General features: G+C 49.7%; 1 protein-coding gene across 1 annotated transcript; it reads right to left on the bottom strand.

Moving 5' to 3' along the window:
- Positions 1–39,333: 39,333 nt before the first annotated feature.
- On the bottom strand, positions 39,334–85,923 carry HS6ST1 (heparan sulfate 6-O-sulfotransferase 1). The gene is made up of 2 exons (XM_045479343.1): positions 85,124–85,923; positions 39,334–42,854 (listed from the first exon to the last, which is right to left on the bottom strand). Exons 1-2 carry the CDS (start codon positions 85,648–85,650, stop codon positions 42,146–42,148), a joined length of 1,236 nt encoding a protein of 411 aa, XP_045335299.1. The 5' UTR covers positions 85,651–85,923; the 3' UTR covers positions 39,334–42,145.
- Positions 85,924–143,477: the final 57,554 nt, after the last annotated feature.

The raw sequence follows: 143,477 nt of genomic DNA, 5'->3' as shown, positions 1-143,477 counted from the left end.
GGGATTCTCTTTCTCCCTTTCTCTCTTCCCCTCCCCTGCTCTCTCTCTCTCTCAAACTAAATAAACTTAAAAAGAAAAGAAGGACATTATATATTGATAAAGTATTTAATCCAGCAAGAAAATATAACAATGACAAACTTGACCACACATAACAAAAGGGCCCCAAAATATATGATGCAAAATTGGACAGAATTAAAGGGAGAAATACAGTTTTACAGTAACAGGCGGACACTTCAGTGCCCATTTTCAAAAATGGATAGGTCAGACAGAAGATTAATGACATAAAGAGGACTTTAACAACAACCTAAAACAAGTGGACCTAACAGACATAAACAGAACACTCCCACAACAGCACAGCACGTACTCTTCTCAAGTGCACATGGAACATCGTCCAAGACACACAAAAACATTCTTCATGAATTTTAAAAGACTGAAATCATATAAAGTATCTTCTGATGGCAATGGAATAAAACTAGATATCAATAATTGAAAGAAACTGGAAATTTCAGAGTAATAAAATCCACACAAATTAACAGACTTTTAACGAATGGGTGAAAAAAAAAGTCACAAGGGGAATTTTTAAAAATATAATATTCCAAAATTTGTGGGAAGCAGTGCTAAGAGGGAAATTTTTAACAGTAAATGCCTGCATTAGAAAGGAAGAGAATCTCAAGTTAATATCCTAACTGTAAACCTTAAGGAACTAGAAAAAAGAAGAGCCAACTAAAGCAGAAGGAAGGAAACAATAAAGATTAGAGCAGATATACATGGGTTAAAGAGTAGAAAAACAGGGGTGCCTGGGTGGCTCAAGCAGTTAAGTTTCCAATTTCAGCTCAGGTCTTGATCTCATGGTTCATGAGTTCCACCCCTACATTGGGATCTTTGCTGTCAATGCAGAGCCCACTTCAGATCCTCTGTCCCCCCTGCTCTCTAACCCTCCCCTACTCTCTCTCAAAAATAAACAAACTTAAAAAAGAGAGAGTAGAAAAACAACAGAGAAAATCAATGATGCCAAAAGTTTGTTCTTTGAAAGTATTGACAAACCCTTAGGTTGAGGGAGAGAGAGGGGTGAAGGGTAAGAGGGAGAAAGAAGACTTAATTAAAATCAGAAATGAAGTGGGGACATTATTACTGAAATAACAGAAATAAAGTGGATTATAAGAAAATACTATGAACAATTATAAGCCAGCAGTTGAATAACCAAGATTAAAAGGAAAAATGTTTATAAACACACAAATTACCAAAACTGATTCAAGAAAAAACAGAATTTAGACTAGACATATAACAAGTAAATAGATTTAATCAGTGACCAACAACCTCCCAACAAAGAAAAGCCTAGGAACCACTGGCTTACTGGTGAGTTCTACCAAATATTTAAGATGAATTAAAACCAATCCTTCTCAAACTCTTGCCCAAAAAATGAAGTAGGGAGGGAACCCTTCCTAACTCATTCTATGAGGCTAGCATTGCCCTGACAGCAAAATGAGACAAAGACACCCCAAGAAAACCAGAGTCCAATATCCCTTATGAATAGATGCAAATGCCCCCATAAAAGAGTACCAAATGGAATGCCAGTAGATAAGGACTATACTCCATGAGCAAGTGGGATTTATCCCCAGGGCAAGTGTGGTTCAATGTATGAAAATTATTCACTGTAATATACCACATTGATAGAAAGAAGCAAGGAAAAACACCACATGATCTCGACTTGTGTAAAAAAAAAAAAGTCATCTGATAAAATCCACTTCCCTTTCATGACAAAACACTCAATAAACTAGGAGTAGATGGAAATGTTCATTATGTGATAAAGGCCGCGTATGAAAAACCGGCAGCTAATATCACATTCACTGGTGAAACTCTGAAAGCTTTTCTCCTAAGATCAAGAACAATATGAGAATGCCCACTTTGTCACTATTCATTATAGTGCTGCCAGTACCAATAGGAAAGAAAAAAAAAAATGGTTACCAAACTGGAAAAGAAGAGGTAGTTATGTCTGTTTGCAGACAACACAATATGTAGAAAACTTCTAAGGAACCCACAAAGAAGGTTGAATTTAGTGATGTTGTAGGATACAAAATTGACAGACAAAAATCAGTTGTATCTCTATACACCAGGAATGAACAACCCAAAAAGGAAATTAAGAAAACCTTTACATTTACATAGCATCAAAATAATAAAATTCGTAGGAATAAACTTACCAAGGGGGAGAAATACTGTACACTGAAAACTGAAATTCATTGCTGATGGAAATTAAAGAAGACCTAAACAAATGGAATGACATGTCACATTAGAGGACTGGAAGACTTAATATTGTTAAAATGACAGTACTTCCCAAATTTATCTGTAGATTTAAAGCAAATCCTTATCAAAATCCCCACTGGGATTTTCTACAAAAATAGAAAAACTCACCCTAAAATTCATATAGAATTTCAAGGGACTCTGTATAACCAAAGCAACCTTGATAAAGAAGAACAAAGTAGGAGGACTCACACTTTGCTTACTGCAAAGCTACCACAGTCAAAACAGTGACACCATCATAAGAATAGAGATATAGACTGATGGAATAGAATAGAGATGCTAGAAATAAACCCTTACATTTATGATTGATTTTTGACAAGAGTGTCAAGACAACGTAAAGGAGTAAAGGCAGTGTTTTTAAAAAATGGTGCTGAGACAAATGTATAGCCACATGCGAAAGAATGGAGTTGAATCCTACCAAGTTAGTGATAGATCATTGGTTGGTTGTTTGTTTTTGAGAGAGAGAGAGAGAGAGAGAGAGAGAGAGAGAGAGAGAGAAAGAGAAAGAGAGAATGAGTGGGGGAGGGGGAGAGAGAGAGGGGGACAGAGGATCCTGAACAGTCTCTGTGGTGACAGCAGTGAGTCCAATGTGGGGCTCGAACTCATGAACTGAGATCATGACCTGAGCTGAAGCTGGACGCTCAACCGACTGAGCCCCCCAGGGGCCCCCCAAGTTAGTGATGGTTTCTTAATCATGACACCAAAAGCACAGATAACAAAAGAAAAAATTGGACTTCATCAAAATTTTAAGAGTTTGTCCATCAAGGGACACTATCAAGAGAGTGAAAAGACAAGCCACAGAACAGAAATAATATTTGTAGATTATATATCTGATAAGGGGTTAGTATCCAGAATAAAGAAACTCTTACAATTCAACAGGAAATAAAAAGCAAACAAAAACCCACTTAATTACAAAATGGGTAAAATGCTGGAATAGACACTTCTCCAAAGAAGAGACACAAATTGCCAATAAGCACAACAAAATATCCTCAAATGTCCTAATTAACCATGAGGAAAATGCAAATCAAAACCCAATTTAAACGTCTCCAACCAGGAGGGGGACCTGGGTCGCCCAGTCGGGTAAGCGTTCCAACTCTTGATTTTGGCTCAGCTCATGATCTCACGGTTCGTGGGATAGAGTCCCAGGTGGGGCTCTTCCTCTCTCTCTGTCCCTCCCCCATTTGCTCTCTCTCTCAAAGTAAATAAACATTAAAAAAATTCCAACCATAATTATGTACTAATCTGTGTCTATTTTCAGTTCTGTCAATTATTGTTCCATGTAATTTTGTTACATTTTTTATTGTGGTAAAATACACATACCATAACATTTACTATTTTAACCATTTTTACATGTAAAATTTAGTGGCATTAAGTACATTCACAATGTTGTGCATCCAATACCATTATCCATCTCCAAAACTTTTCATCATCCTATACCAAAACTGTACCCATTAAACAACTCCCCACTGTCTCCTGCCCTAGCCCCTCATCACCTCTATTCCACTTTCTGTCTTTATGAATTTGATCCTTTTAGGTACCTCTTATAAGGGGAATTACACAATATCCTTTTGTGTATGCCTTATTTCATTTATCATAATGTCCTCAATATTGATCTATGCTGTAGTATGTCTTAGTTATCTCAAGCTTCCGTAACTAAATACCACAGACTGTTTAAACAACAGAAATTAATTTCTTACAGTTGTGAAGTCTGAAAGCCTGAGATCACAGTGCTGGCATGGTCAGGTTCTGCTGATCATGGCCATCTCTTTGCTGTGTCCTCAGATGGCAGAGAGAGAGAGAGAGTCCACATGTCCCTTTCTCTTCTTATAAAGACAGTAATCCCATCATGAGGTCCCTACCCTAATGATATCATCTAAACCTAATTATCCCCCAAAGGCCCTATCTCCAAATAACATCACATTGGGGATTAGGGCTTCAAAATATGAATTTTGGTAGTGGGGACAGAATTCAGTCCACAGCATAGTGTGTATCAGAATATAGTTCCTTTTCAAGCTTGCAGAATATTTCTTTATAAAGCATTTTATCCATTCATCTGTCATCGACTTTTGGGTTGCTTCTGTCTTTGGGCTATTATGAATAATGATGCTATGAATATTGGTGTACAGGCATCTAGTTGAGTCCCTGCTCTCAATTCTTTTGAGTAAACATCTAGGACTGGAATCGCTGGATCATATGGTCATTCTATATAACTTTTTAAGGAACTGGCACATGATTTTCCAGAGCAGCTGCACCATTTTACATGCCTACTGGCAATGCACGAGTGTTTCAATTTCCCCACATCTTTATCAATGCTTGTTTTCCTTTTTTGCAATAGCCATTCTGTTGGGTGTGAAGTGGTATCTCATTGTGGTTTTGATTTGTATTTCCCTAATGACAAATGATGCTGAACATCTTTTCATGTGCTTATTGGTCATTTGAATATATTCCTTGGAAAAATGCCTTTGCCTATTAAAAAATTTCTGGGTTTTTTAAATTATGAATCAACAGGGTTATTGTTGATTTTATATACTCTGGATACAAGACTCTCATCAGATATATGATTTGGAAATATTATCTCTCATTCTGCAGGTGTCCTTTCACTTTTGACAGTGTCTTTTGGAGAAAAAAACTTTAATTTCAATTATGTCAAATTTATCTATTTTGTTTCTGTTGCTCATGCATTTTGTCTTATCTAAGAATCCGTTGCCAAATTCAAGGACATGAAGATTTACTTCTACACTTTCCTTCTAGGGAGTTTTATAGTTTTTAGCACTTACATTTAGGTTTTTTATCCATTTTGAGTTAATTTTTATTATGGTGTAAGGTAAGGGTTTAACTTAATTATTTTGCACGTGGCTTTTCATTTGTCCCAGCACCATTTGTTGAGAAGATTATTCCTTCCCCCATCAAATAGTCTTGACTTTGGGGAACCTAGGTGGCTCAGTCAGTTGAACATCCAACTCTTGATTTCGGCTCAGCTCATGGTCCTGGGGTCCCAGGGTCATGGGATTGAGCCCCACATTGGGCTCCATGCTGAGCATGGAGCCTGCTTAAGATTCTCTCTCTCTCTCTCTCTCTCTCTCTCTCTCTCTCTCTCTCTCTCTCTCCCTCTCTCCCTCTCTGTCTCTGTCTCTCAGGGTGCCTTGGTGGCTAGGTCAGTTCAATGTCCAACTTTGGCTCAGGTCATGATCTCATGGTTTGTGGGTTTGAGTCCCATGTCAGACTCTGTGCTGACAGCTCAGAGCCTGGAACCTGCCTCAGATTCTGGATCTCCCTCTCTCTCTGCCTCTCATGCTCTGTTTCTCTCGCACTCTCTCTCTCAAAAATAAACATTACTTTTTTTAAAATAAAAAGTAAGAAAGATCCTCTCCCTCCCTCCCTCTCGCTCTTTCTCTCTCTCTCTCTCCATCTGCCTGTCTCTTCCACTCACATGCTCTCTTTCTTTCTAAAATAAAAAAAGTTTCAACATCATTGTTTAAGCTCATTTGAATATATACATTATTTCTTTTTTTTTAACATTGTTTTTAAAGTTTATTTATTTATTTTGAGAGAGCAAAAGCATGCATGCAAGGAGGGGAGGGGCAGAGAGAGAGGGAGAGAGAGAATCCCAAGCAGGTTCCACATTGTCAGCACAGAGCCTGATGTGAGGCTTGATCCCATGAACCGTGAGATCATGAACTGAGCCAAGATCAAGAGTCAGACACTTAACTGACTTGAGCCATCCAGGTGCCCCATCAGGGTTTATTTCTGGATTCTCCATTCTATTCCATTCATCTGTATGTCTGTCTTAAGACAGTACCACACTATTTTGATTATTTTTGCTTTATAGGTAGTTTTGACAAAGAAATGTGAGTCCTCCTACTTTGTTCTTCTTTATGAAGACTATTTTGCTACTCTCAGTCCCATAAAGTTCATACGAATTTTAGAAGAGCTTGTCAATCTCTGACAAAAAAAGGCAGTTGGGATTCCTATAAGGATTGTGTTGAATCCGTAGATTAATTTGTGGGATATAGCTATTTTAACAATATTAGTTCTTCCAGCCCATGAACAAGGATATCTTTCCATATATTTAGATTTTTAATTTCTTTTAACAGTGTTTTACCATTTTCAGAATGTAAGTTTTGCACTTATTTTGTTAAATGTACGAAGTATTTTATTCCTTTGGATGCTATTGTAAATGACATTATTTTCTTAACTTCATTTTCAGATTGTTCATTGCAAATTTCTACAAATACAATTGATTTTGTATATTGAGCTTGTATTATGTAACTTTACTGAACTAGTTTAATAGCTTTTAGTGGATTTCTTTAGGATTTTCTAGATATAAGATCACATCATCCATAAATATAGTTTTGCTTTCTTCCTTTCAATTCTGGATATCCTTATTTCTATTGCCTGATTTCCCTGGCTAGAACTGTCAGTACAATTTTGAATAGAATTGGTGGTTGTGAACATCCTTGCCTTGTTCCTGATGTTAGTGGGGAAAACATTCTGTCTTTCAACATTAAGCATGATGTTAGCTATTAGTTTTTCATAGATGCCCTTTATCAAGCTGAGTAAGCTCCCTTATTTTTCTAGTTTGTTGAGCTTTTATCATGAAATTTGTTGGATTTTGTCAAATGTTTTTTTCTATGTCTATTGAAATGATCATGTGTTTTTTGTTTTTTATTGATATGGCATATTTTAGTAATAAATGTTTAGATGTCAAACCAACCTTAAATTCCTGTGATAAATCCCATTTGGTTATAGAGTATAATTCTCTCTCTCTTTTTTTTTTAATATTTATTTATTTTTGAGAGAAAGAGAGAATGAGACAGAGGAGGGGCAGAGAGAGGGAGACACAGAATCTGAAGCAGGCTCCAGGCTCTGAGCTGTTGACACAGAGCCCGAGACAGGACTTGAACTCACAGACTGTGAGATCATGACCTGAGCCCAAGTCGGGTACTTAACTGACTGAGCCACCCAGGTGCCCTGTGGTCATGGATATAATTCTTTTTATACGTTGCTGGATTTGGTTTTCTAGTATTTTGTTGAATATTTTTTCTGTCTATTTCATAAGAGATATTGGTCTGCAGATTTTTCTCTTGTAATGTCTTTGTTTGATTTTGGTATCAGGGTAATACTGGCTCCCATTTTCTAATGGGAATTAGAAAATTTTTTTTGTGAGTAAAATAAATTCAAATTTACAATGTGGTTACCAAAGACTATGAAATATATTTTTAATAAAACTCAAAACAGAATAAGGTTGATAATCAGCAAAGCAAGGGAAGAATGTGATCAAATTATCCAATCACATAAGTAATACTTGTTATTATATAAAACCTGACGAATACAGGGAAAAAAGAGAAAAAAAAATTCTACTACCAGAGATTACTGTTAACATTTTAATATATTTGCATATATATTCACATAGACATATATATCAAAAGTAGGCCAAATTGTATGTACTACTTTTTAAAATACAGTTTTACTTTTAGCAATTTTGTACATGAATGGAGTTATACCTCTTTGGATGCTTTATGGTGTATATAAGAGGAAATACTCCTTGGGTGGGCATATCTAATAAGAAAACATACTAGTTCACACATCAGAAATCAGAGTGAGGACTGTCTTCCAGCTGAGTGATTTAGGTGTTCAAAGATACATTAAAATCCCAGGTCTTCTCATCTCTCTGCTCTGCCAGTCACAGCATCAGCTTGGTACTAAGATAGTCACCCACAGCATTTGGTGCTGCCTGTTTCCTTATCCACATGGTGGAGAACGTGGCTTCCCAGTGACAAATTTCTCTTTCATGTCAGGAGAGAACTTTCCAGAACACTGGGCAAGATTCTTCTGTTCTGGAGCCATCCAATAGGCCTCAGTCAAGCCCAACCCTTGAGCTGAGGTCAATTCCCCAAGTGCCTTTTCAGATAGGACTGGGAAAAGTAGGAGTGATTATTGGTAAGTCCATCACATTGTCTATCATGAAAGTTTAAAAATCAAATAGTACTTAAAAACGTATATGAAAGATCAGCAGGTTGAACTTGTATTGTGTAACTTTACTGAACCAGTGCTGGCCCATTCTGCTCCACCCAGAGGCAAATATATTTCAACACTTTAAGTTATATTTTTCCAGTATTCCTTTCCAGATTTCTCAAGAATATACTTATATAGTGTTATTTCTTGATACTCAGGGTGATTGAGGATTTAACTCTTCCGTAATAACATCTCCTGCTTGCCCACTTTCCCTCATACATCATTAAGTACAGTAGCTTTTGTGTTATGTTATGTTATTATTATGTTTTATGTTACATTATGTTGTTAGGTTTTATGTTATGTTATGTTTTGTGTCCCCCAAAATTCATGTTTAAGCCCTAACCCACAATGTGATTTGATTACATTTGGAGATAGGGGCTTAAAGAGGTATCTTAGGTTAAATGAATGAGTGGGCTCTAACCCACTCCTAGTTTTGTTGATTTGATCAACTATTTTTTTGATTTCTGTATCATTTGTTTCTTCTATAATCTTTATTACTTCCCTTCTGCTGGCTTTGGGCTTTATTTGCTGCTCTTTTTCCAGCTCCTTTAGGTGTTAGGTTAGGTTGTGTATTTGAGACTTTTTTTGCTTCTAGATGAGGGCCTGTATTGCTATATACTTCCCTTTTATGCCTTTGGGATAATTGCCTTTGCTGCATCCCAAAGGTTTTGGATACTAAATAAAGCCATGTATTTTAAGTTTCTACTTTAATTTCCTAGTTAACCCATTCATTCTTTAATGGGATATCTTTTAATCTCCATGTATTTGTAACCTCCACACTCCCCCCACCCCTGCCGCCCCACCCTGTCATTCCTCTGCAGTGTGTGCTTTGATTTGTTTGTTAAAATAAGCCTGGGGCCCCTGGCTGGCTCAGACAGTTAAGCATCCAACTCTTGGTTTGGGCTCAGGTCATGATCCTGCAGTTTGTTAGTTTGGGCCCCAAGTTGGGCTCTGTGCTGTCAGTGTGGAGCCTGCTTGAGATTCTCTTTCCCCTGCTTCCTCTCTGCCCCTCCCCTCTCTCTCTCTCTCTCTGTCTCTCAAAATAAATAAATAAACTTAAAAAAAAAAAGCCCGGTCCAAAAAAAAAAAAAAAAAGAAAGAAAAGGAAAAGGAACAACAACAACAAAAAAAACCCAGACAAAAAACTATAAGCCTAATTCCAAAGAAAAAGAAAGAATGAAAGAAGAAAAAAAAAAAAAATAGAAGCTTGATCCAAAAAATGAGAAAAGGAAACAAAGAACTAAAAGAACAAAGAACTATAAGCCTGATGAGAGAGAGAGAGAGAGAGAGAGAGAGAGAGAGAGAGAGAGAGAGAGAGAAAGCCTGGTTCTATTTCCACCAGAACTGAAGTCAATGCTTTGGAGCATTCTATGATCAGTAGACTTGGTACATGTGGGGGGCCTGTGTGCCTTGTGTCCTCTGGGGGAGAGGCCCAATGTGCTGGCTTACAGACCTGCCCTAGTAAAGATGCAGCTACAGGGCACAGAGGGGCAGGGTTTGGTATAAGCAGCTTCAGCCTCCCGTGGGAGCACAGCGTTGCTTGCTGGTGGGTGGCGGAAGATGGCATCACCCCACCCTCTCATCCCCAGGTAGGAAAGCCCACACCTGCTGCTGTTCAGGTAGCCCTCACAGACAAGTGGACAATCTCCCCTCCTGTGTCCCAGGCTTCCATTAGATTCCTGCCCTCAACACTTCTGCTCTGGGCCATTGACCCGCCTGGTGCCACAGCTCTCCTGTGTTTTATTTCTGGCACATGGCCAGGATTCAAAACTCCTAATCTTAAAGGGCCTGGCAAAGCCTGGACCCACTCCCCTCCTCCAGAGGAGAGTCTCACAATGTTGTGCCTGGTGTCATTCTGTCCCAGAAAAGCAGTTACACAGCCACTCCCAGTTGCCTGGGGAATATGGTGAAGCACAGTGAAGAGCTGTGACCAGGCTATCTGCCTTCTGCATGAACCTCTGTCCCCAGTTGAACAGCTGCTCAAAGGCATCAGCCAGGTCTTTTGTCCTTGGAGGGGCAATATAACCTCTTCCAAAGGTAGTCCAGGAAGGGGAGAATTTTCTCCCACTGCAATCCAGGAGATCCATGCACTACTCTGTCTGACGTCTGCTCTCAGGTCTCTGCCTTCCTTCTCCCCAGGAGCATCACTGTCTGTCTGGATTGACTCGGGTGAATGGTGGGGACTTCCAAAACCTCAGAATTTCAGCTCCACTGTTTGCATAAACTTGCAATAGTCAATTTTTAAAAAATTGGGCTATTTGTATTTTTCTTACTAAGTTCTAAGAGCTATTTATAAATATTAGATACAAGTCCTTTGTCAAATACATGACTTGCAGATATTTTATTCTCATTTGTGGCTTGCCTTTTCATTTTTGTAACTTTTTTAGCTTTTAAAAATCTTTTAATTTTGAAATAACTCACAGGAAGTTGCAAAAATAGTACGGCGACTCTCATTGATCCTTCCCCCACCTTCCACTAATGGTGCCATGTTGTGTAATTGCAGTGTAGTGTTGAACTAAGAAAACTGACATGACATAGTACTGTTATTTAGACTATGGACCTTATTCTATATTCATTGGTTTTTATATGCACTCATTTGTGTGTGTGTGTGTGTGTGTGTGTGTGTGTGTGTGTGTGTGTGTAGTTCTGTGAAATTTGATCTCTTATATGGCTTTGTAACCACCACCACCGTCAACATACGGAACAGTTCCGTCACCATGAAAAAACCCCCTTGTGTTATCCTGTAGAGTTGCTTTTATTTCCAAAAACTCCTGCCCCTGTCCTTTAGCGACCATTAATGCGTCCTTCGTTGCTATGGTTTGGTTATTTCCAAAATGTTGTGTGGTGTCATACAGAAAATGAAATCATATGGCATGAACCCTTTTGATATTGACATTTTCCCACTAAGCAGAATTCCCTTGAGATCCATCTAAGTCGTGTGTATTAATGGTTACTTTTTATTGCTGAGTACTAGTCCATTGTGTGGATGCACCAGAGACTTCTTTTTTTAAGTTTTTATTTATTTATTTTGAGAGACAGAGAGAGTGGGCAGGGGAGGGGCAGAGAGAGAAAGGGTGATAGTGGATCCGATGTGGGACCTGTGCTGACAGCAGAGAGCTTGATGTGGGGCTCAAACTCACGAACTGTTAGATCATGACCAGAGCCAAAGTCGGATGCTTAACTGACTAAGCCACCAAGGTGCACCCCCCCCCCCCACCACCGCCCCACAGAGATTGTCTTTTTAACCATTCACTCACTGAAAGGCATTGGGTTGTTGTCATGTTTTGGCTATTATGAATAAAGTTGGATGGCCACTTGTGTATAGGTTTTTGGGTAAGACATAAGTTTTCATTTTATGGGGGATAAATTTCAAGAATGCAATTGCTAGGTTGTTTTGCAAGTGCATTTTTAGGCTTATTAAAAAAAAGAACCATCAAACTATTTTCCAGACTGTACCAGACTGTACAAAATGGCTGTACCATTTTACATTCCCATCAGAAATGTACGAGAAATGATTACTTTGCTTCCTCACTGGCATTTGATAGTATCACTATTTTTAATTTTAGCTATTCTAAACTAATAGTGTAGCGATAACTCATTTTGGATATCATCCTCTCAGCTTATTTCATGGAACAAAAATGTTAATTTTGATGAAGTTCAATTTATTCAGTTTTCTTTGTGCTTTTAGTGTCATGTCTCAGGACACTTTGCTTTGCTCTAGGTCCTGAAAATTTTCTGCTATGTTTTTCTTAATATTTTAAAATAGTTTTACATTTTATATTTAAACCCATGTCCACTTAGAGTTAATTTTTTAATAAGGCATGAGACTTAGGTCGATGTTCACGTTTTTGCCAATGGATGTCCAGTTGCCCTGGCATCATGTGTTGAAAAGCATATACTTTCTCCATTGAACTAATATGTGCCTTTGTAAAAATATCACTTGGGTGAATTTGTGTGAATCTACTTAGGTTTCCATATTTCTGGAGCAGTCTATATTCTTCCACTGTGGTTTTGTAGTGTGTGTGTGTGTGTGTGTGTGTGTGTGTATGCCCCTTTCAATAGCACAGTTATTTACTGTAGTTATACGGTTAGTTTTAACATCAGTTCAGGTGGTTCCTTTCTAGTTTTCTTTTTCAAAATAGTTTTAGCTATTTTAGTTCTTTTAACCATCCATTTACATTTAAAAACTATCTTATCTACAAAATATCTACAAACACATTTTTTTTGGCATTTTGACAGAATTGAATTAATCTATTTTGATAGATCAAGTATATAAATTTGGGGAGGATTGGCATCTTTACTATGTGAATGTTCCAATCCATGAACATAGAATGTCTCTCCATTTATTTAAAGCTTCTTTGACTTCTGTCATCAATGTTTTGTAATTTCCAGCATAAAGTTTTATGTATGTTTTGTAACATTTGTAGGTAAATGTTTAACGTTTTGAATGGATTGTAAGTGGTTTTGTGTTTTGAACTCTGGTTTTCACTTTTTTGTTCCTAGGATATAGAAATACAATTGATTTATGTTTGTTCATCTTGTATCTTGCAACCTTGCTAAAATCACTTGTTCTAGGAATTTTATTTTTAAAAGATGACTTAAGATTTTCTATGTAGATAATCATGTTGTTTGCAAATGGGGACAGTTTTATTTCTTCCTCTCTCATATGTGCACAATTTTATTGCAGTTTTTGCTTTGTTGTCCTGGTTAGGATTTCTAGTACTATGTTGCATAAGACTTGTGAGAACCATGTTCCTGATCTTAAGGGAAAAGTATTCAATCTTTTACTGTTAAATATGATATTGGCTGTAACACTTTTTTTGTAGGTGCTTTTTATCAAGTTGAGGAATTTCCTCTTTATTTCTAGTTTTCTGAGAGCTTTTGTCATGAATGGATAGTGAATTTTGTAAAATTCTTTTTCTACATCAATTGATATGATCATGTGTGTTTTCTTTTTTAGCCTTCTGATACAGTGTATTATATTGCTTGCTTTCAAATATTGAACCAGCCTTGTATCCCTTGAATAAATCCCAGTTGAGCATGGCACATAATTATTTAAAAATATTTCTCAACTACGTTTGCTAATAGTTTGTTTAGGAGTTTTATATTTAAGTTCATGAGACATATTGGCCTATAGTTTTCTTTTTTTATTTATTATTTTTTTATTTTTTATTTAAAAAAAAATTTTTTTTCAACGTTTATTTATTTTTGGGGACAGAGAGAGACAGAGCATGAACGGGGGAGGGGCAGAGAGAGAGGGAGACACAGAATCGGAAACAGGCTCCAGGCTCTGAGCCATCAGCCCAGAGCCTGATGCGGGGCTCGAACTCACGGACCGCGAGATCGTGACCTGGCTGAAGTCGGACGCTTAACCGACTGCGCCACCCAGGCGCCCCTAGTTTTCTTTTTTTTAAAAAATATGGTCTTTGTTTGGTTTTGGTTTCAGGGCCTCATAAAATGAGTTAGGAAATGTTCCCTTCTCTTCTATTTTCTGGAAGAGATTGTCTGGAATTGGTGCTAATTCTTTAAATGTTTAATGATGAATGTCTCCAGAGAAACTATCAGGGTATGGAGATTTCTTTTTTGGAAGTGATTATAGATTCAACTTCTTTAATAAACATAGGATTTATTCGGGTTATCTATTTAATTCTGGGCATGTTTTGATAGTTTGTGACTCTCTAGGAATTGGCACATTTCATCTAAGTTGTTGAATTTATGTGGATAGAGTTTTCATAATATTTCCTTTTTATACTTTTAATGGCTGCAGCATCTATATTGATATCCCCCCTTTCATTCCTAATATTGGTAACTTGTGTCTTTTCTCTTTCTATTTTTATCAATTTTATTCAATATTTATCAATTTAATTGATCTTTTCAAAAGCTGCTTTTTTCCCTCTATTTTTTCCTATTTTCAGTTTCATTGATTTCTGCTCTTATTTTTATTATTTCCTTCCATCTTCTTGCTTTGGGTTTTTTCCCTCTTCTTTTCCTAGTTTCTTGAGGAGGGAACTTAGATTACTAATATGAACCTTTTCTCTTTTCTAATATAAGCATTTAGCACTATGTATTTCCCTCTCAGTACTGCTTTAGACATATCCCACCAATTCAGATATGTTGTGTTTTTTTTTTTATGTTTATTTAATTATTTTGAGAGAAAGAGAGAGAGAGGGAGAGGGAGGGGCAGAGAGGGAGAGACAGAATTCTAAGCAGGCTCTATGCTGTCAGTGTGGAGCCCAAAGTGGGGTTCTGTCTCACGATTGTGAGATCATGACCTGAGCCAAAATCAAAAATAGGATGCTTAACTGACTGATCCAGGTGCGCTGATAAGTTGTGTTTTCATTTTCATTCAGTTTTATGTGTTTTTTATTTCGTTTGATGCTTCCTCTTTGATTCATGAGTTATATACAAGTGTGTAGTTCAGTTACCAAGTGTTTGAAGATTTTCCTGTTATTGATTTCTACTTTAACTCTATTATGGCCAGGAATATACTCCATATGATTTCAATTTTTAAAAATTGTTAAGGTTTGCTCTATGACCCAGGAAATGGTCTATCTTGGTGAATATTCCATGGACACTTGAAGATCATGTATATTCTGTTGTTGGCTAGAATGTCCTATAAATGTCAATTAAATTCTGTTGGTCAGCTCTTCCATATCTTTACTGATTGCCTGTCTTGTTCCATCCATTGTAGAGACTGGAGTGTTCAAGTCCCCAGCTATGGCTGTGGATTTGTCTACTTTTTCTTTTCTTTTAGCTTCATGTATTTTGAGGGTCTGTTGTTTGGTGCACATATATTTAAGATTATGATGCCTTTCCAGCGGATCAATTCTTTTATCTTGTAATATTTTTCTTTGTCATGAGAAATTTTTTCTTTGAAATTTATTCTATGTGATATTAACATATAACCACTCTTGCTATTTTTAAAAATAATATTTGAAGGATGTATCTTTTTCTTTTTTTTTTTTTTTTTTTTTTAATTTTTTTTTCAACGTTTATTATTTTTGGGACAGAGAGAGACAGAGCATGAACGGGGGAGGGGCAGAGAGAGAGGGAGACACAGAATCGGAAACAGGCTCCAGGCTCTGAGCCATCAGCCCAGAGCCTGACGCGGGGCTCGAACTCACGGACCGCGAGATCGTGACCTGGCTGAAGTTGGACGCTTAACCGACTGCGCCACCCAGGCGCCCCAAAGGATGTATCTTTTTCTATTCATTAACTTTCAACCTATCTATAGGTAAGTTTGAAATGAGTATCTTATAGATAACATGTAGTTGGGTTGTGTTTTTTATAATCCACTTTGCCAATCTGTCTTTTAACTGGTATATTTAAACCATTTACATTTAAAGTAATTGTTGCTATGTTAGGGCTTAAGTCTTTCACATTATTATTTGTTTTGTGTTTGTTTCCTTCGTTTTTTATTCCTTTGCTTTTCTTTTCTTGCCTTCCTGTGGGTTACCTGAGCATTTTTTAGAATTCTGTCTTGATTTACTTATATGAATATGATTTTTAAACTTTAGTTCAAATAAAGAAGCTCAAAGGAGGTGATTGTTATGCACATATCCAAATTAGAGATTTAGGGATCATCAATATTTCCAATATTTTCAATATTTCTTATATTTTTCTATTTGTTCCTTCTGTTTCTTGTTCATCTCTGTTCCTTTTTTCATGCTTGCCTCTGGGTTACTTGAACATTCTGGGGGACCTATGTTATGATTTCTTTGTAGTTTTTTTGAGTACGTCTCTGTGTATACTTCTATTTTAGGGGTTGCTCCAGGTCTGACAATATACATACACAACCGATTAGACTACTCTTACCAGCATTTTACTGATGCTGAGAAAGTATAGAAAACTTACTTCCATTTAAGTACTTTTAATTTCTCCACTTTTATTTATTTATTTATTTATTTATTTATTTATTTATTTTATTTATTTTTTTTTAAATTTTTTTTTTCAACGTTTATTTATTTTTGGGACAGAGAGAGACAGAGCATGAACGGGGGAGGGGCAGAGAGAGAGGGAGACACAGAATCGGAAACAGGCTCCAGGCTCTGAGCCATCAGCCCAGAGCCCGACGCGGGGCTCGAACTCACGGACCGCGAGATCGTGACCTGGCTGAAGTCGGACGCTTAACCGACTGCGCCACCCAGGCGCCCCTACACTTTTAAAATATAGTTGTTGTATTTCCTGTCTATATATCGAGCATCACATCAGATCATGTTAAAATTTTTACTTCAACCATCAAACACAATTTGAAAAACTTATGAGGAGAAGGATATTTACCCTTATTTTTTATGCATTTCATTGTTCTTTCTTTTTTCTTTTTGATGTTCCAAAATTCTTTCTGTTATCATTTCCTTTCTGTTTGGAGAATGACCTTAGTCATTTTTAGAAGTAGGTCCACTGGTGACAAATTCTTGTAAGCATTTCTCTGCCTAAGAGTGACTCCTTCATTTCTAACGGATATATTATTTGCATGTAGTTTGGCATTGACAATTCTTTTCTGTCAGCACTTGAAAAATGTCGTGTCATTCCCTTTGGTCTCCTTGGATTCAGATAAGAAATTTGCTGTCATTTGAAGTGTTTTTCTTTAGACAATGAATTATTTCTAGCCACTGTCAGGATTTTTTCTTTGTCTTTAGTTTTCAGAAGTTTGATTATGATATGTCTTGGGTGGATTTATTTAGGTTTGCTCTTTTGGACTTATTCACTTCTTGAATGAATAGATTTATGCTTTTCACCAAATTTTGGAAATATTCAACCATTATGTCTTCAAATATATATGTGTATATATTTTTTTGTTCCACACTTTCTCTTCTCTTCTTGGAACATTAACGACACAAATGTTAGACTTTTGCTATTATCCCATAGGTCTCTGAGGCTCTCTGTTCATTTTTTTTCCCCATCTATTCCCTGTTGGTCAGACTGAATCAATTCTATTGATCGACAAATCAATATTCTTTCATATCTTATCTCCAGTCTATTATTGAGCCCATCCAATGATTTTTTAATTTTGATTATTTGATTTTTTAATTCTATAATTCCTCTATGGTTCTTTTTATATTTTCTATTTCTTTACTCAGATTTTTTATTTTTACGTGTTTCAAAAATTTTCGTGATTGCTTATTGAAGCATTCTTATGATGGTTGCTTCAAAATCTTTGCCAGATAATTCCAACATTTGAGTCCATCCCAGTGTTAGCATTCGTTGATTGTCTTTTCCCCTTCTAGTTGTGATTTTCCTGGTACTTGGTATGATGAGTGATTTTAAAAATTAAAAAAATTATTTTATTTTATATTTTAAATTTTTTTTTTCAACGTTTTTTATTTTTATTTTTGGGACAGAGAGAGACAGAGCATGAACGGGGGAGGGGCAGAGAGAGAGGGAGACACAGAATCGGAAACAGGCTCCAGGCTCTGAGCCATCAGCCCAGAGCCTGACGCGGGGCTCGAACTCACGGACCGCAAGATCGTGACCTGGCTGAAGTCGGATGCTTAACCGACTGCGCCACCCAGGCGCCCCTTATTTTATATTTTAGAGAGAGAGAGAGCAAGCAGGGGAGAGGGGGAGAGGCGGGAGAAGGGGAGAGGGAGAATCTCAAGCAGGCTCTATGCTCAGTGTTGGGCTCAATCCCACGATCTCTGAACTGAAGTAAAGGGTCAGATGTTCAACCAACTGAGCCACCCAGGTGCCCCTGATGAGTGATTTTTTACTGTATTCTGGACATTGTGAGTATTATGTCCTGAAACTCTGGATCATATTGAAATAATCTATTTTAGCAAATAGTCATTCTGTTTAGGTTAGTGTGATGGTCTTGGCCTACTTTTGTGGGCTGTGGTTCCAATGACAATTTCATTTCTGAGTCCTTGCAATGCTATTCTGGTCTACTTTGTATGTGTGCTATTCAAAGGCTGCTCTGAAAAACCTGGGTCAACCAGCTGTCTGTGCAAAATATCCTATACAGGTTTAGAGAATCCCTTTCCCCAGTTCTGTTCTCTCAAAAATCCTCCCACCATTCCCTAGCTTGGAGAATGAGGGGCATTTCCTGCCACTGCTAGGTCCAAGCTTCCCATGTTTTCCACTGACACTACCCACAGAGGAGGAATCTCTAGGGCTTCAGCCACTGCTGAATCGTGGGTGGAAGTGAGACCCCCCTTGGTTAACACAGCCAGCAGTGGGGGAGGAAAATGCCCCAGGTTATCTGCTGTTGCTGTGCTGCCATAAACTATTTGCTACCCCTGAGTGAGGGATTTCAGTCCAGAATCACCACGCAGTCTGCTGGTGCCACACCTGGAGGGGAGGAAAACATTCCATCCAGGGTCACAGATGTTAGTGGGCAGGGAGAAGTCTCTCTATTCCTTCTCCACTGACTGACCTGTCGACAGGGCAGCAAAGTACTGTCTCTGGACTGGCCAGGGCTCTCTGCTACCATTCAGTCACCAACCTGCCTTCCATCTTTCAGAGTCCTTGTTTTGGACTGAATGTTTGTGTCTTCCTCCAAATTCATATGTTCAAGTCCTAATTCCTGGTGTGATGGTATTTGGAGGTGTGATGGTATCTGGGAGGTGATTAAGATGGGGTCATGAAGCTGGAGCCCCCCGATGGGATAAGTGCCCTTATACAACTGGGAAGACAACAACTCTCCTTCTCCTCATAAGGGTGCACTGAGGAAAGACCATGTAAGAATGCATCAAGAAGGCAGCCGTTGGGGCGCCTGGGTGGCTAATTCGGTTAAGCAGCCTACCTCGGCTTAGGTCATTATCTCGTGGTCTGTGAGTTCGAGTCCCGCGTCTGGTTCTGTGCTGACAGCTCAGAGCCTAGAACCTGCTTCGAATTTTGTGTCTCCCTCTCTCTGACCCTCCTCTGCTCATGCTGTCTCTCTCTCAAAAATAAACATTAAAAAAATTTTAAAAAGAAGAAGAAGAAGAAGAAGAAGAAGAAGAAGAAGAAGAAAAGACAGCTCTCTGCAACCAGGAAGAGGGCTCTCAGCAGACACTGAATCTGCTGGCACCTTGATGTTGGACTTCCCAGCCTCCAGAACTTTGAGAAATAAAAGTCTGTTGTTTAAGCTACGAGTCTGTGGTATTCCTCTGTGGCCCTCTGAGCTGACTGCAACACCCCTCTTGTGATTGTCAGCTGTGTTACATCCAGGTTTTTAGGTGTACATGGTGGAAGGAATTGGGAGAAATAGTGTCTATGAAGTTTCATTGACAGAGTAGAAGTTTTTGATTTTTATAAAATCAGATTTATGGATTTTTTTTCCTGTTATAGTACATGCTCTCTGTGTCATATTTAAGGCATTTTTGGCAAACCCAAGATTACTGTATTGCTGCATAATAAATAACCCCCAAACTTAGTGGCTTAAAACAATAAACATTTGTTATTTTCACAAGGGTCAGGAGTTTGGGAACACCTTGGCTGGGTAGTTGTGGCTCAGTCTCTCATGAGGGTGCAATCATCTTAAGGCCTGATGAAGTAAATATTTATTTCTAAACTCACTCATGTGATTGAAGGCAGGCCTTCCGTTCCTCACCATATGGACCTCTCTCCTCACAGCAGACATGCCGCCCTCTCCACAGAGCAACCTCATGACATGCAGGAGGCTTTCCCCAGAATGCATATGGAGAGAGAGACAGATACAGAGGGATGATGGAGAGGGGGAGAACCCAAGATGGAAACTGTAGTCTTTTAATTGTCTAATCTTGGAAGTGACATTTTATCACTTCTGCCCTATCTGTTTGCTAGAGGTGATTAAGTCTGTCCACATTCAGGGCGAGGGGGATTAAACTCCACATCTTGACAAAAGGAAGATCAGAGAGTTTGTGAACATTTCTCTTAAAAAAAAAATGTTTTGAGAGGGGGGAGGGACAGAGAGAAAGGGTGACAGAGGATCTGAAGCAGGCTGTACACTGACAACAGAGAGCCTGATGTGGGGCTCGAACTCACAGACCTTGAGATCATAACCTGAGCCCAAGTCAGATGCTCAATTGACTGAACCACCCATGTGCCCCTGTGAACATCTCTTTAAAACCAACATGACCACTAAATTTTTCTTCTGTTTTCTTCTACAAGTTTTACACATTTAGCTCATACACCTACGATCCATTCCAAGTTAATTTTTGTATATGTTGTGAGGTATTGAGTCCTTCCCCTCCTCTGCCCTCCCCTTCCCTCCCTTCTCCTCCTCTTCCCTCCCGTCCTCCTCAGCCTTCTTCTTCTTCTTCTTCTCCTCCTCCTCCTTTGTGTATAAGGCTATTTGTTGAAAATGATGATCTTTTCTCCACAGAATTGCCTTAGCGTCTTCGTTGATAATTAACTGACTGTATATTTGTGGGTCTATTTTGTTGCATTTAGCTATGTGTCTGTCTTCACATCCATATCACACTGTGTCAATTTCTGTGGCTTTCTGAAATCAAGTAGTGTAAGTTCTTTTAGTTCTTCTTCAGAGACATTTTGGCTATTTTAGGTCCTTTGAATTTCCACATAAATTTTTGAATCAGTTTGTCAATTGCTACAAAAAAGCTTGCTGGGATTTTGATTAGGATTTCATTAATCTTTGATCAATCTGGGGAGAACTGACATCTTTACGATAATGAGTCTTCGTTCAAACCATGAACACAGCTTATCTCTCCATTTGTGTAGGTCTTCTTTAATTTATCTCAACAATGTTTTGTGGTTTACGGTATACGGGTCTTGCACATTTTTTGTCATATTGGTGGGGACTAGAGGCACCAAAGAGCCTGGGCCAGAGAGCCAAGCATGCCTCTTGAGAATGAGGTTTGGACTGTAGAGATCCTTCCCCCTCTCATTTGGCCCAGAACAGCGACAGTCATGAGGGAAATGCCAGATGGTCAAAGGAATGAAAGAATGAACAAATGGGTGTATTCCTGGGGTCAAAGTCCACAAATTGACTTCTGATGGTCCTCTTAGTTTGGACTGGTGGAATAATCCTGAGCCTGGAGCTTCAGATGGATTCTGATATAGCTGCATAGTGACTGTCAGTTAGAAGGGGGCTGGGGAGTCTCTGCTGAGTTGTGAGGTCTGCCACCCCCACCCCCTCCCAGGGAAGTCATGTTCCTAGGGCTCTTGTGTGGCAGCTCAGTTGCCACATATTGTGCCAGGCACCTTACAGATGCCAATTCATTAATCTTCGTGATCCCCGACTTAGGTAGATGCTATTTTTATTGCCATTTTGTCAGGTGGGGAAACTGAGACACAGGAATTTAGGAGCTTTGTGTAATTAATTGCTCACAATTACACAACTGGAAGGTAGTGGGGTGTGTCACAAATGCTTGTTGCACCTGGATACGCCTAAAAACATGGACCAACACAGAAAATGTGTTGTAGAACACCTCTGTGCTACATCCTTCTGAAATTTTAAATTTTGAACCATGTCTTATACAAAGGAGAGTGTAAAAAATATATCTGTTCAGTCTAAAGATTCATAATAAAACAATACATCTCTCCTAGGTTGTGAAGGAGAACATTCCAGGTAACTTAGAAACAACTCCTCTCCTCCTCATGTACCCCTCTCTGATCCTGACCCCCTCGCTCTACTAGAGGTTATCATATTTCTCTCTTTTTTTAGACATTTTTTTAACATTTATTTTTGAGAGACGGAGCACAAGTGGGGGAGGGGCAGAGAGAGAGAGGGACACACAAGATTGGAAGCAGGTTCCAGGCTCTGAGCTGTCAGCGCAGAGCCCGACATGGGGCTCAAACCCATGATCTGTGAGATCATGACCCAAGCCAAAGTTGGACGCTTAACCAACTGAGACACCCAGGCACCCTGAGGTTGTCATACTTCTAAAAGTATTAATCATTGCTTTTCTTTACAGTTTTCCCTACTGGATATGTAAGTAATGTAATGTATTAGGTTGAACCATATGAAATTGAATATAGATGATTTCACATGGTTTACCCAAGCATTTTCAGGGGGCAATATTGTTTTGTGTGGGTGAAAATTGGCTCTTGGTTGGGGACAAGCAAAAAAATACCTAGACAACAGTGGTTTATGGTGCCCCAAAGAGCCACAATATAGGAACAGACATACAGCGTATCTGCGGAATTAAAATTTCATGGGAGGTTGACATTTTAGGAAAAAAAAATCTCTAAAAAGTCTCCTTTGGCAGGTGATAAAGAAAAATAGGTTGAGAAACACCGTCTTAACATTATTTAGTTTTACCTGTTTTTTGAACTTTATGTAAATGAACTTTACAAAAATCCTGTGCATGCGTCAGGTATGTGGACATTTAGTTTTGAGGTTCGTGCACGTGGGTGCAGCCTGTTTGCTAGTTTCCTTGCCGTAAACTAGTCCACCGTGGGAACATGCAAGCTGGCTCGCCCCCTGCCTTTCCAGTGAATGACCATTCGGGTTGTTTTCAGGTCTTTTGGCTATTGTAAACCTTGTTTTACACGGGTCCTGGTGCGCTTGTGGTCATTTCTCTTGGGTACACACTGGAAGGAGAGGAATCCTGGGCTGTGAGGCACCTCTGTTAGATATCCACCTTTATTAGATGTCAAGAGGAGGTCCCGTGATTGCTGCATTTTGCATTTCCACTAGCTGTGTATGAAAATTCTTTTTTTCCCCGTAAGACTTTCCTAACACTCTATACTTACAGAGGTTTTAATTTTTGCTAATTTAGTGGTGGGAAATTGCATATCATTGTTTTAATTTGTGCTTCTTTGAAAACGAAATTGGATATCTTCTCCCACATTTACTGGACCTCTTAGGAAGTAGCAAGTTTTAGGTTTTACGCCATTGAGTTAACGTTTTTCCTTGTTGATTCAGACTTAAAAAAATATATATATATATGTGTATATACATATATATGTATATACACATATGTATATACATATACACGTATATACACATATATACATATACACGTATATACATATATACGTGTATATATACATATACATATATATACACATCATATATATATGTTTATATATATAATTTATATACATTTATATACATTTATGTATGTATATATATAAATACGTGTATATATATATTCTGAGTATGAATCATTTTTTAAGTATATGTATTGCAACTATTGTTTTCCCCTCTTAACCGACTGAGCTACCCAGGTGCCCCTGTTGTTTTTATTTTTTTATGGTGTCTCTTAAAGACGAGAACTTCTCAATTTTAATGGAGACATTTTCTAAATAGCAATCTTTTTCTTTTGGTTTATGCTCTCTTTTGCTTGTTTAGAAAATCTTTCCTTACCCCAAGGCCCTAAAGAATCTACTCTGTATGCCCGTTTAAGTCTCACTGATATGCTTTCCCTATTGATACTTGGAGATTTTCACACCTTTTCACTGCCCCACACCTCTTGGCGACGCCTCCGTGAGGTTGGCCTTGTTGAGAGAGAGAGAGGGACACACAGGACCGGAAGCAGGTTCCAGGCTCTTGAGCGGGTGAAATGAGCCTTGTTGAGCGGGTGAAATGAGGCCCCGGGCATCCCTCTCGCTCCCTCCCGCGCGGGGGCGCTGCTCCCGGCCCGGTCGCAGGCGTGGCGTAGACAGGCTCGGCCACCACGAGCTGACCTTCCGCGGCCGGCAGGTGGCGCCCGCGTCCCGCGCTCCTGCACAGCCTGTGTCCTCCCAGGAGCATCTGGCAGCTGCTTCTTGCTGTGTCATCTTGGGCTCTGCCTCTCCTGTTTCTATCTTCAAAACAGGACAGCTTTCAGAGCTTTTATGATGATTTAAGATTATGGTGGCAACAGCTGGAGATGGGAGCAGCTGGTTCTCTGCAGTCCCCACCACTCCCTATTGCCTTATGCTCAGCGCTGCTCTCATTTACTCATCTTGCCAGGCACCTGAAGGCATGTGACTTTGAGATCTCCCTTGTCAGACTTTGGCCCACTTGGAGAGGAATTCAGGGCTGTGTGAGTCAAACGTCGCTTTAAAAATTTTATTCTGGTGATACCTCTAAGTGGTTTAGAAAATCTGAAAAGCATAGGAAAACAAGATAAATAGCCTATGTTTTCAAGTCAAAAATAAATACTGTGAATATTGTTTTTTTCCCTTCTTTCTGTGTAGTCTATTCTTTTAAATGTCTTTATATAAAGCATCTACTGTGCCCCCTGTTGTGTTCGAGAATGGGGCGAGCTCTGGAGGGCTGGCTCCCTGGGATTGCAGAGACCCAGGACAGACGCTAGTCCAGCCCAGGTGTGTGGACAGCATCTGGTTCATTGCTGGACAGAGTCTGGTCTTGGTTTCTGTGTCAAGTGGCACAGGACGGGCCTGACGGCTGTCCCTGCAGTCCTTGAGGGTCTGGTCCCTGGCAGTGGTGGGACCACAAGCAGCAGGAACTGCCGGTTTGCGTCCCACCAGCAGTGTCCCTTTCCTGCCTCCTCATGGTGTCCTGTGAGGTGTCTCCTGTGAGGTGATGGCCATTTGAGCATCCGGGGGTATCCCCATGCACACATGGGGTTCTGGGAGTGGGAGGCACCTGTGCTGTATGCTAGTGACCACCCAGACCCAGGTTCCCGCCTCGGTAGCTGCTGCCCTGGCCCAGGACCCACCGCTGCTTGCAGATCTTTCTTGATTCTTTTGGCCTCTGGGTTCTGAGGACTGGCCAGGTGGAGGAGCGAGGGGAGGGGAGTTCCTGAGCAGTTGGACGTGGGGTTGCTCAGCCCAAGGGGATGCAGATCCATCTGCTAAACACAGTGGGGCTGTGCACTCCATGTTGTGACCGTCTCCATACTAAATTACACTCCAGCCCTTTTGAGGACCCTGCCCTGGCAAAGGGGGGCTCTAGTATCACGTGGAAATCACTGGGAGCAGGTGGAGTCCCATCGGATTGTGAGGTCTGAGAAGTTGTGCGGCACCCAGTAGGCTCGCACATCCTGTTAGTAACTAATGGCAGTTATTTCAGAATGTAATAAAAATAGTTCTCTTTCAATTTATGTATATGGCTTCCAAGCAGCTACTGTTATTAGCATATACACACTTGTTAAATGTTTTGGAGATACCAAGGGCTCTGTGATCTCAGACAGCTGAGAACCTCTGGTTTAGATGCTTCCGCCTCAGGACTAGTGGCCACAGGTGTGTGTGGTTTGGCAGTTCTCTCTACACAAGAGGACACCAGAAGCGCCCAGAGCAGGGGTGGAGACCCCAGAGGTCTGGGCCTGCAGAGGGAAAGAGAATTCCAAGCAGGCTCCAGTCTCAGCATAGAGCCTGACATGGGGCTCGGACTCATGACTGTGAGATCATGACCTGAGCCGAAATCAAGAGTCAGATGCATGGGTGCACCTGGGTGGCTCAGTTGGTTAAGTGTCTAATTCTTGGTTTTAGCTCAGTGCATGATCTCACAGTTTGTGAGTTCGAGCCCCTCATCGGGCTCTGTGCTGACAGCACAGAGCCTGCTTGGGATCCTCTTTCTCTGCCCCTCCCTCGCTCAATCTCTCTCTCTCTCTCTCTAAATAAAAAACTTAAAACTATTAAAAAAAAAGAGTCGGACGCTTAACCGGGTGAGCCACCAAGGTGCCTCTGGGTGTGATTTTTATCTATACGCAGTGTTGGATAGCTGATGAAGTTCAGCTGGGTCTGAGAAGCTTGGAGAAATCACGGGACATGGATTTGTCAGAGGGTTTGCACAGAGCTGTGCTGGATACATGCAGAACAGGAGCACGCCGGCCCCATGCAGCTGGCAACAGCCCTCTGCTCTTGTAGGCCCTGTGTCCACAGCGAGAAGCAGCCCAGTCTTCCAGTGGTTGAATGTCAGGCTACCGAAAAGCAGTTGCACAGCGTGTGTTAAAATTAAAATCCATCTATGTTCAGGCCCAGCCATCGTGATAGAAATAAAGCGCTGTGGTTAAAATCAGCATCGGCCGCAGAGCAGAGCACAGTGTCCGCCCCTCTGCCAGGGATGGCTGAGCAAATGACAGTCATCTGCACCTGGAACATTAGGAAGCCACGACAGAGACTGCACGAATGCCTGAGTGGAAGATTCCAGGGGGATTTGTAGAAGCTGAGTGAGAAAATCAAGATGCACAAAGTGTGGAACAGGATCCCACTTTGTGAAGCAAACCAACCAAGACATATGGATAGATGTACGAAAGTATTCGTATGCATATATATGCTTATTATAAGGAATAATAAGGAAATAAGGAAAACAGATGTTTTTATGTAATTAAAGGTGTGTTTACCATACGAGGAAGGCAGAATGGGATTGCAAGTGGTTCTGTTGCAAGTTTAATGGCGGCAACCATGTTTTGTACTCATCCAGTCTGTGGGGTCAGGCGCTTCACAAGGGCTCCACTGGGCACTTTCCACTTGGTGTCAGATGTCAGCTGGGGCCACAGTCATCTGGGCTGGTGCACCCACATCCAAAGAGGTGCACACACATGGCTGGCTCGTAGCTACAGGCTTTGGTTGCTTTCTAAGTGGGCCTATCTATGGCCCTGCTTGAGTATCTTTCTTCATGGCGACTTCTAGGGCCAGAGGGAGAGAGAACTGTTGTAGCCAGAAAGTAGCCACAGATAATAGTGAAAGAATGTGTGTGGCCATGTTCCAATAAGGTGCATTGACAAAAATGGGCTGTGGGCCAGATTTGGCCCGTGGGCTATAGTTTGCCGACATACAGCCTTGAGGTCCATGCTTAATACTCTGGCTTTTCCTCAGAGCCACTGGAGGGTCTTGAGCAGAGAAATAACTTGGCATGGCTCAGAGCAGCCATGTGTGGATGACACATGGAGGGTCTAGAGGGAAGCCAGGACACAGGGAGGAGGCCTGTGTCATGACCTGTGGGACTAAGGTGCTGGTGTTGGGACTTTGAAGCTAGATGCAGATTTATTGACTGGTTGATTGACTCACCGAGAGAGAAACACAAATCAAGATACCTCATTAGCCCTCAGACCTGTGTGACCATCATGAGCCTGGGGCCAAGGAGCTCCATGGTGGGGGTGGGGGTGGGGGTGGGGGTGGGGGTGAAGGTCGAGTTGGCCACTCTTGAGTGTGATGGGGTAGCTGAGGCTGGAGATAGAGGACCACCTTTCATAGGAGTGCACGCCAATTCTACCCGAGACGGAGGCCACATTTGTGTGTGGAGGGGGCCCAGGGCCAGGAAGCCTGAGGGCAGAGGGCTGGCCTCCCAGGAAGCTGCCTGTGGCTTTCAGCAGAGTGTGTGGAAATTTGTGGGGTCCAGGGAGCAGGGAGGCCACTCCTGTAGGGACTGCCCATCGGTGGCCCTCTGCCTCAAATGGTGATCCCTGACATTTGGTACTTCTCTGTAAAAACAAATATGTACACATGCAAATAAAAATGTGGGATTTTCGATTCAAGCTAGTGACTCATGTTCTGTAGCTGCTGGTCAATGTTATGTTTAAGTGAAACTACAGATCCAGCATCTCCCTCCAACTTCTGAAAATTTTCTAAGGTGCATAAAGCGAGAAAGGTTGAAAACTGACACCCATACACCCACTATGTAGATTCAACCCTCCGCTTTCGCGCCAGCGGTGGCACACCTGAAGCCTGTTGTTTTCTCTGCTATAAATCTTCCTCACTTCCTTCTCTGTCTGCCTTTGAGTCTCTGCCAAAGCGCACTTGATGGTGGCTGGCCTCCTTGAATGGCAAACTCTGAGTAAATCACCTTTGCCTGTTCTCATTTGGGTGGTCTTTGTTTATTTCCACAATGGGATTATAATGTTCTTCAGAGTGAAAGCTATGAAGTGAATCTACCTTGTAAAACCAGAGAAGAAATTGTGGTCCCCATATTGGACCCAGAGGCTTGGAAGATAAGAAGATGTTGTGAGTGGAGTGGGGGGTGGGGAAAGGGGCACGATTTGGGGCTGGCAGTGCTGGAGGGCCCCTACTCTGCCAGGCCCGGCTGCAAGGGTATAGAGCTGGGCTGGGGAGGCTGTGCTCTGTGGACATTTTACTTGCCGCTCTCCAGCCCCATCCTGACTGTCCAGAACAAACCCCAGGCTATGTGGGCACCATCTGTCTGCTCAGACGCTGTAACAAATACCACAGACCGAGGGGCTTAAACAACAGAAATGTATTTCTCCCAGTTCTGGAGGCTGGACATCCAACATCAAGGTGCTGGCAGGGTGGTTTCCCCTAAGGCCTCCCCCACTGGCTTGCAGATGGCCACCTCCTGCCTGGGTTCTCATTTGGCCTTTTCTCAGTGGGCACACATCCCAGTGTTTCCCGCCCCCCCCCCCCCCCCCCCCCCCCCCACTTCTTACAGGGACACCAGACCTCCTGGATTAGGGCCTCATCCTTATAACGTCTGGAAAGGCCCTATTTCCGAATACGGTCACTTGGGAGATTAGGGTTTCAACCTATGAACTTAGGGGGCATATAATTCAGCCTATAACAGGTACCAAGGGCAGACAGCTGCTTCCTTCTAGAGGGAGGGAACAACAGCCCCAACGCATCCACAAGCAACCCACCTTTGGAGGACTAACCACTCACTGGTTTATTCTCTGCCACACCCCTGTTCATAGGTTGTCCCACTCCTTGCCTGCAGTGGCCACTGTCTGTCTCTGTCTGGAGTGGAGGTGACCCTGTAGAACATGTGTTCTCACTTTAGGCTCATGCTGGGCCTCCTAGTGGCAGTGAACCCTGAACCTGTGTGCATATTTTGTGGGGACGTGTGTCTGTGTCTTTTCCATTTTCCAGGGCGAAAACCAACAGCTTTCACTTCATTCTCTGAGGCATCGGGTCCAAAAGACAACATTGGCCATTGCTCTTGGTGGCAGGCGGGCTGGGCCTAGATCTGGTGACCCAACATAAAACTCTGCAGGGAGCACGGCTCTGCACGGGACCCTTCAGCATGCCGTGTGGCTGAAGATACTGTCTCCTTGTCTGTGGTACAGAGACATCAGGAACATGCCCACTCGTCACATGCAAGGACCCTTGAAGTCCACCTTCCATCTTATTTTGTCCTCCCAACAATCTGGGTACCAGGCAGGTGCCTTTTCTAACAGACGCAGATTTCAGAGGAGGAAACTAAGGTTATAATTGGCCCAAAGTCATTCCTCTGGGAACCAAGACCTTCTGGCTCCTGATCCAGGGGCTCCACTGCTCCCCACTGCATATAATCTATTTTTTTTTTTAGTTTATTTATTTTGAGAGAGAGAGAGAGAGAGAGAATCCCAAGCAGGCTCTGCACTGTGAGCACAGAGCCTGCTGTGGGGCTCGATCTCATGAACCATGAGATCATGACCTGAGCTGAAATCAAGAGTTAGATGCTTAACCGACTGAGCCCCCCAGGTGCCCATGCATATACTCTTTAAATAAGCTACTTTGTTTGGCTGGCCGGCAGGTTTTGTCTATATTTCAAGGCACATTTGGAACTTATGAGTCCAACTCTACTTCATGTAACTTATGAAGTATTCGTCCATTTCTCACCAGAGGCCAAAAGCTCACCATCTGGATCATAATGCTCACCCTTTCAAGCCAAGAACAGAGCACTGATTTCAAGCACCAATTCTCAACCTTGACAGTCCATAGAGAGAGGAGACTACATCCTATTTGAAAACCTGGGTGCCTGGGCCTCCCACTCAGGCTCAACCTGAATCACAGGCATCCCTACTTTTATAAGCTTACTGTGTGACTCAAATAGACGATAAGAATTAAGAACTGATGATTTAGGGGCATCTTAGTGGCTCAGTTCGTTGAGCATCCGACTTCAGCTCAAGTCAAGATCTCACAGTTCATGAGTTCAAGCCCCACATCGGGCTCTGTGCTGTCAGCTCAGAGCCTGGAGCCTGCTTCGGATTCTATGTCTCCCTCTCTCTCTGCCCCTCCCCTGCTCACTCTCACTCTGTCTCTCAAAAATAAATAAACATTAAAATTAAAAAAAAAAAAAGAACTGCAGAGAAGTTTTGAAACTAAAGTGAAAACAGAAGAATAATTAGTGAGTTTGCGAATTGATCTTTATGTTTCATATATTTATATATATTTAGGGTTAGTATGGTGTCCTCATGATGTCTCAGGCTCCTTTTATCACATGGCTTCCCTTCCCAGGATCACCTCATTGTCTAAGATGGGTGCTAATGCACCAACCATCACATATGAGCTCCAGGCAGCAGGATAGGAGAAAGAAAGGTGAGGAACCTACCCTATCCCTTTTAAGGAAGCTTCCTGGAAGTATTATATAACATTTATGCTTACATTTATTTGGCTGAAAAGACCCCAAAATACTAACCAAAAAATAAATAAAAATTAATAATTTAGATTTTGTTAAAATTGAGAACTTCTCTTCATCAAAAGTATTCGTCAAGAGGATAAACAGCCAAGCTAAAGACTGGAAGAAGACATTCAGAACACATACATTTGACAAAGAATATCTATCAAGAAAGTATAAAGAGGAGCGCCTGGGTGGCTCAGTCAGTTAAGTGTCTGACTTTTGATTTCGGCCCAAGTCATGATCTCATGGCTCGCTGTCAGCGCTGAGCCTGCTTGGGATTCTCTCTTCCCCTGTCCCTTTCTCTCTGCCCCTTCCCCACTCTTAAAATAAATAAATAAACTTAAGAAAGGAAGATGTAAAGAGTTCTTACAAATTAAGAAAAAGACAAACAACCCAATTTTAAAAAATGAGTAAGAGATACATTTCGCAAAAGAAGATATCTCGATTGCTCATAGGCATCTGAAAAAATACTTAACATCATTAATTATCTAGGTAATACAAATTAAAAACCATCTGAGATGCTGTTATTTAACTGGTAGAATGACTAAAATTGAACGAAGGTTGGCAGGGATGGGTAGCAATGGAAATAGACATCCTCTGCTTATGACGGTGAATGAGTTCAAACACTTTCAAAAAGTGCAAGTTTGTTATAAAGTTACGATGTACTTTTAAATGGCCCAGAAATTCCACTTTTTGCTATTTACACAGGAGAAACGAAAACATAAACAATTTAATAGCAACTGTTTTTATAAATAGCTAAGAGTTTGAAACAGCCCAGTGTCCAACAAGAGGAGAATGGATGAGCAGATTATGGAACAGTCACAGGTTAGAGACATTAAAAGAACAAAGGTCCACTGCTGTGGGCCATGCTCTCATCAGGCCCAGCTTTCTGCGCAGCTCAAGACTCTGGGCCTGGCCTGTGATCTTCTAGCAGCACTTGGAGGGCGTACTCCCTGAGTTGAGGGAACTCAGAGCTCGAAAGGGCTCGGTCTGCTGCAGCCAGCCCCACCTCCTCCTGGGACTGGACTCACCCAGCCAGTGTCTGCAAGGACTTGCATGTGACACACATAACATGTAACACATAACACACATATAGTATAAACTGTGCATAGCAAATAATTTATAGCATGTGCACATGTATAGCATGTAACACAGTGAATATTGCAGCATGTAACACACATAGCATATGGCATGTATCACATGTGACACGTAATAGAGTAATGCTATATGCTACACACAGTATATAACATGCATATAGCATGCGGCATACACACCACACAAACACGTACACACTTATAGCACATAATGTACATTGCGTCTAACATGTATAGCATGTGACATATGTGGCACAAAACAGGCACAGCAAGTGACATAGACAGCATGAAACACGTGGAACAGATACAGCATGTAATGTGCACAGCATAAGCCCACGGCTATGGTTTGCCCTTTCATGAGGGATGACTGCCTTGGATGAGCTGGCCTAAAGTGGGAGCAGCTTTGTTAGCGGGCATAACCAGGCTTGGTTTTCCCTTCCCTCCCCCCTCTACCCTTTCTTTCCTTCCTGAGAAGAGGTCTGAATAAGCGGGGGTAGAGAGGGACCTTTTGTAATACGACTACTGCCCCAGCGGCCCCAGAGGCTCCTTCTGCACTAGTCTGGGAGCCACGTAAGGTGGCCGCTGCTGGCATCTCCACACCTCTGGCCGCCTTGCAGGCCTGCTCCCAGAGTGAGTATGTGAGGCAGGCTGGCTTTCCTCTCAACAGCCTCCAGGGGGCCCCACGGTGGGGGAGAAGCAACATAGGAGGTGGGCGTCTGGTGGGTGCCCCCGGGTCAGGGTCTTCTTCAGGTTCGTGTCCCCAGAAGCAGCCCTGGGTCAGGGATTCAAGCGTAAACAGCATACCCAGGTCGTGATCCCAGGAGGAGGGCACATAGGGGTCACAGCCTCTGGGACCCTGGGACCTGCATCCCTTCCTTCTCCAGCTCCAGACACCGTGTCCCCGGGGAGTCCAGCAGCTGTTGGCTGCTTGCCTCTGAAATGGAATCCAGCCTTCCTTTTACAGCGGGAAAACACATGCTTGATGAAGAGTTTGCCTTGAAACCGCTAAGTGGAGGAGCTGGAGATCGCATTTCCACACTGGTTACTAGGCTGGGAAGCTCAGGACCCAGTGATGGCCATGGGTGAGGGTAAAAGGGGGGTGCGCAGAACTGCCTGAGGGGACACACGCAGAGCCCCTTCCTTCCTGATCCACCAGGGAGGGAGCAGAGGCGGGCTGTGGCAGGAGCCTGACTCGGTTCCCTCCTGTCACTCCATCCTGTCTGAATGAGGCCCCGGGGTTGCCCAGCCCTGAAGGGAGACCAAGCCCCTGCAGGAGAAGTTGGCCAAGTACAGCTCACACCGTGGCCTTCCAAGGAACAGGTCCCTTAAAGGAGCTGTAGAAAGGACTGAGGGAAAGGATGGTGGCCATCTGGCTTCTCGCCCAGGCACTCGGTCAGATGGTGCTGGCTTGGCGAGGGTGTCGTCAGTCCTCCCTCTGGCAGGGGGGGTCAGGCACAGGGCGTCAGGAGGGCCGGGGCCAGAGGCTGGGTGGCCCCAGTGGTGCTTACCGGGCTGTGCTGAGTTGGTGTTTGTTGGCAGAGGGAGGCAGCGAGGGCTCTGTCCTCACCCCAACTTTCCCAATGACTGTGCCTGAGGTCCATCTGTATGAACACATAAACTGTTAGAAAGCTGAAGTTCCTGGATTCCTCCAAGCTGAGTCCCACCCTCCCTGTGTTCCCTGAACTCTGAGAAAATCACTGTCATGAACGTACCTCTTATCTTCCATTTTGCTTTTGGGTTTAGTTTCAGCCAGCTGTGTTTTGAACAGGTAATTTGTTCATGCTTCAAAATTCAAAAGGTACAAAAGGGTACACAGGAAAGAGCCCCCGCCCTCCGCATGCGTATGAGTCAAGAACAGCAGGGGGCAGTCTTGAAGCAGTGCATCCCCAGGGGTGTCTGGAACGGAGGTGCTGCCACTTGGGCTGCAGACTCCAGCTGGGTTGCCTTTGCAGAAATACCACCTGTAGTGGCTGTGCCATGTAGCCCGTTGTTAGATTAGGTTCAGGTGAGAGTGACAGAAACCCCAAGCAGCTAAGAACTTAAGCAAGGGACATATTTATTTTTCTCTTACACATCTTGAGGTAGGCAGCCCAAAGCTGGTAGGGTGGTTCCATAATCATCAGGAACCTATCCTGTTGCTTGACCATCCTCAACACGAGGCATCTACTTCATGGGCCAAAGTGGCTGCTTGACCTCCAGCCATCACATCCTCATTCTAACCATTAGGTAGGAGTCAGGGAAGAAGAAATGTCCACTACTTCTCTTTCAAGATTGTGTCCCGAAGCTGCAAGCATCATCTCTTGCATACCATTGGCCAGAGTTTAGTAGTGTGGCCACATGTCATTGTGAGGGGGCTGGGAGCATGGTCTTGATCCCAGCTGGCTGTGGTCCCACTGATAAGGGGAAGACAGATATCGAGGGACAGCTGGCAGGCTCTCCTGCGATGCCGGAGTTTAAGATTGTTTTTTCTTTATTTTGAGATAGAGGTAGCATGAGTAGGGGAGGAGCTGTGCTGCCAGCACAGAGCCTGATGTGGGGCTCGAACCTGCGAATTTGGCATCATGACCTAAGCCGAAACCAAGAGTCAGACACTTAGACTGAGCCACCCAGGGGTCCCCAAAATCCTTTGAAGTGAACAAATCACTTCCCGCATGGAGTGCCAGCTGAAAACCAGCAGGACCTCCAGGCCACTTCCCGAGGGCACCTCTCAGCATGCTCGGGAACAACAACGTGAGAGTGATCCGGGCAGGTCTTGGTTCCTCTGGACACCTTAGTCCCCTGGAAGCCCTTCTTGCCAGAGCCACTTAGAACAGCCCTTGTGAGTGTGGCTTTGTCACACAGCGGGCCACTCCCTGGAGATAGCTAGGCCTCTCCAGGCCTCTTCAGGCCTCTCCCTGGAGACAGTGCCACTGTGGATCTCTTAGGCTCATGTGCTCCTCACAAACCATGTTGTCTGGAGCTCCGGGCTGAATCCTGCCTCCTGGCTCCTGGGGAAGGGCGGGCACCACCCAGAACAAAGCAGACTGCCGAGTCCCAGCCACAAGGCTCCAGGCCGGCTCCCTCGAGTCTTAGAGAGGCTGCGTTCTGAATGCTTGGCTTTATGTTTGAGAAAGAAAAGTGGCTTCTTTCCCTAGGCTTCCTTTCACTGAGAAGTGTCTAGGGTTTTGATGAGCTATAGAAGGGGGTGGGAGGACAGGGCTGGTGAGGACAAGCCTATTAGAAGGGAGGGTGGAAAGCTGCTGGGGGCACTGGGGTGAGGCGCCTCAGGAAGAGAGGAAGGGGAAGGCACCCTAGGTCGCAGCGCTCTGTGTTCACGGCCTTTGTTGGGTCAGGCACTGGAAACATAGTGGATGGGCTGAGAGCGAAGCAGAAAGGGGGACCATGCCCAGCCTGCTTGGGACCTCAGAGCCATGCATTTGCAAGAGGGGGCTGCTGCAGAGGAGTAGAAATGGCTGTGTGGCAAATTTAGACAGAAAAGAAGGCTTCCTGTGGCTGCTGGGAGGGTAACCTGTCTGGTGGGGGTGGTAGTTAAGAACTCCTGCCTGCTGTGGGGATGGGGGTCCCTGCAGCACAGGGTGGGGGCTGGAGAGTGGGGTGACAGTGCTGGGAGAACTGAGGGGAGTTCATCAGATCACCAGAGGGGACACACTGGCTCTCGGGAGGGGTCTCTGTGCCTCACCTAAGACATGAGGCTAGATCCTGTGTCCTGACCACCCTGGCCACCCTGCAGTGGAGCTGGTGAGGAAAGAGGCTGGCTGGTCCTGACGAGGGCCTGCTGGCCCTCTTGACAAGATAGCTGGGGGACAGTGGAGGGGGAGCCTGTGTGAGCACCCTGCCACTCATCACTTGGGGATAGGAGTGTCCTCTGGGTACCCAGAGAGGAAGGGAAGCAAAAGGGGGACAGGGAGAGCCATAACATGCTGGTTCTAACCAAGAGACACTGTTAGCTTGAATGGACAAATTAAGAAAAATTAAACCCATGTCAGAGGGAATGGAGACTTGAAGTCAGGATGTGAGCAATATCTTTATAAAAAGCATGTTTTGGGAAAGGTCTGGGCAGTGCCGTGTAAATTCAAATTCCTCCTCTGAGCCTGCCCAGGAGCCTGGTCCCACCTAGAGCCTAGGGCCACAGCCAAGAAGGCCCCAGGACTGGGTGGGCTGTGCTGGGGAGGGAGGGAAGTGAGGGGTCCAGCAGGGATGGGACCAGGAGGGTCTTTGTATTTGGCAAGTAGAGAAGGCAGGGTGGGTGACTCACCCAACTTCTAGAAGCAGGAAACAAGACGGCGCTGACCATGTGGGGATGGATGGGGCTGGTGGGCAGGGACCTGGAATATTGTCACGGTCCTTTAGGGAAAGAAAGGGAAAGGAGAGAGCAGGCCACAGTAGAAGCTATAGCCCTTGTGGCTTTGCTCTTTGGTGGGCAGCGTGATGGGTGTGACCGAGCTGGTGGCGGGAAGGGTCAGGTCTCTGTGCACCCTCCCCTTGTCTGAGGTCAGAGCTGGAGCTGGGGATGACAGCCTAGTGTGTGATGTGTCCTGCCTGGTCCATTTCACAGAGAAGGGCTGACAGCAGGTCAGTGGGCCAGGTGGAGTCCCAACTCTGATCTGACAACACGCAGTGCTCCTGAGAGGTTCTCTGGTGCAGCAGCGGGGACGGGACCCAGCGCCAGCTCCTTGTAGCAGGGGGGTTCCTGGCACGGGGGGGTGATGCCCTTCAAGCTAGGCCATGTTGAGGGGGCTGGGTGCGCACCCTGGTGCACTAAGGCAGGAGGATTTCGTGGGGAGGGGGCTGGTCAGCCAAAAAGGCAAGGGTCCCCGTGACACGAATGGATACAGCTCCCTCTGACGGCCTCCTAGTCTCGAGGTCCATGCTCCTGGGTGGGGACTGTGGGCTGCCATCCCCTTGGGTTGGATTTAGCCCTCAGGGAGCCTGTGTACTTGGGGCTGGGAGCACATGGGCTTCTCCCTGTGCCACTGAAAAGGGGACCGTGACTGGGCGGAGTGAGTAGGGATGACTTTCCTCCAGGAAGAGAGAAGAGGAAGCACGCAGACCCTGGAGTAGGATGAGCTCTAGCCAGAAGGTTTTGGGGTGAGAATCCAGGTTTTGGGGTGCGAATCCAGGTAAAGCACGTGAGTAGCAAGCCCACCCCAGGAAATGGCTGCTGTTGGTCATGGAGGGTGTGTGAAAAGGGGACAGCAGAGCAGGCAGCGGTGGGCTGGATGGGGTTGGGTGGTAGCTGGCCACAAGGAGGTGGGGGGCTGCTCTGAATCCAGGAACCCACAGACTGAAGGAGCCCGGTAGGACCTGGTGGGACTTGTGGGAGTGGCAGGGCTACAGCCTAGTGCAGGGATGGGGTGAGCAGGGCAGGGCCCAGGAGCCTCCCTAGCCTCAGGCTCAGGAAGGCTTGAAAGGGGGCCTCCAACTTTAAATAGAAAGATGAAAACTCTAGGGGCGCCTGGGTGGCGCAGTCGGTTAAGCGTCCGACTTCAGCCAGGTCACGATCTCGCGGTCCGTGAGTTCGAGGCCCGCGTCGGGCTCTGGGCGATGGCTCGGAGCCTAGAGCCTGTTTCCAATTCTGTGTCTCCCTCTCTCTCTGCCCCTCCCCCGTTCATGCTCTCTCTCTGTCCCAAAAATAAATAAACGTTGAAAAAAAAAAAATTAAAAAAAAAAAAAAAAAAAAAGAAAGATGAAAACTCTCATCCTTTCGGGGAGGTATTTCCACGACTGACTTTGTCTGATGAAGACCCTGGCCCCACATTGCACAGTAGACACGTCCATCCTGTATTCCCGGATGGGGAACCAGCCTGCAGACTCCAGATGAAATGTTTAGGGAGGGCCAATTCCAAGGTGTGTGTGGGGGAAGGGGTGTGGCTTGCTGCACAGGTCTTTCCACACTGGGGTTCGTGTAGAATGCTTCCCTTGCAGGGACCCTGTTACCAAAGAGACACTCCCTCATGGATTCAGATGGTCAGCAAGGTTGGGGTTTGGATCTGAAGGTTGGGGTTTTAAGGGTTAGCCGTGTCTGTCCCTCACCCTCTCCCCCACGTGGGAAAGCTCTGGCAAGCAGGTGGCAGCCACTTTGCCCCCTGGGAACTAGTGGTGCCCCCATCTCCTGGGTTTCTGTCCCACCTCTCAGTTGTTCAGGGGCTCCTCTCTACAGGCAGCTGTGGGGGAGGAGGCCTCAGCCTCCCCTCCCCGCCCCTCCCCCAGTTCTTCCCCGACAACGACGATGTGGACAGGGTGAGGTAGGAGTGTCCAGATACAAATTCTGGTAGGGGAGGAAAAGGAGACCCCCTTAGGCCCACTAGCTCCAAGGTACTTTTTCTAGGGTTTTCCATGTGACAGTCACTGGGAACTGACAGCCTACTGGCTCTCCCCAGGACCCTTGTGGAAACGCAAGGTCGGTGCACTAGGGCCCCAGCTGTAACACTGTCCAGCAACAGCTGGCCCCCACAACAGATCATTTTCCTGAAGGCAAGGCAATAAGCTGACTCCTTTTATCAGCCCTGTGGTCACACTGAGACCTTGGGCAAGGCCCCCCCCCCCCCCCCCCCCCCCCGTCTCATTAGAGAACTAAAATCCATCAGGGCTGGCGGCCAAAACCACCTCACCTGTGTGGCATTTGTGCCCAAATGTTTATCTTTTTAGTTTTTATTTTACAGAGAAAGAGAGAGCTCATGAGAGAGCAAGGGGGAGGGGCAGAGGGAAAAAGAGAGAGAGAGAGAGAGAGAGAGAGAGAGAGAGAGAATGAATCCCAAGCAGACTCCACGCTCAGTGTGGATCCCAATGAGGGGCTTGATCCCACAACCCTGGGACCCTGAGCAGAAATCAAGAGTGGGCCGCTCAACCGACTGAGCCACTCAGGTGCCGCTGAATCTGATCATGAGAGAACCATCAGACTGATGCAGACATTTTAAGGGACAAGTGGCCTATGTTAAAATGTCAGTGCTAAGAAAGGGAACAGGTGGGCGGTGCAGGCTGGGTCTCTGCTTGGTGAAAGGAGATGGGAGAAGCAGGACAGCTGAGCACCGCACAGTCCTCGGCTCACAAATAAGACCTGAGGACATCGTGGGCACAAGTAGGAAATTTAGACAGGGAATGTATGTTAGCTCAGATTACTGTGTTTATGTTAAATCTGAGGAGATGATAAAGGGTTGAGTTTCATAGCAGGATGTCATTCTTAGGATGTACGTGCCTGAGTATTCTGAGGACTGCAACTTATTTTCAAATATTTCAGAAAAACGTGTGTGTGTCGGAGTGTATGTGTGAGTGCATACACACATATCTGTGTGTACTCGTGTGCACGTGTTTGCGTACAGAGAGAGCAAGTGTGAGTGCAGGACAGGAAGATGCGACAAAATGTTGACCTAGGTAAATCTAGGCTAAGCGTTTACGGGTGTCCATGAACTGTTCTTTTGCCTTGTCATCTGCAAATCTTTCCAAGTTAAAAGTGAAGGAGGACGAGGTCACCGAGAAGCACACGGTGTCTGCGTTTCTCAGCCTCACTTTAAGCTGGGCTCCTGTTCTCAAGTGTTGCAATTAAGGACCACTAACCCCTGCTTCGTGGCGATGACAGGTCGACCTCTTCCTTTTGCAAAGGGCTGCCTCAGGAAGAAAGTGCGTGAACTCCTCTCTTCCTGGCTGCCTGCACCTGAGGGAGCCCCCGCTCCCGCGTCCATCCCCATGCTTGGATGCTCATTCTGAAAATCAAACCCAGAAGGTCTGGCCACGCCTCGCCAGGCGGACGGCTGTTACCACAGACCACAGCACACCCGAGGCTCCTTGTCAAGGGTTTATTTCATCTGCTAACATTCATTCTTGACCTAGACAAAAACAATTAGATGATTATGACTTGCTTTTCCATCATCAACTCGTTTTTCTTGTATGAATAACCAAAAGATTTCTTCTCAACACTTTTTTCTTTTTTTTTAATAAGAAGCTATAAATAAATAAAGCTTTAAACGCTCCTGGGTTCAAGTGAAACACTTCCAGTTCCCAAAAAGGTCACAGACTCATTGCTCGGACAATTTTGCCGTCCCTGTTTCCTCCTCCAGGAGGAGATGTTGCAGGTCTGTGTGAGGAGTGGGTTGTCTGCTCACTGCGTGTTGCCTCTGTTTCCTCAGCCCTGTGCAGAGCCGCTGGGTGGGGCACCCCTTCAGTGGAGCCCCGGAAGGTGGTGGTGGTGGAGGAGGCGCTACAGGCATGAGGAGCTTTCACCTCAATGCAGGTGGCCTGAGCAGAAGTGCCGGACTGGAGGCGTGAGGGGCCGAGGGGCACTGGCACCTGGTGGTGTCTCTGGGCGCCTTGGCCTGGGTGCTGGCCCCCACGGGACCGCTTTCCAGATGCAGCAAAGAAACCAAGGAGAGACCCGTGTTTCCGTGTGAATTGGGACAACGGATCATAAGTTAAAACATTCCAATATGTACAAAACAGATCCTACACTCAAGGGGGCACACACAGGAAGCCCACTTCAGGAGGGCCGGGTGCCCAGGGGTTCAGGCAGAACGGGGCTGAGCTTTCCACCAGGAGGTGGAATTGACCACCTCCTGATGAAAGCCACAGCAAGCCCCGAGCACCCCACGTGCTTGTCTAAGACCCCAGAGGTCTCATGAACACGTCCCACCCTCCTCCCTGGAGCAAGACTGCCCCAAAGGATGAGTGTCAGAACAGATCCCCCCCATGCTGACCTTCACTACCCCTTGAAAGAACCACTACACCACTTGGGCACTGGCCTGCTCAGCCTGACGCACCCACTCTGCGGGGTGATCCTGGGTAGGTGTGGTGCCCATCCCAGCCTGCTAACCACTGCCCTTGGACTAGAAGATGAAGTGGTTGGTGTAGGAAGCAGGAGGTATGGGCACCATAACCTTTGCCAGGCAGGCAAAGACTAAAAGCTACTTCTTCCTGGGTACCTCCCATTTGACAACACTGTAGTGTTTCCTGTGCTATTGAAGGTTCCTTGCTTCCACACCTCTGGGGTGGCTGAGGAGAACCTGGGGCAGGGAGGAGGGCTCCTGGTAGAATCTGCCCTCGAGGCTGCTGTCCTCAGCAGGCTGGCCGTGGCCCTCACTGCCCTTGTGAGGGAGGCTTGTAGCCCCCAGGCACGTGTGGGTCCTCACCTGGAGAGAGAGGGCACTCGTCCACCTTGGGTGTGGGACACACATTTTGATCCCAGAACCCAGGGCCTCATGTGGGGAGAGCACCCCCAGAGAAGACAGTGGCCTGGCCTCCTGGAGCACAAGACAGGTAGGGCATGGGGGAAGTGTCTACAATGGATATGGAACATGGCTTCTCCAATCTGCAGGGCTGCCAAGAACAGGGCCTGACCTGCTTGTGGTCAGGGGTTGGGCAAAGGGAAATGCAGGGAGAGGCCAGGGTGGGAAGGGCTGTGTATCTGGGTACTAGGGAGCCACTGAGAGCCATTTCTTCCAACTCTGATAATCTGAAAGCCTGAGTCCCCTTCCCTGGCCATAGCAAACCCCAAGATATGATTCATGGGCAGCAGGTACAGTTGGCTGTGTTCTAGCCAATGGAGGCTTGATTGTACTTCTGCACATGCGGTTGTGGGAACAGTGGGGCATGAGCCCCGAATAAATGTCTAAGTGATGACCCTGGGGCCAGGGATAGTCTTACCAAATCTCAGAGGGTCAGAATGGTAAATGGAGCAGGGGAAACTTTCTGCCTGAGCTGGTCTGGCTTGGTGGCCCAAAGGCCAGCTTGGGTGGGGAGGTACATAGACACAGGTGGTAGCATCCTTGGACACAGCCTTCCCACTCTTTTCTTACTCTCTGTCCACAGAGGGGGACAGTGCATGTGGGCCCATCTCCTTGCAGCCCTTCTTAGCCTGAGGACTGTGGGAAATGGGGGGGAAGGGCCCCAGGAGGTGTGCTTTGATCTCCTGACCCAAAGCAAGAAGCCAGACTGTGTGTTTTGACCTTGGGCCAGAGAGAGAGTGGGCTTCCCAGGGGCAGGCCAGAGTCTTCTCGGCTTCAGGCGGGGTGGGCCCTGACCATGAAGATGGGTGAGCTAGGAGCTCCATTCCTGAGGACACCTCAAGGGGCTACCTTTGTGCCCAGAGAAGGGGCTTCACTCAGGCCCAGGGGCCCTGGGGCCACTGGAAGCCAAGGGGCTGCCTGGGTGGCCTGATCCCGGAAAGGTGCCTGGAGCTGGTGTTGGGCCCCTGCTGGCCTGCAGGGCAGAGAGCCAGCAGGTGTGCACAGTGGGTGTGGGACGCGCTCCTGGCCCAAGTCCGATCTGCACTCTCTGCTGTCTGTTTCTTGTTTTTAGACCTTCGGCTGGCCGCCGTGTGTGAGCTGGGGCCAGGAGAGGAGGGACAGTCCTGGCCTGCGCAGGCCTGCCTGCGGCATCCCTTGGGCACGCTTTCCTCCGGCCAGGGGGTGGGGGCAGTGGTCTGCACTGGTGGATTCCTCAGACCCCGCCGGGCCGCCATGTCCCCACTCCCTGACCCTCACTCAGCACATCTACCTTCTGGTGAGCGCATCTGGGACCCTCTTCCCACCAGAGTTCCAGTGGGTCAGTCCGTGTGTCTGACCTCACCCCCCGCGGGGCCACCCCCCACGACCGGCCACCACTACCACTTCTCGATGATGTGGCTCATGTAGTCCTCAGTGGGCACGCGGCCCGGCTCCTCGGCGTCCTCCCGCGGCAGCGCCTCCTTGGCGCGGTGCAGCAGGCGCTCCTCCCGGCTCTTGAGGCGCTGCTCCCTGCGCTCCAGCTGCCGCTTATACTGGTAGCGCTGCTGGAAGAGGTCCTTGGCATAGTCGTAGAGCTGCACGTCCAGGTCATTAAGCTCCTCGATGCGCCGGATGGTGTCCTCGTCCACCTCCACACCGCCCGCCCGCGTGCTGTTGTACTGCATGAAGGGCCGGATGAACTTGAGGTTGAACGTCCGCTCGAACAGGTACTGCGTCTTGCGCTGGAACTCCGTCAGGCCGAAGAAGGCCATGCCCCGCAGGTTCTTCTTGGCGCTCTCCAGCAGCAGCTGGGCCCGCTTGCCCTCGGGGATGAAGGACAGGTTGTAGCAGCCCACCAGGCTCAGGTCGGCCAGCATGCGCACCTGGCGGTTGTTGGCCAGGTTGTAGGGGCAGTCCATGAACTCCTGCAGTGTGCAGCCCGACCAGTCCGTGCCCTCATAGCAGGGTGGCAGCTCTTCGGGCGTGGGCGTGCGCCCATCGCACATGTGCAGCGACGTCTTCCAGGTGGCCCCCCGCTGCACGTGTCGCCACTCGCTCAGGTAGCGGGACACGGGGTCTCGCAGCAGGGTGATGTAGTAGAACTTCCTGTAATGAGATAGGGACAGGGGGTAAGGTGAGGGCACAAGTGCGGGGGGGGGGGGGGGGCAGTATCTGGAACCCATTTGGCGGTGAAGGAGGGAGGAGGCTGGAGCTCCAAATCTGACTGCTTTGGGTCCACATTGTGGGACCTCAGGCACCTCTGATACCAATCGTTACGTTTAGTTCTCCAAATGGCGATTTCTGAATGGGAAGCCTGGGAGCTGAGATGTGACACAACCTGCAAAGGGCACCACGGTCACCGTCACGTCTGCCAGGTGTGACTATCGCAGGGTCCTGCAGTGCCTGGCCTCAGTGCCTCCTGAATCCTGGCCCAGGGGCTTCCCCTGGACCCCAAGGCCACCCTCCTGTGTGCTCCCTCCTTAGGAAGGACAGCCTGTCTTTGCCCTGCACTGGGGCAGACCTGCAGGAGCCCGTGCTCCCGGGGACCAGAGGCGTAAGGAAGTGCTCACAGCGGCAGGCTGCATGTGTGGGCCTGCTCAGGGCCTCCCACAGGCCCACTGCACACCAGCTCCCGTGGAGGGTGGGCACCAGTAGACCACTCAACCCGGGACCCCCAGGTGACCCATAATTCATAATTATTTTGTCTCCCAGGAACTGTCTCCACCCCAGGAAATCAGGCATCCCTCAAGATGCCACCTCCTTGTGCTATATGCAAGGGGCGTCCATACCATTGGAGAAGTGACTCCCCATGTAACAGGCACATCCCTGTCTAGCATGATGACTGGCCTGATGTCACCAAGACATAGCGGGCAGGGGGGCTTCCAGATGTTCCTGTGACAGGCGTGGTGTGTGGCGGTCAGCCCCAGAGAGGTTCTTCCTGGAAGCCTCTCCTCCAGGGCTGGCAGAACCGGCAGCCTGTGCCTGGTGGGACGTCCCAGGCCAAGGCAAACCAGGGCTGGGGCAGGCAGCAGGAGCCCCCTGGGCCCCACACACCACTCGAGGGGGAGAAGCTCCAGGAATGCCCACCCCCACCCCCCCTCCAGACAGCAGCACGGAAGCACATGCACACGAACCCCTCCTTACTGAGGCCCAACAGGGGCACCCGACTAACCCACCATCCCCCTCGCTAACCCCTTGGGGAGCTGCATAGAGCACCTCGGGGGGTCTGCTGGCAGCATGCTGATCTGACTGCACATCTCCCAGGGGGCCCTGGGGTTGGCAGGGCGACTGAAAAAAGCAAAGGCAGTGGGGTACCTCCACATGTCCCCTCAGATGGAGGGAGGGACATCTAGAAAACTGCAGGGTGGCATCTTCATTAGGGAACTTGAGACCCCCAAGCAGAGCACGGGCAGGGGGATAGTTAGCCAGTGGCTGGGGGGCAGGGGCCAGACGAAGACTGGTCCTGCAAAGCAGACTGCTGAGGAGGAGCAGGGCAGGGACTGTGCCACCGGGAGTGGGGTGGTGGCTAAGGCAGACAGCAGAGAGAGCACCTGGGCAGAGGGAGTCAGGGACCCCTTTCTCAGCAGGGAGTGGAGAGCAGGAAGGGCATCCTGACTCCCACCTGTTCCCTGAAGCCTGGGTTCTAGTCTGTGGTCTCTGCTCAGGTCCTCATTTGATCTGGAAGCACCCTCTGCCCCTTCCCCCCCCCCCCCCCAATACTGTGCCCCAGCCTAGGCTTCCAGCCTCTGCAGGCAGCTCATGTTCCAGCACCTGCAGGGGGGAGCCCTGCACCCCCACACTGGACCCCAGCTCCTGTGGAACACACCGTGGTGATTCTTGCTGCCCTTGAAAGATGAACAAAGGGCCACCTGCACCCTCTGTGACCACCGCACCTCCTTCCAACCCTCCTGCTGGCTCCTGGGGAGAAATTGCAGGGCCTTAAGCTGTGTCCTCTTCCCTCTCTGCTTCATCAGCTGACTCTGGCTCATCCTACAGACCTCAGACAGCGCCACCTCCCAGGGAAGCCATGAGGTAGACAGGGCTCCCCCTTGGGCCTCTGTCACAGCAGGAACTTAACACTGACCTCTCAGCTCATTTGACCAGAGCCTCCCTCAGGGGCGGGAGTGGGCAGGAAGTAAGCTGGCTCCTGTGTGTGTGCTAAGCTGGCTCCCCAGGGTTGAGACCGAGATAGATCCAAGGATCGAAGACACAATGTGCCTCAAGGAGGTCACCTCACGTAGCACCTTCAGCCCCTAGTGGATGAAACCAAGCCCAGGAGGTTAAGCAGTTGCCTGGAGGTTCCCAATGGCTTTGGCAGTAGGGTGGGGTGAGTGGCCAGGACAAGAAAGGTCAGTTCATTCAGGTGTCAACTTTGTAGGAATGAAGTATAAGACATTTATAAAGCCTGACCATGAGAAGTGCTTCTGAAGAGGACAAGACAGACAAGGAGACACAAAGCAATAAACACAAGGACACACCCGGAAACATGCATATAAAGAAATGCATCCACTGCTCTCACAGGTGTCTCAGAGGGGTCTCACAGGTGTCCTTAGGCCCTTTTGGGAGGCTGAGGGCTACTTGGACCTCCTCCCATTCTGTGGGACCCTGACTCCTCATATGGAAATGGGCCAGTGTGGTAGTTCCTCCTGGACACAGAAAAGCAGAGTTTGAGGTGTCCACTGACACAGAGGCATGTCGAATTGGCCCCAGCCAAGGCCAGCTGGGGGTTCAACATGGCCCCAAAGATGACCTCTGAGGGCAAGAACACACTGTGCACACAGAGCACCAGTACCGTTCCCTGAGTGTGTCCTCAGCCTTCAGCCTGGGGTCCTGCGTCAGCACTGCCCTCCATCCCACCACGGGGGTGGGCTTGGGGGAGCCCCAGCTCCTCCCAGACCTCACCGGTCCCTGTGATGGGACCAGGACTCTCAGCCCTGTCACAGCTGGTGCCTGCAGGTCCTGGGGAGGCCGGGTATGGATACCCCTGAAGTCCTTGGCCATTAATCTCTCTGACATGTTAGCCAGAGAGGTAACGTTCACTCAGTGACCTATAGCTGCCATCTGGACAGCCAAGACTGATGGGAGGCCTGCCCGCCCACCTGTCCAGTCCCTCTGCTCACAGCCCAAGAGGGTGTAGGGCTTGCCCAGGGTCACATAGCAGGTCTTGAGACAGGACGAGTCCAGGCTGCCTCCTCAGAGCCCATGGTGTGAACTGTCTGGGCCTGGTTAGACAGCTGGGGTTGTTCTGTCAGAGAGGCCTGGGTGTTGGGATCGCTGAGGGGTCTCTAAGGGTACAGTCACTGCTGGTGTATCTGGCAGGCTCCAGGAGATGCAGACGAGTCTTCTGGTCCTCAGAGCTTCCTGTTCATGCTCTGTGGTGAGGCCTGAGAAGCTGACTCCCCTGGGCCCCTCGAGCTGATGCTGATCTCACAGCCCTGTGTTCCACATGGGTGCTAAGAGGAATGGCTTCTCTCCTGGCCCAGCTGGTACAAGTGGGGCTCACCCATGCTAGGGTGACTGGGAAGGGTATCAGGATGGAACATGTGGTGTCTTCTCTGTGCAGGGCATTGCCATGGCCTGGGCACCCCCCGCCCCCATTTCTGTCCCCCAGGCATAGCCAGTGGTGGAGAAAAAGGGCTCAGGCAGATTCTGGAGCCTGTTCGAGGGGCTGGTTACTACCCAGCTCTTGTCTGGACAGTGTGGGAGCCGCTGCAGCAGATACACACACCCGCGGCCTGTCAGCCTCCTCAGGAACTCATGAGCCTGACGCCCACCTCCACCTTGCCCACCCTGGCCCTCACCCTGGCTGCTACCATGACACTGCAGACAGCCCTGCCCATAGGCCTGTATCCTGGCCTGCTCCCAACTCCCCTACTCTGCCCTGTCTGTCCATTACACACACTACCAGACACACTGGCTGTTTATGTTCTGGTTTACTGTCTGATGAAAAGAAGGTATGAAGGCATTGACAAGAAGTGAACAGAAGGCAGGGTGTGGTGTGGGGGTAGAAGAACCCCCTGATCACTGACCACACCCCACAAGATGTGACCTGATGTACACTCTGTGAAGGTGCCGAGGGGCTCACGGCTCAGGGATATGAGGAACTGGGCAGGGGCCAAACAACACAGTCTGCACCCTCAGTGGTGTCCCCAGCACCTGCCCTTCCATGCCCAGACAGCTGCCACCAGGCTAACCTAATCCCTGCCCTAGCCCCACCTCATGGGAAACTGGAGGGTCTCTGCCCCAAAGTTCTTCCTGCATGGACATCTGGGGTCCCCCCATAAAACAGGGGGCTTTCTGCTTATCACTCTCCAGCAGGAGCTCATCCATTCAGATGAGCTGAATGGAGCTCATCCATTCAGATGGCCCAAGTACCAAGCAACAAGGTTTCCAAAAAAAGGGGAATGAGGAAGCAGAGGAGAGGAGGAAATAATGAGAACTGCAGTATATGGTTCATTTAGCCTGAAATGGCCAAGTGCCCAGCAAGTGAGTGTGGGGACCAGACCCAGATTACAGAGATGGCCCATGCAGCACCTGGACAGAAGAACAGAATACCTGCAGAGGACTGGCTGTCAGGAGACCCAACTTCTCCGCAACATCATATGCTAAAAATCAATGGAGCACTGGCTTCTAGATGCTGAGAGAAAATGACCAGCGACATGGTCATTGGATAGACCACCAACCTATCCAGCAGATGTGAGGACAGAGTGGAGACAATGTAGACATGCAAAGACTCAGGACATTTATTTTCCATGAATCTTGTTTTAGGAAGATATTGGACTACGAATCTCATTTAGTAAACAACAACAACAACAACAACAAAAGCGTGGGAGACAGGAGCTCCAACCCAAGAGAGAAGTGGAGGGTGTCGACTGCACATCCCGCTGGGCCTCCAGGAGCAGAGGAGAAGGGGTTCCAGGAAAAACGGGGCCTGAACAGATTACCTGATGCAACAGAGCACTTGTGGAAAAAAACGAATGGTAGGTACACAGCAGATCTTTGGAATCACTTGGAAAAAATTACTTCTATGAACACAGAAAACAATGCAAGTAAAAAAAAAAAAAAAAAGATTGGGCAATTATTAATTCCAGGAAAAGCAGGAAGTAATATGAAAAAGAAAGTATTCTACTAAAATCAGAAGTAAACAGTGCTTTTAGAGACATTATAATGTAAATACTGACTATTGATTTAATAAAAACTTGAGATTTTTACTCTACTTGGAGGATGGGGGGGTTATGGAGAAGGATGTGCAAGGGCTTAAGAACATTTAATCTTCATCTACCCAAACAGAAAGCAAATACACAATGTTTAAATCAATAAATCAAGAAATAACACTATAAATTATTTAGAAATACAGAAGTAAATACATGAAGAACACTGAAAAGAGCCGCAAGTGGTAATTTGGGGAGGCTGGAAAGGAAAAGCAGATCTGTTGGTTTTTACTATAAGCCTCTTGGAACTATTTGTCTTGAAGTGTGTATATAAACTGTTTTAACCAAAAACATGAAAAATACAACAATGAGGAAACTGGCCAAAGAAGCATATGGAAGGATGCTCTCCTTCCTTAGTCACGAAGGAAATGACACAGTGAGCCACAATGTGACTTAGACAGGCAACGCAGAGGTGGGGCAATGCCAACTTCCAACTGCTCATGGGACGTGAGTCGGGGACAGTTGTTCCGGAGTGTCTTCACTGGAAAGCTGTGACCCAAGACTCCTCTCACAGGCGTACAACCCAGGGAAACCCTGTTCAAGTGCACTGAAGACATGGACAAGACCACCCATGGCTGCACCGTTGCTGACAGCCTCACACGTCTGCCGCAGTGGCATGTGAACATAAACTGCGATATTCTTCCAACAGAGTGCGGCTCAGTAATAAATGAACAGAACAGACTATAGTTACAACAACTCGGGTGAATTTGAGAAATAAGATGTTGCAGAGAAAAAGCAAATAAAGAAAATGTAATAAAGTATGATGACACTGTTTACAGTTTCCAAATATAAACACAACCAAAGAAAATACCACTAACTGATACATATGTAGATATCGACGTCAGTTAAAAAAAGAAAAAAGGCAATGAGGGGACACACATGAAAATTCAAGGCAGAAGTCAGCAGTGGTGTGTACTGGGGCAGGAGAGTCGCTGGGGTGGCACCAGTTCATGGTGGCTTCTGTCATGTGGATGGCGCCCTCACTCTTAAGGCAGGCGATGGGGGTGTAGGTGTTTATGTTTTATTTCTTATGTATGTTATGCAAATTCTTTTGTAAGTTTAGAAAACACTTTGTGATAAATAAGTTTAAAAAAGTTTTACAAACAAAACCAAGATTCGTGCCAGCAGGCCTTGCAGGTAAACTGACATTCTTGCCAAACCGGAGTCTTGGTTCCCCAAAGTATGCCAGTCCCCTCCATCTTGCCCCCATGCTCCCTCTGCCTGCAACATCCCCCCCTCCCACCGCCAGTGCCTCCAACTCTAGGTGTTTACTGCCCTTCGCCCTTCTTTTGTGCCCCTCTCACTTCCCCTTCCTACTTGCTAACACTCCTACAGTGAGTAGGGAGAGGTCTGTGGAGGATCCCCCGTGGACATCACCTCTGGGGATGGTGATGGTGGCTAGTTTTCCAGGCTAGCAGGGGCTGCTTTTGGCTTGTGAACTAAGCACGCATTAATGAGCTGGCTGCTCCATGACCTCTAGGAGGGAACCACCACTTCTACCAAGCTGGAACATCCAGTTGGTGTCTGGCTTCCTGTCCAGGGGGGCCTTGAGGTGCAAACAGAGTCAGCACCACTCCCGGGACTCTTCAGTGGGGTCAATCCCAATGTGAAGACTCTAGTGACTTGGCTGGCAAGTTAGGCTCTGTTGGGGTGGCAAGCTTCTGGCACCTTCTCTGAGCAGAGCCCTACACTATATCCTAGCTAAAGTGGGTGGCCCTGGGACCTGACCTCTAAAACAGGTCTCTGCTGTGCCCTAGGACAGGGCCAGGATCACCCAGAGCACGTCCCAACCAGACTGTCCTGCCTGTGGCTACAGAGCAGGGCTGACAGCACCGTTACTCCTGAACAGGGAGCACACAGGGACAGAAGGGGTGGTGACCAGGCCCTGCTACATCTCCCCTCGCCACCAGCGGGTGCTCAGCACCACTCATCCGGTCAGTGCCCTGGCTTGGCAAAGGACACGAACTGGCAACACCCCCAGGTCCCTCCCAGCAGCGACAGCAGCCAAGGTTACAGGTTACAGGCTCACGGCATGCCAGGCACAGCCTGGGGGCAGGCGCTTCTCGCCTTTCACAGAGGAAGAGTCCCAGGCTCGCAGCTATTCAGTGTTCTAGCGCTCTGGGCTGGGTGGGGTGGGGTCAACAAGGGCAGTGGGAGGGGCAGGGAGGCTTCTCAGAGAGGGTGGGGGCACAGCCTGTCCCGACCAGAGGGAAGGGCAATGGAGCCTCAAGGGGCAGGCAGGGCCAGACCAAGAAGGGTCTTGTTCATTCCACAAGAGAACGAGTTCCAAAGGGAAAGGGCACACAGTGCAGCGTCCACATGGATTTCAAAAATAAGTCATGGGACTTCAAAGACATTTTGTGCTGTGAAATAATTCTAGTCCGCATGCCTGTGATCACTCCTGACACCCTGCAGGGCTTATCCCCTGTATCATGCATTCTTGAGTTCATCACGTTAGTTGTAATGCTTTCTGTGAACCTAGCTGCTCTGACATTTTTGTGTGCACTGGTTTTAGCACGCCCCACAGTCACGCAAGATCCTAGAGGGCAAGGAATGTGCCTTGTTCTTGGGTCCTAACACTGCTGTCAGGCAGTGGCCAGCTCCAGAGTCTTAAGTGTGAGTTTTTATGGGACAACTGTAGCCCTGGCCTGGGAACCCTGCTTTGTTGACAACACACAGACACTCTGGGAAAGTTCTGCAAAATGCAGCAAATGAGCTTTGAGTTCCTTCCTGGAGGAAGGGGTGGGGGGCAGGTGGGTGGGCAGCTAACAGGAGGCTCCTGCTCTGCTCCTGCGCTGGGATCAGGGAGGTGGCACCCTCTTGCTCTGTCCTCAGGAGCCCCTCTCCCTCCTGCCACCTGCCTGTGGGCATCAGGCAAGTAGTCCACAATCCTGACTCGGTATAGCTCAAACTTTATCACTTATGTGAAACCTGGGTTCATGAGGCGAGGTGACAGGTCCAAGGCCAGAGCCCACACCTGTACTGTGTAACTGGACATTGCTGTCCCAGAAGCACCCACCTCCTGCCCCTCACACCAGTGGCCAGAGGATGCTTCATTTTCCCTTCTCTGCCCCGAGAGTGTGGGTCTGATCTGAACACAACCACTCCTGACTCTCCTCTGGCAGCCCAGGGCTCTGACCAGAAACCAGACTTGAAACCTGGCTCAGGCAGAGAGAAGCCTGGAGCTGGGGGCGGGGGTGGGGTGGGGAGGGTGGAGGGGATGCACAGGATTCTGTGGCTGGGGGAAGGGCCAAGTGGGCAACAGCTTGCAGGAGTCTGCCCTAATGAGAAAGGCTGGGGGGCAGGGCAGCAAAGTCGCTGCAGAAAGCTGACGGAGTGTTAGCTCCCGCAGGAGGCATGGAAACCAGGCAGGGAGGGGATGGTAGACACACAGCAGAGATGCCTATAGGCGAGGATGTGTGGATGAGCCCGTGCCCTCCCACAACAGCACTCTGTGATCACCACTCTGCAGGGAAGAAGAGCACGATTAGGTGGCTGCCTAAGGATGGTGAGGTTATGGACTCTAACATTTCAGTGTAAAATTTTCAAACTTACAGCAATGTTGGAAGTCTAGGGAACACCCACAATCCCAAGTAGGTTCCTTTAACACTGTCTTTACACGTTTCTGTGTTGTCAGCAATGAGTGCACTGTTAAATAACTGAAATAAAATAACAACTCTGCTCTCTGGAATGGGGTTCCGTTGCAAAGGGTCAGGTTTGTGCTGTTCGTCCTCTATGACAAGATGCCATGTGGCTGATGTCTTGGAGTGGCATGCTCACCTCCTTCCTGAGCTGCTGGCATCCACGGCAGGGCTTTTGTGAACGAGGGCCCAACCCACCAGTCTCTAAACCCAGACCATGAAATAAAGGCAGATTTTTCTAGCCAATGCCAACAGAGCTGTAGCTCCCTTATGTGGGTGAGGGCACTGTTATTTACGATCAGAATTACAAAGTCTTTAAAAAAAAAAAAAAAAAGACCTGCTGTATTACTTCTGGATACATAGTCAAGGGAGAAGACTAATGCTATGGAGGACCGGCCACTTTCTCCCACCTTGGTTGACTCAGGGGGTCCCAGAGTGGCCAGGGAAGCTCCATGAGGGGTACTCACACCCCCTGCTGCCCTACCTGTCACATTAGCCCTCCCAGGGCCCAGGAATCCCCCTTCATGAGGACACAGGCCACATGATGAGGTCAGGATGTGGAGGATTAGTGCTTCACAACCACACTGAGAGGTACCTGGGAATTCAGAGGGAGGACTCCAAAGAACCTGCCCAGGTGGGTGGGAGCTGACTGCAGCACTCCAGACTTAGCTTGTGGGCTGGCTGGGGCTGGTGTGCCAGGAGCCCCGCTTGCTTTGCTTATGGTCTCACCCCAGGGCCTATGGCTGGCTCCCTCACTAGGGCCTGGGTCCATGTTATAGGTTCAGGGGTGGCCAGAGCCAGGAGCTGTGGCCTGACCTGCTGTGATTAGCTCACTGAGCTAACCCCATCAGAACTGCTCTCTGCCAACACTAAGCCAGGTGCTGGTAACCTCAGGGTGCATGGCCTGGTGGCTCCTGCAGTCTGGTCCTGCTGTTCCCGTTGGCCTGCTGGCCTTGGAAAGGGCTGCATGTGCAGGAGGGCAGCTCTGGGGAATGCAGCTCATGCAGTAAGATGACCCAGCACCGAATCCAGATGGGGGACTGATTGCCTTACAAAATGTAAGTCAGATTTTAGCTCTGATTCTCCATGATTGCCCTATGTGGGGCTGGCTGCCTCCTCCTCCTTCCTGTGACAGGAAGAGGCCTGCAGGTGCGGCTCCCCCGGGTGGGCGCCTGGCTGGCTGTCAGCTGGGTAATCTCTCCTCTCTGAACCAGGATTCTCATGTGCATCATTAACAGGGCCTGGCTGGGTGAGCAGTGCAGACTGAAGGGAGAGGTGGCAGAGTGGGAGGCAGGGAGAGGCGAGTGCTGGCATGGGCAGTAGGAGGATGGCCGGGGGAGATGAGCCAGTTCCAGGCAGGACAAGAGTTACCAGGAACCTGCGAGTGAACGGATTCTCCACTGTCTCTGGCCATGATTTCCGTCCCTACACCATACCCAGTGCTGCAAGAGCAGGCCCCACAGGGCCCAAGAGCATGGCACTCCTGCTAAGCCGCTGCAGGAAACACCTAGATCACCAAGTGCTGAGCTGGCAGTGGCAGGCTGGGGAGCCCCCTCTCCAAACGCACTGTAGAAAACGTCTGTGTAAGGCTATCCCTTCTTCGGTAACATGTCCACAGAGCAGCTGTGGTCAACTGACTCTGCTTCTAAAAATACCTGGGTCCAGAGAGTGGCCCCATGGCCTCAGTGATCAGTGGCTGGGTACGCGCAGCCGTGGCCAGGTCCCACCCCTCCCCCCAGCCCCTTGTGCCTTGGGACTCTCAGTGCTGAGCCCATAGCTCATACAGTTCTTGGAAAAACACCAGAATAGGCGCTCTTAGGTGAGCACAGGCTAACCAAGCCCCTCACTGATCACACATTTGAGGTCCAGGTGACTGGGCCAGCTGGAGAGGTTGGGTGGGGGGCCTTACGCAGAAAGACAAATGGCTGGCCCAAGACTGGGTCCTGAAGGCTGAGCTGTGCTTGGGAAGGCACTGGCTGGGCTGGCTGGGCTCACAACTGGGCTCCCTGCCCTGCCCACTTCCAACAAAGTGAGGAGGGCCTCAGCTCGCCCGGTGAGCTAAATTCCTACAGTGGGAAGGGCATTCAGCTGCAGGGAGCGGCATTCACCCGGGACCCCAGGTGACTCCTCAGGCTTAGGAAACAGCACGGAAGTCCCTGAGGAGGAAGAAGCCCAGGAAATGTTTTGTGAGGTGTGGCTGTGTAACTAAGCCTGGCCATTAGGATGTGAGGAGAGACACCTTCTTCCCCCTGTTCTCTGGCTGGCTGGAGTGTAGCTGTGACTGCAGAGTGCCAGCAGTTATTTTGGATCACGAGGCAGAAAGCCCTGCTCTCTGGGGATGGGAGAGCTTAGAAACAGAACCTGGGTTCTCAGTGATTCCTATGGCTGCACTACCTGGCCTGCCTACAGTGGGCTCCTTTTCAAAGGAGAGGAAAAATGGCTTACTTTAGTCTCTGAAACTAATCCATCTATTCAGGGCCAATGCATAAGGACCTGGGCATGATCAGAGTGTAAGCTCCTGGGGTGGGGCCAGCCTGGGGTGTCAGGGACTCAGTAGTGACTGAATTAATTAATTTGGTGAACCTTAGTGCTTTACCCTGCTCAGCCTGGACACTCACGGACATTCTGTGGAAGGAAATATTCCCATTTTGCAGATGAGAAATAAAACTGGGCCCAGAGAGGTTAAATAGCAAACCTAGCCACAGAACTGGCTGGTGGTAGTGCTGGAGTTGGAGCTCAGGCCCACCTGGACCCAGACTGAAAGTGCCTGATGAGAACCCATGGAGCCCCAGCCCCCAGCAGGCACTTAAATGTCGCTTGGCAAGGCTGGCCCCCAGCCACCTGCTGACCGCTCACCAAACCACAGCCAGAGGCAGTGGTATTTTCTTTAAGTAAACTATGAATATAATTTACAATCTATTTCCTTTAAAGTACAGTGAGTTGAGAGTGGTCTCTGTAGAGAAAAAGACACATCCAGATCTGCAGCTAGGATGCAACAATGTGGACCTGAAAACACTTTATACAGCCACTGTGACTGTTCTCCTGACACGGTTTCCCTGGAGCGTCTGTCTTGGGGAGCAGAGAGTTGGAGCCCTGACTTTGGCCCAACCCAAGCAGTTCCTGGCTGTGGGACGCTGAGTGGGCCTCCTGGATGGGCTCTCCTATGGTCATGCACAGCCCTCCAGCTCCTCCTGCCTAACGACACATGGTCACCAACACTGCTGCAGGCACAGAATTGGGGCAGAGACCTAACAGCACTCCTGTCCTCTGCTGGGAAGCCCAGGGCTGCAGGACACATGGCTGGTAAGCCTGACTCTCACAGGGTAGAGGCAGGGAGCAGCAGGGGTGAGAGCAGGGCTGCTATGAGCCCCCACTCCCTCCCCACTGCTGTCCCACAGTCCAGCTCCCAGGGAGGAGCCCATGCCCCTAATAACCCCCATCTGAACGAGGAAGAGGGCCTGGTCAGAGGCCTAAGTGTGTCCAGGGTACATGAACCACATGGGCCCGCAGCTCCAGACAGGTGTCTCTGATCTCCCCCCAAACAACCAAATTCCAGGTTCTTTGGGACCCAGGGTCTCCAGGATTAGCAGGGTGTGTAGGGGAGGAGTGCTACGGCTCTGGCTCCAGCATGCAGTGCACCTCCTATACCCCCCGGGCTGGTGTGCACACCTGAGCCTGGTGTTGGGCCCTCACTATTGGGAGGGACTGTCAGAACAAAAGGACATACAAGCAGAGGTCTTGTGTGAAAGTGCCAGCAGGCCAAGGGGAGGGGACTGTGCGACTTGGGACACTGGAACCTGAGGGTGGGTTCTTCCAGCAAGCTCCTGACAGCAGAGGGACCTTCCCAGGCATCCCCTGCCTGCAGGTTCATGCACTGGCTCATCTACCCACATGGGCATCCCTGCCTGCTGTGGGCTCAGGCTGAGGCTCTACCCACCAGAGGGAATGGTACTGGGAGCTGGGAGCTCCCACCCCTCCCCTGTGCTCCCAGGAAGCCTTCCTGGTCATGAGGCTGGGAACATAAAGGCGAGAATGGGGTGATATGAGGGAGCTCTCTGCATCCTGTCAAATGGATTTGAGGCATCTTCATGGAGGGGTCCATCCAGTGTCAGACTCTGCCAGCTCTCTCCCTACCAGGGGGCCTGGGGAGAATGATGACCCCCACGAGCCTTACTTCCCACCTCCTGGGCCTCCCAGGTTCCTATAAAGACCTGGTGAAAGCAGTGTGTAAAAGAGCATTACAGCCTGGATGCTGAGGGACCCATAGCCCCAAGCAGATGTGAGGAGCCCAGACAGGTCCAGGAGGTGTGAGCCTGGTGATCTGTCCCCTCTCTGCCTCAGGGCTCAGCACCCTGGCCTGGGCTCCACGGTCCCCTCTGTCTGCCTTACCCTTTTCTCCTTAACGGGAGCACCTGCTGCATACAGGACGTGTACTGCTCTGCCCTCCAATAGCACCTGGAAGGGTGGGGAACGTGGCCAGTGCCAGAAGCAGAAAGGGGGGTGCCTAATTCCAACTCTGGGTCCACTGGGGCCTCGGAGGTGTGACATGTGACCTGACATCTGAAGGACAGGGAGGAGCAGCGCTCCAATAAATCCGCAGAGGAGGAAGTGGAGGGGTGCCAGGGGAGGAGGGGATGTAGGCCAGGGGAGGGCACAGCCAAATGCAGAGGAGCTCGTGACTTCAATAAGGAAAGAACAGTTATCAAACAGTGGGGAAAATGAAGTTTCTGTCTTTGTTTCAAAATTCCCAGGTGACAAAATATGAAGAAAAACAAGTTGATTAGTTTAGGCTTAGAAAATAACCTCCATAGCCTCCCTCCACCTCCCCTGGCAACACGTGCAGTTCTGTGAGCAGATGACAACATCCCATCTACAAACAAGGCTAGCAAAGTTTCAGGACAGCCCTACAGGCTATTCAGCCTCTTGGCCCTGTGGCACAGAGAACTGAGGCACAGCCTGGCTGGACCCCACAGCAGACGGCTACTTCGTGTGCATTCTAGGGGCTTGAAACCCTCACCTTCCTCTTTGGGCCCTCCTGACCAGGCAGCTTTCCTGGGGGAAGCCCAAGCTTTTTCTCCCAGGACCCCTGACCTTGGTGATCCCACTGGATCACCCACAGGAGACCCATGGGGCAGGAAGTGACTTAATCATCAGGCCAATGTGCTCTATTGGGTGCTGTGGAGGCACACCCACTACACCCAAGCTGGCACAGACTGGGAGAAGATGCTAAGCCAGGGCTGGGGTGCCATGAGGGGCCCTCCTGGCCCAGCCTCTGTGCTGCTCACTCTCGGTTCTTTTTTTTTTTAAAGTTTATTTATTTGGTTTTTGAGAGAGACAGTGCAAGCAGGGGAGGGGCACAGAGAGAGGGAGAGAGAAAGAATCCCAAGCAGGCTCCACATTGCCAGCGTGGAGCCCAATGTGGGGCTCAAACCCACGAACCGTGAGGTCATGCCCTGAGCCGAGCCAAGAGTTGGATGCTTTAACCGACTGAGCCATCCAGGTACCCTGCTCACTCTCCATTCTTGACCAGGGGTGAACCCTAACAGCATCTCAGGACACCTCTAGGACCTGGGGCTGGGCGTGCTCTAGCACGAAAGTCTGAGTAAGGCTGCTTACCCTGGAAATGCATCTCCCAGCCAAGTGCAGGGACAGGTGCCAGCGTGCACAGCCAACGTGCACGAGCCCCCAGCAGGCTGCTTGCTGGGGAGCTGTTTTCCTGATAGCACTGACACTGAGGTGCCCAGGGAGCTGCACAGTGAGGGCTGGGCCAGCCAGGCTCACAAAAGCCCCTCCTGGCAGGTGACCACAAAGGCTGTGACTGCTTGGCATTCTGGAAGCCCTGCTCAGGGAGGGGAACACAGCCTCCCAGTGAGGCCAGGCTTGGGGCTACTCTCCGACGAACCAAGTGCAGGCCTTTCCAAAAGAAAGGGGTGGCTGATGGCATTCTGGGAGACTGCCCGCTGTCCCGAGACCCACCATGGCTGGGGTCAGCTCCCGCCCTGGACTCCCTCCTGAGCAGCACTAACAGCATCCTTCTCCGACTGCACCCAGCTCCTGCTGGCTGCTCCCCGGCAGTGCCCTGCCTAAGTGGGTGCTGACCTGCAGGTGAACCCAGCCAGGCCTCTAGGTGCCATCGGGCTGTTCACGCTGCACGATGGCTGCCCGCCTGGCACCTTCTGGCTTCTGACCCCCGGCAGGCAAGACTTCCGCCACACATGCAGACCTCAGGGTAAGGGGAAGGTGAGTGTCTGCTCCTTCCCGGGTGGGGCCGGGTGCTTGCGGACTGACTCAGCCCAAGACCTGCCTCCAGAGCCCTGGCCTCTGCTGGTTGCCAGCTTGAACCCCGGCCGATGGCTCGCGGGCCTCTGCTGAGGCTCCTTCCCCGAATCCTCACAGCCTGTACTTGCAGACCTGCCACGGCCACCTGGGCCCAAGGAGGAAGAGGCGAGGGCCTGTGAGTAAGGCGGGAGGTGGTGTCAGGCCCTGCTAGGGTGTGCAGCATGTGTGTCAGGAACACCCGCTCCTGCCGTTTGCCAGGCAATAGCAGCTTCTGGGTCTGTGCGCCAAGATACACCCTACAGCCAAGACAGAGCACGGAAGGCCCGCACAGCACGCTGCAGCTCAGTGGACACTGTCCTTGCCAGGCTGCAGACAGCTCAGGGCTTAACCCGAGCTCAGGGCACACGGCTTGATACCTGTGCCCAGCAACTCCATACCAACTGGACACACAGCCTTTCTGGGGACTCTGCAATGACACAGAAGCAGAAGCATGTGCTGGCTGAGGAGAAGCACCACTTCAGGGCTCGTGTCATGACTTGATGCCATTTTGGAGAAACATGAAGATGGGACAGAAATATAACAGGCCAAACGCAAATGGGGCTTGTCCCAGGGCCTGGGGCTCTCGGTAGCTTTGTCTTCTGCTTTTAATTTTTCTCATATTCTTCCAATTCTATACAAACAAGACACAAAGATTAAAAGCCCTTTATGTACCTGATCTAATAGGATTTTCTCACAGGAGGGGCAGAGTCAGAAGCCTGGCAGGCTCTGGGCCTCCCAGGAGCCACTAGGATGTCTCTGAAACCATGAGGCCACCAGCTGTCTGCTTTTCTGGGGGTCAGGAGGGCCGGAGCTGGTCTGAGGACCACTGGGACTCCCTTTAGGCTCCACCCGCTGACCCCACAGCTGGTGTCCAGTCCCACGGAGCCTCTGAACAGACAGGAGGAGGCTGATCCCCCCCTCTTTCATGAGCACACATCACCTGAACAAGCACACAGCATGCTGGGGAAGGATGGCTTTACGTGCTCTCTGAACGTAAACTATTTTTCCCCAGACACAGAAAATCAGATGTCAATGGCATACTCTAGACAGAACCATCTGATGCTCAAATTAACTGCAGTGTCCCACTTTCTGCCACCCTGTGGTCCCTACTGACCCAGCTCTGCTCTCCCAGGTAGGGCGGCTACCTCTGGCCGATGTGCTGGGAGAGCCGCCACCTCAGCAGCAACCCCTGGTCCTGGGGACTGGGGACACCGACGGATCTAGAACCAAGAGACCCTCTACCAAGTGCTTCAGTGGGGGTGGGAGGAGAGAGGCTGATGCTTGCTGTAAGAGGAGCAGGGCCTAGCAGGCACTCACTCGCTCTATTCTTACAACTTCTGGGGTGAGCACCACTATTCAATTCCCTCTGGCAGATGGGTAAACTGAGGCTCAGGAGAGTTTCCTTAGCCAAAGTCTCCCAGCTACCAGGGGCATCCACCCTGCTGAGCAACCCCAGATGCAGGGTGTCTGAGAGGAGCTGGGCAGGGTGCCCACAGGTACAGTGTGTGGTCTTTCAACTTGTCATAGGCTCTGCCACTTAGCAGCTGCGTGGCCCTGATAGGACCCAAGGAATGCCTCTACTGTGTTTCCTCACTGCACAATATGGATACCATGCCTTCTAGAGTGCATAGCACAGTGCCTCACACAGGGACGCCCATGCCAGGGCCCTTGAACCCAGCCATGAGGGAAGGAGAGAAAAGCTCTAGAGAACAAACGGACAGATGAACTCACCTGCTCTCGCCAACCGTGGGTGGGGGCACCAGGGGGACATGCAAGAGACAGAGAGAAAAGCCATCAGCCAGATATAAAAGGCATAAGTAGCCCTATCACCTTAACAACAACAACAAAATCAAAGAGGTAGTTAAAAATCCTCCCACAAGTGGTCAAATGTTGAGAAGTGTCTGCAGCTTATTTTCAAATCGTTCTGCTGAAAAGAAGAACGAACACACACACACACACACACACACACCTATACGTATACACCCAAGTACCTGCATACACAGACACGCACAGGTACGTAGTGCAGGGGAGCACGTGTGCCCAGATGGCAAAAAACAATAACAATCCGTGTGTCTGGGTGTAAGGTCTAAGGCTTTACTACTCTGTAGGCTCCACATTTTTCAAAATAAAAAGGTGGGGAGAACTCTTACAAAGACAATGCCAGGCTATCTCTACCAAATTTTTAAAGAACAGAGTATCCAACTATATGCAAATACTTTTAGACAACAGGAAAGAGGGACACCCCACCCCGACCCATTCTAAGAGGCCAACATAACCCTAGTACCAAAGTCAAACACATGAAAAGACAAGAAAATTACAGCCCCTTTCATTCACAGTACAGATGTAAAAAACCCACACAAAAATCTTACCAAATCCTATCCAGCAGAACACACAGAGGATCCCACACTATGACCAAGTCGGGTTACCCCAGCCAGGTACCCCATGTATGCAAGGATGGTTTAATGTGAGAAAATTTGTTTAAAAAAATTTTTTTTAATGTTCATTTATTTCTGAGAGAGACAGAGAGAGAGAGACAGAGCATGAATTGGGGAGGGACAGAGAGAAAGGGAGACACAGAATCTGAAGCAGGCTCCAGGCTCTGAGCTGTCAGCACAGAGCCCAACGTAGGGCTTGAACTCACAAGCCGTGAGATCATGACCTGAGCTGAAGTCGGATGCTTAACTGACTGAGCCACCCAGGTGCCCCTAATGTGAGAAAATTTGTAAACGAGATTCATCGTATCCATAGGTCACAGACCTTGGCAGAAGTGTAAGAAACAAAATTTGCTAGGATGTGGCTAGCATGTGCCAGGCGATCTGGCTGCGACATCTGTCACCCCACTGATTGCCAGGGTTGATCTGACTATCTGGCTGGCTAGGTGGGTGTCCCCTTCCTCCCTCACTGCTCCACGTGCATCCCTCCCAAAGCTGCGCGTTTGGTCGAAGAGGACAACCTCCCCGATAGAGGAGGACCATTGGTCAGTCAAGGGTATACGAGTAGCTGCGCTCCCCTGCTAGAACCTCCAAACAAGCTCTCAAGAAACAAAATTTGCTAAAATTAAACACCTGTTTCTTATAAAAACTCTCAGTAAAGTAGCAACAGAAAAGAATTTTCTCTCTTTTTTAATGTTTTTTTTTATTTTTGAGACAGCCAGAGCAAGCAGGGGAGGGGCAGAGAGAGAGGGAGACACAGAATCTGAAGAAGGCTCCATCCAGGCTCTGAGCTGTCAACACAGGGCTTGAACCCACAAACTGTGAGATCATAACCTGAGCTGAAGTCGGATGCATAACTGACTGAGTCAGCCAGGTGCCCCTAGAAGAGAATTCTCTTAACCTGATAAAGTATCCTAAGTAAACCAGAAGCAACATGGTCCTCGAAGGAAGAGTCAGATGTATTCCCTTTGAGACAGGAACAGGTTGAAGATGCCCACATCCCACCCTGCAACTCTCCATTCACTGGGGAAGCAGGGCAGGGGGTATTTCTCACCTCACACGATAAAATGACAAGATGGACCTGTCTGTCCACCTCATCTTTGCTACACACCCACATGCAGGCACCGGTCTGGGGGCTTCACCTTCAGAACCCCAGCTGCTGGACGGAGCTACTTCCCACATCCAGTGCCCTTGTCCTGAGTCCCAGAGTGTCTGATAGTAAAAGATCTGGGCTGCTGTCAGAGCTCTGCAGGTTCTGGAGGTTTGGGGCAGCCACACCACTGGAAGAGTGGCACGAGGCAGCAGCCTCATCAGCTGGCATCCTCCCTGCTCCCAGCCTCCTGGGGACCAGGTCTCAGGCTGGGAGGGCCCCAGACACCAGGTGAGCTCAGCAGATGCGTCAGCCAGAGCACCTGCTTCCAAGTGAGCTTAGCAGGCCAGCCTTGGGCCCCGAGGGGGAACCCCTGGCTGCATGGCCTGGGGTCTCTGGAGGCTGACACCCTTCCTGGACAAGGTGGATTGAGAGGACCCACATGTAGGCAAGATGTGGGGTCAGGGCCTCTCCAAGCCTCAGTTTCCCTGTTTCCCTTCTCTATCTGTGGGAGATGTGGGTGTGCTCAGGAAACAGGTGGCAAGCAGGATCCTGAGAAAGGCCTCTGGACAGATCTGGAGGAAAACCATCCCCAAAAGGACATGTGCTAACAGCTCTCCCACAGGGCCCTGAGCATGGACAGAGGCCCTGGGCCCTGCTCACAATTTTATCTGATTTAGCAAGGGGCCCACAAGCTCATCTCCTTGAAAATGGTTCTTAGTCTGTCCAACTCCCTCAATGCTCAGGGTCCTTCAAATGCACACTCCTCCTATCCACCTGGGTAAGCCTCTGCCAAGCTCCTGGATCCCAGGACAGCTTCAAGGAGAGAGGGTCTAGCCCTGAGATGGCCCCTGCATGCCTGACAGAGGGACCAGAGCTTCCTGGGGTAGAGGAAGCCAGTGGGGGGAGGAAACTGGGCGAAGAGAGCAGGGACAGGGCCACACCAGCCCTGAGCCCTCTCACTAGCACTGGAACCAGCCTGGGTGAAAGGGGAGGGACAGGGGTCCTGAGAGGGACTGTTCCCAGGGGCCTGCCCACCCTTCTGTGAAATCCAAGCCCAGCAGGACACTGGCTAGGACAGGCTCCTGGCCTGGTGTCTGAGGCAGCCTGGCAGCCCACGGAGCAGGGTCACCCATACCATGTGCAGACAAGGAAGCAGTGGGCCCTGGCCCATACCAGCCTAGACACAGACACAGACACAAACCTTGAACCAGAAGGGAAAGTATGTTCTGTGTCCAGGAGCTCAGAGACCTTGCTTCCTCAAGCAGCAGCAGAGGGCATCCATCAGCAAGGCTTTCTGGAGCATGTGATGTGGGGTGACAGAGGAGCACGCTGGAGGGTCCAGGGTGGGGGAGATGCCTGCAGGAAGTGGAAGCGGTAGCACGGCAGGGCAAGAGTTCTGGCTGTGGGCACCAGGTCTGGGCTGTCTTGCGCAGGATGGGGCTAGCAGGGGGCTAGGGACACTGATACAGAAGGAGCAGCATCTGAAGACTTGCAGCCCTCTGAGGGCCGAAGGCCAGGGAATGTGGTGCAAGGAGAAGGGTCAGTGACTCAATGGGCACATGTAGGGGGCGGGCTCAGGGGGCAGATAGGGTGCTATCAGCTAACGGGCTCCAGCTGGAAAAGATGGCTTGACTCGCACAGGAGGGTGCCTGAGATGCAGGAGATTCTGAAACAGGCAGTGAAAGGGAGGCAGCTTCCCTGTGGGGCTGTGGCCGGGCTTCGGCCTCTCACCAGTGCTCCTCCTCCCTGGTGATGACAGGCCCCTAGTACCCACAGGGTGCCCACCCTGCCTTCCCACTGCTGGCAGCAGTTAGAACTGGGGGGGACCTCCCTCCTTGGCTCAGAGACAGGATGTATGACAGCATGTGGGAGCCGGGGAAGGAGGGCCACAGCCTGGACCTAGCGAGCAGGATAGTGTAGGGTAGGCCCTGACCACAGAAAGTCACATACCCCTGGGTGTCCACAGGCAAGACCAAGGGGCTTCAGCACAGGGTCGCCATGTACTGGAGGGCAGGCCCCAATAGCCCCCTCCCCACAGCCACACCCTCCCACCAAAGTTCCTGTCTGGATATGTCTGTCTCCCCAAGCTTCAGAGTGGGCAGAGCTCATGGCCAACGCCTGTCTGTAAAGTTCCCAGTAGGTCTGGCCAGCTTGGAGCCCAGGTGGGTCCAGGGAGAGCCATCTACGGCCACTGACTGCGCAGCTGAACGCAGGCCCTCCCAACGCCTCTGGGGGGCTGCAGGGGGTCCCAGGAGTTATCTGAAGACACATGTTCCTTTCACAAACAAGGTCTCAGCCTGGGCCATAGGTACCTACTCAGCCCTGCATCACCACCTTGGAACACGTCAGGATGCAACCATCGGGTGTGGCCAATGATTTCCCTCTGCACGCCAGCCCCCGGGGGAAGGGGCTCCTTAGGGCTCTGAGCCCAGGCTGGTCTCCCTCCCCTGGGCACGTCCCTCCTGTCTAGCCCTGTGTTCTCCACATCTGCCCCCCCACCCCTCCCATGCCTGTCCTTCCCAACTGCATTCCCTCTCCTGTTGCAAATGAGCCTTAGTGGTCACCCTGGGTGCTCGCCCCAGCCCATGTCTTGGGTCCTTTATGTGGCTGCAGGCCCCTCCATTGGGCAAGGCGACCCCTCCATTGGGTTCTGTCTCCATGGGCCCTGGAGGAGCTGCCACCCTGCTCAACCCCTCTCTGAGCTCTCCTCTCTGTCCCTGTCACACCTGGCCTCCTGTCAAAGAGCACAGTTTGTCCAAGTCCTGTTTCAGAGAACCTCCTTTCCTCTTAGACCTTCCTGCCCTGGTCCACCTCTCAGCCACGGGTGTATCACACTACACGGTGTTTCTTCCTCTCCTGGTCTGTCTCTCACTGTCTCCAGGGCCAGCCAGCCTGGGGCCTGGACAGAGTGACTCAGACAAAAGCCGAGGCTTTGAATCTTGGAACGAAACTGACAAAAGAGCATTTGTTTGCTCCATAAAACCAAGAGCGAAAGCAGGCAGTGGTGGCTACCTCGGTGGCCATCACACACCTATCGGACCATCTCCTTGCACAGAGTCAGGGAGGTCAGGAGGACAGCTTCTGGATTTCCCAGAAACCACAGCTCCTCCCCCTCCTCTCTGCTGAAGGAGCAGTGGCAGCGGCCCTAAGGGACCTGGAGGTGGGTTCTCTGCTTGCTGAGGTCACAGCTTCAGGGTTCGTGGGTCTGGGCATGGATGGCACCCAGGGGACCCAGGAGAGGAAGGCCTGGAGATATGTGGAATTAGTGCATGCTGGAGGGCCCACACCTTTTGTACTCCATGGCTGGTCCTGCTTGGGGCTCTGGGGTGAGGGTCCACAAGGAGGGGTGGCCTCACCAAGCCCCAGGGGGACTCAGAAGTGGGCACACACACACATACATACTTCCAAAACTTCTTACAAGGGGGAAATAAAAACGTGGTTCAAATAGTTGGAAGGTTAGCCAAAGTACAGTGGCCTCCACCCCTCCAGGTGCACCGGGGCCCCTCCTGGCAGCTGAGAAGGTCCCCTCTGTGCACCCAGGGCCTCATCTGCTGAGCGATGGCCTTGGAGCAAAGGCCCCTGCACTGTCCCCAAGCTGACACCAACCTCGGTGGGAATCAGGAAACACAGGAATGTGAAGGCAGCAGGCCGGCAAGCGGCGCCAGCTGGGTCATAAAAACTCTGCCTGTCGTCCGGAACCCCCACATCCAGGAGAGAAGCACTGAGTCCATTACAGCCCAAGACCTCCAGAGTCATAAATGACCCCGTGCAGGCATCCTTCATAAATCCTGGGTCTCTGAGGCTGTGAGAACTCGGCATGCACCCCCAGCCTCCTACAGCATGGCCTGCACAGGGCCTACGGGGACAGACAGGCAGAGAGGACATGAGCCCATTTGTGTGTGCAGCCTCAGGCCACTGGTAAAAGAAGGTACCTTATATACCTGAGCACAGACATGGCTGCTTCAGGGCTGCCCATGGGGGTTGAGGAATTAATGATCAACCCTCTGAGGCAGGAAGTTACACAGAGGCGACTGCTACATGAGCAGGGGTCTGCGGCCATAATGAGGCCCAGCGAGTCCCACTGTGGGTCTCAGACCATAGGATGGCCGTGCTGAGCCAGGCAGAAGCTCAACTGGTCATGTTGGACTTCTCAGGTGGGAAGTGGGGGGGCCTGACCAGGTTGGGGGGTTCTCATTGAGACCACCGTAGGGATAAGCCAATTGTGACAGGGGCCACTCCTCAGCTCAGCCCTATAGCCAGTGGGCCCAAGCTCCATGCTTCTCATGGGTGGGAACCTGCCCAGTCCCTCTGCTTGACACCGGTCCCAAACTCTACTAAGTGCTGTCCGGCACCTCTGCCTTCCCAGCCTCTGGGTCCAGAGTCTGAGGCTGGCTTTGTCAGATTCCTCCCGAGACCCCAAGTCCGGACTCTCTGCAGTAGGAACTCCCACCTTGGCATGCCCGCACTGAGATCTGACTGTCCTCCCCTAGGTCGTGACAAGTCACTAACCAGAAAACGAGAAATGCTGCTGGAAAAAATGGACCGCTGATGCATTCCTGGTGGGCAGGTAAAACAGTCAGTAGATCCTCAAAGAATTAGACATTAAATTACCATATAACCCAGAGAGTCCACTTTTGGGTATACACCCAAAAGAACTGGAAGCAGAGGCTTGAACAGATACTGTGCACCAATGTTCGTAGCAGCATTATTCACAAGAGAGGAAACAACCTGAGTGTCTATCCACGGTGAACAGGTAAGTGAAATGTGGTATATGCATACACCTGCACATGGTTCAGCCTTAAAAAGGGATGAAGTAGTGACATGCTCTAACATGGATAAATCTTGAAGACGTTATGCTAAGTGAAAGAAGCCAGCCACAAAAAGACAAATACTGTATCCGCTTACGTGAGGTATATAGAATCATCAAATTCACAGAAACAGACAGTAGATGGTGGCTGCCAGGGGCTGGGGACAACAGGGGGGCAGTGTTTCATGGGTAGAGTTTTAGGTGGGAAGAGAGAGAGGATCTGGAGATGCATGGGGTGGGGAATGGCTGCACAGCAATGTGACTGTGCTTAAAGCCACTGCACTTTTTTTTTCTTATTGACTGTTTACCTTATTTTTTTAACATGAAATTTATTGTCAAATTGGTTTCCACACAACACTCAGTGCTCATCCCAACAGGTGCCCTCCTCAATGCCCATCACTCACTTTCCCCTCCCTCCCACCCCCCCCATCAACCCTCAGTTTGTTCTCAGTCTTTAAGAGTCTCTTACGGTTTGACTCCCTCCCTCTCTTTTTTTCTCCTTCCCCTCCCCCATGGTCTTCTGTCAAGTTTCTCAGGATCTACATAAGAGTGAAAACATATGGTATCTGTCTTTCTCTGTACGACTTATTTCAATTAGCATTAACACTCTCCAGTTCCAACCACATTGCTACAAAAGGCCAGATTTCATTCTTTCTCATTGCCACGTAGTATTCCATTGTGTATATAAACCACAATTTCTTTATCCATTTATCAGTTGATGGACATTTAGGCTCTTACCATAATTTGAAAGCCATTGCACTTTTAAAAAATGGTAAGAATGGTAAACTTTATGTTATGACCACAATAAAAAAAAAAAAAAGGCTCTCCTTTTCCATATCTCCATATAATGGGATATCTGCAGCCAGCCCCAGGCCAGGCAAGTCTTCAGGAGCAAAACCACGGCAGGCTTCTAAGGACACAGCCACCCCCAGGGGCCCTCAGTGACTGCATAACAAGGGGAGCCCACCCACTTAAGCCTATCCCCAGCGTGAGTGTGTGTGTGGGGTCCATCCTCGGCTCTCTTGGGGAATGACAGGACCAAAGAAAAGATACAGAGCACCAGGCTTGGCCTTGGATGGGCCAGAAATGCAGGCATACCGGGCTCAGGACTCCAGTGTGAGCTGAGAACTCCGTTTCTGTTCTTCAGCTGGACAGAGCAGAGGCTCAGTAAGCACCCCTCCCCACTGTGGGCACAGGGAGCACACAGCCTCTTCTTCAGCCCCTGTGCCACACCTCACACCACATGTGATACTGGTGATGCTACCTCCACTGCTGAGGGGCTCTCAACACCCCACCCAACCCTGAGGTGGTGCTCTGCTCCCCCGTCCTATGAACAAGTGAACAGGCTCCAAGAGGCTCTGGTCTGGCCCTCAGCTGCAGGACCACCAGTAGAAACTAGGCCTCTGCTCCAGCTCACAACAAACTGCAAGAAGTCAATACCAACCACAAGAACTGTCAATTCAATCTTATCCCAAACTTGTGATCTTAAGGTAAACACAATGGATAGTCCTCTCATCCAGGACCCTTCCCCTGGGCTCCAGGCACCCCCACAGGCTGCATCGTCCACCCCTAGCTCCATTTGGCAGAGGAAGAAACTGAGGCACAGAAAGGTCACACTCTGGTGAGGAGCGCAGTGGGGCTTAAGCTGGGCTCTGTCTCTGGAGGTCACAACCTACACTGTGCCAGGTGTTCAGCAATGGGTGAAGACCCATACGTGAATCATAGTGGCCCAGCCTGTCTTGAGGGGCTCCAGCTGTCAGTGGGACAGAGCCAACAGGGTGGGGGCTGTGGTGGAAAGAAGCTCAGGGCCCCTCATCCACTCTCAGCCCTGCAAATGCTGTCCATCTGCCAGGCAGAGAAACGAAGTCTATGACAGCAAGAACACCAGCCCCCAATAGGCATTAGGCTGCACCCCATTTTGGGGCTGGGGTCTTACTGGCCCCTTCCTTCCCACACAGAACGAATGTCAGGTTACTCTTTTGAGGCCCAGGCTGGGGCCCCAATATGGGTAATCTATGCTTGCTCTGTCGACCTGGCTCCCTCCTTCTGCACAATGGGGGATTTCTCCATGGCTCCCAGACTTCAACCCTGAATGTCTGCACAGAACCACAGGCACACATGGCACGCGCTGAGGGCAAGGCTGGAGTAGGCAAGATGGTACAGTTAGGCTCCTGGGCCGGGAAGCTGCGACCTTGGTCCCTAGCCCACCTCAGCAGCCCCCCAAGTCCGTCAGGTCCTTGGGCTGATGCTGGGGTCTATCAGGTGGAGAATGCTGCTCAGGGCACAGCCCACAGCCCTGCTGGAACCTGGCAGGGATGGGGCTCACTGGAGCAGATGGGGGGCTCCACCCTCCCCAAACTGACCTCACGGTAGGGCCCTCTCATCACCATGGGCCACGCCCAGGAGATGTGGCATCCTGGATATGCCTGCCCCCCGACCCTGTACCTCTGGTCTACCTGGGGAGTGGTGTGGGGAGCGATGGGTGTGTCTACCTGGGGTGGGCTGTTGGTATGGGGGTCATCAGTGTGTGCCTACCAAGGGTCTGGTGGCATGGAGTCTATTGGGGGGCAGCAGACATATGTGTACCTGGAGACTGGTGGTGTGGGGTGTGTCTGGGGCTTCTGGCCCAGCAGCTGAGCAGCTCCTGTGTCTGGAGGTCTGCAGCCCCTGTCCCAGACCTGTCCCTTGACACTCCCTATCCCCTTGCTACCACGAGGAAAGGAGAGGCAGCTGGGCCTCCAGGCCCAACTGTCTGGCTGCCTGTTTGTATTAATCTCTTCAAGCAGGCCTGAAAAACACCTGGGGGAGGGGGAAGGAAAGGGGGAGGGGTGGGTCACCTCCAGTGACAGGCTGATTCAGGTGGACAGGGGATGCTCCATGATCGACAGTCACCTAAGCCCTCAGTCGGGCAGCCACACACATGCTCCCAGGCCCCCTGGGTGCCAGATGCTCCCACGGTTACTCCATGAGGCCACCCCAGGGATGAGCCCCAGGCAGCCGCTACAGCACTAGCTTCAGCCCGCCAAAGCTGCACAGTCCCTTACCCTGTCCTGGGGCCCTCGCCTGTGGGAGAGTGACCACTGTGTCTCAGGTGTGGTGAGGACAGCGGTGATGGCAGAGAGCACTCAAGGTACCCTGCTTGGCACGCCTGCCTAAGGAGCAAGGACGGCTGCTGCTGCCATTAGCCAGGGCCCCTTCTCCTGGGAAGGCTGGTGACTGAGGAGTCTGCTCTTTAACCCCCGACAGACCCTCCTGCAAAGCCTGGCCCCCCCAACCGTTTGGGTGGGGGACCTGAGGGGCCACCTGGCTGGCTCCTGGCTGCCCCTACCGCCGCCCTGCAATGACAGCAAATCTTCCTTGAAAACACACTTCCTTAATGTCCTGGCCTGTTCTAAGGTGATGGGGATGGAGGGGTGGCCTGGCCATGGGGTGGAAAATTGCTCAGCTCTGAAGGGGGCTAAGCAGGAAGGAATTTCAAATGGAAGGAAATGTCCCAAAGTGCCCACTGCTTGTAAGGAAAAAAGGAATTCTTGTTCCAGGATGTTTCTGAGTCACTGCTGGCTCCACAGCTTGAGCTGTGCTCCCAGCTACTGCTGGGAGTGCGTGTGAGTGTGGCTATGTGAGAGTGTGGGTACCTCGTGCAGCCCGTGGTCAGCCCCGGGAGCCCTCTAGCCTCTCTCCCTCCTGGGGAGGGGGTCCAGTATCCCCAAGGCCCACATGAATCCAGCCCCAGCCTGAGGCTGCTGCTCTGTGAGGCGGAAGATGGCCTGTGGTTGGCAGTGACACAGCACAGATCATAAAAAAGGCTTTCAAACTGGAGAAGGGGCCACGCCATGTGGTCAGCCCTGGGAAGCCATGGCCTGGAGCCCCCCAGCAGCAGTTGCCAGTTACCTCTTACCCTGGGTGACGTGTGCAGCAGGCATGAGGGTGGGAGGGGGCCCGGAGCCCAGTGGAGACACAGTGGCCACCAGACCAGTGGCTGCAAGGTGTGTATACAATCTTTGCATAAGATGGAAGTGAAAGTGCTTGTCCCAACTTCAGGGACACAAGTGTGCAGGCGTAAGGCCTGTGGGCCTGCCCCCCGGAGCCTGGCCTTCCTGGCATCCCCTGGTACTTATGGAAGCAATGGCTGAATGTCCTCGGGGCTCAGATGGCCTGAAGGGCCTGTTTCTCCACCAGCCCACATGGTTGGTAGCTGATGAGCAGTGCTGCTGGCCTGTGCCTCCCCAGCCAGATCCACTCAGGTCCCAGCTTGGCCTGAGGGCAGGGGAGGGCAGAGAGCCAGGCCTTCCATGGTACCTACTGGGCCTTCTCCCTAGATAAAGTCAAGCCCCACTCAATCAACTAGCATTCCTCCTGAGCCACAAAGTCAATACTGTCCCTCAGGAACACCTGTTGGCACTGGGAACACGGAAGGCTGCCAGGCCTCCTGACCCGTTGCTGCACACTGCACGGCCACAGAGTGGAGGCTTCCGGCCAGGCCCTGCACGCTCAGCGGGCGCTGCTGCTTCAGAGGGACTCAGAGAGGCACAGCCAGGGGGAGGGTGCCAGGTCCTGGGTCCAGGACTCCCTGGCCAGATCCCGAACTACATACAGTGTGTACCACTGTTCCAGGAAAAACCCTGAAAATAAAGACTTAAAACGTGGCTTCCAGGCCAAGCACAAACTTTTCCATAGCCTTGAGCTTCCTCTTTGCCACACGTGAGATGGACCAGGTGAGCTGTGGGTCACATGTGACCCTGCCCAGGAGGCTGGGTGCGTCCCATGGCTGTCTGCCCTCAGCAAGGGGGCAGAACTGGGGCCTACCCTGACCACCGCCACCTCTGAGGACTGGCTCTAGAACGACAGCTGCCATGCAGCTGCAGCCTGGGGTGTGGGGAGGGCCCAGATGGGGCTTCAAGGAAAGTCATCTGGGCTCTCGAGGCCTCTGCTCTCCCATCTGTAATGGGACAGCCGAGCCACCTCATAGTGACCTGGGACAGTGCCTGCACCTAGGCCCACTGGTCCCTGAAGGCCAGTGGCACGTCCCCAGCACAGCGAATGGGGGTCCAGGGTGCACCCAGACCAAAGCCAGAGCCAGATGTGTATGAAGGGTCCCCAACTTGATATCACCTGGAGAAGACTTGCATCTGGCCCGGCAGATGGACAGGAGAAACACCACCCCAGGGGTCAAGGCCCTCATAGTACCTCTGTTATGAACTCAAGGGAGCCGACAGTACCACCCATGGGACCTGCCAGCTGCCGAGACTCCTGGGCACTCCCACCTCTGGGCTGCCTGTCAGACACAGCTGGGCAGCCTTGGCACAGAAAGGAGGGGACCACGATCTGATGTTGGTGCCCCTCTCAAGACTCCATGGAATGAAGGCTCAGTAAAAATTTGCAAAGCAAATTAAAATGAGTCACAAGGCTCTATACACAAAGTCCATGCTGGTCAAGGCTGGGGTTTCCTATGATCTCAGCAAGGGTGAGGCCCCTACGCCAGCTGGCTCAGTGGCCCAAGCAGGGATGGGAGCTGAAGCAGACTGGGGAAGGCCACGTGTAGCTGCAGGCCATCATCCCAGGCTCTCTGGCAACCCACTGACCCCTCTAGGAAGGCTTTCCTCTGGAAATCACCTGTAACAGTTCATATGATGTTCTGAATGGATAGGGACGTTAATCTGCAGAAGGCCTGCTAAGCCGGGGTACAATGTTACCCCCAAATCTGCCACTGCATTTGTGCACACTGTGAGGACCAGAGTCAACCTTGTCTGCAGCCCTGGGACCATGTCAGGCTGCCTCTGGCCTGGCAGCCAAATGGACACAGTGGCCAGAGACAGCAGGGCTCAGGCTGGGAGAGCATGCATGGTTGGGGGGTGGGCAGAGAGAGGGATTACAGGGGCCTGCTCAACCTTGCTGTGTCAAACAAGTCTCACGTGGGGTTCTTTGGTCTGTGGGGAGCCCCTGCCAAATGCAGAACTGCTCTGGGACTCAGACAGGGCCTCATAGAAAGTGCCCACGCCCACCCCCCCCACCCCCCCAGATGTGGTGGTGTGTGAGGGAGCTCAGGGCCCTGGCTGCTGGTCTCTGCTTCTGGAGTCTTCTGTGCATCTGATGAGCAAATCAAGGGCTCCATGAGGCGAGAGGGCCCACGCTGTGGAATGAGCCAGAAGGACGCATCAGCCCAGCAGGGCCTCCTAAGCTCTCACATTCTGGGATTCTACTGGCCTGATGGGCATTCTGTGCCTCTGAGGGAAGCCCTGCCTGATGCCCATTGGGTCCCCTTTCCCCTCAGTTGCTTGAGGATGGGGATCTGCTCCTGCTGTGAATAGCCCCTCATCAATCCCATCACCCTCCTTTTATCCATTTGGCTGAAACCTGACCACCTTTTCCTTGGTAAAAATGGTGTTTTCCGGGGAGCCTTTGTGGTTCAGTCGGTTAAGTGTCCGACTCTTAATTTTCTGTTCAGGTCATGATCTCACAAGCCCCACACTGGGCTCTGTGCTGACAGTGCGAAAGAAGCCTGCTTGGGATTCTTTCTCTCTCTCTGTCCCTCCCTAGCTTGCACTCTCTCTCAAAATGGATAAACTAAAAAAAAAAAAAAAAAATGGTGTTTTCTACTGGGCACACTGTCAGCCCAGCTTCCAGGAAAGCAAAGGAACAAACTTCCGCTCACAGGACTGGGCTTCCTGACTGCTTGTGTAGGATGGAGTTAAAGCTGGACTTGGTAGGCCCTGAACCTACACAGGCTCAGACGGTGGGCCAACAAGCAGTCTTCTGTCTGGACTTGTGCCAGTAAAACATACTGCCCAGACCTGCTTGCCTGTCTGCCTGCCACGAGGGAACAGAAGGGGGGGGGGTGGTCTGTGCTCCTCTTTGGGATGAGGGGCGCCAGGCCCAGACCTGCTTGTCTGTCCGCCTGCCATTAGGGAAAAGAAGAGAGGAGGGGGGGGGTCTGTGCTCCTCTTTGGGATGAGGGGCCCTAGGGAGGCTCAGTGGGGTGGGTGGGAAGGAGGCTGTGGCCAGGGTTTGAGGCAGGACAGGTGAGGCCTTGGCTCTCCAGGCAGGGCAGGAGACACACTCAAGCAGTGGCCCACCTCCTCCCCTGCTTTGTGCCTGCCTGGGCAGGGCCTCTCCTCACAGGTGACATCAGAAACCTCCAGACTCCCCTGGGAAGTTGTCTGCTGTGCCCTCCCTGTTCCACCTGCCCTCAATCCCCACTATACCATCTTGGACTCCTGGGAAAGCCAATCCTGGGAGCAGCCACTATGCTTCCCCATAGGTAGGCAGCATGTTGGGCTTGAATCCTGTGCCCAGGTGACGCCTGGCTCTCCCTCCTGGGAGGGGATCGTGGGGAGGGGTCAACAGGAAACCCTGTGGCCGCAGACCTGCGTGTGAATGTCACTTCTGCCAGGTGTGATCTTGGGTGACAAGTTATTTAGGCTCTCTGAGCCCCAGTTTCCTCATCTGCGAGTGGAGCCCCTGACAGCGAGGCATAAACACGGGTGGCCTGGCCATGAGCGAGTGTGGAGGTTGCCGCAGTCACTCTGTGCTGTGCCCTCCAGACTAGGACACCTGCTCGTCGCTCTCCCCAGCACAGCGTACGGCCTGTAAGCAGGCTGCACGCGGCACAGCAACTTCCCCTCCCCAAGCCCTGCTCCATTAGCTGCGATCTGGCTGGAGGACTTCCTCCTGCTGCTGGTGCCAAGTTCCCCCCACGGGGACTGTGAACCAGAGAAAATGCCCCCCGCCTACTGCTCCAAGATGATACCCCATCCTGCCTCATGCTACTGTAATGCAAACGTGAAACTTGAGTTTGCTGCTCCTCCTTTCCCAAGGACACCGATGCTCCAGAAACGTAAATATTTACACTTAAGGCTTTAAGGCTCATAACTCAGAGGGGAGATGCTCACCCGCTGCCCATGTTTGTTCTTGGGGCCCTAAGAGCCCTGCGGTGGCAGGAGTGAATTCTCAGATGGACGATGATTTATGGGCCACTCCTCCTGGGCCAACTGGGGACGTGGTCCAGAAGCAAATGCTGCACATAAGGGGCTGGGGCCACGTGGGGAACATTCCAAGGCCCCTGGAATGACAAGGGGGGGGGGCGGTGCAGGAAGCTCACCTACAGAGGAGAACCATGTAGAGGTAGCTCTGGTGTGTGGCTACAGCAGATGGGACTACGCACCAGGCTGGAGGCAGTGATGTCTGGCTCCTCGGCCAGGCTGCGGGGTGACACAGGTAGATCTCACCCCGGGAAAGCCCTGCCTAGATTTCCATCGTGTGGGAAGGAGGCTCCCATGATTTCAGAGCAGGGGGCTCCAGGCTCCGTTTTTGACTGCAGGATCCTTTTTCCAATCCAACCTCACAGGAACCAACAAACCAGGATCAATGGGTGTGAGATGCCAGGCAGGAAGACTGACTACTTGTTTGGCCTTCTGGGCTGGGCTCCCACCACCACTGGCGAGGTGCTGCTGAGGGCTTCCAAGGAAGGCCCTGGGGGTATTCCTGCTGCAGGAAGGATGGCTGGTTAGCTGGCCATCTGTCTATCTACTCAGTCTGCTGGCTTCTGGCTGAGCTCCAACCACAAGCGGCCCCAGAGGGGTTTAGAGGTCACAAGGTACACTCCCTCTTTCCCCTGCAAGTGCACTTGGTGCCACTGACTGCAGAACAGAGGCCCACCTGGCCCGCACCTGTGCATCAGTAAACCAAATGCCCAGGACCATAGGCAGTGTGGAAGGACAGTTAGAAGGAGAGGTCTGGCCAACACACCATGCACAGGGCTTCAAACTAGGATACACTAAGAAGACAAAGCATCCCTCAAGGCAGAAAACAGCCTGAGGACACAAATAGGTAGATGGCAGGGAGGAAACCTGCCACGTAACAGAATGCCCGTCTCACCAGTCACGGGTACATGTGCTAGGACCACAGCGGTCCAGCTCACAGCTGCTGGCCTGGCAAAGAGGACCGTGTCTTACAGGCCCCATGGTGGGGAACCTCAGGCATGGCGCTGGGGGTCTGAGGAGCCAGTCTGGAGAGCAGCAGTCATCTCTAAGAGGGCTGAGGGCAGACCACCTGCCCTCCAGCCCACTCCTAGGGACATGTGAGGAAGGGTGGCCAGGCCTGGCCACTGCCACCTGGCCTGTGAGACGCTACTCCTGTCTGCAACAAAGCACGGGAGAAAAAGAGATGTGTCTAGACAAACTCGATGTTAAATCCAGCAGTCGATGAATTAAATATGCATGTCATGGACCAACGTGGATAAATCTCAACAACAAGGATGAGATTTCTTCAGAAATCAAGTAGAAAGCAAGTTGCAGAAGGTCAAGTACAGTCTGATGCAGGTTCTGGAAAGTGCGTCAACAGCCCTACGTGCTGTTCAAGTGATACACATCTGCAGTGAAAGTGTAAGAAAGCGTGCTGAAAAGCATGAAATGCAGACGGTGGTGACAGGGGTGGGTGGCAGCCGGGAGCCACAGCAGGGCTCCCTTGGGATCACTGTGTTCAACTCTCAGCCTGCAGTGAGGACAGGGGTGCCGGTGACACAGATCACAGCCACCACCAAGTCAAAACATGAGCTTGCCACATCATACCCGTCAACGCCTGTGGGTCAGCAGCACAGCCCAGGCACAGGACAGATGGGGGTCCAGTGAGGGGGAAGAACTACCACATCCCTTGGATTCTCCAGGAGGCAGGCAGGCCTCTCTGTGCTTGGCCACAGTCCCCCCCACCCTCATTCCTGCCCTTTTCACTGAGCAAGCAGCTCCAGGCTGCGTGTCAAGGGTTCTCAGAGGAACAGTCAGGCGAGCTGCTGCTGACATAAGCCGCAGACAGCAGGGCCAGCCTGCACTGTTCCCACAGGCCATGATTACAGTGCCACTTGTGTCCGGGCTGTGGAACGGGGGCGGGGGCTTTCTGGACATTCAGGGAGCAAGCTCGGCAAAGCCCTTGATGGGAAGGAACAGGGTGGTCCCCAATGCCACAGCCCGGGGTGAGCAGGGGACCCTCATGGCTGAGGCACAGCACATCTCAGGTTGTCACATCAGAAGGCCAGTGATACTTGGTGGCTGTCCCAGATACTGGGACCCTAGCTACCTAGACCACAGATGCTGTAAGGAAGCCCCCTGCCGGCCCTCAAGCTGACCCAGACAGGAGCCGAAAACCTAGCTGGTCCTGAAGGTCCCTTCCCTAACCCCAGAGAGAGGGGATGCACCGTGGCCTCTTATAAAAAAAAAGTCTCCAGCACCAGGCACAGTTCCAAGCACCCACCTCTGAGGCAGGTACTGTCACTATGCCCATTTTACAGAAGGGGGAACCGAGGCACAGAGGTCACACAGCCTGTGAGTGGCAGAACTGGGATTTGACCCAGCTGGTCTGGCTCTAAGCCTGAGCCCCCACCCTTGTTCTGCTGTCCACCCTGGCAGCCTGCTGTTACTGCTCTCCCATCTGCTTTGAGCTGTTTCCTCCCAGCTGGCTTCTTTGCTGCTGGGCTGCCTGTGGACAGCCTCCATCCTTATGTGCCATGGTGGGCGGTGGGAAGCTTCCGGAGCTGGCTATCTGCTGGGGTCTGGCTCGTCCACGGCCTCTTGCCACACCCAGGCAGGCAAGGAAAACGAGGCTCAGAGAGTTCTGGGTATATGCAGGTTCCAGACTGGTGTCACTCAAGAGGTCAGATGTCCAAGTGTCCACCCTGGCGCATCAGTCTCCAGAGACACCTGGGTCCCCAGCTCCTGCCTAGCCATTGACCTCCTTTGACTACACAGCTTTATAAACAATTAGCCCCAGAGTTTTAATCTCTCGAGTTACTATCTTTCCAGACAATTACTGATTTGCTGCGACGCCTGCCCCTCCCCCCGCGTGGGTCTTTTAACGTTGCCCGTGTAAACACGTGGAGGCAGCTGTGCTGCTCACATGTGGCCCTCACAGAAAGGCTGGATGCACGGCTGTCGGGGGCTGCCTCTCCCCAGAGCCCCGCCACCACGGCCCTGCCACCACAGCCAGCCTCATGCTGTGCTGTGGCAAGCCACCGACACTCCACTTTATAGACGAGGAACTGGGCCCCACTCCTGGGCCATGAGGCCTGTGTCCCACCTGGGATCACAGAATCTAAGGGGTTAGAGTGACCACAGCTCCAACAAGACACGAACACAATCTGGGGCTGGATGAACCGTGTGGCCACAGGAGGTCACGGATGACAAGTCCCTGGTTCTTCTACAGAACCAAACAACAAACTCCATACCCCTGTTTTTGAGATGCAGAAACAATCTCACAGAGATGTTTCGCTGTGCCCATGAGACCCACTGGCTCAGATCCAAGGTGAGAGAGGCTGCCCAGGGGACTCCTCTCTCCTCTCCCAGTTCTCTCCGGAGGCCCCTGGCTGCTTCCTGGGCTGCATGAAAGGAATCCAAGAGCATGTCCCCACATGTGCCCGTCCTCCCCTGCGGCCTCAGAGACCCATCTACATAGAGAGGGCCCATAAGGTCCTGCAGTGGCCATGTGGAACTCGGTGTATCAGTCCCCACAGGTGGCCCTGGTGAACTGAGGCTGCAGCCCCAGCATGGCTGGTTGAGTGAATGAATGGACCAACAGCCTGTGTGGGGGTGAGGCCTCTGAGCGGTCCGGCCACTCAGGAGGGAGCCTTAAGAGTGGTGGAAAACAGTCAACACTGCAGGGAAGGGCTGCTGGCTGGCCGGAGTCTGGCCAGAGGCAGCTGTAGCTGTGGGACAGAAAGGACGCCTGGCTGGCTTCTGTTCCCTCATCAAAGCAAACAGGCCCTAGGCCCAGGCCGGGGCAGGACGTGTGTGTGTGTGTGGTCATCAGCGGCTGGACAGCCCATGCCCACCGCCCACCTGCCCGACACAGACGTCCTCTAACGTCTGCCCAGGTCCCGCAGCCCGGGATTAGCACAGTAACTCTCTGGTGGATGGGTATGTGCATGCCACACTTCCAAAATAGCAAGCCCTGCCAGCTAGCGACTTGGAACACAGCCACACCAGGGAGGGGGCATTTTACCTAGGGAGGAACAGAGAAATGAGACCACAAGTCCCATAGGCAGAAAGTGAGGCCTACATCCAGGGGCAGATTGGACCCTAACGCCTGGGCCCCTGTCTGTCTTTCTGTAGCTGGGACAGCATCTTACCCCTGGCAACCCAAACAGAGAGCAAAAGCTTAATAGGAAGAGAAGGAGACAATGGAGTTCTGGAAGAGGCAAGAACGAGAGTCTGGAGAGATAACTTTCCTGCAAACACATCTCCTCAGCTGTGAGTGCTGGCAAGTGAGGCCGACGTGCAGACCTCAAGGAAGAGGAGAGCAGGGCTGCCAATGAGAAGCGCCCACATGGTTATCGGTAATTGCTGAGGAGAAGTACTCAGAAACCATCTTCTTGGGAGGGAGCCTGAGTGCCCTTCCCGGTTCCCATCCTCTCCAAAGACCAGCTGAACTGAATCCTGGCCGGAATCACACCACCTCTCCAGCAGGCCCAGGTGGCGGGCTGCTGGCTGCGGGCCCTCACGACCACCTGGGAACAACCTGCAACGGGCACTGGGTGGGGGTGGGGGCGGGCCCACTGGCCGGGCTGCGCTGGGGGCCCCCCCGAGTGCTGCCAGCAGCGTCAGCATCGGCTCTCCCTTGCTGGAGCCAAGAGGATGCGGCCTGATTCTTGTCTTGCTGCTACTCTGGTGAAGGCCACCAGATGTTTTCCAGTAAACTAACGACACAGGTCTGCCTGTGAAATTGCCTGTGTCTGCTCCGGGTCTGGGGAGCCGCACGTGCTGAACCTGGCTGGTCTGACTGAACTGCTGGCTATTGTTCTCACCCAAAGACAGTCTTCCCGCCTGGGGGTGGGGTGGAGCGGGACACACAGGCTTCGGAACAGACATCTCAGCATCAGCTCCTGGCTCTGCAGGGTGAGGGACTCTGCAAGTTCCCCAACTTTCTTGGGCCTTGACTTCCTTATGTGGAAAACTGGGACAATCATCAGATACCAGCATTATTGGGGTGGTGGGCCGCATAAGATGACCCATTCCAAGAAGCCACCCAGTGCTTGGGGGACAAGAGCTAGCCTATCTGCACCCTTCCCTCTCTGGACTCTGGCTTCCTTGGATTTGGGTCCCCAGAGCCCACCACGCCTTTCCTTCAGACCCCAGATGTCAGAGCTGCACCTGGCTCTCCCAGCAGGGGCTGAAGCCAACAGCTGTGGCCAGATGAGCAGGTGTTTGGGGAGACTGGACACGACCCCTCCCCAACCCCCAAGAGTGCATGCACCAAGCAGGGCTTTTAGATAAAAACCACAGATAGACACATTTTGCTGGTTTAAAAAAGTAAACTCTTTTCACACCCACAACGATATCCAATACCAACCAAGGTGCTGCTCAAGCGGGCACTCAAATACCACATGCAGCAACATGGTAAGGGCAGACTTTCCCAAAAGTAACCTAATGTTTATGCTGAGAGCATTTAAACCTGCAGATCAGTCAACTCAGAAATTCCACTCCTAGGAATTTACAAAGGAAATCAGAGCTACGCAAAACATTTGCACACAACGACACCCACTACAGCATTACTTATAGGAGCCAGAGACAGGAAATCTGCACATTTAACGACAGAGCAGGCCTAACAACACACCCGGCGGGGGGGGGAGGGGGGTGTCACCTGCAGCTACTAAAATAGTAAATTTTTAATAACAAAGAACAACATTTATAGAAAATTTATATTATGGTTTCAATTACAGTGTAAAAAAAAAAAAGATGTGCGTAAGGAATACAGTGAGTTTACTTTTCTCTTTTATGTTTTCCTCTCAATTATCACACAGTCATTACAACAACAACAAAACCATGAGATGTGAAAGAAAAAGACTCCAGGTCCTTTAAGGATGACAAAACCAAGCCCCCCAACCACCCTGACCTGATCACCTGCTACTCCTCAAGATCAGCAGCAAACCTCTCAGACCTCCAACGGAGAAAGAAAGAAAAAGACAAGGAGCCTCACAGGCCCCAGGGGCGGGAGCTGGGCCACTGTCCCCAGGGCTCTCTGACCCAGGAGCGACAGTCCCCACAGCAGAGCAGGCCCCGCCACAGTACAGTGGGCCAGCCCACTCTACACAGCCCCAGGTTTTACAAGTGAGGTGCCTAAAAGGACATGGAAGCCCTGGTCTTGCAACTCTCAGGTGCTTTAAAGAAAACACGAGTTACAGAGAGAATTCTACAAACTGAAGAACCATTTAAAATAATCATCAGTAAGCTATTTAAAAAATTTTTTTTTTTCAACGTTTATTTATTTTTGGGACAGAGAGAGACAGAGCATGAACGGGGGAGGGGCAGGGAGAGAGGGAGACACAGAATTGGAAACAGGCTCCAGGCTCTGAGCCATCAGCCCAGAGCCTGATGAGGGGCTCGAACTCACGGACCGCGAGATCGTGACCTGGCTGAAGTCGGACGCTTAACCGACTGCGCCACCCAGGCGCCCCATCAGTAAGCTATTTAAAAATTTGCCTTCTCATGCATTTGCCTAAAAAGTTTTGTTTTGAATATGAATGAAAATCTAATTCTGAACATCTTTTCTTTTTTAATGTTTATTAATTTATTGTGAGAGAGAGAAAGATGGAGAGAGGGCGAGTGCAGGGGCGCATCCGTGCAGGAGAGGGGCAGGGAGGGAGGGAGAGAATCCTAAGCAGGCTCCATGCTGTCGGCAGAGTCCAATGTGGGGCTCGAACTCACGAACTGTGAGATCATGACCATTAACTGAGATCAAGAGTAAATCAAAAGTCGACACCTGACTGACTGAACCACCTGGGCACCCCCTAATTCTGAACGTCTTGACCTCAGATTCCCTTCATCTCCAGGCAAGGCCTCTGCAGGTGATTCAGGCCATGATGACAGTCTATCCAGGTCCCCTAGGGGGCTAGGCCCTATATATGGGTCCTAGTCATGGGCTCTGGTTAACATCTGTCCTGCTGTAGGCAAATGTGGGTTTTGTCCCTTGATCGCACGTAAGAAAGTAACTGTGAAGGCAAGTTGGGTGTGGAGTGCCACAGAAAGAAGTGTCACAGAAATGCCCAATCTTAAGTCTGCCTAAGCTGGCTGGGCCCACTGAGGGCCCCTGAAGCCCTGTGGGACTGGCACTGTACTCAAGGCTGACTTGAATCTGATTCACTAAAAGACTCATGGAAGGGCACAGCTCCTGGAGAGGGTGCGGGACCAGGAAGAGAACATTCTAGTTGGTACCAACACGTGGGCAGTACCCACTCGTCATCTGGCCAGTGCCAATGTGCTGTGGACATGCCAGCATAGCAGATGAAGGACGGCCAGTGGCATCTAAGCAGCAGGGTGCTGGCAGCGAAGGCTTCCTGGAGGAAGGGACAGCAGAGCTGAGGCTGAAGGGAGAGGAGGACCCAGCAGCAGTGGGCAGAGAGCACAGCATGCTAGGGCACAAGGTAGCAAAGGCTGAGCTGACAGCAGATTTCTGGAACACAGACAGGAATTCAGGAGAGTGGAGGGTGGGTGACCAGGGCTAAGAGGACACAGGCTACCAATGCTGCTTCTACATGGCAACATTATAGATTGCAGGGAGCCCACCAGGGACTCCTGGGGTGGGGGTGGGGGACTGCTGCACAGAGGGCCTGGCTGAGCCAGGGAGGCGGCCTGGAAGTCATACTCGGGACCCAAATGCCCAAGGGGGCTCCAAATGAAGCCTCCACAATTTCAGGAACATTTCTGGGGCAATCCAGGCAAGGCCCTGACTGTCCCCTTCAGGCACATGGGGAGAGGTAGGAGAGACATTCTGGCTCTTAGGAGCACTTCTGCGAGTCTCTGAAGCGACACAGGAGCATGGGGTGCTGAGGCTCTAATCAAAGTGGCCCCTGGCAGCAGCTGAATACCTGCCTGTTGCGCTGCTCCAAGGTCAGTGCTTCCTGGAGTGGGGTGGTGGTGGGGGGGGGGGCTTTCAAGCACATTGGCTGATGCTAGCAGGTCAGGTGTGGCAGCCCCCTCAGTGGACACAGGACATAAGAGGGACCTACAGACACTTGGCTCATATGCCTTTTCCTCTTTTAACTCAGGAAGCACTGACCACTGTTAGAAATTGAAAACTGTATTCCGGGAAGGTGTGTTTCCTCACCTTGAAGTCTGTCACCTCAACACCTGCCCAGCTTAGAACCCCTGAGGCTGACGCTGTGTGATGGGGCAGTTCTGGAGCCGTAGAAACCCCCACTTCCCTGAGCCACAAGGCCTGCCTCTTCTAGGCCCCCAAATACTGCAGACACTAGCACCAGGAGCTGCAAGAGGCTTGGCGGAGTTTCTAGAAGCACACCTCATGGCAGGGAGGCATTCATCCAAGCCCTGCAACATGCTTGGCCCTGGAACCCAGAGAGGAAGGAAGGGTCCTCACCCTAGGCCCAGACACCCAGGGACCTGTCAGGGCAGCCCTTGGAACCCCCCCCCGCCCCAGTTAACCAGCCATGTGGTCACTCCAGCACCCTCAGGGCCATGGGGAAGGCAAGCCGTAGCCTGCTGGAAGGAGGGTGAGGGTGAAATCTGGAGCTCCCGAAACCAGAGATCCCACAGAATCTGGGCACTGACGAATTCATCCAGAGAGGTGCTGGGCCGGGGGTCGGGGGGCAGATGGGAGAACTGCATGCTGACCTTCGAAGTACCTTGGTCCAGCTCCAGATGAGGGGAACACTCAGCAAGTGAACCTCAGTTGGATGGGCTTGTAAATGCACAAAGCCAAGATTACCCTGGCCTCTCAGGGAAGCTCATTAAAAAAGCAATCTACCTAGCGCCTGGAACAGAAATGAAGTGGGGGGAGAGCGCACAGAAGACGATGCTCTGTCACCTGCCTCACACCACAGCCCACTCCAGAGTGGACAGCAGAGGGAGGCCTCCTGCGAACCCCGGAAACCCCTCCTCCACTGGGCCAGCATGCTGCTGAGCTCAGCAACTTCTAGGCAGAGGGGCTGGCAGCCCACCACAGCAAGAGGCATCGGCTGACTAGGCACGGCTTTTTCTATTCTTGCTCAGACACCCACCCTGAGTGGGGCGGTGCTGGGCCTCCCTTGTGCAGCACCTGGGGGGCCCCATCTGCTCCACTTGGTCCCCCCACTCTTGTCTGGAAGGGTGGCTGGGCCTCCTGCTCTGGTGGACAGACTCCAGAGAAGGGAGGTCAGGGGCCCTTCATCCTGGTGACCTGAAGGGAAACAGCCTCAGGAGACAGGCTGCAGGAAGGGCGTCCGGTTGTACAAACTGGATTCAGGCCTCTAGGCAGCCCCCAGAACAGGTTCTGCACACTGTCCCCTCTGGGGTTCGCCCAAGCTAATTCCCTCTAGCAGACAGGATGGTGCCCACCCCCATCCTCACTCCTGCAGAAAAGGAGGAGGCCTATGTGGCTTGGTCAGTGCCTAGTTCTTAGAGCCTACAGCCCTGGTGTGTCAACCCCAGACCTGGCTCAGTCTAGTACAGAGTGGCTGGATCACACCAGGAAAGCACACCAAGTGCTGTACAGGAAGCAAGGATTTAAGGGCTTTGGAATGGTAGATTTGTAACCACTGGGGCCTTAAGAGACCTGGAACATCACCTCTCAGGTTCCGAGCTGCTAGGAGCAGGGGATGGGGCAGCCAAGGCAAAGTAAGATGACCTGTGCCCTCAGCTCTAGGGCCCTCATTTCCTCACAGTCCAGGAAAGACCACATGAAAAGGACTGAAGAACTGAACAGGAGAGCAATGCCATGGACCACGTTCAGCTCTGGACTCATGAGATACCCAACCTTTATCCTCCAAACACACCAGGGACCCTGCACCCTCCTGACCCAAAAGTATGCCAACAAACATGATTTACAGAGGTCACAGAAGCTATCCTACCCCCAGCCTGTCTGTAAGTGCAGTCCTGAGGCAAATATGGAAGATAAACAAAAGGCAGGCAACAAGACCTCACTCCCGGCCTTCCCCAGCCCTGACGTCTTGGGGAAAAGGCCCCTAGGGCACCAATATGAGCTGGAGGAAGAGAAGTCAAATTTTAAGCACTGGAAACCCAGCCTGGCCTCCAGGGTTGTGGCTACAGTGTACTCAGCAGGAAAGCTGTCCCCCAGAGGTCAGCCCTGTGCCTCTAACCTCCACAGAAATGGGGGGCTCCCAAGCAAAGTATGTGGCTGTACAGGTCCCCCTGACCAACTCAGCTCCCCTAACCTAGCTGTTCCTTTGCACTCCTCTTTCGGAGGGAGCTGCCAACTGGTTCTGGCCCAACTGTGAGCACAGGCAGCACTGCCTCCTCCCCGCCCCCAGCCCCAGGTCACACTCAGGCCTTTGTTCTACCTGCACACACGGGCAGGCAGAGCCAACCCCCTTCCCTGGCAGCTCCTCCCCAGCTCTCTCAAGGCAGGTTGGGGGGCTGGGGGGCTCACAGGTGCAGGCAGAAAGGCACTTCACTTCTCTCACTTCTGCTTTGGGTATGAGAGCGGCCATGGTAAGCGAACACTGCAGGTGGGCTACACACACCAAGGAACCCACTTTCCCACTCGACCCACGCAAGGCCAGCCTGGACCCGCTGCTGGGGAGAGCCAGATTATACAATGGCCCGCGGTGCAAGGCAAGTGATATCCCCAGGGCAGTGGCCAGTGACCCGAGGGAAACCGAGGCTATGCGCAGCCGGCGGGGCGGGAGCTGTGGAGGAAAAAAGTAGAGAGGCGACGCGGAGAAGGTGAGAATAGAGGGCAGGGTGACTACGCGCCGGGCTGCAGAGGACCAACTGGGAGCCTTGGGCTCCCAGCAGGTCGGGAGGGGGTCCACAAGCGGCCCGCGGGGAGGACAGGAGAGGGGGGGCGGCGAGGGCAGTGAGGGCCCAGGACAACCCGGCGGGGGCATGGCCCAGGGCTGCAGCCGCAAGCTGGGACCCGGCCGCTCCGGGCGCTCACCTGGGCGTGCGCAGCGCGGCGGGGTCGCGACGGTCCAGCACGCCGGGCACGCAGTTGGTGAGCTCGGTCCAGTCGGCGTGCAGCCCGCAGCTCCAGCCCGTAGAGAAGCGAGAGAAGAGCCAGGTCTCGCGGCGGTTGGGCCGGTAGCAGGTGCACTTCTTCTGGCCGGGCCGGCAGTCGCAGGGCACCTCAAGGCGCACGTTCTGCACGAGGTGGCGGCCGAAGGTGGTACCACCGGTCTTCTGGATATGCAGGAAGACAATCACGTCGTCGCCCTTCATGTCGAAGCGCAGCGAGCGCTCCAGCTCGCGCACCGGGAAGTAGTACTTCTTCTCGTAGTGCGGGTCGGGCGTGGGGAAGAGGTCTAGGTCGTCGGGCGGCGCGCGGCCGCCGGGCGCGCCCAGGCTCAGCCCCGGGCCCGCGTACTGGTACAGGATGAGCATGAAGCACGCTGAGCCCGCCACCACCAGCACGAACTTGCTGGCGCGCTCAACCATGGTCCTGCCGCCGGCGCGCCGCCGCCGCATGTGTCACCATCGCCGGCGGCCCGGGCGCGGGGCGCGGGGCCTGGGAGGGCGGGGGGGCGCGGGCGCAGCTGCCTCCTCCGCCGCCGCCGCCCGCGCTCCGGCCCGGCCCGGCTACTCGGCCCCCAGGCCGCCCGCAGCGGCGCGGGCCCCGGCCCTGCGCGGCGCCATGGCTGCTCTCCGCCCAGCCCCGGCTCCGGCTCCCCGGGCCCGACCCCGGCTCGGCTCCGGCTCCGCTCCGGCCCCGGCCCCAGCCCGCGCCCCCTGCGGCCCGCCGCCGGCCGCTCTGCTCCGCGCCGCGCCGCGCCGAGAACGCTCTGCGCCGCCCCGCGCGCCGCCGCGTCTCCGCAGTCCGCCGCCGCCCCGCCCCGGCCCGCCCCCGGCCCGCCCCCGCGGCGCCTCTTGCCGTCGCCGCCCGCGCCGGTTCTCGGCTCCGCCCCCCGGAGCTCGCGGGGCCTCAGGCCCGTGCTGGGCGCGGGACCCGGTCTCCGGCGGCGGCCAGACGGGGAACTGATTGCTGTCAGGGAGGCCGGGGGCGGGCGTGGGGGGAGCGACTGGGGAATCGGGGAGCAGGCGCACGGGCGGCCCTTCTAGGCAGGAGCGGGGAGCGCAGCGGCCGGCACCTCTGGCGCTTGGGGCCCCCTCCCTCCACGTTCCGGCCGCGCGTGGACTACCCTTCCGCGCTCCTCCGGAGGAAAGCCACTGACCTTGCACGCTGGGCGCTTCAAAGTTCCAAGTGCGAGAGGGCCGAGGCCGAGCTGCCATTGGTGCGACCTGCGGGCGGTTGGGCCAGAGCGAGAGGAAGAGAAGGGAGGGCTGGGGGCGCAGAGTTCTGGGCGCGCGCTCGCGATCGGGACCCCCTCTCCCTCGTGGTTTTGGGACAATGACCCGGGGTCCCTCTTGGAGAGATACTGAGGTGTCCGCAGAGGCTTAAGACCCAGTTTTATGCAGTCCCTTCTTCTTTGAAAGGAGGTTCAGACAATGTGCATTTCCCCCCTCCATGTTTATTAAACCCCCAACGAAAGAGTTATAAAGTGTTGAGCCCATATTTAAAATTGTGAAAGTCCACAAAACATTTCAACTTTCATCTTTGGGAGGTCGGTCTGTCTGGCAGCCCTGGGCCTGTCCTGTTTTTGGTGGTGCCCTCAGGGACGCCTCGGGCCTCCCTGCCCTGTGGTCCACTCTGCTCAAGCCTCCTGGCTTACACCACGTGCGGAGTTCCTCATCAGACCGACCCCCTCCTGGCCCACCACATTTAGGGTAGGGCACTGGCCTTGACGTCCACGGAGCAGGAGGTGAGCAGGGGTGTGAAATGACCTGTCAGAATAGAGCTGGGGTGGGTTGGGAGACGCACATCATCATCCCCTGCCAGGGGCTACCCTGTTTTGCTTCTGTTGGGGCTCCTGAAAGCATGGTGGATTTGGGGGGATGGGAGGGTTGTGTCGATTATACCTCAGTAAACTGTTAAAAAATAAATCACAACAGAAAGCCCCCTTGGAAGCAAACCCAGAGAACTGGAAAACAACCACCAATGCTCCAAAACCCACCTAACAGAGAAGCATGCGGTTTTCACAAGGGGCTGGAGGGGCATCAGCTCCAGATGGTCTGGTGCAGCACCCTGAACACGATGCAGAGTGAGCTAGAGCAGCTGGGGGTGGGGTGGGGGTGGGGGGTCCAGGGCCCAAGTCCCTGCCCAAACTGAAGCTGCTTTAAAACTGACCCTCCCCCTGGGGCCAGGGGCATTTGGGCCAGGCTTCCTCAGTGATGATTCATTTTTGCCAGGAGTGGGGGCTGGCTCTGTGCTGTGCCTGCAGCTGCCTGCCTCTGCTTGCACTCACTGGTCGCTGTTTTGGGCTGAGGCCTAGGGAGTCTCCCTTCATGGGCCTGAAGGCAGCAGCCCAGATACCGAGGGCAGAGCTTCCCTGGGTCAAACTCCTAGGCACCCAGATGACAATCCTCCACCAAGTGGTAAATCATGATTAAGCCTGCTTATTATCCAGAACTACTGAGTACTAGGCATCATAGGTATGTCATTTCCAATCTAATTGGCAAGCCTGTAGACCAGACTATAATACCCATTTCACAGAATAGGAAAATGAGGTTCAGATGGGTGAAGACCCTGGGCAAGGTCACATGGCTGGCTGGTGGTCTCCTCTCTCCAGTACAACCTCTTCCTGACCCACAGCAGCAGGATGGTTAGAGCCTGAACAAAAGACTGCCGGATATGCCCCCTCATCCCTTGAGGCCTGAGTATCTGGGCCAGGCATGGAGACCACAGGGTGGGCCAACCCTCTCTCAGTCTTAAGAAAGTCAAGGTTCTGATCCTGGGCTGTCTGGCTTCAGAGTCCAGCCCGTATTCACCCCTGTAGTCACCTCAGCTCCCCCAGGCTAGATGCCAAGGCTGAATGGGGGGGCAGTGAGACAGTCTAGAAAGGCCACTCCTCAGCTCCCAACGACAGTCTCTGTTGCCAGATAGGGAATTGGGTGCAGAATGTTCAAGAGAGAGCTGGAGTATTACTGAAAGGCCACTGAACCCATCTGTGCTTGTTCTGGGTTTCCATCTTGTGCCTCATGGAATGGGGAAACTGAGGCCTAGAGAGAAAGAAGGAGAAGAAAGGCCTGACACAGGGTCCCCCGTGGGTGGGTGCCCTTCCTGTGAGCTGTGATGGGAACCAGAGCGGCCAGGTCCCTGGATAACAGCCCCCCGCCCCGGAAGCTGTGTAATTCAGCTTCATACTTGCCAGCATAGCTGACAGGGAAACCCCCTATTTAGCCAGGAAGCCTTTCATTCCTAGAATTCTCCTAGGAGGATAATCCAAGTTGCCTCCAGGATTTTACTCAATTTTCCCCTCTGACTTAAGTGCTGCACTTGCACTGTGAGACCCCCAAGGCTGTAGATGCTTTCCTCACACCTCCAAGTCAATCCGATGAGCCACTGATCCTAAAAGTCAAGTTGCTTCAATGAATCAGTGGACATCTGGGAGCAGGGTGGACGTGACTCTGCCTAACCCTGGGGAGCTGGGTGCTCCATCAACCGACTCCGTGTGTTGGACCCTCAGTCTTATCCCGACAAATTGGCAGAAACACACACATTGAAAGGCAGTTGTGTGTTGGGGCACCGGGTGGCTTAGTCACTTAAGGTCCAACTCTTGATTTCTGCTCAGGTCATGATCAAGACCCGCTAACAGTGGGGGCCTCCTTGGGATTCTCTCTCTCTCCCTCTGCCCCTCCCCCTCTCAAAATAAAGAAATAAGCTTAGGAAAAAAAAAAAAAAAAAAAAAAAAGGCAGTTGTGGATTTCAGGTGAAGTCCCAGCACAGCCAAGTGCCTTCGCACTTAGTGGGTCCTGTCACTTGCTGTCTGTGTTCTCCCACTGTTTGACCTGCGGGTACCCAACGTTCTCCACAGTCCTAAGATTGCCAGTGACTACAAGGAGGGCTAATTGTTTGCTGGAGGCAGCGCCCAGCCCTTAGTGTTTTCAGAGTTCAGGGAAAAGCAATTGCAGCTCTTCCGCTCTGTGACTATCTTTGTTCTCTGAATATCCACTTCATAAATTCTTTAATATATGATCTCTGACTTACTGTTGAAGAAAAAGAAAAGAACACGGCTAGTGGTGGGATGCGATGATCAAATAAAGCAAGTCATTGTACTTCTGCTCCGGGAAAGTGCAAGCCGCGATACGATTTCGGGCTTCGGTAATGAAATGGAAATTCTTTTGAATCTAAAATAGCCTCAGAACCCAAACGCAAGCTTTCCTTCCCTACACGCCACGCGTCCTCAGAGTCTGAGAACCAGGAGATCAACCCACGGCGCTCCTCCTTCCCGGGCGTGCAGTCCCACGGAAGGGCGCGCGGGGGCAGCACGGCCGCCGCTGGCCGGCCGGCCGCCCAGCAGTTGACATTGCAAGACTGGGGGATTTTCCACGCTTGGTTCCCTGCTTCTCTTTCGTCCGGTCGCCCATTGTTGTTTCCGAAGGGGTGGAGGAGGGCAGCCGCTCCTGTCCTCAGAGCCTCCCTCGGGGATGGCCCCGATTCTCACGGCGGGGCGGAGAGAGGGGTTTTGTTCCGGGACAAACTTTTAAAGGGGACTTTGGATCGCAGCGGAATCGGCGTCGCCTGCCGTTAGACCCACTGGAGGGGCCGGCCCACGACCTCGAGCGGCCTGCGCTGACCCCAGTGGCTGGCCAAGGAGTAGCTGGGGAGGGGGCGCCAGGGCCCTGAGCGGAGCGACTCATGACCACTTTAGTTGAACCTTGGCACCCTCCTCTATGGAGGCCCATCTCTCCGGGGTGTCCACACTTGACCCTTGGTGCCTCCTGCCTTTGCCCCCACTCTGTACCCTCTGCCCTGGTCTCCTTGCGAATCCTACCCACTTCAGGCCTCCTCCTCCAGGAAGCCCACCCCTTCCCACAGCAGACCTGTCCCTGTGACCAGGTGCCTGTCCTTCTGTAGTACCACTGAGTGCCAGCACCCTGGGCTCTGCGAGGTACCGGGTTCCCTCCAGCCCAGCCCTGCACACAGGTCTGCCTGGTGTTTTCCAGGGTGGCTGTCTTGTGGGTTGAAGGACTCAGGCTTGAATAGGCCACCAGGACAACGGACAGGCCCGCTGCCCCCAAGTTCGCCTGACCTTCAGAAGTGCCTGGGCAGCCCAGCATTGGGGAGGGGCGCCCTAGAGCAGCCATCTCTAGTTGTCGGTGGCAGTCCTGAGCCCGGTGGCCTGCCTTGCTAGTGGGCAGTGGCTGGAGGGCAGAGCGCAGCCAGCGACAGCAGGATCCTGCAGGTCCCTTCCTTCCAGCTCCTCCTCCCTTGGTGTTGTCCCCTGCTGAATTTTAAGGCCTCCTTAAACCCTTTTGGAAAGAGGGTGAGAGTATAAATAGGTTAGTGAGAAGCTGAGCAATTCAGGTGGAAATGACGTAGCCCTGGTCTTCTACCTGCCCCCAAGAGCAGAGCTTTATGACCCGGTTGTGGCCCTAGCGTGGCCCTTCCACAGCCCTTGCCCTGCTGGACCTGGATGACTGTCTGATCACTCACACTCAGCCCCGCCCTTTCTAGCTCCCAGGCCTGATAGGGGGTGGGTGGGTCGTGCAGGGGGCCTGCTTGCTTGCTGCCTGGTGGGGACTCCTTGTCCAGCAGTGAGACCCTGTTCTGCATCTCCCTCCCCACTTGGACCACAAAGAGGGCACTGAAGCCCCCCTTCCTCCTCAGCATGTCCCTGCTATTGGGGTTATTGACAGGGCAGTTCCTGAACCCTGCAGTGGCAGGTTCTGCCAGCTTGGCCGGGTGGATGGGCATAATGTTATCCCGAGGCTATTGCCCTCATTCTTACACTTGGAACTTCTCCCAAAGGGACACACCTTTAGAAATTCCAGAGCAAAGTCAGCCTGGCAAAGCCTGGGTCACAGGGAGGGGTGGGGTGAAAAGTGAGAGGTGTGTCTACATAGAATCCAGCTCCCAGTGGGACCTCATCCCTGATTTATGCTATTGTATTTGCTGCCCAACCCAGCTGGGATGGATGGGCTGCCAGAGAGGGTGGTGGGGCACTTTGGAAAGATGCACTGCTGGGAATATTCCCTGGGGGGTGGGGTAGGGGCCCTTCTGAGGGCTTAATGGTGGAGGCTGAGATAAGCCACCAGGACCTGCTGTCTCTGCCCCCAACCCTGGCTCCCTGAAGCCACATGGGGCGGCGGGACATGGGGTGAGAGAGGATCTGTGCAGAGGCCCTGATGCTTTGCAAGGCTGAGGTGGGGTGGGGGGGGTGGGCGTCAGGTCCTTCCAGGCAGCTTCATCTCTGTGTTACTCGAGGGACCAGCTTGTGTCTCTTTCTCTGCCTCCTGCACTCAGCTGGGCAAACCCTCCCTCAGGAGGCCTGCCCCTAGCACCTGCTTCTGTCACACTCACCCTGTGGGTTCTTCCCGGTTGGGTTGCAAGATAGCAGCCTGCCCCCTCCTTTATCTGGCCTCTTTTTAACTCGATTCATCTTGACTGTTATTAACAATTCGCTGTCCTGATAGATTCAAGTTCACATGACAAGTCAGTTGACTTTTTCTGACGGAAGCTGCTTTCCTGGGCAGAGCCACATGGCCTTTGATGGGGTCTGGGCCCTGAGTATGTGCACAGAGGCACAGAGGCACAGAGGCAGGGGATACAGGCAGCTTTATGGAGAGCACCTGGGTTTCAGAGAGGTCGCTCGTGTGGCCTGCCTGCTCCAGGGCACTGTGAGAAGGGGGCTATCTCTTCTGGAAACCAGGCCTTGGAAGGCACTGCCCTGTGTCCCCCAGTGCCAGCAGCTGTGAACCTGGTTAGCCATGGCACTTTCTCCCAGCTCTGTAGTGACCACCTTTCTTTTTGCTCCAAATGGGAATGTTCTTGCTGTTCATTTCTCTCACTTTCCCTCTTTTTACCACCCTCCTTAAAGAGGAGCTTTTTGTGGGAATTAGACACTGGCCCAGCCAGGCCCTGGTGGTGCTCTGAGAAGCCAACGGGAGGAGGGAGCCTCTCCCCCTGGGCCACCACCAGGAGGGTGGTGGGCATACAGGGAGTCTGGCCCACGGCCACAGCTTTTGCTTCAGTCCTACCGCCCCCAGGAGTGGGGGGCACGCTGTGGCACAGGGTGCACCAGGATGTCCACTGGCCGAAAGCCTGGGCTAGTGACAAGGCCTTGACATGGCTGTCCTAGAAAGAGCAGGTGTGCAGGAGGCATGCTTCTGGCAGAAGCAAAAGGGGGGTGGGGCTCACTCCCTGTGGGCAGTAGGGCTGGTGACCACAGCTCAGACCTGCCTACTGCTGGGGGTCAGCTCAGAGCCCCACGCTGTGTCTGTGACAAGACCCATCTATGCCAGTGGTGCTGTACAGACAGCCCCCCGGGCCGGGTCTCCTTTCATCAATTTGCATGCACAGCAGCGCTGTGAGGGGGTCCTGTGGCCACCCCCTCCTTACAGGTGAGGCTGCCAAGACTCAGGGAGGCCAAGTCACTCTCCAAGGCCACAGAACCAGCTGTGAGAGGAGACAAGAGGTGAACAGAAGCCTCTGCCCCAGTGCTGAGGCCTGCCAGGCAGGTAAGGAGCGCTGGGGAAGAGAGGGCCTGTGACGCCTGCCTTCCATGTCCTGGCCCACCCTGGGCTGGGCGATGGCCTCCTTATAGGTGTTTGGCTCCTGACTTTGGCTTTTGGGTCACTGGGGATTGGGATACACCTTCTTCCCATCAGGCTGGTCCCTTGAGGCTCACCTGAGCTGGGAGCCCAAAGAGGACACTTGGCCTTAGCCGTATGAAAAAAGTCAAGTGGGTGTTAGGAGCAAGAGACACTGTGTTCACACCTCAGCTCTGTCTACGTAGCTATGTGACCCAGGGCAAATTACTTAACCTCTCTGAGCCTCGAATTCCTTGTCCATAAAAGGAAGCTAATAATAGGACCCATTTTATAGGTTGTAAGGATAAGTGAGCCTCATGTAAAGGGCTAGATCCTGCTGACCTGTGGTAAGCACTGTGTTAATGTCAGTGTATTAAATAACAGCTGATCAGATGGCCCTGTGGGACAGGCCCTGTGCTGGTCTCTGTGCACTGATTTATTCGGTTCTCTCAGCTGCCCTGGGGGTATCATTCCCCCATTTCACAGATGCTGAGGCTGAGAAAATATGAGAGGCTTGGCCAAGGGTACTCTGTCTCAAGCCTGGCAAGAGTCTTGGCTGAAGGTTCTCTTCACTGTCTCATTTCTGGGAAGTCCAGACCTTGGGGACCCAGGACCCCGGTTCTCTCAGGTTCTCCCTGGGCTGGCCTGACTCTCCTTGGCCTGGCAGGGTTTGCAACTTCTGTGTTCCTACCTGGGACCCTCCTGCTTGTGCCCCTGAGACCCTAGCTCCCCTCACACAGCCTTCTTTAGTTTATTGGGACAGTAGTTCTTGAAATATGTTAATATACCTGTCTCATTTGCATTTCCTGGTCCTGACTCTCCCCTCTTCTGCTGGAGGCATCCATTTGCCTCGGGTGGTTTGGGCTTGCAAGAGTGAATATTCAGTTTCAGAATTTCACAGGCTTTCTGAGTTTGCACTTGGACAGTGGGCTTGAAAGGCAGACTTTGTTGAGAGACAAGGATTTTCTAAATCTTTCATCTTCTAACGTTTTCAGGATGGAAGTGTGTGTTCTTGAATACAGAGGTGTCTGTAAGGGCCTCTCCCTCTGGAACCGCTGGGTGTGGTCTGCTATGCAGGGCAGCCTCTGCCAACAGGGGAAACCTCAACAGGATAAAGTAAGGTAGGCTACGTGCTCAGGAGGCCTAGAGGCTCCTGATGCCTCATGTGGGAGGTGTAGAATCTGACTGAGACCTTGGCTGGGCAGGGTGGCTCCCCGAGGACCACTGGGAACAAGCTAGTCCTGTGACAGCCGGTACCGGGGGCTGCAGCAAGGCCTCTGCCTGTGCTTGCCCAGTAGGCTCGACCAGCCTTCCCATACCGGGCAGTGACTAACACACCCAGCAGCACCCGGCAGCTGGCTTGCAGCCTGTGAATCTCGCCTGCCCTCTTGCTCTGGGGTCTCTTGAAGAATTTTGAATTCTGAAACCAAATGTTTACTTGAACCAGGCAAGAGGGACCAGGGTGTCCGAGGAGAGGGTTTGAGGATCACTCTTGGTCAGAGATGCAAATGGAGGCACTTAGGGAACTTGCTTTAAAATGCCCTGTGGTGAGGGGGTGCACGCCTTGAGGCGTGATGGGCACGGGCTGCTAATTGTAGACGCTAGAGAAGAGCCGGTGCATGTTCATTATGCTACTGTCTCTACCGGGTGAATCTAAACTTCTCACAACCAAAAACTAAGAAATAAAACAAAGGCTTAACAATCACTGGATTGGAAGGGAGTGACCAGGTTTTGTCTGTTGCACACTGCGATGGTGCTCCAGCAGGTCAGAGCAGACGGAGAAATACAAAGCAATGGCTTAGCTTCTGGTCTGGACAAGGTGATAGAGATGTGTGTCTCCATGCTCCTCGCTGTTGAGTATTGCTACAAACCTTGGAAATGGCACGGAGACAAGCGAAGGAGGACTCTGGAGGGTGGAAGAGGAAGGCGAGCCTGTTGGAGCAGAGCTGCTCACAAGCCTTCCTGACAGGGACCAGGCCTGGTGCTCCCCAGCCCCCAAGCTAGCAACAGAAGGAGGCCTGCTGGGCTCATTCCTCACCCTGGAGGTAATGCTGAAAGCAGGTGAGCAAGAAAGGTCAGCCAGCAGGTCTGACGGACAAGAAGGACAAGAAGTGACTGGGGGAAGTGCTCTCTGTCCCTGCTGGGCCTGACAGTCTCCTCTCCTACCCAGAAACAATGGCAGCAGCAAGGGAACCCTACCACCACTAGTGCCCTAGTTTAGGGAGTTCCTTAACCCCTGTGGGATGGAGAATTCCACCACTACCTAGAGGCATCAGGTGGCTGGGCCTGGGCCAATCTCATCTGTCCCTTAAGCACCAGCAGGGACCAGCGGGAGCCCCAGCAGCGACCAGCATGAGCCCCAGCAGCACTAGATGAACTCAAATGGACCAAAAGAGTGCCATAAGCTCTGAAAATTATATTCTCATTGGAAACAGAGCACAAAAGTAGGCCTGCATGCTAACCCTAAACCAGCAACTGACTGCTAAAAATAAACGTTTAACCATACACTCAGTGTCCAAACATTATAGTCGAGGAACGATAGAAAGTCACCCATTATACCAAGAACCAGGAAGATTGCAACTTGAATATGAAAAGAAAATTAATTAATGCCAACACAGGGATGAATCAGATGTTGGAATTATCTCACAAGGGTTTTAAAGTAGCTGTGATAAAAATGTTTCTACAAGTAATTACAAATTCTCTCGAAACAAATTAAAAAAATAGAAAATCTCAGCAAATAGAAGTTAAAAAAGTCATATCTGCAAAATACAATAATGGAAGTTTGAAAAAGTCCATTGGATGGGCTCAATAGTAGACTGGAGGTGACAGAGAACATGAAATTGTGAACTTGACGGCAGAACAATAGAATTGACCCAATCTGAGTCATGTAGAGATAATAGATTGGAAACAAAACCAAAAACACAAACACAAAATCAAAGTCAAAGCCTCAGGGACCTGTGGAACAATAACAAAAAATTGAACGTTTGTGTCATATATCACTGGACTCCAGCTGGAGAAAAGAGAGAGGGACTGATGAAACCTACTATATTTGGCAAAATGCATAAACCTACACATTCAAGAAAATGAGCAAACCCCAAATATGATAAGTCCAAAGAAATTCATGTTGACACATCATAATTGAACTTGTGAAAATGAAAGACAAAGAAAAAATTCTTAATGGCAGTCAAAGAGAACCTTGTCTTCTTTTCTTTTGCTTCTTCCTGAGACCCATCTTTTAAAAACATTTCTGCTTATCAGAGAGAGGCAAACCAAGAAACATACTTTTAACTATAGAGAACAAACTGATAGTTACCAGAGAGGAGGTGGGTAGGGGGATGGGTGAAATTGGCCATGGGGATTAAGGAGTGCACTTGTCATGATGAGTACTGACTAATATATAGAGTTGTTGAATCACTGTGTTGTACGCCTGAAGCTAACAAAACACTGTATATTAATTATACTGAAATTAAAATATCCATTATCATTTTGGTGGGTCTTTTGATTTTGAAAACATTATTTCTAAGTTATGTAGATAATACATAGTGACTGCAAGAAAATTAAGCATGTTATTCATTAAAAGGATAAAAATACTGCAATTCTATACAGATATACAAATGGCCCACAGACACATGAAAAGATGCTCAACATCACTCATCATCAGGGAAATTAAGTCAAACCATAATGAGATATCACCTCACACCAGTCAGAACGGCTGGTATCATAAAAATAAGAAATAACAAGTATTGGTGAGGATGTGGAGAAAGGGAACCATCGTGCACAAATGGTGGGAATGTAAATTGGCGCAACCACTATGGAAAACAGAATGGAGTTTCCTCAAAAAACTAAAAATACCATATGATACAGTAATTCTACTACATTACTGTAATTACCCAAAGAAAATAAAAGCACTAATTTGAAAAGATGTATGCATTGCTATGTTTGTTGCTATGTTTATATACAATAGTCAAGATATGGAAGCAACCCCAGTGTCCATTGATAGATGAATAAAGAAGTGGTATATACAGACATAAAGAAGAATGAGATCTTGCCATTTGCAGCCACATGGATGTTGGGTATTTTGCTAAGTGAAACAGGTCAAGCAGAGAAAGACAAATACCATATGATTTCTCTTGTGGAATCTAAACAAACAAAACAAACAAACCAGAAACAGACCCATGAATACAGAGAGGAAACTACTGGTTGCCAGAGGTGGGGGGGGGATGGGTGAAATAGGTGAAGGAGATAAAGATAACAACTTCCAGTTATTACTGCAATCCCACCACCCAGAAGACACTACCATTAATATTTTGATATTTGTATTTCCAGATCTTTTTCTGTGTATATAAATGCATATGAACAAACATTTCAGTTAAAAAGAATCATAGAATGCATATCATTCTATAATCTACTTTTCCATTTCAAAACATGTCACCTTTTCTTGTCAAGAAATGGACAAGTATATCAATTGTTCTTAATGACCATATAGAATTTCATTGGATGAATATGCTATAATTTAAATAACCAAAAATGTTGAAAATTTAGATAACTAATTGTAAATAATTCTGTAATCAGCATTTGTGTATGTATATCTTTGTGCACTCATCTGATTATTGCATTAAAGTAAATTCAGAAATTTTGAATTTTGGAGTCAAAAGTGTATGTGTGTCAAAGCTTTTGATAAATGTTGTCAAGTTGTCTTTCAAAAAGTTTTACCAATGAATACATCTGCTAGCAGTGTATGAGAATACTAGTTTCCAGGAATACCATCATTGCATGTTCCCCCTAGGTTCCAGACAGGACAGCTCCCCTACTGGTATCCTGAGTGTGCCTCGCATGTTCTCCCCTCAGGAACCTTTGACTTGCTGATCCCTCTGCCTGAGATAATTTTTCCCAGACATCCAAATGGCCTTCATTTTCTTTTCTTTAAAAACATTAAAAAGGGGCGCCTGGGTGGCGCAGTCGGTTAAGCGTCCGACTTCAGCCAGGTCACGATCTCGCGGTCCGGGAGTTCGAGCCCCGCGTCAGGCTCTGGGCTGATGGCTCAGAGCCTGGAGCCTGTTTCCGATTCTGTGTCTCCCTCTCTCTCTGCCCCTACCCCGTTCATGCTCTGTCTCTCTCTGTCCCAAAAATAAATAAACATTGAAAAAAAAAAATTAAAAAAAAAAAAAAAAAAAACATTAAAAAAAAATATTTGTTTATTTTTGAGAGAGAGAGTGAGCGAGTGTAAGCAGGGGAGGGGCAGAGAGAAAGGGAGACACAGAATCCAAAGCAGGATCCAGGCTCTGAGCTGTCAGTACAGACCCGGATGCAGAGCTCAAACTCACGAACAGTGAGATCATGACCTGAGCCAAAGTCTGCCCTTTAATCAATTGAGCCACCCAGACACCCTGGCCTTCATTTTCTTTGGGTCTCTGCTCAGATGCCATTTGGCTGGAATTGCCTTCCCTATCAATCTTATGTAAGAGAGATATCTCTCTTCCCTATTGCTTTCTAGTCCCCTTTCTTTTCCTTATCTTCCTCTCTTACACTTATCACCTTATCTTCTCACACTAGGTCCTAATGTCCTAAAGGCAGAGACTGTCACTTCACTTCTGGATTCTAACTCTCAGGGATATATGAGGATCCTGCATGTAGAAAGTTTGAACAGATATTTAGTGAATGAAGGACTAATATTTTAAAATTGTAGTAAGTTGGTGGTGAAAAATGGTATCTCACTTGTTTCAATTGACATTTAATTACTAATTAAAATGGTTTTCATTTTTTGCCATGTATTGTCTTCTTTTGCAGATTACCCATTCATTTCATTAGTTTATTTTTCTATTGAGGTGTTTATCTTTTTGATTATTTTATTTTGTTTATTTTTTAAAAGTTTATTTATTTTGAGAGAGAGAGAGAGACAGCATGAGCAAGGGAGGTGCAGAGAGACAGAGAGAGACAGAGAGAGAATCTGAAGCAGGTCCTGCGCCATCAGCACAGAGCCCGATGAGGGGCTTGAACTCACAAACTGTGAGATATGACCTAAGCTGAAGTCAAGAGTTAGATGCTCAACTGACTGAGGCACCCGGGCACCCCTATCTTTTTAGTTTCTAATAGTTCTTTAAATATTAATAGTATTAATCTCCTATGTATCATATGTCTTAGAAATAATTTCTCACAGGTTTTAATTTATCTTTAATTCAATTTTTTTGTCATATATAAGTTCTAATTTTCTGTTTAGTCAAGTCCATCCGTTTCTGTTTCTGTTTTCTTATCTTAGTGTTGTGTTTAGACCATTTTTCCACACCACTGGTCTATATGAAAGTCATCTTAAATAAATTCTTTTGTCATCTTTATTGTATCTTTTTAACATTTAAATTTTAAATCCATCTGAATTTATACTGCTATAATGTATGAGATAGAGATAATTTTTAAAAATCATGTGTCAATTTTCCCAATGACATTTGTTGAGAAATTCATTTTAGCTATGAGAACAAGTTGATAAGGTACAAAATTATAGTTTAAAGAAACCTACTGGAGATCTAAGGTTATAAAGAAACTTAACTACCAAATTCTGGAAAGTGGAAGAAGCCATGACTATTTCCATCCCTGCTGAAGTAAGGAAGTGGGAGAAATCTGTTATAAATGGGAGTAAGAAGGAAATATCCAGATGCATAGAAACAGAATAGAACAATAAATAGAAAATAGAAGACAAATAAGTAGGGTAAAAACAAAACATCAGCTGGGCTTGCAGAGTGGATTAGAATCCTGAGAAGCCCTAACATAGCAAGTCTGCACCCACCTGCCAACTTAAGCTGCACTAAAACCCAAATATAGCTCTACCTTCCACAATAGTGGCTTGTATATGTCCTTCACTGGGAATGAATATCACTAACTTCTCAGTGATTGCTTTACAAAGTCTACTATGCTAAAATCATACCAAACCAAACTAAAAAAAATGATGAAACATACAGAGAAACAATAACAATACAGAGAAACAACCCATGGTCAAAAGAAGAAGCAATTAATAGAAGTAGACTCAGAGATGGCCCAGAGGTTGGAATTATCAGAAAGGGATTTTAAATTTTTTTTTTTTCAACGTTTATTTATTTTTGGGACAGAGAGAGACAGAGCATGAACGGGGGAGGGGCAGAGAGAGAGGGAGACACAGAATTGGAAACAGGCTCCAGGCTCTGAGCCATCAGCCCAGAGCCCAACGCGGGGCTCGAACTCACGGACCGCAAGATTGTGACCTGGCTGAAGTCGGACGCTTAACCGACTGCGCCACCCAGGCGCCCCAGAAAGGGATTTTAATATAGCTATGGTACATCTTATTAGGAATCCACCAGGAAAGATAGACAGCTTATGAACACACATGGGGAATTTCAACAGAGATATGGGAACAATACTGAAGAACCAAATGGAAATTCTAGAAATAAAAGATACTTTATCAAAGAAAACAATCAGTGAACTTGAAGACTAAGGTTAAGAGGTTAAGAGAAAATCTCCCAACTGAAATACAAAGAGAAAGGAATATAAAGAATGGAAGAGAGCATCCAAGACCTGGATCAATATCAACTGGTCCAATATATGTGTAAGTGAAGCATCAGAAGGAGAGGTGATAGAATTTGGTGCAGAAGAAATATTCAGCATAGATAACAGAGAATTTAACAATGTTGATGAAAGACATCAATCTATGATGCAAGGATCTCAGTGAATCTGAAGCAGTATAAACACAAATAAAACCATACCTTGACAAGTCATAGGCAAGCTACCGAAACCCAAAGATAAAGATAAAACCTAACAGCAGCCAGAGAAAGAAGACATTTTATACAGAGGAACAATGAATGGAAAGAGTTTACACTCACTTTTCATCAGAATCAATGGATGTCAGATGACAGTGGAACAACATAAATGCTGAACTAAAAGCACAAAAACAAAAATAAAAAACCTTTCCATTCCAGATCATACAGACATTAAAGTGATAATGAGGGCTATTATGAACAACTTCACTCCAATAAACACAACTTAGATGAAATAGACAAATTGCTTGCAAATTGCAAATTCCTAAAACTCAAGCAAGAATAGAAAGTCTAAAGAGGCTGATGTCTATCAAAGATATTAAACTTGTAAGTAAAAGCTTTTCTATAAAGAAAACTCCAGGCCCAATGGCTTCTCCAGGAAATCTATTAAACATTTAAGGAAGAACTAGTAGCAATTTGACAAAACTCTTCAGAGAAGATAGAGGAGGAGATAATTTTCAACTCATTTTATGAGGCTCACTAACAGCCCTGATACCAAAACCTGACAGAAAATTATAGATTAATTAGAGATTAATATCCCTCTTAGACACACATGCAGAATTTCTTAACAAAATACTAGTAAATTGAATTCAGTAATGTATAGAATACACAGAAAGAATAATATATAATACAAAGTGGGATCCCAGAGATGAAAATTTCATCTACTATTCCAATAAATCAATGAAATTTATGGCCATCAGTTGAGGAATAAAGAAAACTAAATGACTAAAGGAGAGAAAGCATATCATTATCTCAGTAAATGCAAAAAAGCATTTGATAAAATTCAACACAAATTAATGATAAAAAACTCAACCAGAAATAGAAGACAATATCTTCATTCTTATAAAGGAGGTATACAAAACCCTACAAAAGTGAGATTAATAGTACTTAAAAATAACATTAAAATTATCTGTGAATAAATCTGATAAAAGAAGAGCAAGACCTCCATACTGAAAATTGCACATTGTCAGGAAAAATTAAGTAAGAGCTGGGGTGCCTGGGTGGCTCAGTCGGTTGAGCGTCCGACTTAGGCTCAAGTGATGATCTTGCAGTTCGTGAGTTTGAGCCCCATGTCTGGCTGTGTTCTGACAGCTCAGAGCCTGGAGCCTGCTTCAGATTCTGTGTCTCCCTCTCTCTGCTCCTTTCCCGCTCATGCTCTGTCTCTCTCTGTCTCTCAAAAATGAATAAACATTAAAAAATTTTTTAATTTTTCGCTCAGTTGGTTAAGTGTCCAACTTTGGCTAAGGTCATGAACTCGTGGTTCATGAGTTCAAGCCCTGCGTTGGGGTCTGTGCTGGCAGCTCAGAGCCTGGAGACTGCTTTGGATTCTGTGTCTCTCTCTCTCTCTGCTCCTCTCTCTCTCTCTCCCTCCCTCTCTTTCAAAAATAAATATAGATTAAAAAAAAATGGAGAGACGTAACATGTTCATGGACTGTAGTTCACAGTATTGAGAAAACGTCAGTGTTCTCTAAATTGGCTTATAGATTCAACATAATCCCAAACAAAATTCCAGCAGTCTTTTTGAAGAAAGCTGATTCTAAATTTACATGGAAAAGTGAAAAATATAGAGGAGACAAAACGCTTTGGAAAAGAACAAAATGGGTGAGGCACACTACCTGGTCTTAAGACTTGCAATAAAGCTACAGTAATCAGAATGGAAAAGTACTGCCATAAACATAGACAAATGGATGTGTGGGACAGAACAGAGTTGTGAAATAAACCTGCATGATATGGTCAGTTGATTAAAACAAAAATCTCTCCCATCTTCTCATGCCCCAGCCTTGGTAGCCACTTTTCTACTTGCTGTTGCTATGAGTTTGGCCTTCTTTTTTTTAATTTTTTAATTTTTTTTATTAAAAAAATTTTTTTTAACGTTTATTTATTTTTGAGACAGAGAGAGACAGAGCATGAATGGGGGAGGGTCAAAGAGAGAGGGAGACACAGAATCTGAAACAGGCTCCAGGCTCTGAGCTGTCAGCACAGAGCCCGACGTGGGGTCGAACTCACAGACCATGAGATCATGACCTGAGCCGAAATCAGACGCTTAACCAACTGAGCCACCCAGGCACCCCTCTTTTTTTTTTTTTTTAAGTATACCACATATAAGTGAGATCATACAGTATTTGTATTTATATGTCTGGCCTATGTCACTTATCATAATGTCCTTCAGGTTCATCCATGTTGTCAAAAATGGTAGGATTTCCTTCTTTTTAGGGTTTAATATTCCATTGTGTATGTGTATGTTATATATATGTATATAAGTGTGTGTGTGTGTGTAACATTTTTGTTACTAATTCATCTGTCAATGGATATTTAGGCTGTTTCCATATCTTGGCTATTGTAAATAAATATGCAATGAACATGGGAGTGTAGATGTATTTTCCTTTCAATTAAGTTAAAAAAATTTTGTTTATTAATTTTGAGAGAGAGAGAGAGAGAGAGAGAGACAGAATGTGAGTGGGAGAGGGCAGAGAGAGAGAGGGAGACACAGAATCTGAAGCAGGCTCCAAGCCCTGAGCTGTCAGCGGAGACCCTGACGTGGGGCTTGAACCCACAAGCCGTGAGATCATGACCTGAGCTGAAGTCAGACGCTTAACCAACTGAACCACCCAGGTGTCCCACCTTTCAAATAATTTTCGATCAAGGAACCAAGTTAATTCAAAGGCAAAAGGGAAGTTTTTAAATAAATGGTGCTTAAATGAACTGGATATCTGTATCAAAAATAAACAACACCACACAGAAAATAATTCAAGATGGATCATTCATCTAAATGTGATTCATGTAAAACCATGAATCTTCTAGAAAAAGACATAGGAGGATATTTGCCATTTTGGGGGAGACAAAGACACTGACAAAATCAGCATGAAAAACACAAACCATAAATCCAAGAATAAGAGCTGGACATCAGAAGCAACATTTCTACTCATCAAAAGATACTAATAAGACAAAATGAGCAGGAAGCCACAGATAAGGAGAGTATATAATACAGATATCTGACAAGGAACTCATCTTCACAATATGCAAAGAATTCCCAACCATCATTAATAGACAACCCAGTTAAAAATGGGCAGAATACTCTTAGACGATTCACAAAAGAAGGTGTATAAATGGTCAATAAGCATGTAAAGAGATACTCAGCATTAACACTCATCAGTGAAAACCATTAGATACTGACTAGATTAGCTATTAAATTTAATTAACATTAATTAAATTAAAACAACTGACAATATCAGGGGTGGAGCCTCTGGAACTGTCATACGTTGTTGGTGGGCTTGTAAAATAGGACGGCAGTTCCTTGTAAAGCTACACATGCACATATCTTATGCCCTCGCAATTCCACTCCTAGGTATTTACCAGAGTCCTAAAAAAGGCTCATATATGAATATGCACTGTAGCTTTATTCAAATAACCAAACACTGGAAATATCCCCAATCCATGCATAGGTGAGTGAATGAAACAATTTTGATGGATTTAAATAACGGAATTCTACTCAGCAATAAAATGAAGTGTTAATACACAGCTATGTAATTGAATCTCAAAAATATTATGCTGCATGAAAGCAACCAGACACAGGAGTTCATGCGGTATGTTTCACTGATAAGAATTTCTAGAACAAGCAAAACCAATCTCTGGTGATAGAAATCAGAATAGTGATTGATTCTGAATATGTGTGGGGGAATTGACAGAAAAAGAGCATAAGGAAACTTTCTGGGTGATGAAAATATTCTAGATCTTGATTTGGGTGTTTGCAAACTATCAAAATTCTGGAACTGAAAAGTGAAAATCTATGCATTTTGTTGTATGTAAAATATGTCACTTATTTTATAAATATATTTATATCTATAAATTCATTTTAATTGTTATCAATATAATTTTTCTATGGTATTTTTTAATTGGTCAGAGCAATTTTACTTTTTAATTTTTTAAAAGTTTTATTTGTTTATTTTGAGAGAGAGAGAGAGAGGGAGAGAGTGTGTACGCACGTGCAGGGGAAGAGGCAGAAAGAGAGGGAGAGAGAGAATCTCCAGCAGACTCTGTGCTGATAGGAGGACCTGGGACTTGACCTCACTAACCATGAGATCATGACCTGAGTGGAAATCAAGAGTCAGATGCTTAAACGAATGAGCCACCCAGGCGTCCTGGTCAAAGCAGTTTTATAGGCAAAGTCTGCTAAACTTTTAGTGAGTACTTCCATAGAATTTCCTTGATGTCAAAACTTGATAAAGTCAATATTTACATGTGCACATGCACGCATGAACACACACGCTCACACAGCCATAGACCAAGTTCACTTCTGAATGTAAATGTAAACACACTAAATAGTAAAAAAAACTAAGTCCAGTAACACCGTGACAACATAGGTCATATTCCAGGAATACAAGGATAAAAAGTATATGATTATCTTAAAACACAAACAACCAACTCAAGAGGATGACAAAGGGTGGGAAGGAGACTTGCTTCACATTTTGGGCCTGAGGGTCTGCTACTGCTGGATGTTGGCTCCAGAGGATGGGGCCTCTCTGCTCCCGTGGCCCAGGCACTGTGGAGCAGCAACTGTCATTGGTAGATGCTCAATAAGCACTGATTGAACAAAGTAATGGAGTCAATAATTGTCTTATTGTAACCACCAGACATGTTAGACCTCCACAGCCTTTGTCCTTCCACAAAGTCACCTGAATACTGATATCCACACTCTTCATTTCTTTCTTTTAAGAAACTCTCCTAGTGCTAACCAATGATGTTTGAGCTCAGTCACACAGAGCAAGGGCTGAAGCCTCTTAACTCCACAGGCCTCCTGCCAGACAGGTGCTGTTGTGTTTCCTTCTCCTGGGCACGGGTGGTTGGGGTTGATGTCTATATGGTCAGGGGTGTTGTGGTCACTCACTCTGCTATGTCCCCTTCCCTGGCTGCAGGCATGGCTGGAGCCATGGGAATCCCTGGGCAAACCCTGCCCAGAAGAAAATTGGGGAAATACACATACACAGTCAGAGGAGAGATGATGGAGGAGACCAGAAGTCATGTCGACTAAGCCCTCGCCTGGGTAGGCTCTATACCATCCTCACAACAGCCTTATGAGATGGAACCCAGCTTACAGAGAAAGCCCATGGAAAGGCTGGCCTACATGTGCAGCTGGTGACTTGGGTATTGTCACAGGTGTTGGTGGTTTTGTGCGAGAATGTGGACTGTGGACAATTAAGGACTTCAGTATGAGGGGAACAGAGAGGTCGTGCTGAAGTGGGCACCTGCTGCTGACCTTCCATAGACCCCCTCCTGGGCCAGCCTCAGAACTTGGCTACAGGTGGACACCAGGGTCTGGATGTCAGCATGTGTGGGACCGCAGTCACCAAGCCTGCCCTGTTCAACCAGACCTGTGTGCAACTCCCCCTCCGCACTCTCTGCTTTGGACAGAGCCCAGAAGGAGCAGGGACACATCACTCTCAAAGCCCACGATGGGTCCCCACCTGTGCTTCCACCACAGGGAAAGCAGCACGCTGTCTGACTTTTACTGCTGGTTCAACCCCTTGCTAGAGTGTGGTTGATACATCACTTAGCCTGTCTGCCTCGGTTTTCTTCTCTGTAAATGTGGACAGTGCTGGGTAATGTATTTGGTGCCTTATACATGCCAGGCGTTGTGTCACACAAATGCACTATATGGTGAGGGATATTTTTACCCTTATTTTACAGATAAGGAAACTGAGGCTCAGAGAAGTCAGGTTCCCAGGCCAAAGTCATCCAGCCACTCTGTGCTAGGATTCTCTGCTTCTGTACTCCATCAGATCTGACTGTAGGTCTCCCTCCCCCTCCCTCATCCCCTCCTGCAGATTGCGATGAGAGTGATGGGGAGAACAGGTAGGTCCCCTTCTGTGGAGAAAAAGACAGGCTGCCTAGGGAAGGGAGCGGGGCCCTGGGGAGGGGATTCTCCATCCCATTTGCAGGACTCTCCAGGTACTGCGCCATGCTGCTCTTCCCAGGACCATGGCAGCTGCTATTGCCAGTTCTGACCTCAGGGAAGCCAATATTCACATTTCCACCCCACCTGGGTCCCTCTCTTCTTGTTGCCTCTGTTTCCCTCTACCTACCCCTTCTGACCGCACTAGCCCTCTCCCGCCTTCAGCCCAGAGCTGCCTCTGTCTCTCCTGTTCCTCCTGCCCTGGGGCAGGGACCCTTTTCGGGCCAACCCCAGCACCCCACCCTCACCCCCACTGGGAAAGCATAGCCTCCAGCCCTCGGAATTTCCTGGGCACCCAGACTTGTAGCCAAGGCCATGAATAGCTGTCTTAATTGCTCTCAGTTGTTGAAAGTAAATCCAACTCATCACCAACTGAATACCACAAAATTTATATTTAAAAATAGAGATAGTAAGGATTTGGAACATTAGTGGATTGAAGCATGCAAATGTAAAAGTGGTAATGTGTTTTCTAGCACAGATTTTTAGCATTTTCAGCAAGTGAATTTTTCTCCCTGAAGTCCATTTGCTCTGTCCTGCCTGTTGATAGAGTTCGTTCTGAGCTTCATCCAAAATCAAACTGCTACTTAGGGACCCAATGGCTCATCACTTCATTCCATGCAGGTCTCAGGCTCCCACACGTCTCAAAATAGCCTTGGGTTTTATAGTCAGATTCCACCGAGGGCTGCAGCCTGGACACAAGGTTAGCACGGACAGCTGTTCCCACTGCCAGTGATGCCTGTGGGCCAGCTTCTGGAACTTTCTCATGGTGGTTTTCAATATCATCCCCAGATTCAGCAAACCTTGTGACAAGCCAATTTTGGTGGAATTTTTGACAAGCCTAGAGTATTAACTATTTATAAAATTTTATGACTTCCAAATAAGCACAACTTCACCAGCTAATAGCAGCCAACAGTGGCCTTCTTACCAGAAACTTTATCTTAAGTTTGCCTTTGTGTAGCTATTGAATAAATATCTTGTGTGGTTCATGCTTCAGTGGTGATCATGAACATGACTGAAGACTGTGCTTTCTTAAGCTGGTTAAACATTATCTCCTGCTGTTTTACTTTCAATGACACTTTTTATTTCTTTAGCAGGACACTAATTCACTTTTAGTTAAGGAAATTCTTGCCCAACACCTGTTGCCATGCAAAAGTCTTCTGGAAGGAAGTGTCCTCAAGAGGAGAAGAAAGGTATATCTGGGAGTTAGAGGAGTGAAGTGTGTGGAAAAGATGATGGAGGATAGTGTGCACCTTGGCCTCCGGGGCTGGTTGTTAAAGTGCACAGCTTTAAACCTCTTGCCAACCCTGGCACATCTGAGGGGCACCACCTGTTCAGTGTCTCAGTGATTCCATGTGTAGGCTATAGGGCATGAAGAACACTCCCCAGGGTGGGGGGCACTGTGGAATCTTGGGTATAGTTTGAAAAATTCCTCCTGAAAGATTGACATGGCCATCATACTTTTTCCCGCCACTCCCCCTCCCCCAAATCACCAGAAGGAGCTACTTTCATCAACACCTTTCCTTTTCATCTTTCTTTGCTAAAGGAATCTCAGTGTTATTGGGTTAAGATATGTCAAGTTTCAGGTGACACACTCTTTTCCAGCCTCCCAGAGGCTGGTGGTAGATATAAATCATAGTTCCTACCAGTGAGACACAAACTAAGACTTCAGCAGTGGTGGTTTGATAATGTTGGCGGAGGAGGTAGTGGTGGCGGTGGTGGTGGTGATGGTGGAGGTGGTGGTGGTGGTGGCAGTGGTAGTGATAGTGATGATGGTGGGGGTGGTGCTGATTTTGATGGTGATGGTGGTTGTGCTGGGTGATTTTGGTAGTAGTGACAGTGGTGGTAGTGATGGTGTTGTTATTAGTGGTGGTGGTGGTGGTGCTGCTGCTGCTGGTGGTGATGATGGAGGTGGTGGTGGTGGTAGTGTTGTTGATGGTGAAGGTGGTGATGGTGGTGGAGATGGTGGTGATTTTGGTGATAGTGATGGTGGCAAAGGTGATGATGGAGGTGGTGGTGGTGATTTTGGTGATAGTGATGGTGAGGATGGTGGCTCTGGAGAAGCAGACACAGATGTCAGTTGCTCTTCACTCTTCACATTTCTTTCCCCCCTTCCTCCTTCAGTCACATAATATCTGGAGTGGCAGTAGCCATCCTGTAATCATGAGACAGTAAGGATGAGAATTAAAAATGGTTTACTAAGGGAAGCCAAGTGGACCCTACATGCCACAGCTGAACAGTTGAACCAGTGCCAACAGAAGCCCTCCTCTGAACTTGTGGTTATATGAGAAAAATCATCCTGATTGAGCAAACCACTGTTGATCAGTTGGGTTTTCTGTTACTTGCAGGCAAACAGTACTGACAGAGGAATCCTGGGAAATGAAAAATGCCTGATGTCAACACATGTAGCATTCTCTCTGAGCACCTGCCTTCTCTGTTTTTGCACAATACTGTGCTCTTTTCCTATAATTTCTATCCCTTCTTTTGTGTGTTTAGTCATTTTATACATTTTGTAGTAATTTTCAGTTAGTTCCATCACTTGAAGTATTTGGAGGCCTGATTCTCCATTGTTTCTTTTACGTCTGTCTCCTGATTTCTCACTTCCTCAACTATTTTGTAATTTTAGGAAGTGAGTTTTTTCCATAGTGCTTCTTTGTGACCTGGATTGAGAGAATTGACATTAACCTCTGCCAGATATCCGTGGGGTGTGAGCAGCTCATGTTGATTTTTTCATGTTGATTTTTTGGTATGTGTAGCACCTAGGCCATGAGGTACAATACAGTTGAACACTAAGCCTTTGTGACATGAGTCTTGAGTTTACAAATTCTCAGGGATCATTTCCCCTCACTTTGAGCAAAAACAGATAAGCATCCTTATTATCCCTCTTTGCAAGGTGCAATCTGCTTTTCCAGCAAATATGGAATATTTTGAAGTGCCACCACTGTGGGAATCTCAGGCAGAACCTGGTGCCCTTTGTGGGCCCACAACCTCTTCTGCAGGTGTATAGTCACAAACCCAAGCCGCAAGGTGCATAAGCAGGCCCCATCGCCCCTCCTACCTGCACCAGGCATCTGAAGTACTACCACTGCTTCGTCTCTGGTTTCCATAACCTTTTCCATTTTGGGTCTCTGGTGTTCATCCTCATTTCTTTTTGAACTTAGCTGTGCATTTAAACAGGTATTTATTATACTTTACTCAGAATCTAGCACAATCCCAGTTAAGGCTTTTTGGACATCAAGAGTTAGGCTTTAGAATGTCTTCTGGGCCACTATAACATCCCCACCTGCTTCCCCAGGAGCAAGAACCTCAGGAGCAAGAACTAATGAAGGGTGAGCTCTCCCAAGATTGGACTGGGTCTGACTTTTTCACCAGTTTATCACTAGTGCTAGCTCAATCCATGGCACATAGTGGATGCTCAGTTGAATTTTGAATCAGGACTTGGTAATTTAACTGTTGCACATCCATGTGTGCCTTGTTAAGCCACACTAAAGTTATTTTGTAGAGAGATATTTAATAAAGTGGGAAAATGTTCTTGACATATTTTTAGTAACAAAACAAAACAAAACAAAACAAAACAAAACAAAACCGAAAGGCAGCATAGGTTGCCTTGACAGCTATGCACAGTTTAAATCCCATTTGGAAAAGTGAAATTGCAAAAGGAAAACATAAGAGAAAGATATAATGAAAATATTAAAGAGGTTATCTGCCAGAGCAGGGTTCTAGACAATTTTTGTTTTTCTTTTTGCTCTTTTGTATTTTTTCCAAGTTTTTAAAGAAGAGAATATGCATGACTTTTGTAGGAGAACTTGTTTTGAAGGTGGCAGATAGGCCAATTTCTGTCACAGCAAGACTGTGCCAGGTCTGGATCACTCCACAGCTGACTGCCCTGGGAAGACCTGGCCTCCCCCTCACCTCCACACTGTTAGTCCTGCTGGCAAGTCCCAACACCTCCCCTTATACACCTCTAGTCCTTCTCAGGAATTGGAGCTTATGGAGGAAAAGAAGACATGAGGGCAAGAGCAATAGCATCACTAATGATAGTTGACATATATCATGCATACTCTATGCCAGGCCCATATATACTCACTTACATCTTATTCATTTAGTCCTCATGACATATTATCCCAATTTTATAGATGATATGAGTGAAGCAAATACATGTTACAATAAAGCGTTTATATAGAAAGTATACTGTTTTCATATATATTATTGTATCAGTTAACACAGGTTGAGTTTGCTGCTGTAATGAACATCTCCCAAATCTCAGGAACAAAAGCATCACATTTCTCTCTTATACTGCTTGACCATTGTGGATAGCTGGGTACTGATATTATTTCTTTACCTAAGGACCGAGGCTCCATCTTTTGTCTCTGTTATTGCCAAGGCAAGACAAAAGGGATATGAGACTAATGTGAATTGGCTCTTAAAACTTCCTCTACTGCTTCCTGGCTACAGCAAGTCACACGACCATACCTAACTCCGAGAGGCCAGGGCATGGCCTCCTGCCACGTGCCTGGAAAGGAGAACTAAACTATTTGGGGAATGGCACTAATAACTCCTGTGGTCATCTACACTGACCCTCATAAAATTTCTTCCATTTTAGATTAGAATGGCGAGGGGCTTCCCAAAGGAGCCCATCCAGATGGCAAATGGGGCATGGGATGAGTGCCCAGGATCTAGGATCCCAGAGTTTGAGACTATTCCAGTGTATGAGTCACTATGAGATGGGCCCTACCTTTCCCAAAAGGAGATCCCAAAGGGGCTAACTTCTCTAGTGAGGGAGGGATGATCTTTCACAGCTCAGAGGGGATGAAAGGCTTCAGTAGTGCCATAAACCAAACTGTCACACAGCTCCATTCTCTTGAGGCTGTGTGAGCCAAGTGAGCACCTAGCCCTCAGAGCCTCAGTCTCCCCAGCTGTAAAATGGACCACCATGACCACCTGCATTTTATGGGTTCTTGTGGGGATAAAACTCACAAGATAACAAGTGCAGAGGGCATCCTAGTGCCTGGCACACATGGTCACTCATGAGTATGTTTCTTTTCTTCACCAGCTTACATGGATTATTTGCTTGTGTAGCCCTCAGTTTTTTCACTTATGTCACCGAATTGCTAATAGTGGCTGTACTTCTGTCGTGACAGTTGTAGTGATATAATGTAATTTTAAGAAGCTAAAAAGTACTAGAGGGGCTTGGGTGGCTCAGTTGGTTAAGCATCTGACTCTTGACTTGGGCTCAGGTCATGATCTCATGGTTTGTGGGATCCAGCCCCATGTTAGGCTTTGCACTAACAGCACAGAGCCTGCTTTGGATTCTCTCTCTCTCTCTCTCTCTCTGTCCCTCTCCTGCTCCTGCTCTCACATGCTCTCTCTCTCAAATAAATAAATAAACATTTTTTAAAAAAAGAAACTAAAAGGACTTTAGAAAATTCAAGTTAAAAAATGTGCTCATGATAAATGTAAACGTGTTGAACTTTTAGAAGATGTGTCTTAATTAGTGAGTCTAACATTTTTAAAAATAAGGACCCACGCTAGGCCAAGTTGGGCTGATATTTTTGCACCAGTACTAAATGTAGCTGGAGACGGTCCCTCCATTCAGTGTGTGTGTGTGTGTGTGTGTGTGTGTGTGTGTGTGTGTGAATCCCTGACCCAACCCAAGAAAGCACTGCTGTTTCCGTGAGGTGAGGAAAGCACTGGGCTATCAAGGAATAATTATCATTCACCAGCAGCTTCCCCTAATTGGTCAGACCTTGTAGGAGAGGGCAGAGGAAGCCAGGCTGCCCAGAATGGAGGGCTGTGTTTGTGTGTGTGTGTATGCATGTGTGTGTGTGCGTGGGGAGGTGGTGAGGAGGAGTGAGCCAAATAGAGGTGGGGGGAGTGGGTTGTGTGGCCAGTGAATTTGGGGCTGTGGCCCTTAGCCTCACTTTGCTCCCTCTGGAAGGAAACCTGTAGGGTGATGGGGTGATGGGGGTCCCTGGCCCCTGCCCTGCCACTGCTCAGTTGCCCAGCTGAGTCCAGTTTCCTGTCGGTGCTCTGGATGGCAAGGTGGCTTCTTATTATCTGAGGATGAGCTGAGTGTACGTGACTGCCATTCTGTCTTCCAGGAGCTCATATCAGGACCTTCCTGCCACCTTATTTCCCTCCTGAACCCCCTCCTGTCCTTGGCACCTGGAAGAGTCTGCATGCAGGTTCTGTGGGCACCTTTGCCTGGGATAATGGAGACTTGGGAACTTCAGGAGGTACCCATGTCACCCAGAGCCCTTCCCTGCTAGTGTCACAGTGTCTAATGTCTATCCACGAAGGTAGATGGGGGACTGACTGGTGGGGTGGGCCCTGGCCATGATGGGTGGACCCCATGTACAGACTGGGTACCTAAAGCCTCAGCAACTCTGATAGAAGATCAGCCTCAGAGCACAGGAGACAGCCCTTAGGGTCCAGAGCAGTGCCTCCAGCTAGAGTAAACAGTGGGCTGGGATCCCAAGACAAGGTGCAACACTGGTGTTAATGCATTCCAACAATGTGAAGCTGTGTGTAGGATTCTTGCCCTGCGAGGTGGAGAGAGATAAAACCCCTAAGCTATGAAACTCAGGCTCAGAGATGTAGTCTGCCCAAGCCTGCAGTGGTGCAACCCTGGGTTCTGTACTCCGTCCATCCATCCATCTATCCATCCATCCAACAAAGCATTTAGGAGAATCTAATGTGAGTGCTGGGGGTCTAATGCTGAATAAAACAGCTACGGTTCTTGTACTCATAAGCCCTCAGTCTGGGAGGGTGGTGGTGGGGTGGGTGAGCACTTAACTTCCCATGGCAGAAGTATGTGACTGTTTATAATTGGGGTGGTGCTGTGAGGCTGGATGAGAGGGTATAAGAAGTGTGGTTCAGGCATCAGACGTGGCCAGGGTCAGCTCGGAAGGAGGCTGAGCTGCTGGCTGTTGGATGTGCTGTATGGCAGGAGGAGGCTGTGGATACAGAAGGCAGGGCAGGGTCACATGTGAGCAATGGAAAGACGCCCTTGTGGCAGAGTCGGGGGCGGGGGAGCATAGAGGGGGAGGCCTACACATCATGCCCTATGAGGACGGGAAGCCTTCTTGAGAAGCTGTCCCCCTGAAAGTGTCATGCAGACAAGGGGGTTGCCCAACTTGGCACCCTTCCATTTGTTCTTTACGTGAGGAGGATAATTATAATACTAACAACTCGCCCTTGCACAGACTGGGCCCTGAGAAGGCTGTCATGCCATGTGGGGTTGGCATGCACTGAGATCTGCCAAGGGTTGGGTCTAGTAAAGCCCACAGGCCAACAGAGTGCAGGATCCTCATTACTGGGTCCTGCCCATCCATCTGCTGGGACACCATCCGCTTGACCAAAGAAGACAGGTGGAGCTGGGCATAGACAGGGTGGGTCTTTCATGGAGGGTGTCAGGGAGACTTCTCTGAAAAGGATATGTTTTAAGAGAGTCCAGAATTATGATGAAGAGCAGAGAGCAGCCTTCTGAAGACCTCCAGTCAGAGGAAGCAGCCAGTACAAAAGTCCTGGGGCACAAACAAACTTGGCACATTGATGTGGAAGACAGTGAGGGAAAGAGGGTAAGGCAGCAGAGGAAGGCAGGGCTCAGACCCTGTGGGCCTTCCTTGTAGGCCATGGTAAGTAGCTTGGGTTTTTTCCAAGTTGGGGGATGCCATTGGAGGATTTAAGCAGAAGGGCAATACCTTCCTTCTCCTCTTGCATTTTGTCTTTTTTTCTCTCTCTCTTTTAAAAGTACATTTTATTTTTTTAATGTTTACTGAGAGAGAGAGAGAGAGAGACTGTGCATGCATGCTTGCATGTGTTTGGGAGGGGCAGAGAGAGAGGGGGAGAGAGAGAATCCCAAGCAGTCTCCATGCCCTGACTCGGGGCTCAATCCCAAGAGCTGTGAGATCATGACCTGAAATGAAATCAAGAGTCGGATGCTTAGCAGACTGAGCCACCCAGGCGCCCCTTTTTCCCCTTTACAAAAGTCCCTCTGGCTGCTGTGTGGAGACTTGGTAGGGGAGGGGAGGGTGAGCAGATAGGAGTTGTAGCCAGTGATCCCTCAGGTGAAAGGTGGCCATACAGGGTGGTGGTGGTGCAGGCGAGGTTGTGATTAAACTGGTGTCTCTGTGGGGTGATGGAAAGAGAGGACGCAAGGGTCTGCTGGCTCATTTATCCGCAGGTGTTGACCTGCCAGTCAGTGTTTTGGTCTCAGGTGTGCACACAGCGATGAAGGGAGCCTCATGCCTGGAGGAAACACATGACCAAGTCGATGAGCAGCTGCCTGCAGTGACAGACAGTGGTGGGTGGCCCTGTGTCTGCAGCTCAGGGGCGAGGTCTGGGCTAGTGTGGTGGTTGGAGTCCCGTGGGTAAAGCTTGCCCACTTCAAACCTTATGGGCAGGCACAGGATCACCAGGGGAGGGGCATCTATGGGTGTCCCCAGCTGTGGTGGTCCAGTGCTAGGTGGCTGGCAGAATCAACAACTGGCCTCTCTTTGCCCCATCTGCTGGTGCCTCCCACTGGCTGAAGGTGACAGGAAGCCAGAGGGCAAAGGAGACCGCAGAGGCTGTCCAGTGGGTGGAGGAGGCTTGATCAGAAAGGGCAGACTGAAGAAGCTGGCAGCTGGCCGGCCGACATGCTTGGGGTGGGGTCTCTGCACTCAAGTCCCTGCTTGGTCCTCTTTTCCCTGAAGACCCACTTTCTCCTGGATTTCTCTCAGCACAAGACCTGTCGGGTAGATTCTTGACGTCTGTATTTGCACATTTCAGGCCGAGGGGAGAGAGAATTTGAGCAAGTGGCTCTGGCTGGGTGTCCAGCCTGCTCCAGAGAGCCCCAGCTGGGGGAGGAGGCTGGGCACATGGGTGCCATGTCTGGGTGGAGAACCTGTCAGAGAAAGGCCTTCTGTAGGCTCAGCACAAGCTCTTGTTGTCATCCTCGGTGGGTCTGGGAAAATTCAAATTTACCTGGGTTGCTGACCCTTCACTGGGGGTTTCCACCTGTCCCATGCCAGGCTCTGACCTGAGCCCCAGCCACAAGTTCTGGGCTCAGCTGGCCTGTGGGGAAAGCTATGTACTTTCAGTACCAGAAAGGCCCATCAGTGGGCTGGGGTGTGGGAGGGGGTGGTGGTCCAGAGGCAAAGCCAGGAGAAGAGGCCAAAAACTCCCAGTACCACATGCAGCCACTGAATTACTGCCTCTTTTCTTGGCATTTTCTGGTTTTGTTTTTCCCCAAGAAAATTTTGCCATGAACCTGTCATGCATTTGGGTCACCCTTGACCTCTACCTCAAGGACCATTTCCTCTGTCAGGGTGGGCCTTCCAGGAGCCCACGTCCCCTGGCATGGGACTGAGGTGGGGTCTGAGGCCAACTGAAGCAGTCATCAGCAGGGAGGCCAGGTGACAGGGCTGTGTCTGCTGTGTGTCTGCATATAAAGTGTGTGGAGCCCTCACACGTCATGTTCCTGCGCTCTCAGTGCTACCCTGTGCTGTAGATAAAGCAAGTAAAATGAGGCCCTGACAGAATTTTCTAGAGGTCCAGCTAGCAAGTGGTGAGCAGGGGCTGGAATCTCTGGGTGCCCATCCCTGTCTTTGAAGCCCTGAGGGATGGCCCCTGATGCATGCATCCAGATGTGCACACGCACATGCACACTCGCCCACACCCGCTCAGACTGACCATCCGCATGTATGCCCACAACTCCGCATACCTGCCCATCCCTGTCTTTGAAGCCTGGAGGGATGGCCCCTGATGCACGCATCCAGATGCACACACGTGCATTCACACTCGCCCACACCCGCTCGGACTGCCCGTCCGCATGTATGCCCACATTCCCCATGCCTGCCTGCATCACATGAGGCTGCTTTCCCAGCACACATGTCCCTGGGTGCCTGGCTTGGCTGCTGCAGGGAGTGGGGATTTGGAGGGCAGAGGTAAAGAGAGATTTTTCCTAATTCGAACCATTTCCAAGCCATTGTCTGCAGATGCAGCCCTGCGGCCCACCGCATTTTTCACAGGCACTGCCTTGCCAAGAAAAAGAGGAGCCTCTGCCAGCAGCCGAGGGGGAAGCTGTGCAGCATGGCAGGCTTGACTTCCGTGGGCCTCCAGTGGGAGCTCCTGCCATGGCCTCGTCTGGCATCCTGGGCTGGCGGGGCTGGTGGGTGATGGCCTCCCGCCCAGGGTGGGCACAGCCCACTCCTCCCGCTCTTGGGTTCACCGTCTTCCTGGCCCAGCTGGCGAGCTGTGCTCCTGCAGGCCTTCCATGTCTCATTCTTTTTCTTTATTTTTTAAAAAAATTGTTTTGATTTTGTAAACAGGCAGAGTATCCAAGTGCCAAGAGCTGTACCCGGCTCTGCCCCATTCCCACTACCTTATCTACCTTCCTATGGCAGCCAGTATCACACATTTTTGGCATGTCCTTTCAGAGATATTTTCTGCATATTCAAGCAAATGTGTGTGTCAATTCCCGTTTCCCCCAACTTGTGCCAAAAAGGCAGCACACTCTGCACACTGTTCTTCTCATTGCTATTTTCACTCAAGGATGTGATGCTGGAGCCCACTGTGTCCGGGCAGAGGAGGTCCTTCCTAGTTTTTGCAGTTCCGTTATAGCTCCTGGTATGGAGGAATCATAATTTACTTAACCCGTGGTGCATCCAGTTTTCCAAGCTCCTGTGTGCATCTCCCAGCATGTGGCCAGTGCTGTGGCCAGGTCCAGAAGGAGGCAGGAGGCAAAGGCCATCGGTTATTACATTTCATGAAGGAGAGCAGGGCTCTCTGCTGTCCCTCCACTCTGATGATGCTGTGGGGAAAAGACCCCATGTTCACGTGGACCAGGTCCGATAGGATGCAGACAAAACGGGAACTGATGTGGGTGAGGTTGGAGTGCTGTTCTTGTCCACCTGCATAAGAGCAATTGTTGTCACGATGGCAACAGGACATGATGGCAACCTGATGGCAAAGGAGTGTTATGATAGCATGTTTTTAATTCTAACAAATTATATCAAAAAATTTAAAAATTTGAGTATGGTTGACATATGATGTTTTATTAGTTTCATGTATACAACATAGTGATTCAAGTTCTCTGTACTCTAACAAAGTACATTTTAAAATATAAGGCACATGTTTAGTGCCCACCATTGAGACCCTGTCCCTTTGGGGTTGGGACTGTCCTCGCCCTGCCCCTCCATGTGTGGATGCTTCATGGCGGCTGAACAGGCCACACTGTGATAGGTTCCCATGTTCAGATTTTAATTCTACCCCTTGTCCCTCTCCCAACAAAGTCGCCAGGTCTTATGGGACTATTTCACCATCCTCCCAGTGCCCCCTCACTGAAAGCCAGCCATCCCATAACTCAGTTCTAGGGCTTTCTGTTTTCCAAAGCAGGGGAATGGGAGTAAATCAAGATTTAATGAGCATGTACTAGGTGCCAGAGCAAAGGGAAAATAAGGGCTGAATTATAGGGTAAAGTCAGTGGTATATTGGTATTCAACAATCATCTCATAAAGTCTGACACAAGTATTGAAAGTGGAAAGGAAATTTGAAATTGAATTTCTTGGTGGCCAAAGCCAGTCCATTTAGAAAATGCAGACTTGTGGATATATGCATTCTTGATATATGACAAAACTGGCAGAGTGGTAAGAAAGGAAAACTTAAAAAATTTCTTTTTATTTTTTTAATTTTTTTTTTTATGAACTGTGCTGGGATAAGTGAGTATCTAAGTGGAAAAAACAAAACAGCCTTGACCGCCATCTCACACCAGGCACAGTCAACTTTGTGTGGGTTCAGATTTAAATGGGAAAGGCAAAATAACACAGTCTTAGAAGGTAATACAGGTGTATCAGCCAGGGTTCAACTAGAGAAGCAGAACTAGTAGCTGATTTTGTGTGTGTGTGTGTGTGTGTGTGTGTGTGTGTGTGTGTGTGTATGGATTTAATACATGGCTTACACAATTATGGGGCTTGGCTAAGCAAGGCTGAAGTCTACAGGGCAGGCCATCAGCAAGGAGGACCCATTGGCTGTTGGAATCTGGCTCGAGAAATGGCTAAGCCCTTTGGGAAAGGCCTCACTCAACTGGTTGAGTCAGGCCCATCCAGGATAGTCTCCCTCTTGATTATCTTAAAGTCAACTGACTTGGGACTTTAATCACGTCTGTGAAATCCCTTCCTGGAAGTACCTGGGAGAAGGTATCTGCATGCTCTGTGGCTGCTGACCCCTTCTGTCATCTGGCTCTCAGGAAAGAATGTCCCTTGACACCCTGTAGGCCCCCTACCTGAAACTAGAAAATAGCTTATAACTTTGGGGTAAGAAGAGACTTTTTAAGCAGGATATAAAAAGCACAAACCATAAAGAGAAAGTCTGATACATTGGGCTACATTAAAATTAGGAATGCCTGTTCATCAAAGATATGATGAAAGAAGTACAAAAGCAAGCTAAGAGTGGGAGAAGGTATTTGCAGCACATATAACTGGTAGGGGGCTCATATCCATAATACATAAAGAGCTTCTACAAATCAACAAGGAAACACAAACACCACAACAGGAAATTGGGAAAGAGACTTGAAAAGGTACTTCACAAAAGACTTAATCCAAATGACCAGCCAACACATGAAAACTCAACCTTGTTAGTCACAGAAATGCAAATTAAAACCAGAGTGAAATACTTCTAGTGGTTTAAAAATATGCCCACAAATTCTTTAATACTCCTCTTTTCAGTAGGTGGACCTTAATTCCTCTCCCCTTGAGTGTGGGCTGGACTTAAGTAACTCACTTTGAAAGACTAGGATATGGCAAAAGTAATGTGTGTCACCCCCAACACTAGGTCATAAGGGACAGTGTGGCCTCTCTTTCTCTTGGATCACTGGCTGGGGAAGCCTGATGCCATGTCAGGAGGACAGTCCAACAACCCTGTGGAGAGGTACATGTAGTGAGGAATGGAGGACTTCTGCCATCTCCTGAGCGCACCATTTGAGAAGCATGTCCTCCAGCCCCAGGCAGACCTTTGGATGAGTGCAGCCTTGGCTGACTTCTTGACTGCAACCTTGTGAGGGATTACTAGCCAGAGCTGCCCAGATACCCTCTCCTGGCTTCCTGACCCACAGAAACCTTGACATTTGCTGTTTTAGGGTAATTTGTTATGCAGCAACAGGTAACTAATACAATACCTTTACCACCAGGATGGTGTGCACCTGGCTGGCTTGGTTGGTAGCTGTTGATCTTGAGGTTGTGAGTTTGAGCCTCACAATGGGTGTAGAGATTACTTAAAAATAAAATCTTAAAAAAAAAAAAAGACCAATAACACCACGTGTTGATGAGAATGTGGAGCAACTGGAACTCATAGTCTGCTGGTAGGAGTGTCAACTGCTACAACCATTTTGGAAAAAAATCTGGTATTTATATTTATGCTGTTTTCTACATAATTGAAGGTCTCCACTTCCAACGCCCCATCCCCATTGACCCAGGAATTCCACTTACGGGAATAGTACCCAATGGAAATGTATCTAGATATGCATATGAGACAGAATGTTCCTAATAGCATCCGTAATTGCCCTAAACAGGAAGTGGGTCCAAAGTCAACTTGCAGTGTGTTCATACAACAGAATACTGTAAGCTATGAAAATTAATGAATTGTGGCTACAGGCAACAACATGAATGAATCTCATAAGCCTAAGTTCTGATGAAAGAAGGCTGAGACAAAGAGTACTAATTATATAAATTCACTTACATGGAGCTACCCTTGGTGAGGTGCAGGGGACCCAGGAGCTTCTGGGGGGTTGGCAATGTTTTCTTTATTTGGGTGGTGGTTTTATGGATGTTCACTGCACTATCTGCACGTTATTTTTTGTTTTGTTTTGTGCCTTTTTCTGTGTGAATGTATACCTTAAAAAGGATTTAGGGTCACCTGGGTGGCTCAGTCAGTTAAACATCTGACTCTAGATTTCGGCTCAGGTCATGAGCTCACGGTTTGTGAGATTGAGCCCTGCATTGGGCTCTGTGCTAACAGCATGGAGCCTGCTTGGGATTCTCTCTCTGTTCCTCTCTTTCTCTGCCCCTCCCTTGCTTGTGCTCTTTCTCTCTCTCAAAATAAATAAATATAAACTTAAAAAACAAAAAAAAGATTTCAAAACCCCCAACAAGTCAACAACATAACAAAACCCTGGTTTTATGGGCCTCTCTTAACAGCCTTCAGTGTGGCTGCAGAGACAATGGGCCAAACCACACAGTCAGACCTGAATCTCTCTGATAGGTGTGATCTCCTGGAATCCATGGAATGTGTATTCACCAGGTAATCCTTTGTGAATAATATTTCTTTGACTAATGCTAGAGAACAGAGTTTGAGATATGTTCTCTGGTGAGAGCCTGAAGCACTGCTGCTCAGCAGGCCTGACCAGAGGCTGATGCTCCCACTTTAGAGACTGAATGGGACCCTGGGAGAGCTGACATCCTCTTAAGATGACTGGGGAGTCTCAGCTTGCTTCTCTGCTGAATCCATATGACCTCCTGCTCTCAATGGGCAAGGGAAACATGGCTGTGGGGGACTTAGGCTGGACAATGTTGAAACTGGAGTTACCGATTGCCCCAAGACCAAAGAAACATCTCAACATGTTTGCCCCATCTTGTATTTAAATGGTGTAGTCAGGCCTCTTGTGCGTAAGGCTATGGAATGAGCTGAGGTGACTACACGGTGTGTGCAGTCGTGGCTCCAGTCACCTCCATGTCCTTCTGCTTATGGAAACAGTGTAAGCTGCTCGGGCCCAGGGTGGCTACTGCCTGTGCCACCTGGGCATCTCACCACAGGGCTGGCCAGTGACCTATGGGAGGGGGATGGTGGTTCTTGAGCCAATCTGATGGGTCCCTCTGCAGTCCCTGCCCCTCCAGAGCTAGAGAGGGAGCAGCCAGACCTAGGAAATTTGGACAAAAGCCTCAGACTTTGTTCCTTTCTCAGAAGTTGGGGGCACCTCTGGTCCTTCACATAGCTCTCTCAGGCTGTCCCTGGTCCCTGTGGCCTAGGCCTCAACCCCATCCATGTTTCAAGAGAGAGCCAATTGCTTTCTTGGTAGAAGAAAGAATAAGGCAGAAAGCAGAGGAAGGCAACCCCACTGAATATCAGAATGGAAGGTTTTGTTTGCAAGAAACAGAAAATCTACCTCAAATTGACTGAAACCATAAAGACTGTTAAGAAAAATTAAGTTACAATTCACCATTTGAAATGTATGGTTCAGTGGTATGTTCACAGAGTTGTGCAATTGTCACCACTTCCTAAGTACAGAACATCTCCTCACCCCTGAAAGGGATCCTGTACTGTCAATTCCTGATTCCCTTCACACCTGGCCACTGGCAACTATAAGCCTACCTTCTGTATCTTCAGATCACCTATTCTGGATGTTTCATGTAAAATGGAAGATTTCTGTGTCTGGCTTCATTCACTGAGCATTAGATTTTCAAGGTTCACACTTGATGTAGCATGTATCAGTACCTCATTCCTTACTCTGCTGAACATAGATATATGAGTTAATTTCTGAAACCTCAGTTCTGTTAAATTTATATATATATACATATATATATATATATATATATATACATATATATGTATATGTATATATATACATATATATTATTTAAAAAAATTTTTAAATCTTTATTTATTTTTGAGAGAGAGAGAGAGACAGAGCACAAGCAGGGGAGGAACAGAAAGAGAGGGAGACACAGAATCTGAAGCAAACTTCAGACTCTGAGCTGTCAGCACAGAGCCCAGTGCAGGGCTCGAACCTATGAACTGTGAGATCATGACCTGAACAAAGTCAGATGCTTAACCGACTGAGCCAGCCAGGTGCCCCAATATGTATATATATATTTTTTCTTATGCCAGTTTCAGTTTAAAAAGTTTGTTAAATGTTTATTTATTTTTGAGAGACAGAGAGATAGAGCATGAGTGGGGGAGGGGCAGAGAGCGAGGGGGAGACGCAGAATCTGAAGCAAGCTCCCGGTTCTAAACCATCAGCACAGAGCCTGATGCAGGGCTCAAACTCACAAACCACGAGATCATGACTTGAGCCAAAGTCAGACACTTAACTGACTGAGCCACCCAGGCGCCCCATCATATAGTGTTGATTATTGTAGCTTTTCCATAAGTTTCAAAATTGGGAAGTGGGAGTCATCCAAATTTGTCCTTTACCAAGATTGTCATGGCTATTCTGATTCTTTGCATTTTTAATATGAGTTTTGGAATCAACTTGTCCATTTCTGTGAAAAGGAAAGTTGGAATTTTGATAGGGATTGCATTGAATCTGTAGAACGTGTCTTGGGACACATTGACATTTTAATGACATGAAGTTTTCCAATCCATGAATGCCAGATGTCTTTCCACTCACTTAGGTCTTATTTAATTCCTTTCAATGGTGTTTTATAGTTTTCAGTGTACAAGTCATATTCATTTGTTAAATTTGTTCCTAAGTATTTTATTTTATTTTTGCTTCTATTGTTAATAGAATTGGTTTCTTACCTTCATTTTTGGATTATTCATTGCTAGTGTAGAAATATAGGTGACTTTTGTAAATCGATCTTGTATTGCCAAACTTTGCTGAACTTAGCTGTAATAGTGTGTGTGTGTGTGTGTGTGTGTGTGTGTGTGTTCCTTAGGCTACTGTATTCACAAGATCATGTCATCTGCAAGTAGATAGTTTAACTTCTTCCTTCCCCATATGGATACTTTTTGTTTAATTTTCTTGTCTAGTTGTCCTGGCTAGAACCTTTGTACAGTGTTGATTTGAAGGGCCTCCTTTTGAAAAGCTTTAGTGGAAACCCATCCCAAGAACTTCTTCCTATGTAGCACTGGCCACAATTAGTCACATGGTTACTTCTCTCCCAAGGGAGGCTGGGAAATGTAATTTTTCTCATGGGCACATTTCCGTGTAAAAAAAAATCAAGGTTCTTTTACTAAGAATAATAGAGGAAAGAATGAATATTTTTGTAGGCATCCAGTGGTCCATGTCACATTGTCTCCTACAAGTAAAATTCAAGAATTCAGCCCTCATTTCTCTGTGATTCTTCTGTATTCAACTCCACAGCCAGTCTCATCTCAGGCTGACTTCTGCATGGTAGGTTGCAAAATGACTTTCACAGTTCCAGGCCTCACTCTTGCACAGTTACATGATCTAGAGGTAGAGAAAGTACCTGTGTCTCAGGATTCCTGCCAAAGTATCCGGCGATTTGCTCTAATTGGATCAACTTAGGTCACATGCTCATACCTGAACCAATCACTGAGGCCCACTGGATGGAATGTGCTGTTGAGATTAGCCTATATATACCTCTCACCTCCTGGAGCTGAGGGCAAGTTGAGATGTTGGTTCCCCTATATCCACTCCACTCTTGAGAGTCTGGTATTGGGACTGAGAACCTGTGGGCTGACTGTGTGCATGCGTGTAGCTGGAAGCCATGCTTCATTCCTTACCCCAGCTGTCAGATCTGGTGGACTTAGGCCCATTGCCAGTGAACTCTCACCTCCACCTCCACCAGAGAGGGGTCTGGCCACCCCTGTCATCATCCCAGCCATTGTACAGCTCTGGGACAGTGATGATGATTCCCATCTTTAATGTTAATGGGATAAGCATTGATGGTAGTACCCTATTTTACCTGATGAGTAAAAATATGCCTGTAAATTGAGGAACTGGAAACCCCATTCTATTTTTCCAACTTCTAGCTTTTTCAGAGGTGCGTTAGTGTTATTTCTGATTGTGTGTCTGGTATTCATGGGTTCTCACACTTGACCTCCAGGTTTTGGTGGCTGAGAACTGTGGAGTTAGGCAGGTAGGAGTGAATCCTGGTTCCACTGTTTACCGGCTGGGTGACATGGACACATTATTTAGCCTCTCTACACCTCTGTCTTCTCCACTGTAATATATGTTATGGGTGGGTCCTGCTTATCTTCTGGGGGTTAGGAAAATTGAATAGAAGGTTTGTGTAAAACACATGGCACATTTTAAAGTCAGTAGATAGAGTGACAATGACAAAGATGAAAGTGTGCCGTGTCAAACATTTGCTGTCCACTCATTCACTCTCAGCCCTGAGAGCTGCTAATTCCTCCTGTTCACTGATCTGTTTTCTCATTTCCTCATTGCTGACTATGCTGCAGCAAACGAAAGTAGAACTTTGAACAACGGGTCATAGAAACCAAACCACCTTCACGCTGCTCAGGTAAAGAGGGCATTTGTCCCAGGCATTCACCTGGGACAGCCAGGACTGGGAGGTCAGGTGGGCTCCAGGGATGGAGCCTGGCTTCATTGTAGCCCCTGAGCTTGCTTTTCCTTGGGCTGTTCTCACTTCTCACTTCATCCTTGCAGGGTGGGGAAGATGGCTTTCAGCTCTCCAGGCTTACCTCCTCCTGGCTAGCCCTACAAGGAGAGAGTGTCAGGGCAGGGGAGAGTGAAGTACAACAGGGTGGATCTTTCACTCCAGTGGTACTAGAAGTGGGGGATGGGAGAACTTTCTGGGCCCAGCACTAAGACAAACAAAGACCATCTGGTTCCTTTGGGACAGAAAACCTGGCAGCTTAGAGTTTCTAGATGAGCGATAGAAAGGAATTTACACTTCATAGCCTGTCATCTCCAGCATAGGGTCCCCCTCAGGGCCTGCCTGGCTATAGTTTCATTCTAGGTGCATTTCTTGCCTGACCATGAGCCTGATGCCAGATTCTGGATGCCTGGAGGTCCACCCTCAGCTGCTGAGGACTGTTTCACACCTTTGTCATTGCTGTTACCTACCCTGGGGTTCTTGTTCATGCTTGTGGGCATGGGACTTTCTTGCTTCTCTCTCGCAGCCTGGCACAAGTTCCTTCCTGAACACACCTTCCTAGTCCTACTTGACCAATGGAATGACTGGTGCCTCCCTTGGGCCCTGCTATCACCCCCCATGCTGTACTCTTGGAGTTTCCCTGTCTGCCCACCAGCTCAAGGGCAGGGTAGGCTTATTCTTCTCTGGGCTCCCAGCTCCTAGACCAGGGCTGGGCCAGTGGAGATGCTGGGGAAAATCATGGTGGGTAGTGGTAAGATTAAGATGGCCATGGGGCCCATTGGGCCTTGGCTTGACAGCTCCTTTATATGTTAGTTTCAGGGTCACTGCATAAACTCACACGTAACCTGTTTGGCTTAGTCTGGCTACCTTCCAGACAGGTCTTTCTCTTATGAATTATTCTTCAAACACCAGACTTTCTGCTGCTCCATTTGTGTCCCTGCTCAGCATTCCCATAGACAGTGGGGCCTGGAGTCCTCTGTGAGGAATGTGGCTCCGTGGTCCAGGGCAGTGTTGCCAATGGGCTCATCTCAGCCAATTTTATCAGAAACCAGGTCTGCCTGACAGTGGAGCACGAGACCTCCCCTCTGCATTAGCCCCTAGGGACTGTTTCTCCCTGCCCCTCCAGACCATATGGTCACCATCCCTTTCTCAGTCTTATAACTGGCCCTTTGCTTGCTGAGTCTTCTACTAGGGACTCCCCAGTTAGGGTGGAGCTTCTGGAATGTGGGTACCAGGAGCTTTGCCTCCTGTGTCCTGATCCTGCCTAATGCTGTCTCGGCACATTGTTTGGTCAGGGGAGACGTTGAGCAGTGGTTCTCAAACATTTTGATCTTTGTGAAAGAGGACTTCAGCTATCTCCATTTTGACCTCAGTCTCTATACTTTCTAATTGATTAAGTTCTTCTTTGCAGCTTATATTTCAAGTCAGGCAAAAGACCTGGGGGACAAAGCAATCCCTGCTGGGAACATTAACTACCCCAAGTCAAAGATCCACCTGAGCTTGACTGCTCACTTGCATGCAAGTACTGACCTTTGTCCCATGTTTTCCTTATATAAACCTGGAAATATTTTGGGCACTTTGGAGACAGTCTTTGGGACACTAGTCTGCTGGCTTCCTGGTGTTGGCCTCACTGAAATAAATTCCTCTCTTGTTTCACCTCTGCTCATTTCTCTGTCTTTGGATTTTGTCAGCAGCGAGTAGCTAAGCCTGGCCTGTTTGGGGACCCAGAAGCCCCAGTTACATCAGGACCCCTTTGTGTCCTTAAAAATTATCCAGCACCCCAAAGAGTGCCTGCTTCTGTGTGGTGTGCTGTGCTGGAGCTCTCTCTCCCCAAAGGGCTTTATTGCTTGGATACCTGGTTGTTTAACATTTACCAGTGCACCATGGTTATACCTGTCTATGTTCTATTGCATTATGTAAAATTGAGAACCTTGTAAAACAAGAGTACACCGTATACTTCATCAACTATGAGAGTGAGGATGTATTACGCATCACCGGCCTTTGGATAACGCCTGGATATATTCATGACAGAGTGAAAGTAAAAAAAGGCAAATGATGTCTTGACATTATTATGAAAATAATTTTGACCTTTCAGACACCCTGGGAAGGTCCTGAGGCCAGGAGTCCCCAAGCCACATCACAAATTTTGTAATACCATCAGTAGCTGTCTCTTTTATGGACTGAACATTTGTGTCCGCCTAAATTCTTATGTTGAAATCCTAATCAGTGTGATGGCATTAGGAGTTGGGGCCTTTGGGAGGTGGTCAGGTTGTGAGGGTGGAGCCCTCGTGAATGCAATTAGCCTGGGAGATGATCTTGCTCACTCTTCCTGGCCACATGAGGACATAGTGAGGAGACAGCCATCAGGGAATCAGGAGGAGGCCTCTCACCAGGCATGGGATCTGTGGGCCCCTTGATCTTGGATGTCCAGCTTCCAGAACTGGGAGAAATGCGGGTTGGTTGTCTAAGCCCACTCTCTGTAGTATTGGGTCATAGCAGCCTGAGCCGACGGACACAGGCCCTACGTGCATATGCTTTACAGCAGCTGTGTAACAGGAGATGAGGATCACAGTGGCTGCTCTAACCCTTCCAGGCAAGTGGAAAAGAAAATTACTGGAGCCTGATTAGGGGAGTGTCCTGGGAGGGAAAGAGGGTTCTCCATGGACTTTAGATGGCCATGCAGGTGCAGCATCTGGGCTTCCTAGGGGTTGGCTAAATGGCTTCCTAAGCAGGGAGAGAATTAAAGCAGGGCTGACACCCGGACTGCCTGCCTGGAGTGGCCAAGGGCCCAAGAGCCTGTGAGTTGGCATGCCCACAGGATATGGCTGGACTCAAGCCCTGTAGACCCCCAGCAGGAAAGCTGGGCTCTGGATGGGATACTAATGGAGCAGTGGGGCCAGGCACTGATGCCTGGATGGCAGGGCTAGGGCCCCTGGGACCACTCCCCTGAAGAGCTCCCACACGCTCAGGAAGGAACCTGTCTGGGCACTTCCTCCAAAGGGGGGCCATGTTTGGCCAGGGAGGGCCTTTCCCTCAGCCCTAATCCTCAGGCCACACTTGTGAGGGGAGCACGGGTAGTAGACTGCATGTTATCGAGACTAGATGCAAGGATGCTTTTCTTTGGGGTTGGAGTTTTTAATACTTGGACAAATCCAAAGAGAGATTTGACACACATGGCTGAGAGTAGTGATTGGAGGAAAAATAAAAACCATTTTGTATTCGCACCACTGACTTCAGACTCAGAGGCAAGCTCAATGTTCCAGTTTTCCCTCCCCACTGCCCAGGCAAGGGTGAAACATGCAGGGAGGTCTCTAGTACACAGTGAGGTGCCAGAGAGATGGCTGGTGTCCAGTCAGCTGTCCCCTATGTGCTGTGTCCTGACTGCTGGGTCCTATCTTCTGTCTTGTCTGCCATGTTATGTCTGCCGTGTCCTACCTACTGTTTCCCTTGTCTGCTGTGTCCCGTCTGCTGTCCCCTGTCTGCTGTGTCCTGTCTGCTGTCCCCTGTCTGCCGTGTCCTGTCTGCTGTCCTTGTCTGCCATGTCCTGTCTGCTGTCCCATCTGCCATGTCCTGTCTGCTGTCCCCTGTCTGCCATGTCCTGTCTGCTGTCCCCCATCTGCTGCATCCTGTCTGGTGTCCCCTGTCTGCCGTGTCCCTGGTCTGCTGTCCCCCGTCTACTGTGTCCTGTCTGCTGTCTTATCTTCCATGTCCTGTCTGCTGTGTCCTGTCTGCTGTCCCCTGTCTGCTGTGTCCTGTCTGCTGTCCTCTGTCTACCGTGTCCTGTCTGCTGTCCCCCGTCTGCCATGTCCTGTCTGCTCTCCCCCGTCTGCTGTGTCCTCTCTGCTGTCTTTTGTCTTCCATGTCCTGTCTGCTGTGCCCTGTCTGCTGTCCCCTGTCTGCTGTGTCCTGTCTGCTGTCCTTGTCTGCTGTGTCCTGTCTGCTGTCCCCCGTCTGCTGTGTCCTGTCTGCTATCCCCCGTCTGCCGTGTCCTGTCTGCTGTCCTTGTCTGCCATGTCCTGTCTGCTGTCCCCTGTCTGCCGTGTCCTGTCTGCTGTCCCCCGTCTGCTGTGTCCTGTCTGCTATCCCCTGTCTGCTGTGTCCTGTCTGCTGTCCTTGTCTGCCGTGTCCTGTCTGCTGTCCCCTGTCTGCTGTGTCCTGTCTGCTGTCCTTGTCTGCCGTGTCCTGTCTGCTGTCCCCTGTCTGCTGTGTCCTGTCTGCTGTCCTTGTCTGCCATGTCCTGTCTGTTGTCCCCTGTCTGCTGTGTCCTGTCTGCTGTCTCCTGTCTGCTGTGTCCTGTCTGCTGTCCTTGTCTGCCATGTTCTGTCTGCTGTCCCCTGTCTGCCATGTCCTGTCTGCTGTCCCCCATCTGCTGTGTCCTGTCTGCTGTCCTTGTCTGCCATGTCCTGTCTGCTGTCCCCTATCTGCTGTGTCCTATCTGATGTCTCCTGTCTTCCATGTCCTGTCTGCTGTGTCTTGCTGTCCTGTCCTGCTGTGTACTGTCTGCCGTGTCCTGTCTGTTGTGTCCTGTTTGCTGTCCCTTGTCTGCACTGTTTACCGTGTCTTACTTGCCATCCCTTGTCTACTTTTGGGAGGGAGACACCTGCCTGTCAGAGGTAGTCTAGACTGATCTAATGGAATACAATTTATCTTATAGGTTCCTCCTTGCCCTCAATGCCAGACTCATTGCTGGGGGGTTCATCAGAGACATGTGTCTCTAGGTGGATGAGCATTCTTTTCCCACCAGCTTCTGACTTCCTTCTCAGGGCCAGTGTCAGGGAGGGCCTTCTGTGTGAGCTGAATTCAGAGAGAAGCCCTTACGGAAAAGCAGGGGTTTGCCAAATGTCAGGAGCTGGGGGCCTGACTGGGGTTCCCTCCGGGTCCCCTTGCATCTGCTTCTTGGGTCAGGGGCTGAGCTGGGTGGGGATCCCTCCTGAAGATCATACCCTGGGGTGGGGTCACTGAAAGCTGTGTGATCAGGGGTGACAGGGGTCAGCATTCTTCCTTGGAGCTGGCCCGCTGGGCACACAGACAGCTTTGGGGGTGTGCAGAGGAAACCTTCGGACTAGACTGGAGTTGGGGCAAGAGTTCCAGCTCATCTGTGGGAGGGGAGCGCCTCCCTTGCTTTCCCAGCCCTGCTCCCTGAATCCCAGGAGGCCTGGAGAAGCAGGCAGAGGCTGAGACAGGGGTGCATTTTTGGAATTCCAAGCATGTCTGCTTCCTTTCCAGGCCAGGCTCTAGAAGCCAGGCCTAGAAGCCAGGAGCCAGTTAGTCCTACCCCAAAGGTCTGGGAGCGGGGTCTTCTCAAAATGTTGCCAGATGAAACCCCTCCTCCCTGTCAGGCCTTCCCAATCCCCCACTAGCTTCTGCTAAGGGGTGGAGGGTGGAGTGGGGGGGGGGGTGGGTGGGGCATCCCCCAGCCTCGTCCCGACTCTGGTGGGGGACTTAGCCCCCAGGACACATGATGTTAGAAAAGGCCACAGAAAATGACATCACTTAATTTACAGATCAAAATATCGTAGGGAGTTCTTTTAAAAGAGGTTTACATGGGACATTGTGTAACCACTGAAATGTTAAACGTTTTTAAAAAGCTCAATTTTATTTTGTTCTTAACTTTTGGCTATAACTCCAAGCAAAGACGTAAGTTTTTGTGTGTGATGTTACTGACAAAGCTGGACATTTGGCTCTTGTGACATGACCATAGGAAGTGTCTCTTTTGAAAAGAAAAGTCTGTCAGCTTGTCAGTTTCCCTGTACACCCTGCTGGCCTCGGGGCCTGGGTGGTGGCCTGGTGCTCCCTTTCATTTGGTCACCCGCCCCCTGCTGACCCCTCTTTACGAGGGTTCGGGGTGTTAAGGCAGCAGCTTTCCATGTTCCTTGGCTTTACCACATCCTTCATCTCTCTTGCAAGATTTGGCATTTCTGTCTGCAAAACGTCTGTCAGGTGTGTGTGTAGATGTCTGTTGTCAGGTGTGTGCATCACTGGGCGAGGCAGAGGGGAGACTGGAGTTAAGACACCATGTACATCTGCCTGTGGTCCTAAGAGGTCCTTTGTGAGAGGGCTTTCTTACACCGTGACCTTGGCTTTCCCACCCCCACCTATGGGGAAGCGGGTGCTGGAGATCTGGATGAAGAAGGCCTGGGACCTGCCGCTCCTGCAGATGCCATGATCTCCATCCTCCCTACCTGGCCAGACTGGTGCCCAGGGCGGAATGTCCTTCTTCAGCACCCCCTCTCCCCCCTCTCTCCAGGCCAGCCAGAGAGGCCCAGTCCCCTCTTGAATGTGACTGCTCTCCACAACAGCTGTCCCTAGGCAGCACCCTTGGTGTGCGAACCTGACGTCCCCCACCAGCCTGCGGGCCTGGTGATGGCTGTCTGCAGCTGAAACTGAGCTTGCATTTTGAGTCAGGTCCTGCCCACTCCAGCTGGGGTGTGGGTCCTCAGGGGAGCTGCTACGAGGGGCTGGCCTGCCTGCTGGGGCCCTCTCTTGGACTTCAGACTGCTGCCTGAGTGGCCCTGCCCTGCCACAGCCCTGCATTTCGAGGGCTCCCAGACCACAGATGACATCTCACGCCCTCCTCCCGTGGACTCTCCTGCCTTTGCTGGACCCACAGCTTGGCCACTCCTTCCTGGCCAGCTTCATGAGTTCTTCTTGCCAGTCTTGCTGGGAGTCCCTCAGGTTCACCCCTCCACTGTGAGGGGGCTTTGGCAATGCAATCTGCTATCTATTACTTAGTAATAAGCCACCCCAAGAATTAGTAGTTTAAAAATAACAATTTGGGGCATTTGGGTGGCTTGGCTGGTTAAATGTCTGACCTTGGCTTGGGTTGTGATCTCATGGTTTGTGAGTTCGAGCCCTGCATCGGGCTCTCTGTACTTTGGATTCTTTGTCTCTCTCTCTCTCTCTCTCTTTCTGCCCCTCCCTTGCTTTTGCGCACTCTGTCTGTCTCAAAAGTAAATAAACATAAAAAATAACAATAATTTGTCTCCTTTGTGAATCTTCAATTTTGGCTGCTTCTGGCATCAGTGGAAGGGTCCCTTCCAAGACAGTGCACTCGCATGGCATGCTGGTGCTGGCTGTCAGCTGGGATCTTGGCTGGGGCTGGGAGCTTGGGGTCTTGGTTCTCCCTGGGCTGCTTGGGTTTCTTCAGAGCAGGGCAGCTATGTTCCAAAAGTGAGCATCTCTAGAAAACAAGGTAGAAGCCTGAAAGGTTATATCGCATCACTTCTGCCACGTAATAGGGATTGAAATAGTCACCAAGTCTCACCAAGATTCAAGAAGAGGGGCCATGGGCTCCATCTCTTGATGGGTGAGTGGCACGGTTCTAGAAGAGCATGGGGGTGGGAGATGCTATCACAGCCAGTTTTGGGAAAAAGATCTACTCCAGGAATGAAGATGATAAGTGGCCTCTGAGGTGGCCCCAAGAATCCTCTCCTCCTAGGATTTGTGTCCTTGGGCAATCCTCTCCTCTTGAGTGTGGGCAGGACATGTGGACTCACTTCTCATGAGCAGAATATGGTGGAAGTGATAGGATGTCACTTCTGAGGTTAGATTACAAAAAGGCTATGGTTTCTGTCTTGGGTGCTTTTTGTTGCTATTTATAGGATCACACATTATGGGGGACACCAGCTGTCATAAAACAGCCCCATGGAGAGCCCATGTGACAAGGGTCCAGGGCCTGTCAAAACCATGTGAGAGAGCTCAACGGCAGAGTTCTCCAGTCAAGCCTTCAGAAGAGACTGCAGCCCTGGCTGACAGCTTGACCTCAGTCTCATGAGAGACCCCTCCCCGGAGGTCCCCAGCTTAGCCGAATCTAGATCCTGGTCTCCAGAAGCTGTGGGATAATGAATGTGTTATTCTCGGGGCACCTGGGTGGCTCAGTTGGTTGAGCATCCGACTTCGGCTCAGGTCATGATCTCACAGCTTGTGAGTTCAAGCCCCGGTCGGGCTCTGTGCGGACAGCTCAGGGCCTGGAGCCAGCTTCCAATTCTGTGTCTCCCTCTCTGCCCCTAACCCACTCAATTCTGTCTCCATCTCTCTCAAAAATAAATAAATATTAAAAAAAAAACTTAAAAAAATGAATGTGTTGTTCTTAGGGTAATCTGTTACATAGCAGCAGATAATACAAACAGTTTTGCCATAAAGAGTAGCTTGAACCCATGGTGCACTCCTGTGTCCTTTTAACCCAGAGAAGATAGGGCCATTTCCTCTCCTGATGTCCTGCTTTTGCTGGCCTTTAAGACTACAAATATAGTTTTTTTTTTTTAAAGTTTATTTATTCATTTTGAGATAGAGAGACAAAGGGGGAGGGGCATAGAGAAAGGGAGAGAGAGAGAATCCCAAGTAGGTTCCACACTGTCAATGAAGAGCCTGACTTAGGGCTTGAACCCCCGAACTGTAAGATCATGACCTGAGCCAAAATCAAGAGTCAGACACGTGACTGAGCCACCCAGGGGCCCCTATGGCTCCAAATACACATGGGTCATACTGACAGCTGCTAAAAATGGTTTGAATGAAGGGTGAAGGAAGGAAGAAAAAAAGTGGTTTGGTGAAAAGTTTCCCGTATCAGGAAGGAGGTATTTTTGCCAAGCTGTCTGCTCTCCAGTGACTGCCTAGTTCATTCATGCGATCCACACAGCATCTGCTGGGTGCAGGCGTGCAGTGGTGAGGCAGATGGCCAAGCGTCCCTCATGGGACAGGCCACAGTTGTAGGAGGGAGGGCTTAGGGAAAGGCCACAGAAACGAGATGTGTGGGTGGGTCTGCAGAGGCACAGGTGTGTGGAAAGGTAGGGTTGGGGGGGTCAGGCCTGGAGGTGGGTAAAGATACCTGGCTGGGGCAGGTGGCTGAGGCTTTTCCTCAGAGCTGCCTTTCCTCAGCAGGGGAGAAGCTGGAGGAGGCAGAAGTTGCACCTGCTAGCCTGCAGTGGAGGTGATGACTTAGGAGAATTTAGGCAACCAGGTCTGGGCTGCACATCAGAGGCTGTCACGGGTGAGCAAGGATGTAGTAAGCGCCAGGACCCCAGCTCCTCTCCAGGGTGTGGACAATGCTCTAGGCACTGGGTGGGTGGGGGGGAGCGGGGGTCTCTGAAGGGAGGGCCTATCTGGGAACCTCTCTGCTGTAAGGGGAGGCCCTGACTCTCCAGTGCCAGCCACTCCCCAGCCTCTGTAACTCTTACTCTCCCATGCAGCTTGTCACCCTGACACCCATGTGGGACTTGGACTGGCCGGGCTGTTCCAGATGCTGTTTGTAGATGCTTCCCCCACTCCCTAGAGTGCTCCTTCCCCACTCATTCCTGTGACCTGTTCAGGTATCTCCTCCCGTCCTCCCTGGCCTGCTAATGTCTCCACATTCCCACCCATTCCCCTCCTCGAGTTTACTCCCACACTGGTAGGCCTCCTCCCAGACCCCTGGTGCTCACACCCTGGAGCCTATGTCCTGATGTCCCAGCTCTGCTGCACAGACCCCCGGATGCAGAGCTTACCACTGATTCGTTTACACAAACACAGAATGTTCTGGAAACGGAAGCCAGCCAGGACTCAGACAGGCCTCTGGGTGTCCTGACTCCCACCCCACCCTGCCTGCAGTTCATGCTCCTCTCTGCCCTTGGCACCTTTACTTTACTTCTCCCTTTTGTAGTTTGGACCTTGACCTAATGTCCCAAAAGTTCTGTATTTGAGTCTGACAGAATCTGAATCATCCCTATTCTGCTGACAGAGACTCTAAATTTCGTCAATCACTAAAGTCCACATGCCTGAGACCCCCTGAAGGGACATTAATTAATATTTGTAAAGATTCCAGGAGCCCCTTGTGGAAAGGTGTTACACGTAGAAGATATTCCTTTAAAAACTGATTATAGATCCCCTCCTGAGACCTTGTAATTAGGCAACTGTTGCTGTACTTGAGTAGCTGCAACTTTAATATCCAAGTAGATGGTGATTAAGTCGGGCCTCCTGGAATCGGACGGGCCTTGCTTTGCAGTTGGGGAGAGAATTCCACCCACAGCAACTCATTACAGGAATGTGCTTGGATTCCAGGAACTTTGCCAATTATTTTTTTCTATAATTCAAATGTGGTTTTAATCTCCTTCCTTGCAATTTCCTTTTAGGTGAATGGAAATGTCTTCTCGTCTCTTTACACTTCTCTGGTATTTAATTGATCAAACATCCTGTAGTGAAAGCCACATGTGGGGGTTTCAGTTTGAACAGTCTTGATTCAGCCCCTGTCCCAGAAGCAGACTCAGAGAAGATATGCGTGGGGAAGCCCAACGGCAGGGTGGGTGGTGGGGTGAGGGGATCCAGAGCCGGGGCATCCAAGCCGGGGTTGGCAGCACCTGGCCTGATGCCCCCAGTCACATCCTTTTTTCTGGGCACACTTGGACTGCATTTTCCAGCCTGCCTTGCTGGAAAGCTAGATTATGTGACTATGTTATAGCCGATGGGTGTGAGCTGAAATGAGAGGCGTGCCAACCTTCAGGCCTGGCAGAACCACAACCTATAGGGCTCTTCCCATTGTCACTTACTGACCAGCACAATGTAGAGGGTCCAGGGGAAGACCCCAAAGACCCTTGAAGACAGTGCCCCTGCTACATGGCAGGAGATGGCCAGCAGAGACACAGACCAGACCGTCTGCACTGGGTTTTGCATCAGTAAGAAATAAGCTTTCCTTGTGTCAAGCCAGATTTTTTGGTTGTTAGCATGGCCAGCATTGATAGCCCTAACATATGGAGACTCAGTTTTCTCACCTGTAAAATTGGTGAGAATGGCATTTTCCCCAGACCACTCACAGGGCTGTTGAAAAGGTAGACAACAGAAGTAAAAATACTTTGAAATGGGGAAATGTCCTCGAAAGAGGGGCTGTATGGAGCCCTCAGAATTCACAGGTAACACTTACATGCCGTGCTTTATTTTCAAAATGGTGCTGCCTGTGTGGGTCATAGGCTGGCCACTCAGAGACCTGGGGCCTGAGGTGGGGGTGGGCGGAAGGCATAAAGTCAGGGCAGCTGAAGCCGCAGGATGTGTGGATTCTGCAGTAAGTCATGTGTCCCGCGGTGGTGGAAGGCCTGGGCCCTTGCTCTCCCAGGTGCTGTCCTGCCTCTTGAAGTGCTGGCCATCCCAGCAACTGTGGCCTCAGCTGCTCGGGAAGGCTTGTGACAGGTACTCCTGCAGCGGGCAGCTCAGGTGCACAGGCCCTGGTGAGGGGAGAGCCCAGCCCCGAAGCTTACAGCCTCGGCCCTAACTTGCCAGCTGTATGATGGCCTTGTTGAGGAAAACTTGGCAAGATCCTGGCACCCCAGCTCATCTTGATTCCCTCCCTGTGCTCCTGCCTGGTCCATGGCCCAGCCCCCTTCCTTGGCCAGGCACCCAGATTCTCTGTAAAAGACTCTGCCCTGTCTGTTGAGGTGGCTGTCATCTCCCTTAATCCTCACTGCCTCCCTTCTTTGTGCCTGTTGAGTCTCTGCCACATTTCCTTCTCTGGGCCCCGAGTAGCACAGGCTGTTGATCAAGGTGCAGGGAGGCAAGAGCCCATGGCTGTTGCCTCCTGCTGCTCCCTGCACCATCCCTGTGCACTGCCCACTGGGCTCTGGAAATGGTTCATTCTTGCTTCTCAGATGGCCTACGTGGCCTTGGCCTCCTGGAGCCCCAGTTTCCTCATTTCTTGGGTTACTGATACCCCTTTGTGGGGATCACACAAGCATTCAATGAGGCTACGTGAGGAAAGTGCCTGGTACAAGAGCAAAACGACAAGAATAACAACACTTTATTTCGTGGAGTGCCCACCTGTGCTGGTACTGCTGTATGTACATACTTTACTCCTCTCACATCCTTGGGAACAGGGCTCACCACCTCCAGCCCCATTTTGCAGATAAGGCATAAACCTCTGAGAGGTGTGGTGGTGAGGGCCATGGGCACACAGGGGCAGTCACAGAGCCAGCATTCAGCATTCTGACTATAGCGGTTGGTGACTCTTGTTGGGTTAAGGAGTGAGTGCCAGTCACAGTGCTCTATGCCCAGTGGCTGATGCATCAAGGACACACAGAGGACTGGGGCCCCCACCGATGCCACTGATCTGTTCTGTCACCCTGAGGAAAGAGAAGGGTGCCCTCGGGATTCTGGGCTGTTCCCAAAGGCTTCATGTGGGTGGTGGGAGATGCGCCTGGCTTCAGAAGACTGTGAGGAGGCTGTGAGGGTGCAGAGGCAAGATGGACGCCACCCAGAAGCTTCTTACCTCCCTCTAGGCTCTCAGTGGCTTTTGAAGGTGTGTGTCCTGCCCAGGAAGGTCATGGGCAAGAGGAAGTACAGGACAGGGGTAGATCTTCCCTCAGGTCCCACAGAAGAGACCACTCACTTTTAGGGGGAGGTCAGAATCATTAGTAGGCGCAGAGACCTATGGATACAGGGAGTCCATTTCCAGAGTTCTGATTGCCCAGAACCAGTGTCAAAATGCTGTGTTTGTCTACTTAGGTCATCATAACTAAATGACAGAGACTGGGTGTCTTAAACAGCAGACATTTATTTTCTCACAGTTCTAGAGGCTGGGAGTCCCAGATCAGGGCACCAGTGTGGTGAGGTTCTGGTGAGGAGTCTTCCTGGTTTACAGATGGTTGCCTTCTCACTGTGTCTTCACATAGTGGGGGAGGGGAAAATAGAGAGAGACAGAGAGGAGGGAGGGAACAAGGAGAAGAGAAAGAGAATAAAGAGCCTCCGGAGGAGAAACACAAGGGGACAGAGAAGGTTCTTTGGCATCTCTTCTTATCAGATTAGATCCCCACCCTATGACTTCATTTAACCTTAATTAAATTCTTTTTTAAGTTTATTTACTTTTGAGAGAGAGAGAGAGATAGGGTGTGAGCTAGGGAAGAGGCAGAGAGAGGGAGACACAGAATCCAAAGCAGGCTCCAGGCTCTACGCTCTGAGCTGTCAGCACAGAGCCTGATGCGGGGCTTGAGCTCAGAAACCATGAGATCATGACCTGAACTGAAGTCAGACACTCAACCAACTGAGCCACCCAGGCACCTCTAACCTTAACTAAATGGCTCTATGCTTAAATACAGTCACCATGGGGGTTAGGACTTCATACAAATTTGGGGGACGTATATTTCAGTCAGTAGCAAATAGTGACATTTTCATCAAAATAGAAATACGAAAACTTTACGAGTAATTTCTGGGCATGTTGATGGTCCCATGCCTGCCATCACCACATTGGGGTCAAGAAACGTGGGTTCTAATTCTGGCTCTACCCTAAACAACTATCTGTAACTGCCTACAACCTAGGCCCCTTCTGTGTCTGTGGCAGGCATCACGAATCCATCACAGAGCACTGTCATTTCGAGCTGACAGGCAGCCTCAGAATCCTTCTCAACACACTGTTCTACGCAGCTCTGATCAACGAGCCACAGGTGGCCTGTGACTTAAACCTGACCTATTTTTCTTGTGTTAAATGAAGTATGAGTTTGCTCAGGGCAGGGCAAGGTCTTCCCTTCCTCCTGCCCTGCAGGCCCAGCCCTGTGCCTGGTGTGGGGCAGGCCCTGCAGAGGGTCTGGTGAATTACAAGGTGGGGCTGGCTGCTCAGCTTTCTCATCTTTCACGTGGTGGGGATAGTGTCTGTCCTGGCCCCCCAGATTGTGGGTAGAATCTCAGGTGGCAACGAGGGAGCAAGCGTTCACCACAGCGGCTGCTTCAAGCACAGGGACTCACGGGACTCCACATCTGCCATATCTGAATGCAAACTGTCCATATTAACAGTAGTAACCGTGATTGCATGGGGCACCGGCCATGAGACAGATCCTGCCTGGGCCCTTTCCTCAGTACTCCTCCATACAAGGGGTGGGGGAGTGCTATTGTGGTCCCTATTTACAGATTGGGAAACTGAGGCACAGATTGTTGAAGCCACCTGCAAAGGTCCTGAGGGGAGGTAGGAGAAAAAGCAAAGATGTAAGGGGAGCCCAGACTTTTCCAACCAAAATGGCACAGTTGTTGGTCTGTCACCTAGGCCAGAGCGTGAGGGCCAGGCCCAGACCGGCTGGAGCTTGGCGGGGGGTGGAGGGGGAAGAGAGGAAGAGGGCACAGAACTTCTGCTGGGGTGTTAGATGCGGGCAACCAGCCCAGGCTGAGTTTCTGGGCTGTGATTGGAATTCTGCTGGGGTCTCTCTAGGGGAGGTTTGTGCCTGCTCTCAGCGCAGCATTGTTCCTGTGACGAGAAGGGCTTTTTATGTGGCTTCCCTGGGAAATCAGACATGACCAGACTCCCCGCTGTGTGTCCGCGTTCGCTGCAGGCTGGTGGGAGATGCCTTTGTGGTTCTTAGCACTTGAGAACAAGTTGCTTAAAAACCAAACTAAACAAAACAGAATAGAGCAGAGCAGAGCAGAGCAGAGCAAAGCAAAACAAAGCTCATTGTTTTCTTTTATTCCTTCATTTAAAAAGCAGAGGTTTTGCAGAGACTTTGGACACATGGAGACAAGAATAAGAAGTCAGGGAAGCCGTAGGTTAAGCCCACCAGCCTGAACTACCTGCAGGGAAGCATCCTCTACTCCGACAGGGTGAGTTCCCCTGAGCCAGCCTTTCTGACCCGTCCAGTAGGGATGGCTGGAGCTGACCGTGGGAAAAGGCTGCTGGCGGGGGCCTGGGTGGGGTTGCATTGTCTTGTGTCCCTCCCACCCCGTAAATCCTTCTCAGTCGGAGCCTGGAGTGTCCTGTGGGAAGATTGATGGGGACTCTGGGCCTGTCAGCTCGTCCTGCCCTGGGACACTTGTGATTTAAGTCCCTCAACAGTCTGGGGGAGGCTCTGAAAGTATCCCTTGCAAAAGGGAGGAGGAATGTGGAGGATTTGGGGTCACCCCAAGGCACCATGTGAGGTCAGGGGTGGCAGCGACCAGAGGTGGGAGGCACCTCTGAATAATGAAACATTTCTCTTCTGACAGCCACCCGGTTGAGAAGGTCACAGGGCCACAGAAGGGCTCCCCATAAACATCTGAGAGGAATGAGCACCATCTTAGTGCGCCACACCTCGCCCTGGCCTCCTGGCCCCCTGGCCTCCTGTCTGCGCTGTACAGCATTGGAAGAATTTCCCAGAATTTCAAGGAATGAAAATGTGAACATTGGAAATGGCCTGGCTTTTTATCTCTGCCTGGGGAGAGATGTGAGTAAATAGGCTTATGCTAGAGAAGTGGCTGGTGTCTGGAAACTTCTTTCTAGGGAGAGCAGAAATGGGGAGAGTGGCACTTCCTAGCCCTGTGGGTTTCCACTAGCTACTTGTCTCTCTGAGCCTCAGTTGTCTCATCCGTAAAATGGGAGTGAGTACCGTGCAGCCTTCGTATGGGAGCCCATCAGAGGCCTGCAGCGACAGGAGTTGCTGTATTATCTATGCCTGTGTCTCATGTGCAGACACGGGATCTCAAATCATCCCACTAGCCCTTCTGAGAGACAGGAATTCTTAGTCCCTCCAGAAGGATGAGGAAAACCGGTTGTGGGGAGGTTGAACAGCCTGCCAGAAGTCCCAAGGGCAGGCTGGAACACAAGTCCAGTTACCGAAGGCCCCTCTGGCCTCCTCACGATTTAGTTTTACTTCTCTGCCTTCATGTCCCAGATCGTGCTGGCCTGTGCATGGGGCAGCAGCTGTCCTCGGTGGGCTGGCTGACTAGATGGCCCTCCGGTGACCCTGGCTTCAGGCTGACCCCGCAAAATGATGAACACCTCTGTCCCTGCTCAGCTGCTCCCAGCTGCCAGGTCCCACCCCCCTGCGCCTCTCCCAGGACAGGCCACTGGGTCCTGTCATCGGGTGGCTGCCCTCCATCAAGCTCACTGTCCTCCTCTCTCCCCCTCTCTATCCCTTCCCTGACCCGACCTTCCTCAGAGAGCAGCTGTCTTGACAGATGGGTGGGCAGGCTGCCCCTTGGGGCATGTTTTTCTTCCCTACCCCAGAGCCTTTCATCCCAGAAGTGACATGGCTCCAGGGCCTGAGTTGTAAGGAAGTAGCCTGTCCACAGATCATAGCTCCTGGAACATTCCTTAGTGGTGGCAGTCTCCACCCTAGGTCCAGGGCCCAGGCACAGTGGCATAGTGTGGGTGTCCTCCACAGTGGCTGCGGTCACTTTGGGGACGGGACCAGCTGATGGTGCTGATGTTGGACAGCTCCCCCAGAATCTGGTGTGCCATGGGCCGCAGACAAGCTCTCAGCCTGGTGGATGGGAGATCCGGTCACTTCCCACCCTGCCCTGCTGAGCTTCCTCTTCGGGTGGCTGCCCATCCAGGTGAAGAGTGCAGGGAGAGGAGTGATTCTCTTTCCATCGGCTCTGAGAACTTTAAAAAATTATCTTTTAAGGTGACATATTTGGGGGCGCCTGGGTGGCTCAGTCAGTTAAGCGTCCAACTTCAGTTCAGGTCATGATCTCACAGTTCATGAGTTCGAGCTCTGCATCAGACTCTGTGCTGACAGCTCAGCGCCTGGATCCTGCTTGGGATTCTGTCTTTCTCTCTGCCCCTCCCCCGCTGGTGCTCTGTCTCTCTCTCAAAAAAAAAAAAAAATAAATAAACGTTAAAAAAATTTTTTCTAAGTGAAATATTTGGTGCATGTAAAGGAATATATAAGGCATGACCATGACATAAACAGGAACATCTACACTGAACCAATTGCTATTGCCTGATTGTCATCAGCGTAGGGAGAAGAAGCTGGTGGAGAATGTGGGTGTTGGTCCATCAGATATGGCTTTGAACCTTATCTCTACCACTTACCACCTGTTAACCCTTGGAAAGGTCACAGATGCCCAGACCGGTGTGCCCAGCCGAAAAGTGGGTAGACAAAGAGTTCAGGGTGTCGTGGAGAACTGTGTCCTGAGACCCCTGTAGAACTTTTCCTTCATTTCCCCCTCCTGCACCAGGACTGGTGGTTGGTTCTCCTTTGAGGGCTGTCTTGCACCCCGGCTCCTGCATGTCAGGCTCCGGACCTTCGGATGCTCTGTGAGTGAACACCCATGGGGCATCAGGTGTGGGGGCTGGGGACTGCTGTGAGATTTGTCCCCCAAGTATCCATGCTGCCCTGCCACATGGTCCTCAGCCCGGCCCTGGTGGTGTCCCTGTGTCAGGGCACCTCAGATGCCTGCTGCAGCAGGAAGGGCCATGTTGAATCTCCAGGGGATCCTGGTGTGCTGGGCAGCTGTCACTCACCCAGGGGGCACTGGAGGACTGCACTGGGGTCCTGCATGGCATTCTGAGGCCGGTCACCTCTGTGGGTGCTTGCTCTGCATCATCTTCACAGATGTCCCAGGCACAGGAACTGCAGGAAGCTCTGCTTTGCCCGTCTTTGCAGACACTGCTCCTGGGCCCACGTGCCTTTCTGCTGAGTGCCACCGTCCTTCTGAGCCCGCTGGCTCTGCCGCCTTCTCACCATGTTCCGCCTCCTCCCAGCCATCGCTCCGCTCCTCAGGGGCTTGGAGCGTCTTGCCTTGGCTATAAATCACACACATCTAGCAATTTTGTTAAAATTTATGAACTCCTCTTTTGGCTGTGAACACACAACTTCTTTTTTCCTCTCTTTGAGCTGTGAGACTGGCAGCCTTCGTTAATTCCCGGGATGATGTCGGCAGAACCTGTTGAGATCATTGAAAACCCAAACATGTAGATAAAAAATGGGGGAACTGCCACCAAGGCGTGTCTGTGGCAGTTCTTTGGGGTACAGTGTGTGGGGAGATGGGGGTAAAGTGACTCTGGGGAGGCATGTGTTGTGCAGGCCGCAGTGGGGCACCAGGCATAGCCAGCCAGGGTCTTCACAGCTGTCCTGTGGCTGAGAGCAGGGCTGGGGGGTGCAGAGCATGGGGCTTAGACCCCGCAGATCCAGCCTGGAACCACCCGCCACTCTCCCGGAGACTATGTGTTCTTACTGGAGGCTCCTCCCCTCTTTGTGCTTCCTTCCCTTGCTTGTGTGGTATCCACACCTATGGTTGCCCTGAGCTTACGTGAGAGAAACGATGGCCACGGGCAGGACACTGGCTGGGGTTGCTATTTGAATGTATTTCTTTGGTCCTTGGGTGGCAGGGTTGGGAGGGCCAGGGCAGGAAGAATTGCTTGTGCATGGGGGCCTCCTTGAGGATCTGGTAATGATGCCGAGACCAGGGGCCCGGGAGGACGCCTCCCTCTTCACCCTACCTGAATCACTCACCCCCACCATGTCCTTTTGGTTGTGTGGTCCTCTTTGGCTGCACTCCCTGAGTTGTCACTTGAGTTGTGCAATTCTTCCATTCCCATCTTGAGTTGCGCAAGAGGGGCCTCTGGGTGGACGAGGCAGGTGGCAGTTTTTCTGCTCACTATCGTCTCCCCAAGTGCTCGGCAGGGTGCCTGCACACAGCAATTGCTCTGTAAACATTTATTGTCCTGGTGTCAGAGGGCTTACCTGAGCCCATCCCCTTCAATGACACCCATGGAGGGCTCACCAAGTCTGCAGAGCCCCTCCTGAGCCCGTCTGTGTGGTGCTGGCTGTCTAACTGCCTCCTTGAGACCCTGTCTGTGGGACCACCCAGAATGAAGGAGCAGAGCAGGCCTCTGTCTGGGGAACATCTTTCAGGCCCTTCCCGAGTCTCATGTTTCCCACTGTCTCCAGCATTTCCTCCTGGGCTGGGTTCCTCCAGCTCTCCATGGCTGTCCCAGGGGGGTCTCAGTTTCAAAAGTGGGGCACGTCCCTCCCCTAGGCTCACAACTTGGCTCCCACGGCC

The sequence above is a fragment of the Leopardus geoffroyi genome, chromosome C1, assembly GCF_018350155.1.
Source record: "Leopardus geoffroyi isolate Oge1 chromosome C1, O.geoffroyi_Oge1_pat1.0, whole genome shotgun sequence".
Classification (NCBI taxonomy): domain Eukaryota; kingdom Metazoa; phylum Chordata; class Mammalia; order Carnivora; family Felidae; genus Leopardus; species Leopardus geoffroyi.
The sequence above is the reverse complement of the archived record's forward strand: the minus strand, read 5'-3'. Positions and strand labels throughout refer to the sequence as shown.

Coding starts and splice junctions, on each gene's coding strand:
- HS6ST1 (XM_045479343.1), bottom strand. CDS start 85,650: ATGCGGCGGCGGCGCGCCGGCGGCAGGACCATGGTTGAGCGCGCCAGC. Junction 42,855..85,123: donor GCCGCGCTGCGCACGCCCAG/GTGAGCGCCCGG, acceptor ATCTCATTACAG/GAAGTTCTACTACATCACCC.